This window comes from Rhagoletis zephyria, unplaced genomic scaffold, assembly GCF_001687245.7.
Source record: "Rhagoletis zephyria isolate East Lansing unplaced genomic scaffold, Rhagoletis_zephyria_1.1 Rzeph_scaffold_01266, whole genome shotgun sequence".
Classification (NCBI taxonomy): domain Eukaryota; kingdom Metazoa; phylum Arthropoda; class Insecta; order Diptera; family Tephritidae; genus Rhagoletis; species Rhagoletis zephyria.
The window spans coordinates 7,379-140,680 of record NW_016158350.1 but is presented as its reverse complement, the minus strand read 5'-3'; the positions used below and the strand labels follow the sequence as shown (position 1 = coordinate 140,680).

Below are 133,302 nucleotides of genomic sequence, written 5' to 3'. Positions count from 1 at the left end.
ATTGGGAGTAATTTGATTCCTAAAGGAATCATTACGACCCAGCTCTGCATCGAATGATATTGATCCTTATTAAACGGTGCTGCAAAAAAAACCTGGTCACAGGTCTAAAAAATAATTTTGGAATTACCAGAATTTCAAATACGTCACTAAAAGCTTAAGTTACGATAAAAAACAAAACTGAAAATCTCGTTCTTGGGTCAAAACATCGGAAATCGGAAAAATCTGTATAGGTCAGAGATTTTTTGTGCATACAAGGTGTGAAATAGCTCTTTTTAAAGATTAAAAGGTCTAGTAGGTAAAGCATTAGGTATGGGTTTAATACAACCATAGAGTGCAATTTTAACCCTAACTTAACTTAAATTTCCTAAACACGGTGAAATTACACAACCTTCCGATTTTCAACGAACATAACCCATATAAATCACAGAGTCCATTGAAAAATGTCCAGTTGATGAGCGATGTATTTACCCCAGAAACGGATCATTTGCCAACGTAAATGTGTTTATCAAACAAGAACTTATTTTTCCTATTTCTTATTTATTCTGAAACGCGCTCTGATGTCAATTAGGTACTGATATTCAGGTACATAATTACTACGATAAATTAAAAACTTATACAGAATACAGATTTGATCTTTCCTCTACTGGATCTTGTTTGATAATTACTTAAGTTACAATGTTAAACACCACCAAACCCACTTTCGTTTGACTTCCACTTTTGGGGACAGCCTTATACAAATGTGAGAGCAAAAGCCTGGGTCAAAGAATCCCTGAAAATTACAACACACATACTTTATTTTCATAATAGAGATTCCCATGTGGTGCGAAGGAGTGACGCTTAAAAAACGCAAACGTTAGGGCACCCATTTTTAAATTTCAGGACTTATTGACCATCCATCGTTTATGAATATGTGCGTATGTACATATATGCGCATAAGTACATGTAACTTAATTTACTTCCATGCCTTTTTATGCCGCGAAATCGTCTACGTTTTGAACTGCCATAGTGCTGACTGAAATTGAAACTGAAAAATGACTTAAAGTTACATTTAAGCTTCAAAACACAGCTGTAGCAACACTATAATAGTAGGTTGCACGTCATTAAGTACAGTCCATATGCGGTGTATTAGCTTTATTTACAGGGTTGAAGTAGGCAACGAAAGAGTAATGGCTACGCAGCCTTCAACTGTTGCACTGGATATAAGTATGTTTGAAAATATATATATATATATATATATATATATGTTTGTGTAGGCATAATGTACTTTTGTATACATACAGTGACTCAAACATTTGATTTAATTTTTTAAATATTTGTAATCTTTTTCGGGCTACATTTTTTTGTTGTTTTTCTGTTAAAATATTTTTCAAGCTCTAACTAAACCCATAAATTTAAAAAAAATTCAACTGTTTAATCTGAATCCTCACAATATTTTTGGGTAAGCAGTTTTAAAGCCCATACAATTTTATTCTAATGAAGTGCAAGTGTCAAAAGGCTAAAAAATCGCATTGATTTTTGAGAATTTTTTTGGTAACGGATTTTTGTACTTTTCTCCATATAAGCATGAATTTCTTATGTAATAAAACGCAGGAGACCGCTAGCAGCAAAATTTCAAAAAATCAACACCAGTTTTTGTAAATTGCACTTGTTATATAAAAAACCAAAAACCGAAAAGAGTCTCAAACAAAAATTGTGAAAAATCATCGGCATTTTTTAGCCGTTTGAAACTTGCACTTCATTAAACTAAAATTGTATGGGCTATAAAACTGCATACCTAAAAATGTTCAAAGCTTTAGATTAAAACAATTATGGTTAAAAACTGTATTTATATTAAAAAAAAATAATAATTAGCTCGAAAAACATTACAAATACTGAAAAAATTAACACGTTATCATTTGTTTGAATCACTGTATATTCGAGCTTAAACAAGCGTGCAAACTACTGCACTTACATCTGTTCCAATATTTGTATGGCCTAGCATGGGTAAGTGATAAAAATTGTACTGCAGGAGCGGGTAAAGTTGCACTGTGTTCAAGGTTGTGTGAAAATATTAAAATTTGACAATTTGACTCATGTCTCTAATCCTTGTTTAATCCGTGTAAAATCCTTATCTACTTACTAGACATGAATTAGTACAGGACTAGAAACATGGACCGCTTACCATTAGTAAGGGATTTTATTGTTTGAAATTTGAGTTTTGTCGCTAATGTAGAGGGCCATCGGTATTCTATTACCAAAGAAAAACTTAAAAAAAAATGAGTTTTCTGTTTAGGGAGTCCATATTAACTTTCCCGATGCAATAGTAAGCTCCAAGGACTCCCTTTTTCAGTTTTTTTCAGAGTAAATGGAGCATTTTTTCAAATTTTTCCTAAGTTCCAAAAATGTTGACATTTTAAGAAGCACTCTAATGTATTGATTTTATTAGTTATTCAAATTCATTAAAAATAGTCTTAAATTTCGACGCTTTAATTTTTAAACAAAGATGGCATCAATCTTGAATCGAACTCACATAAAACACTGTAAAGTGGCAATGAAAGCTGTAATCAACGGAAGGAGGTAGATGGCGTAACAACATAAATAGTTGTTGCTTTATTCTCTAGACACGACAAAGAAAACATGAAGTAAAACATATACATACATAGGCAGTCCAAGATGAATGTTGTGCTAATTTGAATTTAATTATAGACTCAACTACGAGCCAATCCATTAACACATAACACAACGCATTCATCTACAAGTACAAGTAGTAATATTGTACCCACAAATATACCAGTTAATACTGATGCAATATATCCAGAATTTAAGAGTTTGTTAGTATGTATGTCTGTATTTGGTCGTACATATATCTGCGTTTTTGCGAACACGTACTGCAAATAAGCGCCAGCCAGTCGGCCATTCGGAAGTAGGCGCTTCACTGTTTATATGCACACCTTTGTACGTACATATGTATGTATGTGTGTGAATTTTCTTACAGCAGGCAAGTGGTTCAAAATGTCTTATACAGATGAAAAATTATGTGACAAATTGAATGTTATGACGCGTCGCGACGGTGCCAATCGTAAAGCTGCCTTTACATGAGGCGATTTTTTAGGCGATTCAACATTGCTCTGGAAAAATTAAATTAATTAAATTAAATAAAATAAAAAAATTAATTTAAATAAAATAAGATTAAATTAAAGAAAAGAAAACAAAATAAAAGCCGAATCTAGTTTGAACAAATATTTATCAAATGCACATCAAATTTTTTAAGGCTATAAATTCCTCATTATGTTAGCAAATGGGGGAGAGAGGATGTTAAGAACTTTGCTTCCTTTTTTTTTCTAAAATTCTGCTTACGTAATTCTTGAATGGTCCCCTAAATACAAATCGGTCACCTCAACTTCTAGGCGGCAGAATTCACAAGAAGCTCTTATAAGATTCAAAATTTTAGTATTTTATGNGAATTTCATCCTTCTAACTTTATTAGTGTAGTATGAAAAAGTTAACTAAAATGACGTTTTCATTTCTTCTTCTCCCAATTGCATGAAAAAATTGTTTTTAATTCTTATTCTCTTTTATTCGATACCCACTTCGCGACGTTATTGTACATCATACTGAACATTTGTCTTCATTTTTTGAACAAATAATGAGGCGTATTCTGGATTTCACACGAATCGAAAATTTGAAATTTTTCTGTAGAAAATGAAAGGAAAATTTCATAATTTTCGATTCGTACGTAAACAAGGATACGCCCCAATATCTTGAAGAAAGCCTCTCCTCTATGAGAAACTTTGTCGTCGAAGTTTACAAATGCTAATATTTTTGGAATATTTCTTACCAAAACGACAATTTAATGTATCTTAGGTATTTATTCAGAAAAGCTAACACTGCGATAGAGGTCCTTCTCTCTAAAAAAAAAAACACAATGAATTTTTCCAAATCCCTCTTTAGTACGGATATTACGAATGAAAATATATGCGAATTCCATATTATTATAAATCAAAATATCACTTTTGTGCTAATCGTAAAAGAGGGAATATTTGGTGGGCAACCGGGTGGGCATCGGTAAAATAAATATACAAAATGACAAAGTTATGTTTAATATATGTATATCTTGGATCAATAAACATTAAAATTGTTTCAGTTTCTTCATCAATTGAAAAAAAAATTTTCAGCGAGTTTGCGAAAAATTTTTTTTGAGGCAAACATTGTTGAATAATTAAAAATCGAACTTCTAAATGATGAGCCGGGTGCGTATTGGTAATCCTAAGATTAACATGGTTACTAATGCCTAACATGACTAAGTTGTATGTTATTCGCGTCTTGATTTTAGCCTTTGTGTGTATAACAGTCAGTGCTAGTAAGCAGCTTTTAATGGTAAAATTAGAATTAGCCTTGTTTACTTAGTCGAAAAGGCTATTTAAAAAATTGTATATGCCATTTCATGTGCCGAATACTAGAACGTACGTTCATCCCCTCAGTAGCAATTTCATTTCCTGGAAACTACTCCAAGGTAGCTCTGTAAAAAATTGAAAAACGTTTGAAAATAAAATGGTATTTGGACAAATAATACAGCTTTTCTTAATATGTGTGGAAGATGTGGCACCGCAATGCACACATATTTTATTCGCAATTGCATACCTTTGAACCCTTCAGTTATTCACATTTTTCGCAAATTTTGTATGAAAAGTATAAATTTTTCAGGCTTGACGTCCATTTTTTCGTCTTCGGGGTGAATGTAGATCAAGTCAACTTACTGTCCATTGGGGTAGCAAGCATTGAAATTATACATACTCAAAAATACAAGAAGTGTGCGAATTCATTCGCAAAAAGTACGAATTAAATTTCGCAATTTATGTGTTTATTTTTTATCCTTTTGACAACCACGTTGTTGCTTACCACATTTCGGTTATTAAAGCTCTCAACCATACAATTAACTAAGGTGTGCAAACAAATGTAATAAGTAGTTAATTATACTCTACTTATCTAGCTTTGATGCTTTAAATTAATGACTGTTATAGAGCGCAAAACTTGGGAGAAAAGTTATAGAGAATATGATAAAAGAGAAAAATTATATGGAGGGATGAAGTTCAACGAAGCTATAAACATAGATTTTTAGCTTGTGACGGTGTTTTTCGTTTTGGTTGCAACAAAGTTGAATTTAATGCTGGAAGAAAGTTGAGTGAAGTACTTCGCTGCTGCGAGCTTAAAATACAGTCAGCGTCAAAAGTATGAATACCCTGATGATTTAACGATTTTATTTATTTATATTTTCCATACCTTTTTTTATTTTTTAATACATTTTTTTTTGTTATTTTATAGTAAAAATAAATAGCTCATTCAACAGCAAAACCAACAAGAATCATTTTTTTTAGTTCACGCAGAACCCTGCTTTGAAATGCCAACAAATTTTTATAAAAATTTCAAATTTTTCAATTTAATTCCTTGGAAAAATTTTGAGTTTACAAATATGTAGCCTTTTAAATTTTAGTAGAAATTACCATTGATTTTTAAAATTGTTTCCCTCGAGTTTTGTATGAAATTAAATAAGAATGATTCTGATGGTTTCTGTTGAATAAACTATATTTTTATAAAAAAACTAGCAAATACCCGGCGTACTTGACTGCGCCTTACAAGTATTTTGGTGTTGTTTGTCAATTTAATAAGAATAAACTTTTTCAAATAAGTGGCAACCCTCCTGAAAAATATTTTCGGCAGTAAACATTCCATGTTGCAATATATAATTTATATTTCTATTTAAATTAAATTAAAATTTTTAAACATATGGCAACCTAGACAAAAATATGTTGGGCTGTAAGCCGTCTTAAGAGTCTTTCTTTTATTATTTACAGATATCGGCCTGTTTTATTATTCTCATATACTTTCGCTTGATACCCATATCGCTATACTTAGCTTATCTTATCAATTTAACTGAATTAAATTTTGCAAACCCGAAAGTAAATTTTCTAAACTTCTTTAGTTTAATATCTATATTGTAATATTTTATTTATTTTACCATTGCAAAATAATACATTTTTTCAAACAGATGGCAACCCCCCTAAAAATATTTTTGACAACAAAATTTCCTAACCTCTTTGGTTTAATACTCATATTGCAATATTTATTTTATGTTATCAAATAAATTAAAAGTTGTATAACAGGTGGCAACCTTCCACACAAATATTTTCAGCTGTAAGCCTTCGTAAACCTCTTTCTATTGACATCCATATTGTAATATTTACTTTATCTTATCAAATTACTTAAACTGCAATATTCAACCAGGTGGCTGTTCTCTAAATTTGTTCTTCTAAATTTTAAGTTTAACTAATTCCATGCATTAGTTTCCGAGTGATGTACGTACAAACATACAGGCATTCAGACAAAAATTCCAAAAAATTGTTCTGTTGCCCGAACAAGGACACCCCATATTAATTTTTCTTTAATATCTATTATGTACAGACATCGGCCTGTTTATAATTATATTATAAGTATGTATGTATGTATAGATAAGAAAAATTTGGTATGGAAAATTTAAATAAATTAAATCGTTAAAACGTTAGGGTATGCATATTTTTTACGCTGACTGTATTTCAAAAAAGAATAAAGTAATAAACATTTTGACATTGTTTAACTTCATTTATGGAATAGCACAAAATATCTAAAAAACAAATACACAAACCTCATCTCGGCGCGGCAGAAAGACATTCTGAAGCACAGCATCGTCGCCAAGGCTTCACAGCAACAGCTCTTACTTTACATATTACCAAAAGCGATATCGAGTTCGTGCCTTAAGTCTTTCGTTCGAGAAAACGAATTAGTGAAACATTCAATTGCCAAACTGCAAAGAATCTCAGCAGGTAAATTTTTGATAAATTTGTACGCATTTATTATTAAATCATGAGTGAACTTAACGAGTTTTAATAAATTAACAGCAAATATTTGAAAAGAGCAAATAAATTTTCCCTTCGACGAGCCACAAACTCGCCTACACTTCTTGCTGTCTCTTCTCACCACAGACTGGGTCAATCGCAACCCGATGCGCGCACAAATTAACCCAAAACTCAAAAACTAATCAAGTTGTTAAACACCCCAACAAACAACCCGTAAGCGCCAATTGAGCAGCGCGCTTTGAACTAGATTGATGGCTTTCGGTCCGGTGAGGACAAATATTTCCACATTCCCATTGCACACCAGTTGGAAGGTAGTCACTTGCTTGTGCTCTTGCTCCCCGCGCCAATCTGCGGCTGTATGCTTAGTCAATTTTAATAAGCAAATAAGTCAAAGCATCGAAATAGTATGTCTGAGCGATGTGAACGAGAGAATTGAAATGAAGATGTATAATATTTCAGGCAACAATATATGCATTTGTTGTTGTTGTTATTGTTGTGCACTTTAGCCGCAGGTTATTTTCTAGGTAACAAGTTGATGAGTATTGATGAGCTATTTTGGTAAAATTGATGAGTTGTCTGCGTTTGTGTAAATTGGGCAGCATGCGCGCAGGGCTCGAGTTGATTGGTTGCTGCTACTTTCAAGCGCCGCTGGCGCAAGCGTTTTTTATTTCCTTTTTTGGTGTTATGTCTTACTTTAGCTCTCAGATAACCAATACAAATATGTAATGTTGACGCTGGCAATGGCGGCATGTAACGAGCGGTAAAACGCATCAACGCCTTCTATCATAAGCACAGCAGCTGATTTTCGCTGAGCAACAAATATTGATTTGTCGAATGCAGCTGAAAGTGGCATCGAATTTCTTGGCGTCATGAGTTGATATAATACTTTTTCCATTACGCGGCCTTTAAGCACACACATTTGACTTTATATACTCACTAGTGTATATACATACATATGTATGAGCTGTTAGCTGTTCCTTATAAACCAATTTTCGCCAGCCACTCTATGCTGCTCACCACTCTGCCCACTGTTGCTGGCTACAATATTTAATTGCTTTCATTATTGAACACATTTATCGTGTTTTAATTTAGTGTTGCTTGTTATTGCGCATCAGGTGCCACACTCTCAGCTCCATTCAACGCAATACAGCTCAATTTAACACGTTTCATTGCTTTTAGCTTAATTTATGCGCCCGCTGCTGCCATGTAAACTAGTACATACAAACATGCTGGTACAATGTTTAGCCGCAGCAATGAGGAGCCACAACAAGAAAACGACAGCCAAATCTGTGTTAATGGCATTGGCAGCTATACTGCAGCTGCCTTGTGCACATCGTAAGTGCTTCTGATTAATTTCAAAAATTAAGTTGTTACTTGTTTATTAGTGAGAAATATTTGCTCAAGCAGCTATGTGTTTGCAACGTCAACAAAAAATAAAAACGCTATAGCATTACCAACCTTTGGTAAACAGAAGCTCGCGTTAAAAGCTAGAAGAATTGCTAGAAAACTTCTGGTGTGAAATAATCTTACCTTTTGCGGGGTGAACATCAGCTCTGTAGTTTCAATTGGATTTCCAACCAAGACGCCACAGTAAAAGAATACAAAAATCAGAGATTTTATCTACGTGCAAAAACTAGCTAAAAATGCCTCATCTTTTATAAGCCAAGGAACACTGTGGTTCAAGCTAAATATTTATAATAGATATTTTAGTTGGCAGCTATAAAAATCCCCACAGCTACTTGATTTTTAACATACTTCAAATGGTACTGGGCTCTTATTGTGATGATTTTTTTTTTTTTTTTGTATTCTACACCTTAAATGGCTACGCTTGTTTACTTCGTTATTATGTTCTTTCTGAATCAAGCATGTACTAACAATTTCAAACATCGATTTCAAGATTCGCTTTTGATATTTTATTATTTTGAACCATTTGTAATGACATCTATTGAAATGTTTATTTTTAGCTAATATTTTAATTAAACAAAAACAAAAACAAACAGCAATTTTGTTTATATGTCATGCCTTGTCGAGCAATAATTTTTTAAAGGGATATATGATAGATCCTTGGCTAAAAACTTCTGTTCGCTTAAGTCTGCCTTCTTCGAAGTTTGAGAACCATCAAAAAGGATTGCAAGCAAAAATCTTCAGAGGAAATTTGTAAATCTGATCGAATATTATTTAAAAAAAAACTCGATGGATTGCTAGTTTTTGCCTACTTTTTTCATTTGTCAAAATAACTCAAAAAATAAGCAAACGAATGCAGAGAGCAGTACCTGATAGTCAAATGCTTTCATCAGAGATAAGCACGGAGATTTGCGTGGAATCTGAACAATACTCTACTCAGTTCCAATGAGAATATTGGAGTGTTTTGTACACTTTTCTGCATTAATTTTCTTATATCTCTAAGTTATTTATTTAATTAAAATTTAAAATTTTTACAACTTAAAATTCGCAATTATTCGCGAAAATATCTAAAAAAAAATGGAGAGCATATCCCCAATCAGCGATCTTAATAAATCCTGGAAATATGAATTCCGTTTTAGTTTTCAGTTGAGTTGAGTAGTTGATCGCTCCCATTGCCCCTCTGTATTCGCTATTGGAATCCGCTGTACTTTCGCTGCATTATCTGAAAGTCTTGATTTTATCTCAGAAGTACACAATTTCCAATGTATATTAACATTTCTGTCACATTTTGCCACTAATTTCATTACATTAACGACATTTGATTGCTCAAAGCAGAAGTACGCGTTTTATGGCCCGCTCGTGGCTCAACTCTTTCGTTGATCAAATAGCAAACTGGACGCGCGGCACTCTTGCGCTACGCTTATCAGCAACCATTCACACTTTCAAATCGACCAATTAAATGGAGTAAATAGTTTTTAGTTTACTCCATTTTAGCTGCATATGTACATACATATATATGTATGTAGGTATGTATGTACCTAGCCTAGAGCTGCAATAATTGCCGCTACTCACAATCAGTTGTGGCAGCAGCAGCATGACAACAACATGATTACTTCGTGAGCAGCAATTAATGGCAGCGATTTAAGCTCATTGCGAACGTTTTACAAACATTAAAATGTGCATGNAAAAAACAAAAAAAAAAGTGGCTATTTAATTGAAACTATAACAGCAAATAAGCAGAAATGATGTGGTGAAAAACTTGAAGTTGAGAGTGACCGTAATTAATTTCTGATTATTTGTAAATTACACTAAGCCATTGAGATGTAAACATATATGTACATGAGCTACTACCACAGCTGGAATATATATAGTGTGTGGACTTACAAACATGCAAACAGCTGTGGTCGCATCATAAAAATTAAAATTAACTGTTATCTCTTTTAGCTAACTAGTGGAAATGAAAAACAGGACGCTTAAGCATCAACAACTGGTCGGCAGCTAAGTTGCGTGTTAGTTTGTCCGTCCACATTTACTACATATGTAGGTAGTATAGTACATGCAAGCGCAATAGCAACGACCGCACGCCAATGCGCGCGATAAGCCGTAAATGTGTGGCAAGCGACCGGCGGCAAGCGGCATGAGCCGGCATAGTTAATACACTAAGTACAGCTAAAATCGCTTTAGCATATATGTATGTATGTATGCTACTACGCATGCGTACCATTAAACACGCGTCTGTGCGCGCATGCTAAACTTTAACTTCAACTTTGTGACAATTCCGAAAAATCGCAGTTGTCCAGCAAATGACATTTACAATGAAATTGTACCGAAAATGTAATTAAAAATGTTATGAACCATTTTGATGGCTATTGTTGTAATTATCTTGGTCGAGTGTTGCAATTAGTAGCGCGTTAGAAACATGTTTTGTCAGCTATGCGAGACAACAATTTGCGTACATACATATGTACATATGTATGCTTGTATGTATATACATTTAAAGAAGTTGCTTCCGCAATCGTAGGGATTACACTTACCCACGTACATATGGTTATAGTATGTACATATGTACATAATTATCTATGTATATGTATGTGAATGCTTGTAACGTGTTAGCTACAACTTATAAAGTAATTAGCCTCAATTTACAGTACTATTTGTTTGTTTACCCTGCCGATGATGATGATGATGATGATTATGCTAATTATATTCATACTTTTTTTGTAATAAAATTATATGGTTGTTTATATATAGAAATGTATTTAAACACAAAATTAAATAAATACCTTTAAAAAATATAAAATACTTGCAACATATCGTTAATATAGAAAGGCGCTCTCTTACATCGTCGCTGAAATACAAAAAACCTTAACAAAGCGAAAATCCAAAATTCCCGTTTTGGTTGATTTTGATGTATTTCATTGAATTATAAGTCCCCACATCATTTTAAGCAATAAAAAATTTTAATAAGTTATGGCTTTTTTGCATTTCAGCGACTATATGAGTTAGGGTCTTTCTATATTAATGTATAACGATATGTGGAGTTGGTATATTGTCAATCATATGACACAGTAATTTACTGCAAATGTTATATCAGCGCTAAATAGGAAATGAAAAACATTCGTATGACACAAATAGCTGGTTTCTTTTTTGACACTTTTGAACTCATCGTACAATTATAGCGCGTCTAAATACATGCAACCTTACCCGCGGTAATAGGCTGTTAGTTTTCGTTTTAAATTGTGTCAAGTGAAGCCACATATGTACATATGTACTTTTTTAAGTAATGACCGACCAGAAAAACGACTAAGTTTTCTTGTAGAAAAACGTAAATTTCTGAGAATAATTTACTTAGTTTGTTACGTGCAGATCAGGAGACACTGCGACAAATATCTTTTGTACCTCTTAAAGACAGAGTCCCTAACCAAGTATACCCAAGATAACTTCAGCCTCGTTAATGAATCCTAAATGTACCTAGGTAGGGAGCATGCTTCATTATGAAGGTTTCGAACTTTTAAATTAATTAATCTTTACCTAACCAAAGCCGAAAGTCGCAAAACAAAAATACGCTCAGAAGTTTCGTCATCCTCAAGGCAGAGCACTATGGTCTGGCAACTAACAAATTGATTTGAAACTGGGTGTTTGGGGGTTTTTGTGGTCGCTCATTTCGAATATACTGACAGATTTTTCAAATTCAAAATGGCAAGTCCAATATGGCGATCATATTTTAAAATGTTCCCCTTTTTACCCAAAAATCTCTATAAGAAGGACTTTTCGAAGTGGCGATGCAGATTTTTTAAAGTCAAAATGCGGGTACAATATTTGGGGCTATCGGATTCGCAGCGAAAACAAAAAAAAACGTTTGTTCACATTTCCCTAATCATATGTGCTTCAAATAAAAACTATTCACCTAAGTACTTGCATATTAAAAAGTTTAAAGTGGCAGTGTTTTTGCATCGTGGCTGACCGCTTCTCTCCAAATATTGAAAAGCACAGCAAAACACACGTAGAAGTTTTCTAAGTGAAGAGCACATTATTCAAAAAGTGCATTATTATTCTCAGCCCTAAAACTCTAACTTAAACTCTACTTAAAGTGGAATATCATTGCCCAAATTCCATTTTGAAAACTTATTTTATTTCATTTAGCATGCATTCTAGTTTTCTTTTTTGTCAATCACACAAATATTACCATCGTTATTCATTTCCATTCGCTTTATTGAAGTACCTTTGTCACTCGAAGTCTTATTCCATTTGGAACCACAAAAATGCTGACTACGAAAAAAAAAATGTAAACTTTTTGTAGAAATGTCAACTTTAGCAGCTGATATCTCAACGGGAAAACTCTTTTATAAAATAATGTGTATGCATTTTTTTACTCTGGAGAATTGTTTTGGTGAAGGGACAAGAAACAAATCGATTTATCGATACTCTAAAATATTACATTTGGCCAGCAAATAGTAACTAGCAGACCATAGAGCAGAGTCGGGATTCTGGCGGTCTGTGATCACAACATTTCGGTGCATATGAAATCGCAGTTGGTTGTGCCATTTCTATTTAATAAAATAATATCCTTTCTGTTAGAAGGGTAGCCGAAGAGCCTGACCTGCCTATGGCTTCACACAGCCTGTTCAATACGTACTGTGTCCATAAAGTACCAAGTCAGTAATAACGGCTCTCGAAGAGAACAAACTGCAGTATGATTGCGATCCGAAAAACGCAGTTAACGATCTTTCTTGTGCCAACTCGTCAGTGACTTTATTACCTTAGATCGCATAATTTCCTTGTACCCATCGTAATGTTACCGTATTTTTAGCTGTCAGAGTTTGTAGCGTGTCAGAGCAGTCATAAACCATATTGGATTCCATCATCTTGCTGGGCTATCTGTAAAGATAACTAGAGAGGCGCCCTTCAAATGATTTTCATGGTTTAATTTGGCGCAAGTACACTGAGAAAAAAAAATCAACCAAAAATCGGTTAATATTACTAAATTCAAACTTGAAAAATAAATCAAACTAATTTTTAGTTAATATTAACAATGCCATGATTGATATTTTCAAAAATATAATATTAACCACACTTTTTTACATTAAACAAATTTTGGTTGCCGATTTTTCGTTTGAATACGTTTATGTTCTGCAGTTTACAGATGCTATTTCATAATTCGGAGATATAAAACAAATTTTTTTTTAATAATTTTAACATGTTGCCTCTGACGGGATTTGGACCCGCATCCCTTGAAGGTTAGCAAGAAACAGTTAGCATACCTGCACACTCAGCTATAGCCGCTTTATAAATGTATCGTAAAATGTTCAACTTGAATCAATTTTCTTCGTCGTTTAATTTGATTCTGCACTTCATAGATCATTTTTCGTAATTAGATAAAACCAAAAACAAAAAGAAATAATTATGTGTTGCCGCCGACGGCATTCGAACCCGAACCTGCTGAAAGCCAACGAATAACAACAAGCATCTCTGCATGTTAGCTACAGTCAGACATACGAATTGGTAAATAAAATATGAGCTACAATGGAAAAACCTTCATAGGAGCCAAGAGACGAACCGAACAAGAGTCACAATTAAAAATGTGTAATTATTGCAAATTTAAAATTTTTCGACTTTGGCCGATCTGCACAAGTTATGTATTTTTGTAGCTTATATTATATTTTTTTCCTAAGGTACAGACGCGACTACCTCAAAATTTGCAGAACAGTGTTATGAACAGGCGTGAGAATGATGATTTTGGTGTTAGAAACTCTGTTATCAAAAAAATTTGCGAGTCAACGTTTTTTTTTTGTGTCGGTAAAACACCCATTCAAACAAACACTCTTTGTCTAAATTTTACCAGCTCTAACGTGTTTCTTAATAACTTTTTACATAATTCATTTTTCCGCTTCTCAAAAAAAAGGAAGCTCAAATCATAAAATTTTGCTCAATTCTATATAAAATATCTAAGCTTCTCTACCCGAATAAAATTTCAAACTTTATGTTATTTGGCAGCACATCAGCCTAGGCATTAGAAACGAGAATACTGAAACTCGAAAATATTAAATTTCTGCCACTTAATTAATTGCCTGAAACTTTTAACACTTTTTATGATAACATCTAACACAGTCGCCATTTATGGACACATTTTTTGTATTAACGGAAATTGATACTGTTGGCTCGCTCGCCATTAAGAACTACCAAAGAAATTCAAAATATTTACGAGTTCCAGCGGAAATGGAAGTGGATTAACTGTAAATGCTATTTGAATACGAATTACAATGACAAAAAAGATTTAATAAAATCACCAGGCTCCAAATACCAAATTGGCTGTGTAAAGTTTAAAAATTAATTGGCTGAAATTCAAAACTTTAGCTAATCAAAACGCAGGCGCACACAATAATGCCAGCCAAGTGAAATCCTACAGAGCAAACAAAAAAAAACAAAAAACAAAAAATATCACAGTCTCAAGCAGTGAGAAAAATTAACACAAGCGCGGCATGAATTTCAGTGAAAAACAGAATCGGTGGTAATATAAAAAGGGCCGGTAATGCGACACCTATGTCCGTCCGCCTGTCCACGCTCGAATGTGTTGGCGTTTTTAAGGCGTGGGCAATGGCACTATGCTGACACTTAATTGCATAAATGCATGCTTACATACCTACATACATACATACATATATATGTAGATGTATGAATGCAGATCCAAGCGGGCGCGTACCCATGCGCGGTTTAAGTAGTTAATGGAAATATGTTTGGTTAGAGCTTTTTGAGCTAAAATATGCACATATAAAGCCAACTCTCACATAATTGTGTGAATGAGCCGCCGCTCCACTGTGCTTGCCGCTCATTATGGTCAGCGTCCAATGATGCAAATTGCAATTCCACGCAATCGCTGCGCCAACATCTGCCGCTCCTGCAACCGAACCTAAGTGAGTTGCTACGCTAGACCTTTTGTCGCCAAAAAAAAGTCGCCCGCCAAAATGCGCCATTCACTGACTGCATGCATACCTACAGTGCGTAAAAGCCCGCTTGTGTGTGCATGTATGTATGTATGTACTCTTATATTCTCTATGCGACTTTGCTGTAAATAAGCAGCCAACACTGCAACTGGGCTGCCGCGCATGCGCTAATCTCTTTCTTAACATCGGTGGACTGAAGCAGCAGCAGCAGCGTTCACAAAGCGTTGATTCACTTTTGGCTCGAGAAAAAGGCATGTGAAAAAGCAAAATGACAATAAGAAAAAGTGCAGCGTACGCGCCAGACACTGCGACGCGTTCGCATGATGCAAAACAGGCGGTTAGGCGGTTATTTGCACTACCTCGGCCGGACGGCCGGTCGGTCGGACAAACAAGCAACTAACTAACAGCCTATCAAGATATTAAGAAGCAGTAATTCTTCGTTGGCTCATCGCTGTTGTTGTACGGTTTATAATTTTCAGCCAGGCGACCCAAAGTGCTCCGCCATTCAGCTTTTTAGTATGCGCATGTATGTATGTATGTGTGTTTGCGCTGTACCTTGCTGATACCAAGAAATAAGTCGTTCTCCTTAATCCCGCTCGCACTTTTGAAACGCATTTGGTGCGCAATTAATTAAGTCAAACTTTTTTTCTTTGGAGAAACAACGGCGACTTTAACATGTCTAATTAGTTGTTGTTACGGATAAAAACATGCAACAATGTGTTTTAACATACCCGAATGTCCAAACTAATGCACACATGCACATGTATGTACATTAGATTGCATCAGTCCCCATGCAAAAAAAAATCGGTAATGTGGTTGCATTGGAATAATAAAACCTATTACATTTTAAGGCTTCCGCCAAAATATTTCGGAAAATTTTAAAATTTACGTGAGCTGGACTGATTTAAAATATCTCCAAAAATGGAGTTTTTTTATGAATAAATGTAGTTTCTTAAAAAAAATTTTAGAAAAAATACCTTCAGATGACAAAACAGTTTAAGCTTAAAAAATATGCATAAAAATATTAAAAAAAAAATCAACGGAATCGTAATAATGAAATTTTGATGCTGTTTTCTAACTTTTTTCAAAAATTGGTATAAGAAAAACTTGAACCAAAACTATTCAGATTTAGAGTTATTTGTATTAAGATGCGTCGGAATTTGAAAAAAAAAGAAATTCGGGACGTAAATGAGTTTGTTTTGCAATTAAATAAAAATAGTGGCAAAATACGTTTCCAGTGACACCACATAAGTCTAAATCGGAATAGCTTTAGTCCAGTTATTCAAGTTTTTTTTTTATACCAATCTTTGAAAAAAGTTATAAAAGAGCATCAAAAATTTCATTATTACGATTCCGTTGAAACTTTTTTTTAAATATTTTTAAGCAGATTTTTTAGCTTTAAAGGTTTTTTTCCATCTGAGTGGATTTTTTTTTTTTAATTTTTTAAGAAAAAAGACTCCATTTTTCGAGGTATCTTCAAATCGGTTCAGCTCACGTAATCTTAATACTTTTCCGAAATATTTTGGTGCACGACTTCAAATATAATAAATCCCGCCGGAAAACCGCAACTTTTTTTGGTGTTGCAGTCTAATGTACATACATATTTATATATATGGAGAGGCCAATATGTATGCATATTTGTATTTCTTCTATATGTATCTGAATCCTAAGTTGGTATAAGGTTGCAGCTATTTGTATATTTTTCTCGCCATACACCAAAGGTTGCAAAGAAATATTGCTGCGTAGGTAGCGGTAGGCGGTTAAAGCTTTCTACGCAAGGCTGTTAATAAAGTGTTGCATGAAATTGTTCCAGGAATTGCCCGACTGGCAGGTTTTATCGAAGCACCATTTTTTTTTATTTCACACTAGCGTTTAGATGTACTTATGAGATAGTGGTTTTCTTTATTGCCAAATTGAGAAGAGCCTAGGCATATACATTAGACCGTATCACCTACAAGGAAAAAAAATCGCCACACAACTCTGAGTCCAAATCAAGGTGATTTAGATTTTGTTTATATGTACGAAGCTAGGGCTCGTTCTTATAAAGTTTTTGTCATACCTTCGGTATCACTGTGCGACAATTTTATGAAAATTTAAGCCAGTCCGGACTTTTCTAATATTTTCTGAGAATATACACATCCAGTAGTAAAAGACTCGATGTATTTGCAAAATTTAGCTCATTTTTTATTTTATGGCCTACTAAAGTTTTCATGTCCCGGCCTAAAAAGTTTTCAAAAAAGTAGAAAAAATGCTTAATATAAATGTCTGACCGAAAATAAAGGTTAAACCAGATACTACAGTAAAATTTCATGGGAAATATTTTCGTAGAACATATTTACATATTGAATGTAAATCAACTGGAATAAAGAGAATATTTACTAGAAGTGAAAAGGTCGTTTTGACCCTTACCTCCAGAAACCCGGAAAAAGCGAATTTCGGAGTTCGTTAGAGGAAAGTTTCACCAGGTGTCTTCTCAGGCAAAAGGTTCATACCACCAACGTAAGTCTCTGAAAAAATTAAAATAAAAAATGAGCAAAAAATTTCCTTTTTTTTAAAAATAAATTTAAATTTGACTAGTTTTTATTATGTAACATTTATTAAATGGAACACGTGAATGGAGTTTCTTCAAAATTGCTACTATCTCTATATTTTGTACTAAAAAATTAATACAACAAACAAAAATTCAAAAATCGGACTCAACAGCACTCTTGCAAATTTTATTAGCTTCCATCCAAAAAAAAAATATTAGAAAATTTAGCGAAAAATTAAGGCTCCATTGAATTGTGAACACAAATGCCAATACAATTAAATCGTAAATTGGACAAAAATAATCGATTAGTTTAGTCAAACGATTAATCGCTGTTATCCCTACCTACGGCCCATATCCTGGTGGCATGCACAAAAAATGGGTATCACTAGCGTGAACAGGTACAGAAAATGTCGTGAGCGGGATTATAGGGAAACCTTGGAGCATCTGGTCTGCCGATATCCTGCACTATCAATAACGCGACCAAAATTCTTGGGAGCCCACCAATTTAAAAAGTTAGTGAACATCTAAAAGGTAGAACTGAAATTTTTACTGAAATTCGTAAAAGCGTTGACATCATTTGTGATGTCTACTTTAGGGCTTAAAAACGAGCTGCAGCTGGCAACGCTAAGGACTTACCGGTCTCTGTGCGGCTCGATGACGGCAAGATTAACCTAACCTAACCTCGATGGTGTATGAGTCAAACTCCTCAGATTCAGATTCAGCAGAACGAAATACATATCGGTAGGTGGGACTGGTTATAAGCACACACACTTTTTTAGTGTTTCGGTGTTATTTGAATTTTGTTACAAATTTATTGAAGAAATGTGGCTATCTTCTCTGGCTATTTACATCCTGAAATTGTTGCTCGTGGTTTGAGCCATCAATCGCCTCATTCTGGCTAGGTAAGGCCATTATTTTGTTCAAAATATTACACTAAAAGTATGCAAAAGAGAGTCGGGTTAAGGCTTTGCTGATTACTAAAATGTGAAAATCTCAAAACAAATTTTAAATTTCGAGGATGCCACACGATTTGATCTTTTTGATGATATGCAACCTGATGGATGCCCAGCATTTTTGTCTTTAAGCACGTTTTCCGCGCTTGGTAATTTGAACTTTTTAAGAGCGTAATTAATTAGAAGTGAAACAGGTAATGTGCAAAAGTTCAAAAGAATTTCAAAAACGTGATAAATTTTCAACGACCACACAGCGGCACAGTGTTTACAAGAGAGATAGAGATAATAAACATTTTCTGTTACAGATTGCGTTCGCGGCTTAAGTGTTTCATATCGAAACTTCAACGAGTGCGGTGTACATCATGTATGGACATATACATATGTACATATCTATGTGTGTATGTATAGCATTTTGGGTTTGTTTACTTATATCAACAATTCGGTAAAATGCGTTATTATGGTGATTACCGAATAGACGTGTACAAAATATAAAATTAGATTTTACGAAATAATAATTACTTCTAATGGCAATAGCGCATTGTTTCCCATACCCTCTAGTTTGCGTACTTATATATGTATATGTGTAAATAATAGTTGTACCTACAAATCTTAACCCTTTAAAGTCTATTCTTATGTTGTTTATATTCTGTGACAGATCAAGAAATAAAAAGTGTTGGAGCTTTTAGGAACAGAAAAAAAACATAAAAAACAGTGACCATAGAATATAGATGAAACTAGCTAATTATTTGAACTCCACCGATTTTTAAGCTAAACCATTTGAGAGTGTTTTGTAAAAACCATTCGAAAAAACAGTTTTTATTGTGCATAGAGGCCTTCAATATTGTCTAAATGGAGGCCTTGGCGTCAGTCAGATGGGACTGGATGTTTACAGCGACAAGATGGACTGTTGCTTAATAAATCCTACTAACATTAATTTAAAATGTGAAAATTTGTGAATTAGTGAGTGAGTGAGTGAGTGAGTGAGTGAGTGGGTATGGTTGCTGCTCTTTCATGATAAAACGGTTGGACGTACATATTTATTTGAATGAAATTTCCCACACAGATATAATGTATTATGGAAAATAAAGTAAAATTAATTTGGGGAACAAATATTTAAATGTGTATGTGAATCAAACTAGAGAGGAAGCTTTATTCCCAAATTATTTTTTACGAGGGTTGCCACTTTTTTAGAAAATCAAAATCAATTTAATTAACAAGTATTTCAATATGGCAATCAAACGAGAGAGAAATGGTTTTATTTCGGAACTATTTTTGACGAGGGTTGCCACTAGTTCAGAAAATCAAAGACAATGTAATTAACAAGTTAAATTATATATTTTAATATGGCAATAAAATGAGAGAGAAAGCTTTATTTCGAAATTATTTTTGACGAGGGTTGCCACCTGTTTAGAAAATCAAAGTCAATTTAATTAACAAGTTGAATGAAATATTTTAATATGGGTGTCAAACGAGAGAGGTTTAGAAATCTTTAGTTTCAAAATACCTTTAAATATTAGCTACCTTTTCTTTAAAAATTTCAAAGCAGTTTAATTTAACCATTTTAATTAAATATGTTAACATGGATATCATACGTATATGCCAAAGCTGGTTTTTTATGAAAAAAATACCACATCTTTGGAGCAATCTAAGAACAGGACACGTCACATTGTGGCCGCTTTATTGCCCGAATTGTGTAAAAAACTCATCGAAAATAACCTCAAAAAGATTAGGTCCTGAAACGCTAACTTCAAAGACTTCTGTGTGGCATGGTTTTCCGCGACATTCATATAGTGACGCACTTTATTATGAAATCAAATTATTCTCGAAACTAAAATAAGAATATTTTTTTTAGGGGGAAAATTTTTCACCCTGTATTGCTGACTAACAAATTTATAAATTACTTAGTCTTGCAAAATGGTATATCCAAGTAGGTTATAAAATCTATGCCTGCATTTTAAATAACTCTTTTACTCTGATATCAAATGTACATTCTAAATTTCTACTTCCAAAAGGCGGTCACTCCTTTGTTAAGGTAAACGCGATTCAATTGGAAAGTGGTACGGATCGCCGGGTGAATTTCTTCCATTTCCAATGTTAACATTGTAAACGGCACATGCAACTCTGCTAACTGCTACATTAATAGTTAACTCATTTTCTCAACTTAGCGCAATGAATAGCTTAATGCATCTTAGTGCACACTAACAAAAGGTCATCGGTTATTTTATTGCACATTCTTTAGAATAAACTACCAACTCGCCTAATAAAACCGTTTTTTCATTTCAGATTCTAGGAAATTGTTGCGCGTGACATTTTTCATTTTTTACACGCTATCTCTATGAGCAATGGCACTTGCAATAGCTTCTTGTCTTCAGCATCGCTCGTGTACTCAAACACATTGACACAAAAGTATGTAAAACCTCTCAGTCTTACACTTACACTTACGAGTATGCTTTTGAAAAATCTCAAAATCTCTCAAATCAGTAGCATTTTCGGAGATGCAGTTTGCTTTTATGAGCCTCCGTTTTATTTATCCATAAAATTGTTTTTATCTCTTTACATCGCAATTGTAGCGCCTTTAATCTCGGCGCAACGCAAAGCAATTACCGGCAATTGCATAAGTTGGCTGTAAAACATGAAGCATATTCAGAATTATGTTGGTATGTGCATTAGGGTGGTCCAAAAAAAAGTAAAGTCGGAAATTTAATGCTCTCACCCCCTAGGATTGTTCTATACCGAAAAAAAGTATACCCCTGTTTTTTTATTTTAAAATCAAAATATATTTAGAGGTCGCTCAAAGCTCCCAAAGTTTCCCATGTATTTTGTATGGGGAAAAAAAGACTTTTCGTAGAATGGCATAGAATCCATGGAAATCAAAATTTTTCAATCTGAAAGCTCTGCTTCTCTTCAGAAGACTTCAGAGAATAATGCCCAATTGTTTATTTAAACATTTTTTAATTTTAACTATTTTTTCTTTTTTTCTTTTGTATATTTCTGTTTGTATATTTGATTTTTTTGGGATATTTCGGAGCCACCCTAATGGATTTTTGGACCACCCTAATGTGCATACATTTAGGCATCATGTGAAGGTATGTGTGAAGTAAGTACTTTTCTCTGGTATAAGCATACATGTCAAATTTCCTGAAATAATTCTTGCCCTTCACATTCGGTCTACAATTAAAACATTAAATTGTGGCTAGTTTAAGCGTTAATTAGGAAATCTCTTTATAGTACAGCAATGGCTAAGAATAACTGGATCAGATAAAATTTCTTTTATATGAATTCATATGAATGATATGCCGAATATCTATATATCGTCGTTTAAAGTACAAAACCGGGTCTCGCCATTCTGCAAAAGCGCATAACTGGCATTTGCTCAGGGACCGAACATAACAGTTATTGATGAAAACTGTCATGGAAAAATTCACTATGCAGGAAATGTTCTACAATTAAGTGATACATACCAATCGATTTCTTTTTTCACCGAGACTCAAATTTGTAGATAAATTTTTATTTGCAATTTTTATGCAAAGTTAAAAGAAATTACAATTTATTTGGATTTTTATATTATAAGTACAAAATAATAATTATTTTTTATTTTTATATTTTATGTCTTAGATAACAGTTATTGAAGACTTTACCCAGTTACAGATACAAAGAAAAAAGTCGCCAGGTGCAATAACTGCAGAGTTTTCTTTTGAAGTAAGTTTATGTTGGAAGATCCTGACCATGAAGAATTTGAAATGGAGTCATATATGGGCAACTGTAATAACTCACATTTTGATGATAGCGATGATTCTGCTCGTGGTAAATATGCATAGCATAAGGATATATTTTGTTTATTTTATTATTCTAATACTTACTTTTGCTTTAATGCACTCGCCGTGATGCTGCCTGTAGCTGATTCCAGCAAAGTCGGTTTAGTGAAACGCAACGTTCTCAGTAACTTGAAAAATCTTGAAAATAGAGGCTCCAGTGAATTAAGTTTTGAACCACTATGCAGCGGTTCGGTGCTCATGATACACCACACAGTGATACTTCCGAGATTACGTTAGCACGGCTACTTATAATTTTGGCTATTTTGCTTTTTGATTCGAAAACATCAGTTCATTGTAAGAATTAGTCAAGGTTTAAGAAAAATGTATTACTGTTCTTTGTAGCCATCTTTAGCGCGGATAATAGCAGCGAGTCTGTCCGGGAATGCTTCGCCGAATGCACGAATGTGGTCTGGTATTTTGCGCCAGTGGCGGTGAAAAGCAATTTTCAAGGCGTTGTCTCATATTTTTTAGCTGATAATTTGGCCTTAGAATGGACAATATGGAAAAATCCTTTGGGTTTAAGTCCTATTAATATGGTGGCCATTGTTCCGAGAAATGAAGCTGGGACTTTTTTGTTCTAAAAAACGAGTCTTATAGAAACGTCTAAATATTTCTACCAAACTTTTTTTTACCCAACGTAGCAAAGCATAATTAAAGATTTTTTCACGGTAGATTTGTTGAGTTATTTTTACGTCCTGTTCAATATAAAATTCCACTAGACGACACTGTATATAAAAGCTTCTTCGACGTTACCAATGCGAACTAGCGCATACTTACACGGGATGCAATGCAACCAACCTAAGATCTATATGTCACTAGGTGAACGATATGTTTACATGGTGAAAAGTTTATAAAAGGTCAGCTCTATAAAAATTCAGGACATTAGGCGGGAAAAGAAAAATCAGTCAAGACACTTTAATTTGACCTTGATATCAAGACGTGTCCTAGTAAATCAGGACGTCTGGTCACCCTAACTGCACCACCTGTTGCATAATGCAAATAATTCCTCAATACGTTATCTACCACATTACGGTGCTGCGTTAAAAACTAATTTTCTTTTAAGCCACTTTTAAACCATCAACATGGCCAACTCCATATAACATCAATCATTTTTTATGATTCCAAATCATTAGCAAATAACGTACGTATTCAGTTGCTATTGCATGCGAATCGAGGGGAATGGGAAAACAAGTGAGCATAATAACAGCAACAGCAATAACACTTGTACCACCTGAAGGATCGCGAACGCTGCACAAGAGCGTCCGAAATGCGCGGCACGCTGCTACGACATGCAAACATAATTATGCAAAGACGCCATACTACACTCAATATTACCGTTAGCTGCGAGCAAAAGGATATTATTGCAAATTGTTGTTCTTCTTGGCCATGTTCCAGGCATTTGCGTGTCTCATGCCGTGCTACACGCAGTTTTTTCATAGACTTACGCGCTGGTGTACATACCCGGCAGTAAAAAAGCCGAACCGATTAATCAAAATACCAGTTAATTAACTAGTATGAGCTAAAGCGTTAGTTTATCATTCCAAACAAGCTCAGCGTCATCTACATTTAATTGTCAAAGCCAAAACTAAAACGCACTAAGTCCTAGTTTCGTATCCAGTCCGAGCTTAGCATTTTTCAAAAATTTTGCCATATTTTTCTTCAAATCGATCCCATCTTCGCCTTGTGCACAGTTTTTTATTTGACGATTTTGCTAGGTTTAGTCCGATAAGTACCGGATAAAGCCAATTATTTGCTTTTCTCTCAAGTGCTGCTTCTGGTTCTGAGATCGCAGGTTCAAATACGCCTGGAGGTGATTACGTTTTTTGTGACTGAGGCGCGTTTAGAGGTGCGTACTACCACTACATAGGACCAAATGACATTTCATAGGACATCACCATGCTATAAATACCAGTTGGTAGCATAAAAAAAAACGGATTAAGGACGAACTGATAAGCTGAAAAGCTAACTGGTAGATTTCTAGTTCACAACTAGTAGCTTTTCCTGCAGGGTAACTATACATACCTATGGACATGCCGTTTCTGCGAGTTAGCATTTGTAGTTATTTGAAGTTAAGCGGATACGTACATATGTACATGGCGTTCCACTCACTACCGTCTGACGGTTATTAAGCACTAATTAATCATTTTTGAAAATTGGAACACAACATTTCATCCATATGATTTATGCGCGTTGGTGTGCTTTTAGCAAATTACAAACATACATACATACAAGCTTCGATGAAACGTTTTTTATAGACCAAAGAGGCATTTTTAATTGTTTTTTGATGTTCTTGCAAAAATGTATATGTAAGTCTTTTAGTTATTACGAAGGGGGTATGCGGGTTAGGCCCCCTAGAACACCCTGGGCCCGGCCCTGAGTTCAAATAACATATATGTATGTACAACGCAAGCTCTTGCGCTATAATTTAAGTGCTTTTTTGTGGATTAACTAAATCGTTCATCACCGCAATATCCTCGACTTTGAAGATTTGCAGGATATACATACCTTTTAATATATATTTTGACCAGTTCATTGATTTCTTTCACAAAAAGTATACTAGCAAATGAGCAGCAACATTTTTATCTTTTCCCGCACTTGGATGCACCAATGATTTTTTTTTTTTAATTATTCCAATCTGCTTATATGTTCGTATGTATGTACATATGTATTTCTTTACCTCAGAAATATGTACATCAATGCTGCCAGAAAAATTCCCATAAAACTTGTTTATTGTGTGCAAATGAAGTGCTGAAAAGATAAATCCCGAGTACAAATGATGCCAGCACAGAACAAATCAGCTGCTGTATTATTATTATAATGATTAAATTTAGCATTAAAATCAACATCAACAACAGCAGCAGCAACAGTAGTGACAGGAGCATCGGCATTTATTATTTGAACAGAACATCCAATGAGTAGAGCTGCTCATACATGAAGCCAATTTGTGGTCAACATCGACACCAAACGCACTACAAAAAAAAAAAGCAAAACACACCTACAAGGCGCTTGCAATCATCAAATACCCTCTGTCGCCGACATTGATTTGTGGTGGATATATTCTTGAAACATTCAGTGCTGCCGCCACAGTGAGACTTTGGTTATTCTCGCACCCCCTCTTACTGGCATTCTGGAGCACATATTGCTTACTTAAATAAGTAGTAGTGGACCATTCGGGCAGCATACTCACGCGCTGTTAGCGCGCAAACGACAATGTTCACTGTCAAAACGAGCGACACGGACAAAAAGGTGTCATCAGCAGCTAAAGTTGGCGTTGCTAGCTGTCAGGCGATTGCTCAAACTGCCAACAAAAAGCGATGTTAGTACGCAAAAAATATACAGGATTAAAAATTAATTCTGCATTTAAGCAGCTTGTAGAAGCTCTTCTCTCACGCGCCTTTCGCGCTGTTCTTGGTTTTTTTACAACGATTTTTTTATTTAATTTTTTTTTTTTTTTGTTTTGTTATCGGCAGCATCAAACGATCGCTTATCAGCATTGATGTGATCAAAATCAACTATAACTGCCTTTAGCTGCTCATAATTTGTGCGCGAACACAAACGTAAAAAGGGATAAGTAACAATAAGAAGTGCAAGGATGGCAGTCAAGTTGGCGTTCATCATAAAAACATATGAAAAAGGTTGAAAAAAAAAAAAATTTTTAAGAATATTTTATGAATCAAGGCAAGCTCCCATGTCACTGCCGCTGCATTTCAAACGTCAACTCTGTTGTCACAGATCGACGATCACTGGCCCAAGCGATCCGATCCCTTTCATGTCAACTACCTACATATGTACATACAAACATGTGTAGTTCAATGTGAGTCCAGAGGAGGGTAGCGAGCGTTCCGCTTTACTCTAGTCTACACATGTACCTGAATGTATCTACAAACACGCGTATCTGGCACTTCCTCTACTCAAGTTGGACTTGGTGAATTGATTTATGTTTGCGCATGCGCATAAAATATTTTAATGCGAACACATTAGCAAACTATCTTGCACTTCTTTTTCGCGCGCGCGTTTGAAAAGTCGAGCTAAATTCTTTAATATTTTTTTGTTATTTATGAAAAGTACTCGTAGTTATGATGGTTACTGCCGGATTATACTTTTTAACTTTGTTGCTTGTATGTATTAAGGAATTTCATGAAATCATTTTTCGTTCCTTTAATTTTTATTACCAGTTCCCTCGTACTCAGCATGTCGATGTCGCTATCATATCGTATCGCTTATCGCATCGCCTATCGTGTCGCTCTAATGTGCACCGTGCCTTAGGTAAAAAAAACTCGCTCATACAAATAGTTCATCATTAATTTGCATGGCATCCTAGTGATAAAGGTTTAAAGGAAATCGGGAAGATTAACAGACCAATTCTGGCTAAGATAGATTCGTCAGACGTATTAAACTCAGATAGATAGTTCCAAAGACTTTTTAAGGGCCGTTTGCAGCTCTCAAAAAATCATAAGAAATATTTTTCATTATTTCTATTGGTTGAAAAAGTACATTGCTTTTGCTGCAAATTTTCTTGAATAAATAAATATTCTAGCAGTTTTTTCTTGAGAGCTGTAAACTGAGCTCGCGTTGCTCTAATAGTCGCTATGGCAGAGTGAGCAAAGCACACGCTTGCCATTAGTGGCAATGGAGTTGATTTTTTTTTTAATTTACATTTTGTTTTTTTTTTTCTTTAATTTTTATATATATATATATTTTTTTAACGAAATATGCATATATATTTTTTAATTTCTTTTAACTTTAAATTTAATTTTTAGTATCTTAATTCATTTTTTTTCTGTTTAGACAACATTTTTTAACTTGTTTTAGTTTAATTTTCTTTTACCTCTTAGATTTATTGTTTAAAAGAGACAATTAGTTTAATTTTTAGAAACTTTTTTATACATTTATTCATTTTTAATTACTTTATTTTTTTTCTTTAATTTTTTGATAACTCGTAACCTTTTTAAATTTTTAGGCTCTATTTTTTTAAAACGCAAAATACATTTTTTTATTTCATTTTATTTATAGAATCTTATTTTATTTTTTGAAACTAATTTTTGGATCAGATTTAATTTTTTTTAATTTTTTGATTTTTTGAATTTAACTTTCTTTTGGCTTTTAGATTTCATTGTTTAAAAACTAAAAGTATTTTAATTTTTGTAAACATATTTTATTTATTTTTTCTTTATTAATTTAATTTGCTTTTCTTTTGTCAATGGCTCGAGGCCATTTTAAATGAAAGTTTATTGTGGAAAAGCAACAATAATTTTAAAAAAATTTTTTCTATTGTTTTAAAAAGAAAATTATATTTTTGTTTAATTTTTTTAATGTTTTTAATTTTTAGATTTTGTTTTAAAAATAAAAATGTTTCCTCCAAAAGTATCTACTATTTTTTATTTAATTTTTTTCGTTTCCTGTTTTAATTTTTATGTTTTAATGTTTTAAAAAGAAAAGATATTTTTTTTAATTCATTTAATTTTTAAAAACACTTTTTTGCTATATTTTAGTTAGTTTTATTTTTATTGTTTTAAAAAGAAAAATATATAGATATATTTTTATATTGCTAAAAGACCAAAAACGTAATGCTAAGACCTCCTCGTTAGCAGATTTGTCAATTATTCCAAAGAACGTAAATCTATAAGAAGAGACAACACAGTTATAATTGTAGCGAGTGTTGTAGATTGTTGAATGAAAAGAGAAGGCACGCTCCTGATGTTCAGACTCGCTACAATTATAACGTGTTGTCTCTTCTTATAGATTTACGTTCTTTGATTGTTCTTTCAAAAGACAGTAAAGAGCTTTCAAGATGGTTGCCAGAATTGACAATTGTTTTACGAAAGTCATTCGAGTTGAAAGACATTTGCCAGAATTGCCCTGTAATTGTCTAGAGAGAGCTTTTACTCTGCACGCAATGGAAAGCTTAAAAGTGATTTGCCCGCGGGCAAGACGGTGCCCATCAGCAGTTTAAACGATATAGGACCAAAAACCCAGGCTAGCATATTACAATTAATGCACCTAGTTAGCGGTAAGAACCACAAAACACACTCCCACCGATGCATACCAAAGTCATAAAGGTACGAAAAAAATGTCTTGACCTCTTTCACAGTCTTAATCGGACTTTTACAAATTGTTTCTTTTAACGCACGGGTGATACAAACATATTTATCCATATTATTAAGTAAGTATAAACCACGTATGTATGTATAAATGCACAGCGCTATTGTTAACACTAAATGCCTGCCAACTTTTAAATCATTTACTGTTAGTCACTTAATTTATTTATCGAACAATGCAATGTCAACGACATAAATTCAAAGTTACACCTAAAGATTCAAACTTATTTTTTTGTAAAGTGTATTGTGTTGTGAAAAAGTCATTTAACAAGAGTTTCAAAATGACCAATCCAAGCATATATTAATTGGCCAAAAGGTTGCAACCAGTACTTTAATGCATATACTTATATATGTACATATATTTGTATGTAGGTTCCTATACACACATACACAAACACAAGTATTTTTGTTAGGGATCCGCAGAGCACAGTGGGCTTATACAAATATGTATTGTTATTTGAAAACATTATGAAGGAGACAATTTTATTTTAATTTTAAGATAACAGAACAAGAATAGGCCAAGCTGGCGCACTTCCAACTTCAATAAGGGCTAAAATTGTAAAGTTCAAAGACTTAGGACTTTGCAGGCGATCTTTTGAGTATAAAATTAAAAATATTGTTAACAAATAATAAACGGAAATGAGAGAAGGTCCATAGCGAGGTAAACCANGCTGGCGCCAGTAAGATTACGGCGCACCCACTAATTTGAGGTTATGTTCGCGTGAACTTATGTAGCAATGCTCAGTTTTCGGGGTCACCAATATGTGGATATAGTTCCACTTACGAATACGCTTTATTTATTCTAAATTAAGCTCGTACAAATATTTTCTATTTATCAAAAACAAGTTATAAAAGTCACATATATAAATGTAAGGATACCCAAGGAACACGCGATCGTCTCGGATGATTTCCAGCAGCAAAAGAGAAAGAAAGCAAAAAAGGAGCAACGCTAAACGAATAAGCAGAGTTGCATTTTTGTCTTGCTGGATTTGGTGTTGCCACACACTTATTTCGAAATACTGGATAAAATTAAAGAAAGAAGATAGTTTTGAGAACATCACTAGACAGTTGTGCTCAGCAAATTTCGCAAAAAGACCTTATTATATGCACAAAATGTGTAGGGGAACGACTAGAATTTTAATGCCTTAAAACTAGTTATTGGAAGGACGACCAGCAAGTTGTGAGTTCTTTCGTCGAAAAACTTTAGCTTTGATGGCTCCAGCATTTTTAATAATTATTATGATCGAGAAGAGACAATTGAGATTAAATTTCTAATTTCAAAAATGCAAAAAAGTATAAACGATAAGCATACATATTTTCAACAAGGTATTTTTTTAGGAGGCGATAAAAAAGGTATAATCGAAACTAAGTGTCGTTCTCGTCGCATTGTTTTCAAGAACGCTTCAAAACGAAAACGATAATAAAACTGTCGAGAATTTTCTCAATGGAAATTATATAAGAACAAAACCCTGTGGAACGTTCCCAAAGAGAACAAAAGGCAAACAATACCTTCGGTTACATTTCTAAGAGAAAAAAAATGGGAACAAAAGTCTAAGGAACTTTCTCTCGAAGAACAATCGGCAAACTAACAAAAAACGAAACGGGAGCAAATCTTCTCTGAACTATTCGCGAAGAAAGGAAACAAAATTTTTTTAATTGCGTTACATTAGTTTGAAAATTTTTTATATTAAAACCAATCAAAAAAGAACTGACATATAATAATGCAAATAAAGGCGACGAAAGACTTAAGACTCGAACTTTTCTTCCACAGAAAAAGAAAAGTTGTACCATAAATGTTCAGTTGTCCATAATGATAAACGATCTGGAAGTTGAAATGATCTAGATTTCCTCTAGCATAAAATTAACAATCGCTATTCTCACCGAAAGGATTTTTGATCCCAACACTCAGATGTTCCTCTCATTATTAACGTAAAGTTCCCAAAACTTTTGTTATCGTTTGGTTCTGTAGCAGAACGTTCTCCAGACTTTTGTCCTCATTTAATCCTCCTTGAAAACGTTCTCGATGCTTTCCTTCTTATTTTATTCCGATTGGAAACGTTCCCGAAAGTTTTGTTCTCATTCTGTTATTCTTGAGAACGTTTTCGAAAATTTTGTTAGCATTTTGTTCTTTACGGTAACTTTCTCGAATCCTTTGTTCTCATTTTTATCCCGTTCAAACTGCTCTCAATACTTTTGTTCTCATTTGGCTCTTTTGTCCGAACGTTCTTGACATTAACTTATTGTTCTCGTGCAGAACTAAACCAAAAGTGGAACACGTTTTCCCTGCTCCCTGCTTTTTACCGAACAAATTCAAAGCAAAAATAACTGTTAAATTTGATTAGAAAAATTTAAATCCAATGTTAACTCTTTACGCTGCCTACAAAACATATTTACTTTAGCGCTTTTCTCTCAGAGATCGACACTCAAGGTGATAAAATTTGCAATATGAACCACATTTTTTAAGACCTTTATTTTCCCACTTCATACCCACTGTGCAGCATTGCACATCTTCAGGAATCCGACCACTTTGACCGCGCTGACTGTCTCGTTAATGTGGTTACTTCTTTAACCTTCTTTACATTTTTTTTTTCATGTCCACAATCGTTTGGCTGTGCTTCTTTCTTGTACAGCGAGACTAATAAACGATCATTTAATAAACGCTTTAATGACAAATTTACGATCGTTTTATTTGCATAAATTACCAATGTTGCAAACTGTATGCACATTAATTTCGCCGCACGGTAAATTGCCAATAAAATGTTATTTATGTGTTGGCAAATTTTTCAGCGCCTTAGGTAAGTACGAATGTAAAGGAAGGTAAATAAATACACACATACATATGTATGTACGCTCTGGCGGCAAGTCAACTAAAATTCAAACCTGCATACATACATATGTATGTATTTAAGCAACTACTCAGGTACCATCCATCGCAGTAAGCTTCGCTGATAAGTGCTGCCTGCAGATCATCGGTCAATCGAGATGTTGTTGGATGTTGCTAACCCATAAAGCTTCAGAGGCCATCTATGTATGTAGCTACGACTGATCATTATTTTATAGGCCTGCATGTATGCATATATGTATGTAAGTGTTCATGTGCGTATCCGCAAATATCTGTAAGTTTGCACATTAATACGTTGTTTACATTAAGATGCCTAGTGTAAGTAGTTGCAAATTTTATGGCGCATTTTTAGCGCTTAATTAGAGTTTAAATCGTTGAAAATCTTCTCATTTCAGTTTATGATCAAAAACAAAAAAAAAAAAACAAGCCAACTAACCGAACGCGAAGATCGTAAATGCCAAATAAAGTTGTTTGCTGAGCGCGGCAAAGATTGCATTGGATAAATAAGCAGATGAGCTCGATGGGGGGATCGTAAAACAATCTTGATATATCACTATTCTCCCTTTATGCACACTTTGGCGGATAAAATAAACACGAACACGTAAAAAATGGCAATAATAAGTTTCCGTTTGGTGCTGTTGGCAATTGAGGTTGGTTTTTTAGCTTACGATTTGCGCTTACAAGGTATTGAGATACCTTCTAATTATGAGTTCAACTTTTTCTTTCGTTTGGGACGAGTTGTTCCAGTGTCAGGTTAAACTAAGATCACGTAAACTACGTTCATATTTAACAGCTGGCTGATTTTTGATTGGCTAATTAAAGTTGAAACCAGCAAACCACGAGATATGGAGACAACACTTCTGAACGCTTTTGAATGGTGAAACAGACGGTGCGTTTGATGAAGAAAAACACAAACCAATGTATAAGGTCGAAGCTCACGTCGCTGCACTCGACCAAGATGACAAGACCCCTGGAGCCGACAGCATACCGGCTGAGCTGTTCAAAGCCGGCGGCGAGGAGCTGGTCGGATGCATGTAGCAGCTGTTAAGTAGAATTTAGTCTGAGGAATACATACCCTAAGACTGTAGTCTTGGTCCGGTCGACGAAACTGTCTGAAACACTGAAGCCCTTTAGGAAACAACATATTGGACCTTAACAGTGTGGCAGTATGTAGTTCAAATTGGAAAGAAACTCTCTGCGCTCTTTGAGACCAAACGAGGTTTCACCAAGGCGAGTCACTCTCATGCGACTTTTTCAGTATGGAAACGTCGACGTCGGCAAACAAAGATGAGAAGGCATTGTAGGCTTTCGAGAGATCTGCGGCCCTGTTCGCGTGGGCGTCAACTACCGAAGACGATGAAATGACGAACTGTACGAGGTTTTCAACGATATGGACATAGTTAAGTGCATAAAAATATAACGATTGCGCTGGCTTGGGCATGTTGTAGTGAAAAGACTTTTCGGCTCGGCAACCATGGGCAGACAATGAAAGCAAGCGTGCCCATGAACAAAATGGAAGGACCAAGTGCAGAAGGAGCTGTCTGTATTCGGTACGAACGACTGGCGCCAAAAGGAAAGAGGCAATTGGGGGAGTTTTCTGGTCTAGGCCAAAGTTAGATGGACAAAATAACTTACGGAAGAGCTGATTTCCGACATAAAATCCGCTTTTTCAGATTGGTTCTTGTGTGTGAAATATTGCGAATTTTGGAGCAATTTTGGTTTGTAAATTGAACAGTTGTCATCATATAATTATAAAAAAAAAATTAAAACAAAACTTGAGATTTCCGACTAGTTACAAAGCTTTTTCTTTCTTCATATATTCTGCAATAGCTTTAGTGATAGCATGTAGCTTAAATTTTGGCTCAAGAAAGCTATAGAGATGAACATTTCCATCACCAAGCTTGAGCCATTGATGGAAAATTCTGAACATGTAATCCAAAGATATTTAACAATAAGAAGCATCGTACAAAGTAAAATTGAAAAAAGAAATATATGTGACCTGGTCTACGGAAAGGGGGCTTAGGTGTCAAAAAATCAATTTTCACTTTTTGGTTGATTCGGATGGAAGATGAGATGCTTTTTCACGTGGTGAAAAGCAGAAAATCCTAACTTGCTTAGAAGTGTACTAAAAATGTAGAGAAAGAAGAGTAAAAACGAGTAAACGAAACGAGTTGCTTACTTTTAACAGCTTTTTCACAGAAAACTAGTTTTCGCACGTAAGCTCCCTTTTCGTAGACCAGGTCACATATGAATTTTAAATCGTTTGTTTATATTTTTTGATACTATAGTACCTTAATAGGTGGCATACACAGTGCGTATGACTCCTGAGTCGGTTTGGATGTGTTTGTGAAAATAAATTTGTGTTAGTTACACCAACTTGACTCGCGGCATGACTCTGAATGATTCAACTGGTGAAGTACACAAATGACTCGCGAGTCAGACGCACCGTGTATGCCGCCTATAAGATATATTCAAAACATAGCCCGGTGACATGAGGTGACATGTTATTTTCGGTACTTCAATTATGTAAAATAAAAAAATATATATATATATTATATTTTTTTATGTTTTGAAACCCATTTTCGGAATATTAGAAATAGTGCACAGTTAATTTTAGTTCAGAAGAAGTAATAAATATTACTAGAAATAAGATCCATTATTAAAATTGACACATACATTTTCTGGAGTTTCAGCTAAATTATGTGTAAATTGATTTTTGAATACTGCCATACCCCACAGTAAATAGATACATATAACGCAGAGCGTACAAAAACTTTTCAGTGAGAGCTTTGCGGATATCCTTTAAGTAACTAAGTTACCCTTTACCAAAAAGCTTTGAATAAATTTAGGCCATACCGTGAATCGGTAAGAAGACGAAGTTGCTACAAAATCGATCGAACGTTCGGCTTCGGTGTGCCGAAGTCACGTCGCGCTTTTCGACCATGGAATCGCCAATAAAAAACTAGCAGCTTCACTAAGTGGTTAGTTTTATGCTTATACGAACATAAATACATATTTCGATTTTCTCTGCTATTTACATATTAATGCAATTTATCTTTCCCAATCCTTCTCCAACTGGTTGCTATTTATAGTCAACAACATCACTATTATTCATATTAAGACATTACCAAAACTTAAATACTCCACTAAGTATTTACGGTGACGCATACCTTCGCACTTACAGAGGCTTATTAGGGCTTGTCGCTCAATTAATTATAACCATTTAATAAAACATTAAACCCTTTTAAAGTGTACAAAATTTATTGAATGTAATTAATAAGCGCTATTTAAGTCACACAAAAATTAAAACTAAAAAAAATAACCTCAGAACATTTTAGTTAGTTAATGAAAACGTTTTCTAAATGCTAAATTAATCAATGTTCGGGGAACAATAGTTGGCACCTAATAGACGCGAAAAATAGTGGGAAAGCGCACAGTGAAATTGAGGCATCAATAAACAAAAATACGAATTTGGGTAATAAACATAAAAAAGGAAATCACACACAAAGCATAAGCGACCCGAATATCTACACTAATCCTTGATAACTCATTTACTTAAATGCTGAGCAAGCGCAGTAAAACCCGACCCGAGACAACAAACACAGATTTCTCTCTCTCTCCTTTTTGGTATGAAATTGGTTAAGATCAGTGGTGCAGACGATTTATATTAAAAAGCAACTGCAGTGTCAACATGCACGCCAACAACAACAGCAAACACTATGGGATCCAACTATGGTATCTCAAATACAAATATATATAGCAACAAAAGCGCAGACGATAACGAACAACTCCAACAACAACAACAACAGTACGTAAATAACCTATAAAGCAAGCAGAGGAAAGCAATTGACTGTATGTAGGCTTTGGTGGTGGCGCAGGCCACGACCAGGTCGACATGATTCACTGAGGAGACGATAATAAATTTCAACAATTTATAACAGGCAATTCATAAATTTATTAATGAATTAAGTTATAAGATAATTTAGGAAGCTTGAAATTCCAACAGAAAGCAGACAACCGAGACAGACAAAGTGGCAAATGCAGATGCAGATTCAGATATGTATGTATGTATGTGCATATATAGATATATATATATTTTGCTATAGATAGGGTATATCCCTATATACATACATATTTATTGGATAAGAACTAAAAAAAAAGCGACATCGCTGACTTGTGGAAAGGCTAAATAAGCTGCTGAATCCCAGCTGGAATATCCATTGTGTTTGAACTGATTCACTGCTGTTCATAGCTTTGTTGTTGAATCATTTCCCTTTTGGGCCAGCCGGCACTAGCATGAGACAGATGACATACTAAGGCTGTTGGAGATTAGGCAGACATTAACTTCAAGGATTTTTGTTTTGTAGCCTTACCAGAAATTCATGAGTTAACAACTCTCTGTTGGAGTTACCATCAGCAAATGCTTGTGGTCAGGGTTCTGATCGCGTGAATATGTGAGAATCACGTCGCAAGTGGTCCAGTTCCGACACACCTGTGGAATTTAAAGTGAAACTCCTTCTTGTGGGTAGGGATGAAACAATACCATGCAGGTATCCGATACCTTTACTTGAAAGTAGTATCGTAAAAAAGTATCGATAGATACCTATTCCGTATGAACTGGATTAAATTGAATTTTTTAAATAATAAATTAATCATCCTCGGCGAATTCTAAACTCCGAATAAAGAAAGTTTATAAGTTGACAAAATTCCAGGTTTATATCTCTTGTACATTTTAGATTTTTCTTTGCCATCCACGTTTTTGCACCCTACTCTTTGCTCTTTTGCTTCGTTTTTAAATTATAGAGCTAGTCTCCACCACCTTTAACATTGTCCTATAATGTTTTTCAGCGCGAATAATAATAGAGTTACTCTGTACGTTTGGTCGTCCATGTATACGCCGCACAGTGTTGCATTTTTGAAAAACAAATGACAAAATCAAACGAGAAGAGATCGCAAAATAACTGTAACGATGTTTAGAAGCTTTTGAGATGGGGGAAAAACCTTGATATTTATAATGAATTTCAAAAATAGATAGTTTAAATTTTTCCGAGTAAAATTTTCACTCCTGGTTTCAGAGTTGACCTTCTCTTTTGACCTATCTACATATGTATGTAGGTATGCTGATGTAAGAGGCAAGAGGGGGAGTGTCAATGTAAAGGTTATCATTCGACTTCTGCGGCCGACTATCTTGTTATACGTTCGAGTATCAGATTGAAAAATTCGCACGAGAGTGAATCGGCTTGTCTAGAACGTCCTTTGGTCTCAAATGGCGCGAGGAAGTCCTTCGCGATTTGAATGTAGCTAAAGGGTGTGATGAACGTCGCTCTACTCTATTTGTCTCGAGCGCATGTTTTTCTTGCTGGGGTATCAGTGTTAGCATTGAAGAAGGAGCATTGAAAGTCTAAAGCGTAAGAAATCGGAAAGCAGGAATGAATTTGTACTAAATACAATCGAACAGAGGAGGAAGAGAATCGAAACCAAACTCAGCACATAAAAAACGGAACAAATGATGATCAACGCTGATCGAGGTAATATATCAAGCTGGGCGGTGGCAACGGCATGAATGTGCTTTTCGATGGTAGTTTATATGTTTATATGTTCATACGAAATTCTAGGAATCCTGCAACAAAGTGCAATGTATCCAGCGAAAAGGTGATTATTTAGTATTTTGGATTTGCAACAAGATGGGGCAGAGATCGCGTTTGCTTGGCATTAAATTGGCGATAATTTGCACATTGAATAAAAGGACAACAGCAAAAGGAGACATGTTGTTGCTGTATACATACGTATGTACATATGTACATGTGTGCGTATTAGGACTCGAAAATGACAGGAAAGAATTTGTCTATGTGATATTTGAATATGCTTTAAATTTTTTCAGTCTAAAATAAAAGTTTAACTTTAATCGCTATTTCATCTGCTAGTAAACGTTTAAGACTTTTTTGCAGCGTTCCTTGCGTTTCTTTTTGACGTTGAAGCGACTAACTTTTTTTAATCAATTCTGTCATCCACATTTTTAAAGCGGAACAAAGCGCGAACACAAACTTTAACTGAGACTTTAACTGTTATGATTGAGTGAAAAATAAGAGTCAGTTAGTATAACTGTTATTTTTGAACTAAAAAAAGAAAGTCAAACGTTAACTGCTATTTCTTAACGAAAAAAATATAAGACAAAAATTAACTATTGTTTTTCATCCAGAAAATTATAACGAAATTTTTTTATCGAAAAAGCCAAATTTTTACTCTTAATTTCTGATCCAAACAATTCGACCAAAAAACGATTATTGATAGGGTATTCGATTATTTGCTTTTTCTGCAAAAACCGGTTGTCGAGTTATTCGAAAAATTGCTATTTGAGAAGATCCGGTTCCAGAATTTTTAATTGAGAAAAACCCGGATAAAAAGGTGCTTAGGAATACAGATAGCTTTTATTTAGAAAAGATCAAAGCGAAATAAGTTTACAGTTTTTTTTAGATCATAAGTAAAACAAATAAAAATCAGCGAAAAATTTAACTTTGGTCTTATTTTAACTTTTTTTATAATATTTTTTACTTTTTTTCAGATTCGGGTAGTGCTATTGCCACTGCAGACAGATTTCCATGTTCTAAATTTCAAAACAACGTCAAAAATGTTTTTAGAAATGCCTAATAAAGACAAAACAATAATATTTAAATTGTATATTTGAAACTGAATTTCGATGTTTAAGTTTCTAGTATTTTGTGATTTATGCAGCAAGTGTTAAAATACCATTTTGGTCTTATTTTTTAGATATGTTCTTTTTAATAAATATACATTTTTGGCATTTTGGTAAACTAGGACTAAGTATTTCATGTTAAAGTAAAAGGATGTTAACTTAAATTTAATGCTAGTAGTTCGTTCCTTTCATTAGACCCGCAAACTCGCTGTCCGCAATTGTCCGATAAAGTTTATATACGAGTTTATTTACCACTCCTCTTAGACTTTAAACCACACAACTTTAGCAGCTAGAAAGTGCTGGTTTTGATGAAATTTTATGTTTCAGGTCTGCTAGGAATTTTATTTTCTTCGAATAATTCATTTGCATTTTATCTCAACCTAAACAAATTTTTGTATTTTCGCTTTTTAATAGAGAAAGCTTCATTCAGAGATTCATTATCGTTCCAATGGTACCTCATTTTTGTAAATAGAGCAAGAAATATTGAACTTATATTGAATTTGGTTGACCCAACTTGACTTTTTTATCGATATCTGTCACGCCCATAAATAAAAAAATAATAGGTTTAGAAAATTCTAAACGTTTGAGCGGTAAAATTCATTTATTAGAGTCAAATATGATATACTTCCATTCCCAAATATATAATTCCCTGTGATATAATTTTAAAACTATTTACGGGTTTCCTTTAAACTGGAAAAAAGCCTTGAAAACTTCGAAAAAAACACGAAACTTTTATTCAGAGGTTAAGATTTGTAAGAAATTAAAAACCCCGCTTGTTGGCTAAAAGAAAAATCTGGTTTATTCGATATTCGAAAAATCAAGACTTCAAAAAAACACCGCCTACAGATATCCAAAAAAAAAACCGATTTGGAAACACCAAATCAATCACCCTAATACATAAACTTATAGTATTGTACAGTCGTCTATATAAGTAGATACATAATAAGGAGGCAGTGCCACGCCTATTAGTTCATTATAATATAATCAAATAAACATAAAGATCCCTAAGCGCCAAAATAACGTAAGCGATATTTTTTTTGTTTATTTATTTATTATTTTTTTTGATGCGAAATGCATCTAGATGCTCTAGGAATATTTCTGCATCAAAAAGAAAATTTTGCAAAAAAATTTGCTTACGTTATTTTGGCTCTTAAGGCTCGGATAAGTTAACATACAACTATTGGGGACGTGTAGCCCCAGCTACTTGGCTTATAAATTAAAACTGAAAACAATTTTCCCCACGCTCATTCCTTTTTTTTCTATGCAGTCTATGCATTGCACATTATTTTTAGCATCCAATTCCGCTTTCATTTACCACTAAATCGAGAATTTATAATTAATTAAGTTGTCGTTTTGCGCTTTTATCCAATTTATAACTAATATGACACCGATTATACGAAATATGTTCACTAATTAACGAACAAACACCATTTCGATGGCGAGCAGCAACAACAGCAGCAGCAGCAAATCGTCTGCCCGAACACCTAGCCCCAGCTATGCCACACTTGCCCATATTTACAAGCAAATCTTTTCATTTCCTTCTCCACACTCCACCACAACCTGTTCCTGGTACTGCACGCACGCACGCTCGTCCTTCTTGTTTGGCTGTTGATTTGTACTTCTCACCTTCCTGGCATTAACATCGCACAGCAAGCATTCATTTAACTATTTAAAATTGTTGTATATGTATTTTGTTTTTGTAATGGTAGTATTTAGTTGTTGTTTTCACTAGTGTTGCTGTTTTGAGCTGTTAATCTGGTCGTGGAAATGCATTGTAAATTGCCTGACAAAGCTTATTTTATTAATATAAGCCCATAAATGTGGTATAGTGTGGCATGGCAAGGCTTCATTCAGTCAAGTGGTTGAAGTATTTTGCTTTTATTTCTTTTATTTATTTTCTTATTTTCCTTATTTCTTATTCTGTTTCATTATCAAGAAGTGTGGTTACTATGGCTGCCATTGGTCACTGAGTGTATGTGTATGTAGTTGTTGCCTTGCAGACTTAAGCTGTCCACAAAGTCACCCCGGCTGGATAATAAGGTGTGCAAAACACGCTGTTAACCCCGTCGCGTCGCGTCGAATCGTCTCATCGCTCCTCGACGATGTGATAAAGACGAACAAATTAATCGTTGTTGCGATTGCGGATGATGCTGCTGCTAGTGTTGTTGTTTTTGTTGTAGCTATTGGTTGAATGGCTGTGAGTTGAAGATGTGCATGGCGAATCGATTGCCACATGGTGGGGAAATTAAGCTTACCCTGGCTTGAAATCATTTAAACAAGTAAGAAGATGTACATATACTCGTAGATATGTATGTACGTATGTATGAATGTGGATATATCTGTGTTTCGTACAGAAAAAATAAAGTCTAAAAGGAAAACAGCGGGAGCCTCGCAGATGTTTTTTATATTTCATTATTTATTTAAAAGTTTAAGTTCGCAATAGGTTGGCTAAGGTTCTGCTGGGATGGTGTGATAGAAAGTATGTATGTATGTATGTATCCATTATTTCACTCAGAAGCACAATTACCCATTAGAAGTAGACACTATGTTTGTCAGGAGGAGGCGTATCGTTCTATCCGAGGTTCCATACATAGTCAAGATAAACTCCCGCTGAACCAACTATCGTTACATATCTATTTTGTCTCATAACCAATATACATACATATGTACATATTTCTATACATACATACATCCGCTTTTGCTTAAGATTATATTTTTTGTAATTTTTCTATACCTCTACCTCCGTTCGTTCTAATTACATACATTTACATTATTCTGTTTTCCTTTATCTTCATTCTTATACTTCCACTCTATCGATAACAAAATCAATAGTAACATCTATCAAAATATCGATAACAAAACCTATAAAAATAGCGATAACAAAATCGATAACAAATGCGATAAAAATATCGATAGCAAAATCGACAATAATATTGGTAGCAGAATTGATAAACATTTCGATGACAAAATCGATAAAAATATCGATCACAAAATCGATAAAAAAATCTATAACAAAACCAATATAAATATGCAATACAAAATCGATAAACAATCGGTAACAAAATGGATAACAAAATCGATAACAATATCGATAAATAAATAGATAACAATATCGATAAACAAATAGATAAAAGTATCGATAACAAAATCCTTAAAAATATCGATTACAAAATCGATAAAAATATCGATTATTACATCGATAAGTTCCAAAAATATTGATAGCAAAATCGATAACAATATCGATAAAAACCGACAAAAAATATGGATAACAAAACCGGCAAAAAATATCGATTACTATATCGATAAGTCCCGAAAACCCCGAAAATCTCTAAGATCCCGAAGTAGTCTCAAGAAGCGTTTTTTCCCGTCGCAAACATTTGCGTTGAATTTGCCAATTTACTCCCAACCAACCAACCGAGAAGAAAAGGGAGTCAGAAAAGCGTTAAGAGCGAAATACACCACACAAGCGGTTTGACAAACCAAGCGAAATTTCCCTTTGCTTAAAGCCATTTGTGCTGTGTATGGGGGTGTTTGAAGGTTTGACGGCGGTTTGTCAAACCTTCAAACACCCCCATACACAGCACAAATGGCTTGAAGCAAAGGGAAATTTCGCTTGGTTTGTCAAACCGCTTGTGTGGTGTATTTCGCTCTTAAGTGTGAACGCTGCGCTTACTTCAATGTATCAACGCAGATGGCGGTAAATCAGGACCGGTCGTCTCATCAGCTGTTTCCTTTGAGTGGTTTGTTTGTTTGTCGCGAGCGAGTTTGACCGAGCTTCATATCATAACCACAGCAATAATCTTAAAATGCGAGTGAAGAAATTACTGAGGAGAGAAGGAGAAGCTACGCGATTAGTGCCCTTTTTGATATCAGAGTCCTTACCGGCTTCATCACAAGACTCTGTGTTATATCACCAATGATTCAACGATGTCAAATACCAACCAGTACTCTCTTCACAAGCTACGGTGGCGGATGGTGGGATGCAGAATACTCAATTGATCACTTTCTGTGTCAATGTCCAGACCTATAGTCGAAGCGTCTCAAGCACTTGGGTTCACGCTTTTCGAATAGTCTGGGCGAGATAGCGGAGGTGGAACTGTTGAGTATCTCCTATTTCAATAGAATGGTTCAGTAGAATAATGACTTGAAATTACTTAGCTACTCTCTCGGGTGTAGGTACGTGAGTCCTCCTGATACTCGCTTAAAGGGGGCACGCCACACAATGGATAATTCTGCTACCGAGTGGAAGTAACCGAACCCTATGCTGGACTCGTAAAGTAATAACTCTCTTATCATATTTTTGTTTGAAAAGATTAAAGGCTTATCTAAGTGTCTCGGACGCTTACCGTTATAACCAAATGTCATTGCGTGAGATTTGGATGTCGAAGTTGTAAAAATGTGTTTCCCCATGGACCTCATAACCAGATATTTATGTAAATAGCCCTTCACACCCATTCGACACCCCAATATGCCCTTTCCACTATGAAATACCAAATACTACATATTTACGTATATCGACTAGTGAAATAAATTTCTAAAGTTTTTTCTTTCTTAAAAAATTCTTAAACAAACAAACACACCACAATGTTTAAGCTCGCCATGGTTATTTACCAACTATGTACCTTTCGTGCGTGTAAACGCAATCCAAAAATAAATATGTCAAAATTAAGGAACAAACAATTTTAAACTTAATCTTGCGATAAGAAATGAGAAAACACGAAATTCTTCACACGAACATTGCAAAGACCTAAAAAGTACAATACAGGAGCACACAAGCACACATACATACGTACAAACATTTACTGCAGAGATATCCTGCAGTTGAACACATGGCGAGCGAACACCTGAATTGGCATCAGATATGACCGAGCAATACAAATATTCGCACCAAAATAAATCCCAAAGATCCCCAAAAAAAAAAAAAAAACAAAAGCAAACACAGATCTCAGCAAAATGTGGCAAAATATGCTGAAAGCGAGCAAGAACAGCAGGCAGGCTGATTGGACGGTAAAAAAAAAAAAAAACATATTAAAACGTGGATTAAATTGGGAGGGCAAGTATGTACTAAAGCAGCATTGACCATCGTACAAGCGACGACAAGCAAGCGAATGCACACATGCACTGTACATGCACTTGTAGTGCTCGTATATACTAGAGGCACGCTTGCAAGACGACGGGTGCTGCGGCTGCAACGGGTGCTGCGGGTGCTGCAACAACGACTCAGAAGGTGGAAAATCGTTTACAAATAAATCAGAAGGCGATAAATAAGGATTTTGTCTCGTAATAACTCAGCGGGAATCATTTAACATGCAATCATAACGAATCGATGTTGAACGCTGCTGTGCTGCTGGGCTGCTGTGCTGCTGGGCTACAGAGTCAAACTTCCCTTCGATGGCTGGCTGAGTGAGCGGCTGAACAAATGGGCGGGCGGCTGAACGAATGAGCGTCTGAATTGTTGGGCACAATTGGTTCGCAATGAGATGAGCGTTTCGTGAATGGTTAACTGGTTGCGTCCACGCTTCGTTTGCTAGCAAATGACTGTCAATGACTGCGTATTTATGTTTGGCGAGCCATGTGGCATTTGGGTGTTGTTGTTGATGGTAGTAGTGGTGGTGTTTGCCATGGGACACGCTGCATCACAACAACTTCACACTCTGTTAACAGGCGTGAGGCCAACATTTGGGATTCATTGTGAATGTGGCAAGCAAGGCATTTGTTTTTGAGATATTTTTTTTCGGAATGCATATATTTAATTGTTTTTGCATTGAATTTGATTTTTGATATATGTTGGTCACCTTGCCGTTGAGTTACGGCTTAAGTGGTAATCTGCACCTCTACTCTGGAACTTTAGATTACCATGAATAAAGAGGGAAGCTTGATATGACTGCTTGGTTAGGCACTCGTTTTGTGTATCCACAGGGTCTGCGTAGGGTGAGCGGCCCCCTTGCGCCATGTCAATATCACCGCACCGATGCTACAATCCCTCCTCCTCCACCAGAAATCCCATTTCCTACCCCAACCGCCTTCAATCCTTTATCCCCTCTAATCCAGAGTGTTACGCGCAACCGTTCCTATTGGATGGTTTGCAGCAAGGGGTATTCTACTGTATTCGTCCGGTACTCTCCTGATGCAGGGTCGAGTCAGGAGGTACAATGGCCTTACTCCGGCAGAGGGGTCTGCCGTAGTCGACGTTTTCCTTCGCCCCATCCAAATCTTCAGTTCTGCCGCGCTTTCCTTGTCGAGCAACACAGACGATCAGGAAATTAGAAATGAACAACAAAAATTCCACCTCGGATAAAAGAGGTTTATTTAAGAAAAACCGACCTAGTCCATCGGACCAGTCCTCCCAATTTTTGGTAAAACATCTATCTGGAGCAAAGCCTGTGGCTAAGCCAGGGCCTTGCTTGACCCTGACCCAACCGGGTGAAGCCTGCTCGGCAGCAAGTTCCCAAGCCGACCTCACAGGCACCAATACCGTTCATGCCCTCAGGCAGGATAGTGGTGATGCCTCAATACCCTTTGGAGCCTTTTTTTGATACTGTCGTAAGATATGTCAAGGATGGCATCTTCTCCACCTCTAGTGACGGACCCGACGCTAGGACAAACCTTGCCAGTCTGCCTTAGGGAGCTCTGCTGGCGATGTCGAAAGAGAAGCCAGTAGCGCTATCCCCTGCCCTGCTGTGATTTCTCCTGAAAAGGGAAAATCGGCTTTGACGGCGCTGAAATCGGATGGCATGCCGAAGTGAGTGAATCCCAAAATCCGCCCTTCTGGCTGCATGCCAAACCCCCATTCGAAGCATGGGAGCCTCTGAGAGGAACTATCGCAGCAGAAGATCAGCTCTGCTTATCATGGATGGGCTGAAAGATATCAAGTAAAAGTAAAATCAGCTCTAAGACTTGGGAAGATTGTTTCCTGGAGAATCATGGGGGAAAAAGCTAAAGCTGGGGGAAGAGGAAAGGGCCTCCAACACTCAAATGGCAGCAAACAAGGAGTTTGTAAAATCCTTTGCCCATGAGGCAAAGGAATCGCTCGTCTATGCAGCGATCGACCGAAACGCTCCCGTTGGAAAATTGGGGCCTGGTAACCAGGAATCTAGGGCGGTATATCGCGAAGTTCTCCGTGATAACATAGGACCTCCACCCTGCTGCTCGGATGCACGCAGGCTGGTTACGGGATGTGAAATTGGATTGTAGAGCCTTAGCCAGGTACACGACTAGATATCGTGAAGAGTAAAGAAATTCCAAGCCACCCAAGATCCAGGGCATGCATCCGAGAATACCTCGACGACCCGTCGGATGTCCTGGATCTAATACAAGTAGGTAATCCCGAACTTCCAACTCACGACTGGAAAGTTGTGGAGTTGGAGGAGCCAATAGGCAAGCGAAGAGTGGCAGTGATTGTCCTCAATGAGGGGAAACGGCGTTATGATAACGCACATACATAAATGCAAAAAAAAAAACACGCAATTAAACACCGCAAGAAGCAGGCACTAGTGGCACTTTGATAGCTTCATTCAGGAATTGCCATCTTCATTCACTAACTACCAGAAAAAAAAAACAAAAAAAACTTTACTTCCAAGTAGATAGTCACCAACGCGTAGACCAGTCTCGAATGCGTGCATATTAATGAGCCTGCTCGCGGTAACAAGCCGACAGGCGCAGCTTAAAAGCAAGATAGTTGCGGTTGCGCTTGTAGTGGAACAGCAAGGAGCTGAGAAGTAGAATTTTAAGTATGCAAGCGAAATTTATTTGCAACTAGCAACTTGCAACTTACCGTCCTACCTGCAACACATAAATTACCACCTCGTCAGCGCATGTATACAAGCAAGCAAGTGGCAGAGGAGCGTACCATACATATTGCAGTTGCAAGTGGACGCTGTTGTTATTAAATATTTGCTATTCTTGGTTGGCAAGGCAAAGTGTGTGCGAAAGAGAAAGACAATTTAAGCATTAGGCGCAAAAATTTAATTTTCTCAACTGCCACTTGCAACTTGCCACTTATCACTACTGTTGCTAGAGTGTAAGCGCAGCTTATGATTTACGTCGCTTTATTATTTCACCCAAGTTCCGCAGTGGATATAAGCTGTCGGACTGCCAGTCAAGCGCACCAAATGTCTTATCAGCGGCGCGTGCGTGACCCCATCAGCAGCGTGGCACAATATGCATGCGTGTTGACTTGCTAGCTGGTGCGCACAACAAAGTGCCAAGCAACAGTGGCACAGACTGTCAATTATTTTTAGGGGGGTGACTTAAAAGCTTCGTTTACAGAAAATTAATGGAAAGCACATGTGGATATGTCAAACATTGAAAGTAATCATATGCATGACTATGCCGGACGAAAACAAAGAAAGTGATCTGTTTTGTCATCATCCTCCAGGCGGGAGACACACGTTGGTCTGTCCATGTGGTAGCCATATGATATTTTACTTCTTTGGAAAAGCATAGATGTAGTAAGAAATAGCTTGGGATGTTACAATTTTCTTCCCAGGTGAAAAAATCAATACTGTATTGTCTGGCTAGGATTGATTACGAGTCTCTGCGACCTACACCATACTCAACCTTATCCAGGGTTGTAGGCGTATGAAGATGTAATTGAGGTTTTACATTTCCTAAGAAAGAAAGAAGTCTACTTCACAGCATAGTAATAGTAGTAATAGCCTCAAAAAGGCCGTCTTTCTCCTCCATGATAGGCATGCTTCTAGATAACATACATATAATATATCCCAGGTTTAGAAACAAAAACTACAGTAACAAAGGTTTAAGACAAAAAGAACAATATCTGACATTTACTATTTTCTAAATAAGTAAACAAGTGTTTTAGATTTTTGTAATATACTGAGGCAAGTAATATTTATGTATATGTAATAGTTATTGTGATAGTTTACACATGCTAACATTAGGGCGGAACCCTAATGTGTGAGAAAATTAGGGCGGATCATTAATATATGAGAATATTTATGCTGAATAGCTAAACACCTGTTCATCATGCAAGCTTCGGCCGTCAATTCGTAGAGATGCCTCCTGATGTGCCTTGGCGAGGGAACATTCGGTTGCCTACGTCTACGATACTCTTCTAGGAACTCCTTACAGAGCATTGTGTTATGCTCTTTGATAGTCATGTAGGTGGTGTTGAGGCGACATCAGAAGGCATCCAGTCGCGGTCCGGAGTGCCGTGTTTTGGCATGTCTGCGGCTCCGTCCACAGCGTCCTGCTAGCCGCCGGCGATCACACGGGAGCTGCATAGTTTAGACCCGGCGGCCAATTGCGTTGTATGTTTCCTACAACGTTTCTTTGTCTTTGCCCCAGGGTGCTGCCGGCCAGCGAATTGAGGACACTGTTGCGGCTGTTTACTCTGTCGACAATTGCGGTTGTATGCGTCGAGAAGGAGAGCAGACTGTCGAAGGTAACTCTGAGAATTGTAGCGCTATTCACCGTCGGAATTGATACGCCCTCCACGTGAATACCCAGCTGCAGTCTGACCTGGTAAATAGTTTTGCCGAGGATTTCGTTAGGGGAGGCTTAGGCTTCTTGCAGTGAAGAAGTGAGAAAGTTCAGAGAGATAACCGTTTACTTTGGTGCACAAGTGATCAATACCATTCCCAGACGCCATTATTAAGCAGTCGTAAGCATAAGAGACAACAGAGACTCCCTATGGTGGTCGAGGAATCATTGATATATACCAATTAAACAGCAGCGGAGAAAGGACACCACCCTGTGGAGCCCATTGTTTAATTTTTCTCGGTTTGCTGGTTTTGTCTCTAAAAATTACTGACGAATGTCGACCACTCAGATAATTCACCGACCATCCTTTGAGTCCCTGTGGGAAAGAGGAAGCCTCCATGTCTAATGGTAGCGTGGAGTGACTGACGATGTCAAACGCCTTGGACAGGTCCAACGCTATTAGGACTGTTCTCACATAGGGGTGGTTATGGTTTAGGCCACCAAATATTTGAGTGTTTATGGCGTTCAGTTCTGTTGTTGTACTATGCACTTTAGGGAACCCATGCTGATGTTTCGCTGGTGTCAGGTCGTTCTTGTAGTGCGGGAGTGTCTTCGCTACCGACGAAAGGAGAGTTATCGGACGATAAGACTCTTTTTTGTTGGACAGTTTCTCCGGTCTAAGCAGTGGGACCAACCTCCCCATTTTCCAGATGCCCGAAATAATGAGTGACCACAGACAGGTTCAGGACCCTGGTAAGGTAATTTACTCCCGCAGGACCCAACTTTTTCAACAAATGGCTTCACGGTTGACCAAAGCTTACTCACACCATAGGCGAAGTTACAGGTCTTCAGATGCACATCCCACTTCTACCAAGTAATTGATTTTCTTAGCATGCCTTGCCTCATTAAAAAACTATGTAGATATATATCTCTTTATAAATTAAGCATATTAAATCCCCCATGATGTTTCTGAGTTTTGTTAGATCTGCATTGCTCTCTTCATTGAGCAGCCAGAATTTCGACTTTTAGATAGAATTAAAAAATTTTCTAATTAGCAAAAAGGTTAAGAAAGCACAGCCCTCCCTCTTTTAAAACTTTATACTTACTTATCCGTGCAACTATGTATTTCTACACACTTGATTTTTTATGTGACACAATTCCTAGCAATTAGTGAAAGAAATCACGTAAACGGCAAATTGTTTGCGTTGCATTAATAATTGTACAGCAAAACAGCAAATAAAATGAGGAACAACAACTTCCGCAGCAGGTGAGTCAAAGGCATTTCGCTTGCACGCCACTGTATTTGCTAGAAATGACAGCCCGCACCGAAGAGATCTTTCACTTTTCTAAGCGGTTATATGTACACATGTATACTACATATATGTATGTATAAGAGCGTCCTAAGTCGGCTTGCCACCTCGCTTTGTGGCATGCAACAGCCGCGGCGTTCTACACATTACTGAGTATACTCGATGCCAGCGTGCATGTGAACACTTTAATTATTTCCCATGAGTTATGTGGGGCGTGGTGTGTATGTAAACGTGTCGTATATTATTACTCAACACTACAAAAGCTTAAAAAAAAACAAAAAAGCAGTAAAAGGGCACCACCACTCGAACGCATGAGAACAACGTGTGCAATTTCATGAGAAGGTGGACACATTGTTAACAACATAATTAACTCGCGTGCAACACTGTTTGTTGGGCATAAATACAAGTAAGGCTGCTTAGAAACAATTATGAATGTAGTATGTTAAGTGCTGATACCTATGTATGTGTGTACATATATTTATTTAAGTGTAATCCTAAAAAGCAACCAAAAAGCATTTTTCCTCCCAACCTCCTTAAAAACAAATAATTATTGCTTAGAGCAAGGCAAAGGATAATGAATGGACTATAACTTTAATTTGCTTCTGTGACATACAACTATGACTATAGAAATGTGTATGTAAGCATGTTTATTACTAGCTCAGTTGTGAGCTGAAATTGGCAACAATTGCCAATTTTTACCATTTTCAAATACATAAACAGTTTGCCTTCTTTAAAAACTTTTTGGCAAACACTTATTTCCATTTTGATTCTTATTTCGCTCTGAATTCTGATTTTTTACGTACATGCTATGTATGTATGTATGTATATAACTAGTTAGGTGGTGGCGCATGCCCTTAGTTATATGGTAATGTGCATAAAATTTGCATATAATTTGTAGACGACTACACATAAAATCAAATACGGAAATATATTTTACATCGATGTATACAGTGTGTCATTTGTGGAAAAACTGCATATCTACAGAGATTTTGTTAATATAAAGGTCAATACTTTCCCACGAGAAGTCATTACAAAGCTGCACGAATGGAGTTCGCTAGCAAGAAAATCACAGGGATGGTTATTTTGTATTTTTTAGAAATGTCTACCCTACTTTGAAAATAAACAGGTCTGTGAAATTTATCTCTTCAAAAAGACCAATTGATGCAGTGCCTACACACCAAAGAAGTCAAACTTCATTGAAAAATTTAGAGAAAGGGGTAAGGTTGCAATATGTATACTACCTTTTAGTATGTATTAAAGATGGGTAGTGGGGGTTAAAATTTGTTAGAAGTGAAACTAACTAACTAAGTCATGGTATCTGTATCGTTCGTTCGATTTTCAAAAAGGAGGTAGGTGTTAAATGAAATTAATTACATTTAGAAGGGTTGCCACCTGTTTGAAAAGTCGAATTTATTTAAAGAAGTGTTGTGATTAAAATACTATGCAACAATTAAAATATTTTTGAGGTGCTTGAAGATAGTGACCACCTGTTTAAAAAGTTAAACTCAAATTACTTTGTGCGACAGACGCAACCAGTCAGGACCTTACTTAAAGAAATGCCGCAAAAAGCAAATTTGGAAGGTCGTTGGAGCATTGATGTATTCTAGAAAATTATTCTCCGGAAAATTTACTAAGGGTATTCTCAGGCAAAAGCTTCATGCTACCAACGTAAAAGCCTCTAAAAATTTAAATTAAAAAATCAACGAAAATAGCTTTTTACGATTTTTTTTTAATTAAGTTTTGAATAACAGTTCCTTCTTGGCATAGATTCTTTGTTTCGATGCATCAGATTGAAAAACATATATTTTTTTACTTGCATCTCTAAGACAAATGGAGTGCCACACACAGTGATTGCAAATTTAGTTAGAAAGAAGAAATTTGAAGAGTGGATATTTTGGAAATAAAATTGAAATTCGATTTTTTCTAGAAAAATTCGATTTTATCCGAATTTTAACAACACAAAGTTCAACTTCAAAAATTCTCCATTTTGGAGCTAAAATTCGATTGAAATTCGAATATAGAATTTACCCATCCCTAGTATGTGAATATATGTGGGTACGTGGTCCAAAAATTTATGTGAAAAAGTAAAGTCGGAATTTTAATGCCACTATCCCCTAGGATTGTTCTATACCAAAAAAATATACACCGATTTTTTGTAAATCAAAAAATATTTAGGGGGTGCTCAAAGCGCTCAAAGTTTTCCATGTGTGGGGAAAAAACAACTTTTCGTAGAAATGGTATAGAATTCTTGAAAATTAATATTTTTCGATCGGAAAATTCTTTTTCTCTTCAAGAGATTCCCAATAATAATACGCAATTGTTTCTTTAACAATTTTTCCTTGGTAACTATATTTTATAGGTCCGCCGAACCCCCCAGAAAATACAATGGTGGACGAATAAAAAACTTTAGTATTAAAACAAGGTTAAATAAACAATTGGGTATTAATATTGGAAGTCTCGTGAAGCGAACACAAATATATCACATACGACCTTCAAAAGTGGCACAACTCAAAATTAGGCATTTTTGAAATTATGCACTAGAAATGTACACAGAGCTTTACCGTTCATTAAAAATTTTTGGTATTTTTTTCATTTGTACTAAAGTCTGTTCTTTGAATATTTTGTTTGCAATATTTTGTTATGAAATAGAAGCAGGAAATAATGTTACTCATTCGCCTTATCGTACAATTCCGCACTCGTACTTGCTCATACATGGCATATGAGTAAGATTTTCCATGTTAAAGTCTGCATTTTTCTTCATTTGCAATACAAACTTTAAATGAAAATATCTTGGGAACGCCGTTTTTTGTGTAATTTTAGCGTCCGTGTTATTTACTGCCTTCCCAACTAGAAGTGAAGATCCATTGAAGTTTTCCCCAGCCGAATTGAGTTTATTTAAATTTTGGCCAAGTAAGTCTACGAATTTGAGGGCTTATTTGGTAATTTATCGAGCTTTTTAGAGCGCATATTAATTTTTAACGCAAACATCTCCGAACTCTATAAAGAAGTTCCACTGCAAAAAATAATAAAGAAATATTGGATGACTATGACTTGCATGCCGAATGTATTTATTCTTTTCAACTCAGTTTGGGTGGGTACCCACTCATATTTTTTCCTCTCTAAAACCCTGTTATTTTAGATTGAAAAAATTTACGATTTTAGGACTTTAAAACGCTTAAGATGTCTTGAGAATCCCCTAAATACATGTATAATTTTTATTTATATTGCTTGCTTAATTTTCATTTTCAGTAAGAGTAAACCGTTCAAGACATCCTAGCAGTCCATTCGCACATTATAACGCATCAAAATTTTACCGAAATAAACCACTATGCGCAGGCGCTAACAAAGCAGGCTCATAAGTCCAATACGTACGCGCATATGGAGACGAGGCAGAAGTGGCTGCCATAATGTCACATGTGCCATGTAATTCCAGGTTCAAAGTCAAACGAAATGCTGCGAATTGAGAAGGGATTAACTTGGATTAAATGCAGCAGGCAACACGCAGCCCGCCAAGGCATCAGCATCAACGACAATCGCTTACACACCTTTTGCATTTACATGCATACATATGTATGTAAATATATTTGCACCATATAGTGTGGCATTTATATATGTACACATGTACATACATACATTTGTATTCAAGTTTATGCCGAATCAGTATCACTATAACGCTGACTGGCCTGCCCAAAACGCATGTTGCACGTCACTTTGCGCCTGAGTTGCGTTGTTCAACTTGGGAGTGTGCGCTAACTTGGCCCGGTCAGACCGGACCCGATCTTCTCCAGCCCAGTCAACTTAGACTGGCTGCTGACTTGATGGCATTTACGATAAATTTGTGTGCAAGTCATTTGACAACGTGCGGCGGTCGCTTATTATAAACATGGCAGACGGTTGACATGCAAAGTGGCAACGGCAACGCCACCAGCGAACTATTCAAATCATATATGTATGTACCAAGTATGTGCGTATGTATAAACATGTGTACATAAGTACATATAAACTTTAAAGCACACATACATTGTAGATATTCGCAGATTCCTTAGTTAGATTCTTAGCCGAACCACTAAGGTTGACATTAAAAAGACAAACGTTTGCACTCGATTTGAGCAATCGAATAAATTTGAGCTAACAATAAGTACTGCAGCACCGGCAGCAGTTGAGTGCAATAAATGAGCGATTGACTTTATTGAAACTCGCCAGGTTTTTTTATTCCGTTGGTTTTTTTTTATAGACTTAAAGCTGGATTATGCAAGACTTAGACTTGACTTGACTTAGCTAGAAACTTAGAAACGATTACTCAGCGTGTCACCTATTATCTTTTCTTCTTGTTTTGATTCGCAGCACTTGTATTTGTACACGTAAAATTGAAAAATTCTAAAATGTTTTGTTTGAAAAAAGATAAAAAATTGCAATTGTGATTATTTTATATATTTTTTTGTTTGTTTGTTTTTGTTTGCCATATGAATTACATTTATACAAAAAATTATATCTGTGTGGCATATTTGTAGGGATTTTATTAAAAAATTAAATGACAGCATTATTCTCTCACGGCTCTCTTTACACTTAGAAATTTAACTCACGCTGCTTATTTGCTCTTGCATAACTGAGCTTTTACATCCCTATTCTTATAAAACCTCACAACTGAGTTGTGAGCAAAAATTTGTGAGGTCTATTTTGTGAGGTTATTCTTGGCCACACCTCATAAGAAAAAAGCTCAACAAAATCACCACACGAGGTGAAAAGCGTAAATAAAATAATTACAAAAGATGGATGCTGAACAACAGGAAAAGTAAATATTTTTGCAATTTGTTAATTTTTCTATAATTACTGATTTTATTTATTTTCTAGACAAATTCAAAAAGAAATAACAACGCAGGAGGAGCTCCAGTGCTTCACACAGTTTGCAATTCACAACTTGGTGCAAAAGTTTGTATGAAAATGAAATCGTATGTCTGCTCTTGCTCTTCTAAAACTGCCGCAATAACAAGCAAATACTCTGCCATTACTAAATATACTTTTAATTAAAAAAAAATCAACACAGACACTGATAGCGAACGAAAATTAACAAAACATTTTTCAATTGCTCAATCAAAATCTGCTGTTTTTCTCTTGTGAGGGTATCATTCGTAAATCATAAATTTTCTGACAATTGTGAGCGTTTGCGCTTTTGAATTTACGCCAGCATAGGGATAACCTCACAATAGTCAGAAACCTCAGAATAGTGAGTGTGGTGGTTTTTGTGAGGGCAACAGAATAGGGCTGATAGTTATTGAGAAGTTGAAGAGAGGTATTATGTTTTCCGAAAGTGCTTATGAAATATTACAATGCGGCACTGATGGGCACCGCCTTGCCTGCTGGCAAAGCTCTTTTAAGCTTTCTATATATTTTGTATAGACGTGAGCAGAGTAAAAGCTCTATCTGCACGTCGCTGCAATACGGGTAACCAACATCACCAAAATACTTTTAAGGCGCAGTGAAACATGCGCATGGGTATTGACTAGTTTTCAATAAAGATAACTAGCCCTTACTGCCGCAACCACAGGTAACTTATTATAAAAACGCCTTGTCAAATGTTTTCCACAATTTCACCTCATGAATAAATGCAACAGAATGCAAAAGAACCTTAAAGTGTGTTTACAAGCGCCGTAACTCAAACAAATTGTGTATTCAAAGTGACGCCTGGCGACCGACCGCACACCTTTAAGGCTGAGCAGTCGGAAGAACTGGAAGAATGCCAAAATGGGCCGATAAAACAAACATTTATGCAAAGAGTTGTGCTTATATTTATGTACATATGTATATAAGTTGATACTAGGAATGTTAGTCCCGGGACCTGGCCTTTCTGAGGTCACAAAAATCACAGGATTTTTGAAAAATAAACCCCAAAATTTTCGGGATTTATAATTTGCACTGTTGGCAAGAAGATGGATAGAAACTCCTTTTAGTGACCAGGCTATATTTCTTGTTTTATTTAATAAAAAATATTTTTTATAAACGTCTAGCTTATAATAAGTAAATATTACACACAAAAATCACCATATTCGCGAAACCATGGGCCAAATATAGTAAAATCGCGTTTTTAGTTTTTCACTCTGGCGTGAGTAATTTCAAAAAAATAAAAATATTTAAAAAAATCATTTAAAATAGAGAAAAAGTATGGCTATGACATTAAAGCGGAAATTCTGAAGAATTTCAGCAGATTCAATTTTTTTGTGAATAATGACTGGTAAGTATTAAAAATGTCCTTTTAAAATTTTATTTCTGAAATTTCACAATATTTGTTTTTGAAAAAAATAGTATATGTTAAGGACTTATATAAACTCGATTACGTCCTCGAATTTCGTCCTTCTAACTTTATCAGCTTAAAAAATTACCTATTCGTCCTTGTGAACCCAAAAAAAAATTAACTATTTTAAATTCTAAAAAAACTTCCTCTTTAATTGGGTACCCATAATTTTATTCAACATTGCATTGAATTTTTCAAATAATTTTTGGAATTAATCATATCTTTGAAATTACAAAAATAAAAACGCCTCTTTAAATAAAAAAGGAGGTTTCAACAACATTTATTTATTATTTATTTTATGGTAGGAGAGCTTCTCAAACAGAATAGAAGCAATTCTTCGATTTAAGTTGTTGAAAAGAAATGAATATCTAAATCCCAGGACTAATCCCGGGATCACGCGATTGTGTTTCCGACATCCCGAAAATCCCGGGATCGTAAAAAGCGAAAATATTAACATCCCTAGTTTACACCTAGTCAGAACGCTGTTTAAAGCGATTCTTAAATTATATTCGTTTTCTAAATTATAACAACAAAGTATCAGAAACGTACAGTAAGTTTATAGCGCCTGCGCCTATGGCGCTTGCTATTACCTACCATACCACACACGATTTTCCTCTAAACTAAGCGTAAATTTAATTCCTACTCGTATACCTATTCCACCCAAATCCCGTTGTAAGAATTTGAAATCCCAGCGAGACAACTTGTCGTCAGTGGTCACAGTTGTTGTATTGTCGTCCTTCGAACCCATTGCCGGTTCGCTTGAGGCGAGTTCTGCTGCTTTCAGAGTATGGCTCAATAGTTTGTTTGTATGAGTACAAAGAGCGCTATGCCTTGGCGAATTGACGTCGTCGTCGTCGTTGAGTCTACTTTATTGGCGCGATTTGTTATTTGCATTCAAATATTTTGCAGCTCACTTCTGTTATTGTTGTTGTTGTTGTGCATTGAAATGCATGCAGCACGTGATGTATGCGCCTGTTACTCGTAACTTTGCATTCACCACATCCACTTCGGGCGCGGCAGTCTGCAGCGCTTACGCTTGCGCGCATATTTACCTTACAACAAATTGTTCGTCGCCATAAGTTTTCCTGTTGATCGCAATTATTTGCGGAATTCCTTTGGAATATATTGACTCCGACCATTTTTCGAGTACTTTTGCCGCGGGCGCTACGCTCTTGGCTCGCTATTTCGATTGTTACTTACGAACGAAAAAGTCATCCGAAAGCACATAAGCATATATACATAGCAATGCTTATATGTACCTCGATATCGTTCCATGCATTTATGCAAGCTCATACTTGACCCATCATGGAATGGCTGTCCGTTCACGGCTGCAGGACAAGCGACAAATGCGCTTACAAGTACATGAAAGCGCCTGTAGCCTGTTTGTGTTGTTGCCTACTCGGCGACCTGCGATGCCTTTGCTGGTCTTTTGTTTGTTAATTTGTCATGAAATTTGTTTGCCAGCGCATTTTTTAAATGGCAAAGCCGTCATCCTTACTACACATATGTACATACATTAAATGCATTCTATTGTTTGTGCAAGCGAGTGTAGGATATGCCGATGAAAATACGATATGTTGCCGGTGATTGTTAACCACCATTTAAATGTATGTTAACACGTCTTTGTTGCGTCAGGAATGAGAAATCGCGCATAAATGCCAGCATGTACATATCGTCGTCTCAGAAAACGGATGTCGAATGTTACAAAACACGGTTTTGAGAAAATTTACTTTGAAGTTTAAGGTCGAATTAATCCGAAACTGTACGGTAGATTTTTGTAACTTTTGAAGGAGACGTAGTTGGTGTTATTAGTTTTGATTTCCCATATTTTTACATTTAATATCTCTTAACGTTAATGAGAAAATTTACTTTTCATTCCGTATACATTTGTCGTAAGTAGCGTTTACTCACCACTTTGTTTTGTCCACAGAACATACGACAATAGTAAAGTATCTATTTCAACGACGATGGTATAATTTGATGAAAAAAACAGACATATTTATTAAATAATGATTACTTATTAGAAAAAACATAACAAAAACATAATCATGTATTTAATAAAAAAAATCTGTACATCTCTTATGCTGTAAATATGTTACGAACATACGTTTTCTTTATATAAAAACAAAAAACAATACTTAAATTCAGTCTTTTGTACATTTTTATCTCTTTCATTTCATTGGAGACTCAGTGCAAGCTAAAATTTAAAAATTTAAAATTTTAAAATTAGTTACTTAGTTTAATTTTCAATTTTAATTGTATCGTTATAGTAGAGGACCATCCAATTGTCGTAAGTTCAAAGTTTTGCGATACATACGACAAATGTTTTATGATTAAAAAAGGATTACATTTGTATGGGAATTTGTCGTATGTGCCACATACGACAAACGTTTTATGATTAAAAAAAAGGTACGTTTGTATGGGAATTTGTCGTATGTGACGCATTTTCAGCACATACAACAAAAGGCATACCCAATCATTAATATTATGTAACATACGACAAAATGCGCACGAAATATCTCAAAAACTAATGGAGATATAAAAAAATGGATTGCAGAAATCGAAAGAGCATGTCCAACTTAGTAAATCTGCATCAAAATCCCAAAATCGTGATTTTGCACATTCGTCATCCGTTTTCTGAGGCGACGATATGTACATACTATGCACATGTGACACATATGTAAATGTACATACAAGCCGTCATCGAATCGCCACTTCTCGCTCGCTATGTTTGAGTTCCGGTCTCTTAAAGAAGAATTTTGCATGTGAAAGCAACAACAAAGTTAGCTAGCACTGATAGACGATAGCGAGTTTGGTTGTACCTCATTGAGTTCGTTCGTTTCACCACTCGCTAACTGTTGGCGAATCGATGACGGCTATGTATACATATGTACATATATACATACATATATATATATATACAAAAACAAATCGCTTTAATGATTTTCTCGAGAACGGGACGAGAAAAAAATTTAAAAAAAAATCACACGTCAAAATTCTATATGAAAAGAAATATTTAACTTTAATTTAATTAAGGCGACACTAAAATTAGTTGCAGCTTTTTTGACAGATATTCCATTGAAAAAAAGCTGCAATTAACTTTAGAGCCGACTTAATTTTGACTCTAACTACGGGCCTTTGTTTCCCAAATCCGTGTCTAAGGATGGGAAAATACTGACTACATCTTAATAAGTTTGTTAAGGTTAACCGAGTTTCTCTTCCATAGATTTACTGTGTAAAAATGTCCGCTCTTTTCGGTGGATACATTTGGATACAGTTTTCGATTTTTTATGGATACTTTAAAGGCTAAGGCAGTGGCAACATTGGATGGGAATAAGGACAGCCTGGCGGAGATATCGGATACAAAGCTCTTGGATCTTCTCAATTTAATTTTAGATAGCTATTGGTGCAGTAAGTTAATGCTCAAATTCATCTCAGAATAGCAGCCCCGGTTAGGGGAATGTGTTTGCTTTTGAAACTCACTCAAAGATGGCACTCACAATGAACAGCTAAGCCTCCGAGTGGATGTATGAATTTTTCCAATACACGCCCTTCTAACCTAAACCAGAAAGTTAGGGGGTTCTGATAGTAGATAAGCTATTGCCCACCTGAAAGTTCAACTAACTCTGTGCTTATAAAAAAACAGCCAGAGGTAACTGTATGTATTACTGTATGTAGTATTAATCGAAAGCACCAAATATCCTAAAGCCAACGATTTTCCATTCTTGAAAGCGAAATTAGAATCCAATTGCGAGTTGCTCGACATGCATACATGTACATACATACATATGTGCGTATGTATGAAAGTACACTACTCTGAACTTTAGACATACCTTAATATGTAGATATTGCACTTGTGTGCATTAGTATGTGTATGCACTTAAGTAAACTATAGTGAATGAAATAAGCATGGCAATTACCGACGCCAAGAAGTTCAACGATTTCGTTAATGCCGCAAAGCTAGGAAAAAATCGTGCGTGGGTGGTCGCAAATTGCCACAACGTGACCACAATTTTAAAATTAATTACGTTAGAATTCTACCACAGAATAATGCAAAAACAACAGTGCTAATGCATATGCTTGAATTGAATATATGTATGTATGTACGTTTGAATGCAGTGCTGATACGACTACTTTAATATATACTATACATACACACATACATATATGTATGTATGTATACTGCTGCATTTTTAATATTCTGCAAATTTGGCTAGACCATTATTGGTATGAGTCACTTTGTTTTCCACTAATTGCGACAAAAATTCCAAATTCGGTGCATACTCAGCCCATAATTGCCACTTGAGTATGGCACGTCTTAAGCCCAACTCGGCCAGTTACCTAAACAACAACACCCCAACCAGTGTTGCCAGTTTAGAAATTTGCCGGCTAGATTTAGTCGGTTGCGATAGCAAACAGCCTGACCAAATTCGATTTAGCCGGTTAAGAAAAAAAGAAGTTAGCCATTTTTAGCCGATTTCGCTTATTGGCGTATTTTATTAAAATTCAAATATTTGTATATATAAGTTTCCATTTTTACAAATTTGGCAACCCAAAATCTATTAGAAACTGCTAGCCTTAACTCGGAGAAAATTTTCATGTCGAACTGTGTGAATATAAAATTGAAAGAATTTTCTCTAATCTAAAAAGTCTTAAAATTCTGGGCCGATTTCAATGATTTTTATTTTATGTGAATATATAGTGACCCAAATATGAACTGGGACACGACATTTTAGCTTATTACTTACAAACACCATTAAAATCTCAATATCAAATTTTATGCAAAAATTATAAAAATTCTGCATTTTTTTAATTTACATTTTATCTATTTATTTATTTATTTATTTAAGGTGGCTGGCAGTTACCGTTGATTTTTGGCAGTTTTTACTTGACGTTGTTCCGCATTTTTTTCCATATAAAAAAAAATTTAGAACATACATAGAAACAAGGAAAAACATTCGCAACACCGTTACAAAATTTAACGGTATGTCCTAGCTACTTAAAATTTTCACCTTATTATACTAAATTTTAATGGACTACAAAACTGTATACCTTAAATTTTGAAAAGATTCTGATTAAAAATTTAAAAAATTTGGTGAAATTTTGCGGAATTTTCATAATTTTTGTACAAAGTCTGAAATTAAGACTTCTATACTTTCATACAAAAATAATAAACATTAAATAAACTAAAAAAATTCAAAGAAGGACGTAGCGGGGGACTTTCTTTATACAATTTTTTTATGAATGGCTTAAATTTAGGTGCGAAGTTTTATTCTCAACACTGAGAAAATAACGAATAAGAAGCAAAACTCAATGGGAAGAGAATACTTGTGAATAATTGTATCATGGTGCTTATTATTGATCTCAGACCGGCATGTGAGAGAGTGAGTAGGACATTAAAAACAGGAATTTCGAACATCTCGCACACCTAGATCTAAAGAGCGATCAGCTCAAAAAAATTTGGGCGTTTTTTTTTTGCATAAATCAATTCTTAAAACCTACATGCAATTAATGAAAATATTTTTTTTTCTTCATGATTATATACATTAACTATAAAACTACTTTCATACCTGTTTTTGTATAAATTGCGTTGAATCTGTACAATCCACAAGCAGTTAAATTTTCCTCTCTGAATTTTGAGTTATCTCACTTTAGATATACATAGGTGCGCGATAGGGGCATAAAAATACAACTAAATAGTTGAATTGCTAAAAACTTAAAAAGCGGCCGAGCGAAAATAATAGCCTTTTCTTTTCTCGAAAAAATGTTTGCCTCTTTTCTTCAGCCCTTTCGCAATAAAAAAGTAACCCAGTGCAAGGCAAAAATTTTCAATAAAAAAGAAAATGCCATAAGTTTGCAATTGATCTCTTTTTATATTTAAGTAACTTCTGACGTACGTACGACACTTTCATTTGTTCAACAAAAATGATTTGTAACTAATTTACCAGTCTCTGTTTTTGTGATTCATTTAACGAGTGGGGTGAAGCTTAGCTTAGTATAACCAATTTAATTTATTGAATTTTAGTTAAAACATTTTAGCCGCTTTTAGCCGTTTTTTTTTTGCCCAATGAAGCCGGTCGGCTCAAGAAGTTCTGGCAACACTGACCCCAACCTAACACGGCGATTAGGCGTAATAGGTGGGCATGAGTTGCACACTACTTGCATGCAGACATACATAGATATGTATGTATGTGTGTATGTGGGAGCATATATTTACTTTTGTGGGGCATATGGAGTCACAATGAGTCCAAGTTTACTCGCCCCATAATTATTGTGGCGTCTAGTAGTGAACGGCGATGGAAAAGCAAATGGCTTCGTTGAAACGTGATCGATTGATTGACTAACGCGTTGCATATTAGCGGAAAGCACCTTCTTGCTAACTACATATGTTTGTATGTATGTATGTGGTTTGCTCATAGTTCTAGTGGTGCATATTTAGGCAAATAACTATTCACCGGTGAATAACGCTGTTTGCACGTTTGATAATGAAAATGAAACTGCACGAAATCGCACACCAAGAAAAACCAACAGACATATCAACATATACATACGTATGTACATACATACATAGTATGTATGCCTATGCAATTATGTTCGTCAAATATACAAATTTATTAATATACATACACACCTACTACATACATACATACATATGTGCTTATTTATGTATGTATGTATTTGTTTTCATGTGGGATGATCACCTGGAGCCAGCAAATCATAACGGCAGCAACAACGCCTTCATCCTTAGTTAGGCGAGTGTGTGTGTGTTAGCAATAACAACATCTAAAACAATTGTTGGTAATAACATCGCTAGCTACAGTAAACACTACAATTTTGGCTACCATTAATTTTGCACACGTTGTTGTGGCATCATGGGATGCCGTGAGTAAATTTATTGGACAGTGGGTCGTTTTGACGAGGACATTTTTGAAGATGCCCAATCCTAAACATGAAAAGTTTGAAGATTTCTTAATTTAGGCGAATATTTGAGTTTTCGTAGTCATTTACCGATTGCAAAATTAAAGCCTTTCCATACGGGAAATATACCCAGCAACTGATGTGTTTATTTTCTTCAAGGAAATATCTCCAAATTCCAAAGCTGTTTTACTTGTGACACAATATTTTTTATGTGTAAACATCTTGTCTCTCGGTATGGGTAAAATAAGCTTTAACCCAGCAGGAAATCTGTAATTGCTCCCTGGGTGTACAAATTAACCTTTCTCAGCTAGTTCAGGGCTATTTCAGGACTAGTTCACATCTAGTTAAGGATCCATCTCGGGATCATTTCGCGACCGTTTCGGGACCTGTACAGGACTATTTCAGGCCCATTTCGGGACTAATTTGGTATAACTTTGAGACCTGTTCAGGTTCATTTCGGGGCTAGTCCACGACTACTTGAGCCCCATTTTGGGAATAGTTCTGGGCCAGTTCGATACTAGTACAGGAATATTTCAGCAACACTTCGGCACTAGTTCGATAGAGTTTTGGGAGGAGTTCAGTACCATTTCAGAGCTACATATTTCAGGGCCATTTCGGGCCTAGTTCGCGCCCATTCGGGACTTGTTCAGGATGATTTAAGGACTATTTCAGAAACATTTCGAGACTAGTTCGGAATTATTTTGGGACTAGTAAGAGACCATTTCGCAACCGCTTCGCCACTGGTTCGAGATCCTTGCGGTACAAGTTTCCCACTTTTTCACAACCACTTCAGAACTACTTCAGGGCAGGGACGCGGACTTTTATAACTTTTATAAGAAAAGTCGTTAGAAACAAGTTATTTCTGGACTTTTATTTTATTTGAACCCGGACTTTAATTTTTTTAGTCCAGTAATAAAAGTTATAAACTTAGCCAAATATTTTCTAAGACCGAAATAAAAGTCCTTTCCTAATAATAAACAAGCCGCTTATCCAAATTAAATAAATTTCGTATCAAATGATGAATATTTGGCCATGCTTAACTTTTACTAATGGACTAAAAAATAAAAGACCGGCTTTTTTAGTTATTGTTGGATCCTTTTCCAAAAAATTCGAAAAATGAAAGGAATCCTGGTTTCTTGTCCAGGAGGCCCTGAGAGCAAAGAAACGTTGATAACTTTCTTCTACGACAATATTTTGCCCCGGACTGTTATTTTCGGTTCCTGCTTCAGACTTCACAGGTTCACTGACGAGTTGTGAGTCCACATGAACACATGTGTGATATATTTAAGCTATGTTTTCAACAAGTTGCGGCACCGTGGCAACGCCATGTCCTACCATCTAGAACCGCTCATCGATTGCTACGCGCATAGATTATCTTCTATGCATTTGTATGTGCAGCCACATGTGTGTTTCTGATACATCATCGACGCTAATGATTATGTGTTATCATGGCGTGGTGTAATTTTACATAGAACTCTAATGGCGCGCCAACAAATAACAAGAATGTGTTACTTCAACACCAACCACAGCAGCAAGAGTAACAGCAGTTACAACGCAACAGCAAAAGTGGCAAAATCGACAAGAAATCAAGACCATGGACACAAAGTAACCGAACCACCAACAACATATCAATACAATAACAGGCTATATATATACATATATAAACAAGTACGGGCAGGGGGACAACGCTTCCAAGCTAAAATAGGGGCAGCGCGATGCCGCAGTCAACTACACGATTTCGAAGACGACGATGATGACTACGATTGCCTTCAGGTTATATGGTTTAGATCATACAAGCAGACACTAACTACGATCATCATCAAGCGTTAACAAGCTCATTTTTCTTAAGTTGGCAGTCCAGCAAAGCGGGGAAAGCAGCAACCCGGCTGTTGGAATTCGCAGTGAAAGAGAACTTGTAAATTTGTGATAATCAACCGCGAAGCAATCATGTTTGTTTGAAGCTGGTAATCATAAATCGATAATGGGCGCTACAACAGCGCCAAACAAACGTCATCACTATCCAAATAACAAAAAAAAAAAAACAAGCACAAAAGTTTAATGGACCTTTGTTGAAAAAGCATAGTTAAAATAATAAAGAATCTTCTCGCGCGTTGAGTGCCAAGTAGGCGAACGTGGCGTATTGAAAGCCCCCAGCTTATCACGAGTGTTTTGGGTTTTAATTAACTTACCTTATATTTTTTTTAAGGAGAAAGGTTTTATAAGTCTGCATTTCAAAACGAATTTTTATTGAAATGGAACCTCTTTAGCGGCAATTGGTAGTAAATTGGCAAATACAATGGAGATGATTGAGATGGAATCGGTTGGGGCGGAAATGGTTGTGGCGGCAACAAATGCTTCCTTAAACGTATGCGCGCAGTATTAATTTAACAAAACATGCTAATACACATTTTAAGAATAAGATTAAAATTAAGACTAATAGAAGAGAGAAGAGAGAGAGGTGAGTTCATAAACGAAGAATAAAGGATAAAGTCAAATAAAAACAAAAACAAATATTCGTAAAGACAAAGGCAAAGATGGAGATCAAGGTAAATTTAAACGCTTTACTTAAGTATGTATATAAGGAAAATATGAGGAAGAGATTATCGATAAAAGTCAAGATAAAGACAATGGAAAACCCGATTAAGAGAAAATAATAATAAGGAAAAGGATATAGAGATGCAGATATAGAACATACCGCTCATGTACTCACCACACCTTAACTCACAACACCTTAAATTTACCACACCTAAACCCACCACACCCAAGCTCACTACATAAAAATTCACCACACCCAAACTTACCATATCCAAACTCACCACACCCAAGCTCACTATACCCAAATTTACTACACCTAAGCTTACCATACCCAAACCCGCCACAACTGAGCCTACCACTCTTCAAACCATCAAATGATATGAGATCACATGATATGATATCACATCAAGTCGTTTAAAGTATAAAATGCGCGTTTCAACAAAATGCAAAAGGGGGTATTTGAGGTTTCAGAAATTATTTTCTAGATAGTAAAAACACTCATATTTCAAAATGGTTCTCTCTTTTATAAAGCAATCGCATTTCTGGCTAGTATATTTCAGGGCGAATGGATAAGGATTGAGTCAAGAGCTTTTGTGAGCAAACCCAATTTTCGGCAGGAAATGTCAGTTACGCGGTTTTGCAGAATGACGATACGCGGTTTTGTACTTTAAACGACGATAAATAATATCACACAACATGACGTATCAAATCAAATCACATTACATTACATCACATAACATCATCTCACCTCACCTCATCTCGCTTCGTCCACACGCCCAGGTGCTCTTACTTTTTTTAGCCGGTTTCTTTTAGATTTTCGGTGAATTCTCCATTCGACGATAAAAAATAATTTTTAAATAGTTCTACTGGAATAGTTACAATACTTCCTCGGCAAACGTTTTCAGGTTTTTGGTGAGCTTTCATTTACTGACATTAGGGTAGTACATTAAGTTGATGAAAACTGTTATGTATGTACATACATATGTATGGAGAGTGACGTCACACAAAAATTATTCTCAAAAATTCTCTCTGATGGGCGTAATCTTGTATTGTTGTATATTATTGCCGTAACTGCATACCCACTATACATAACACATTGCACTTCACACCGGGTACGGTAGGGCTTCGATAACCCAGCACACTTAAAATTGCCGCATTTAGGAGCGGAGAAGCTTTTGCTACCACAGGCAAGAAGCTTTTTGCATGGGAAGTACAATACCTTTATGTCAATAAATTAGAGCACTTCTCTCCAAACAACAGCTTGAGGAATCGTTTAAAATGAGTGGCTGAACGTCTTTACACATTAGCTTTTGAGACATCACTTGCGATCGCACTGTACGTTGTTTGTACGTCCAACAAAACCGATAGTGCTTCTTCTGCCTGTGCATCCTGCCAGCATGCAGTATGTAAATACATATGTACATACGTGCGTTGAGCTACATACATACATAAGTGTTGCATCATGCACCTCTTCCTAAATACACATGTCCATATATGTATGTATGTATGTACGCTTGAAAATTTAAAGGCCACAACCATTCACCATTCACCACTCAACAAGAAACGATTCCCGAACGATCAGATGCTGTCGCGATGCGTTCTGATCTGATGCTCCTGCTGACGGTGGCCAGTAGTGGGGCTGCTGTTATTGCTGCTGCTGCTGCTGCTGCTGCTCTATTCTTGCTGCGTTTTGCCGCATTGCACTTAAAGCGCACTGGCTGACATTCGATGCGGCGTTTTGTTTATTTTTAAGCTATAATTTAGGCCATAATTGCACGCCAGCGGCCAGAATTTGTAACTAAACTGCAAATTAGCAGCCAATTCCACAGCCGATTAATAACCATAATTATTGGCTCAAATGCTGACGAAGATGCAGAGGCAGCCGCAGCCGCTAGTGCGAATGCGAATGCGAAGCATCTTCAAGTAACGCATAACTGGGCATACATACACGAATATATGTACGAATATATATACTATACATATGTATGTATGCGACGCGACGTGAAGGCGGGCGTGGCATTGGATGTTAGCGCTGGCGTTGATGATGATGCACACCAAAAGCTTGGATTCGTCAATGGCGAAATCGTGACACACCGCGGCGCATGAAACATCTCGGCCGCAGTACGCGTTAACAGTATGGCAAGTCAATTTTTCGTAATTAGTCAGTTGGGCTTTAAAGGAAATTTTAGTCCGTGATGCTACGCCAATTTCACTGGTGTTTTGTGAATAAGTTAATATCACAAATATTGCTAGAATTCACATCTTCAAAATAGAAGATTTACTTAATTCATTCTTTGTTAAATTTTGGCTTGCAGGTGAATGTCTGGTTGTTTTTATTTGGCTTACGGTATACTTCTTCTTCTTCTGACAGGCTCATGAGATGGTAACAAAATTTACCGGTTACAAGAGTGTGGAGAATACGAAAAGGGTTTAAAAATTGACAGTAACTTTACTAACCGGTAACAAAATTTTTGTTACCAACGCAGAATAGGCCTGAGAGTGTGATTTTTGTTTCACGAGAGAGAACTTTAATTCTCAGTTGCCTACTACTCAGTCCAAAGTAGCACTTGCTGGCAAGAGTGATTCTGCGTTGAATTTCCATGCTGGCATTATACATATTATTATACTAGCATACCATTAAAAGCCACTGTACGTGATGGACATTCTGATATGCACGCACAGGTAAATGTGCTGCTAATGGATGCTTAATCAATAGCCTCTTGATGCTTCCTGTTTAATGGTATGGTTTCGTAAAGCAAATTCTTAGCTCCAGTTGGCCTAATTTGCATGGCGTGTTAATCGTTTTGGAGAAATATCAGGAAACCAGTTGTGATTTTTGTTGTAAGAGTTTAAGGTTGTTACAGAGTTTTGGGAATGCTGCTGGACTGTGCAGCTGTGCAGTTTTATTTTTAACCAGCCAATGCCTGCTTGCCATTGCCTGCAAAAACATCCATGTTCCTGGGACCAGAAATCGACCGTTAGACCTTTAATTTGGGCTGAATTCACGGTTGCCACACACTTAGAAGAAATGTTACCAAAATTTTTTTAAAATATTACCAAAAAGTTACCAAAAGTATTAAAGCCTTTTCCTTTTGTAATAAACAATGGGCGTTACATTTATACTTTCAAGCTTATATGAAAGTTGCTACATAACTGTTTTATTTATACATCGATTGTCTTTTTTTGGTAGCTTGACTTCATTACAAAAAAAAATTTAAAACTCTTATTTATTTTATTTTATTTATTTATAATTTTTTCCCCATTAGCGAGCCGTACGCTGTAGAAGTTAAATGTGAAAAGCCTGTCCAAAACTGTTCAAAATTACTTTAAAAAACATCCACGTTTTTTTACAAGCGAAAACCCCTATTTTTAATTTCAGTACAACTTCTAAAGTTGAACCATTTTTTTTAGCTAAATAAAGATAAATTGCAAATATCTCGAAAACTTGTCCACTGGAAAAAAATTTACTCGACTTTCGGAATCAGCGAGCTATTCTACATAGTGGCAGAACGAAAATTAAAACTTGTGATCCGGTGAAATCAGTGATTCATAGATTTTCACCCCTTTGGACCAATTCCTTGCATTTTTATTTGATTAAATTTAAATATATTTCATAACCATTTTTTTTAATCAATTTTAAATAAACTTTAAATCAAGAAAATAAATAAACTACTATTTTGTATGAAAATAAATCTCTTTCAGGCAAGTATAGCTTCATTGTTCCAGAGGTTAATATTGAAACCTCGTCTTATATTTCACTGCATGTCGTTCAGACAATTTTTGGTGGAAAAACTCAAATAATAATCTTCTAAATTTGAAAGACCGCAGCCTACACAATAACCCTAGCTCCTCATGGCACGTGTGTATGTACATACATAGATATGTGAATTAGAGTGGTTCAAAAAAATACCATTTTTGGAAATTCACAAACGCTACCTCGAATTATTGTTATTTGGGATAAAAAAAAGAGACACGTATATTTTTGTTTAAAAAAAAAAAAACTTTTTTAGAGGTCGCGCTGGTCGTTTTTTTCATTAAAAAGTAGATGCTGTCAATTTTTTTATTTTCGTGATATTTTAAAGTGCAGCTAAAAATTTCGTTTTTACGTGTACTTATTCTAGTATTATTGGAGATTATTTCCTAAATTACATGTTTGTATTGGACATTGTGAACAGGCCTGGCGCTCGAAATTATGCTTTCGAGAAGGCAATGCTATAATTAAAACGTTGATACTGACCGTTTTACGCATTACAACGAGTTAAATCTGGACACTAGGCTGTTTTTTAGGTCGCTGATTATGAATCTGAAATCAACTTTTCAAAATTAAAAATGGCGGATCCAATATGGCGATCACTTTTTTAAAAACTGATTGGATTCTCTCGAAACTTGGTACTCAGGAGTTTCCAGAGTTTCTGATTACGAATCTGAGGTAAAATTTTCAAAATTAAAAATGGCAGGCAGGTGGCAGGCATAATATAAACTGCATTCCTATTGCTCACTTTTGTTCTGTCTAAAGCACCACAAACATCGTCTGTCATTTGCATTATTATTGCTGTTAAAATTTTCATTGCAAGGATGTATCATCTTAATTTCAAAATTCGTTCGTTTTCCTTTTTTATCAAATTTGATGTTATGATTTTCACAATCACCTAATAATTTCTTATGCACTATTTTATTTTGTCTCATTGAATTTAAAAGTGCTTTGACAGGATCTGTTAGTTTATTTTGGATATCCTTAGACATAGAAATAATGTCAAAAAGATTATCCAGTTGATCAGTGAAAGTATTGCGCTTTTGTTTGACGCATGGAGTTGTTTTGTTCTTGTCCTTTTGTAATTTAAGCCATAATTTATGTAACTTTTTATGCTGACAATAGTGTTTCGTTCGTCTCTGCATGGGATGTTTTTGACTGTCCAAAAAGAGATTACTTCCCTGCTTGGTATACGAGCCCGTTCTAGCTAATACATGCCGTTGAGATGGTAGTATGCAACTATTTATTTCTTTGATTGTAGTCCCAATAAGCCAAATCTCTTCAGTTTCGAATTTGCTTTTACCACTAGCCATTTGCATTTAATCTTGAATAATTGACAGGAAATTTAAAAAAAAAATTAGTCCGAATATTTATAGGGAAATATCAGAAACTACTTTTATATGTGTAAATTACATTGCTACAGTAAGGATGCAGATCAGTATAAATTATACTGTATTTTTTTTTTTTATTAAAAACTTTTTTCAACTTTATTGAAATAAAAAAGTTTAAAATGATCTTCATTGTTTTTGTTTTTTTGCTTATTTCTTTCACAATACACAATGTACATATACTACCTACTTATGTGTGTTTAATAACTAAATCTTATTAGATTTATAATAAGTGGCCTGAAAAATCCCAGTGTGCAGTGTGCTTGAAACGTTCAGTATCAACGTTTTAATTTTAGGATTTATTTTTTTTTACTCTAAAGCCATATTGGATCCGCCATTTTGAATTCAAAAAAATTGATTTCAGATTCGTAATCACTGACCCCAAAAACTCCCAAGTGCTGAGTTTCGAACAAATCGAATAATTTTTTTTAAAAAATTGATCGCCATTTTGAATTTTGAAAAACTGACTTCAGACTCCTAACTAGCAAACCCAGAAACCCCCCGGTAGCAAGTTCCAACCCATGACAATGCTAAAATCGTTCAGTATCAACGTTTTAGTTTTAGTTATGCTCTTTTCGAAAGCATATTTTCGGGCACCAGACCCATTCTAACTGTCCAAAACAAACATGTAATTAAGGGAATGTTCCCCAATTATACCAAAGTAATTATTTGCAAAAAAAACATTTTTAGTTGTATTTTAACATGTCACGAAAATAAAAAAAAATTGAGAACATCAGCGTTTTTATAAAAAACCGACCGACTTTTTTTTCAAAATAAAAAAAAACGTTTCTCTTCTCTTCAAATTCATTTAAAAAGAAATTAACTGTGTGGACGTAACTTTGCCGCAGATATTGTATGATATTCAAAAATATTTTAATGTTTTTAATCATTTTGTCTGACAGTTACCAAATGAGATTGGAAGTTACCAAATTATCAAAGAGAATAAAAGTTACCAATATTGGTAATATTTTACCAAAGTGGCAACCGTGGCTGAATTTGTAATATTTTTACGAATATTAAAAAAAGCACCAGCATCTCCTAACAGTAAAATGAATAACGAAGCTTCGACCGGCGAGCAAGAAACATTATTTTTTTTTTTAATTTGAATCGGCATACCTACAATAAAATTTTGTATGCATACAAAGTCCATTAAATCGTCCAATAAAAAATTTGGTGCTTTTTTCGAGAGAAAACGCAATTTTTCTTGGGTTTTAGTGCTTTTTCTAATTCAACACTTGGCAACAATGGCGATAATCGACTAATAATCGTTTATCTACTACTAGTCGACACCCGCAATAGGGCTGTTTGTCTCTCGCCAAAAAATGCGGCTGTTGATTTTCCCTGCAAAAATGCAGTAATTTCACTGGTTTTTCGAAAAGTGTTATAGGCCAGATATTCGTATAATAACAATATTTTGGCACTAAGTGTTTGGCCGAGCTTCTCCTACAATTTGTGGTGTGCGTCATTGCATTTTTAAATTCACAACAATAAAATGCACACGGTTGCCATGGCAGCAAGCACAAAGTTTGCAAATGCAATTCCCAGACTATTTCCACAACATCCTGAAATCAAAGACCATTTCACAACGCCTTGAACAGCCCTACCGTTTTGCTTTGTAAAAGGATTGTTTTCGTATTTTTAAAACCACGCAAGAAGTACCAGCAGCATGCAACTGTGCAGTGCGCCGATGGCTGCGTCACCTAGCGTATTTGTAGTGTAACTCAGAAAATGGTATGCTGGCAACATACAGCCATTTTATTTTATTGGCTTGGCGTTTTGCATAAATAAAAGGTTTTTTTTTTGATATTTCATCAGCCAGGCGAATTGGACGTAGCAGCGGATTTGTGCGAGCGGTGAAGTGCTTTTTTTCTTTGATATAATTTTTGTAAAATACATACATAGAATATTTCTGACTGAAATATATTATCTCTGTGACTATACTTAAATTAGTAAATCTATATGGACATTGTCTGTTGTGCGTTTAAGTGGTGTGCTACATATTAGTGTGTTACAATTAATTATTTGCATACTGTGGTGGNCAAAAAAAAAAAAAAAATAAAAGGTTTAATTAGTTCAACGATTTGTTTTCGCCCATTTATTGGAAATAAACTGAAAATAGTGCTGACATAGTAAGTTAAAAAGTGAGAAAATTTATACGTTTTAATTGGTATTTATTTTTCGCTCGCAAAACGTGTGGAAAAATTTTCCGATTCTTTGCAGTCAAATGCCAATGGTTTGTCATCGTCATCGCAAAAATAAGAAAAGCGATCACCATTGAAAAAAAGTGCCTACCTACGCATTGAACAAATTAAAAAGTGTTTTGCTTTGAAAAGGGCAACGTAATTAAAAACAAGTGCGTACACTTATAAATTGTTTATTTATTTAAGAAGTCTCGCGCATCGAATTGTATAACATGCGACCAAGATGTTGCGTTTAATCTAAAGAATGGTCTATACGACGCATATTGGGAATAAATACTTTCAAGTTTACTCATTGAAAACTACAATTTCAAGTTTTTAGTTCAATTGCGTTTTTGTTTTCTTTGTATAAAGTAAAAAATTAAACAAAGCTCAGTGGAGAAAGCGTGTGAAGGAATAACAAGTTGACAGAGTTGCATTTTTGAATTCAAAACAGAAGAAATACCCAATACCCTATAAAACCCGGTTCCGCATCTCACCACACACCCCAAAACTGCTTCTGTGAATTTCCAAGAATTAAAAAAAAAACGTGTTTTGGAAAACTAAGCTTTATATAAATGTATCAAACATTTGCATTTCTTTATTCATTCTAAACGTTTTGAATAAACCTTTTTGTTTACTTATTCTTTAGAAGGGTATCAATCGACGTGTTTTAACGCCAATAATAATAGTCTGTCAGGACAAATTTAACATTTTTATTTAATTAAAGAGTTATTTGCACAAAAAATTGTACTTTTCGCACTATGTTTTGGTGAATTTCACACTAAAAAATGGAGTAAGCGAAGGCAACTTAACATATACTTTCACACTTAACTTAAAATTCATTTTATGGCAAAAACAGAATTTTAACTTCAAAATTAGGAGAATGCGGTTTTAAAATGGTAAAATAAGGTTTTAAGTTTTGTTGTTGAAGTAGTAAGGTTCGGTCCCCACTCAGCGATTCCAAACATTTATTTTGATTTTAACATAAACTTTGTTTTTATAAAATTTTGGTTTATCTTTTTTTGTTTATGGTATTTTAAATAATTATTTCGTTATTAATCAAATATTTTGGAGTTTAATTTTAAGAAGATGTAAAAAAAATTTTCCTGGTAGTGGGATCCTAACCCACGACTTCCCGACTTCCTAAATCTGCAATCCTGCAGCGGACACAGGGTGTGCTAATTAAAGTATTCATATTTCTATATATTGCCGGGTAAGTTTTTTTCTCTTCATACGGATAATAGCACTGTTCTCTCTCGTCTTAACAAAAAGCTGTTTCTAAGATGTCTATGATTAACACAACTTAAAAATCTATTCTAAATTTAAAACGGTATTTGAACAAGAATTCGTTTTAACTTGCGACATGACTATGGGCCAATGTGTTAAACTATGGTGATGTTATAAGTTATATTTTTACCGTGGTGTAAAACTGAATAAAAAATCTTACCACGTCGATAATTTTTGGTATTCGCAATACCTTATTCTACTCGAGAAAAATATCGTTCTTCCGTAGTCGGTACTCGTATAACATCACTAACTGTCAGTCATTGTGGTCATTGTCTATTTTATTCAATAGTTAAATATATTTTGTGTAAAATTATTGCTGTAGCGCAGATTATCATAAATAAAATTGTGAGAAATCAGCTGAATTGAAGAAAAGGTAAAAAATGTTCGTAGAAACATGAAAATAAAACAAAGAAAAGCAATAAGTTTTTATGACCATATAAAAGTGGTCAAAATTGAATTAGAGGCGTGATGGCTGTGGTAGTAGCTGTGAAAAATGAAGTACGCTTTAAAAATAATAAAACGGGATAGGAAAAACTGGTTAAAGGGGAGGAAGGCGAAAGTGCTGATTATTCAACGTCGTGGAAAAAGCCACCAAGCGGTGTTAAGTGTTACTCCAACAATCAATCGTTTCAATTGGAAGTTTAACGAAAATATACGCTTGACTGCTGTAAATTTACATTGTGTAAATAATTTAATTAAGAAGACCTCGTCAGTAAACACATTTTCTCCATTTTTTATCCTTGTACTACACTCGCTGTGCTGTGTAAATTTCCAGAACATTATTAATTTAATTTTTTTTTTAATTTACGTGTTCTACACTCATTACCATACTCTGTACATGGTCCACGTAAATCCATAGATTACGAATAACTCTTATCTTGAAAAGAAACTGTGCATATATGTACATATGTATATGTAAGTATGTACATAGTATAAGGGTTCGCTTCCACGGTCATTCATTATTTAGTTGTTCATTCATTTCTAAACTTTCTAAGTTGACCGAATGGACAGCATACAGGCATATACATATATAAATTTATGTTGATTTTATTGCAGCATATCACAAAAATTATAATTTTCCGACATTTTCGTTTCTTATACCTACTACTTGCCTTTTTTTATAAATTTTATGAAAAGCTTAATGTACAATATTACTAATTATTACAATGCTTACAGCTATTGTTTGGTGATCATTGAGAAGTAGCCGTCAATTGACTCATCGATCGTCGTATTATTCATTCTCTCATGTACATATATTTGTATTTCCAATGGATGTGTGTATGCACATACATATGTATATCTGAGTGCAGGTCTGTAAATGCAATTTAAGGCAGTTATTTTTCTTTTCTCTGTTGGCAGTGTCCATTGATATTTGCCCTTCGCCAGAAAGCATTCTTTACAATTTTTTATGATATTGTATATGCATAAGTGCATATAAATACATACATATTTATGTAAATGGAGACATACACATACATACATACATATTAATTTGTTGTTCTACTTCATATTCTACTTATTTTGTATTATAGAAATTTATTATTGAAAGAGATAATTTTATTTTATAGAAGCTAGGGAACAATAATGTTGACTCAAACCGAAATGATGCCAGCACCTCCGCAAGCAATTATATACTTACAAATGTACATAATTAGGTTATTTACTAGTTTTTTTTTTATAATTTCAGGCTTATCAACGAAACGATACTCACATAGTCCACTGCAGATTAAAGCTTGACAGTAATCACAACGAAGTAAGCAGCTATGGCATCGCGCAAAAAGTCTTTGCTGAAAGTAATCATTCTGGGTGATAGTAGCGTCGGCAAGACATCACTCATGAACCAATATATAAATAAACGTTTTTCAAATCAATACAAGGCAACGATCGGCGCTGATTTCTGTACAAAAGAAATAATTGCTGATGACCGAGTAGTCACAATGCAAGTGAGTGCATTCAAATTATAATCATTACAATTTGTTTTAGCAATTAGATTTATACAATAATGGCTCATTTATTTCAAAGATTTGGGATACTGCTGGACAAGAACGTTTTCAATCCCTGGGCGTGGCATTTTATCGTGGCGCTGATTGTTGCGTACTCGTCTATGATGTCACATCGCCAAACTCGTTTAAAAATTTAGACTCATGGCGCGATGAATTCTTGATACAGGCCAGTCCCAGAGATCCTGACCACTTTCCCTTCGTTGTGCTGGGCAATAAGGTTGATATGGATAATCGACAGGTAATTTTAAAAAGGCAAAAAGCATAAAAAAGTATTACCAATGTATATTACTCGTTCGGTTTAAATCCGTATGGTTAGGTATCGACGCGACGTGCTCAACAGTGGTGTCAGTCCAAAAACGATTTGCCATACTTTGAAACATCCGCAAAGGACGGCACTAACGTTGAATTGGCATTCCAAACAATTGCCAAGAATGCGCTTGCTCAGGAAGCCGAGGTGAGTACAATTGGAATCATTGAAGTGTACTTAAATGTAATTGCTCTATCATTAAAACCCACAGGTTGAGCTATACAATGAATTTCCTGATCAAATCCGCCTTAATACCGATCGTAACAGTCGTAATGGAAATGCTGATAACTGCCAGTGCTAATGTAATTACAGCAAAAATTATATTAGCCCCACCGGCAAGGATATGAAATGGTGAAATGACCGCAAGTGAAAAAATAAATAAATTCAAAACGCGATAGCGGCTATAGATAAAATTGCGAACAGCAAATGGCGCAAATAGAGATGCAATTGGATTAGTAGTGAAAAGAAAAAACACAGAACGAAAATACCTAAAAAACATATATTTGCATAGTTTCGCAACTAAACGTAATTTAAATATACTTATAAATATAAATATTAAAATAATACTACACACAATTATACATATATGATAAACGATAATATGATACATAATGCAAAATGTTATACATTAAGTAAAACAATTTACCAAGCGCATTACATTTAACAATAAATTTAAAAAAGTAAATGCAGTTTTTTAAGCCGATCAAAACAACACTAATGAACAGGAGAAATAATTTTTCTCCGCGTTAAACTCTCGCCAAACTGGAATCTGTAGTAAATGTAATAAATAACACACTTTTCTGGCCTTGAAATCCCTTTTTAAATTAAAAAGCTTTTTTTTTATGTGACCATTGTAAATTGAGCCTATTACTGATTTGTTAACAAAAAATTATGAATGGGATGTAGTATTTAGTAAAAATTATCTCCAATAAGCTATTGAATGCTGCAAATGCCAACAAAATGCTTATGCACTTAGGCCTGCAGGTGTTTATGCTGAAATGCTGCTGCGGCGTAGTCATCGTAAATTAGTTAAGCAGATACTGGTTATGCGGAGTAAATTTAAAACACGGATGTTTAATTCTTCAGTTTATATAAATTTATAAGTTGCCGAGTATTATGTTAATTTGGTTAATACAATGTTGCAATTTTAATACGTCATTGAACACGTGTGTATTTTTCTATCTATGTATTTATGTACATTTCAGTTTTTATTAAACACATGTAAGCTAAATTTAAAATATCTTTGAAATAAAGAACATTGATTAATAAAAAAAAAAGTATTTTGCTGGTAAACATACATATCGTCGTTTAAAGTTCAAAACCGCATATCAACAAAATGCAAAACCGCGTATCAATATAATGCAAAACGGCGTATGTGAGGTTGCATAAATTATTTTCTAGAGAGTAAAAACGTTCATATTTCAAAATGGTTCTCTTTGTTTTATCAAGCAATCACATTTCTGGCTAGTATATTTCAGGACGAATGGATAAGGATTAAGCCAAGAGTTTGTGTGAGCAAATTCAATTTTTGGCAGCCATTGTCAGTGACACGGTTTTGCACAATGACGATACGCGGTTTTGTACTTTAAACGACGATATGTATGTACGTATATATATGCGTCTACTGCTGCTGGAATAGCTTAAAACTATGGCTTTACATTTAGTGTAGACCAAGGTGGCGTTTACATAGCACGTGTGCTTGATAATGCTTAGGAATTACTGATTTAATATTTGTTGCTGTTGTAACAGCATACAAATTTCCAAAAGAGTTGTTTAAATCTGGGTTGTACCGATTACGAAGTCTCGGCTGTCGTTGGAACGTGACATTTTAAATATTTTGATGTACAATTTAATTTTGTTCAGTTGAAATTCATACTGTTCTAAATTTTAGATACTGATTGCTATAGCTTGCAAGTATATAAGCCCTGATTAACATGAGCAATTGGAATCGAAGTTGGTATAAGGCCGCTAAACTGAGTAAGGCGACTGAAGACATTTGACGGTGGACACAAGGACTAAATGCTGGGTATTTATCTAAATTCAGGTTCAATTTTGTGTTACAGCTTTTGTATACATATGTAATACCAGCACCTGCGCACATATGTACATTCTCTTAATTTGAGAGACCTGTCGATTAATATCGATAGACCATTTCCCATTGAACTTCAACTAATTGGAATACCAAGTGAGACATTGACCATTTTAACCGCTCGAACCCACAGCATTGACAAAACTCATCGTGTGACTATTGTCACAATTAATGCGCCTAAAACATAATATAGCGGGCGTTGAGTAATACATCAAGCCAAAGCATCAGTCTTTTTTAGTTCTAATTTATAATTGATGGAAATTTCTTATTTACACAACTAAGTTCGAATCAGGCTTTTAACCGTGGTTGCGCATATTTTACATTTCCATCAATTATAGTTTAGAAATAAAAGAGACTGATTGAGAGACAATTGTCACCATTAGAGAGCTTAACATAAATTTGCAGCATAGTATTAGGCGCAGTAGTAAATACAATAGTCAGCCGTTGAGTTTTGTCTTTGGCGTGGGAATAGGGCTGTAAGTACGTTTTAAAACCGAAATGTCCATGCATCCTAGTTTAACTCATAATTTTATTAAGTAATTTCAATGGTACCATTTGTCTACATTTTCAAATGCACACGAAATTAAATAGTTCTTTATAACTAAGCTTAAAAAACATACAAATGAACATTTCACAATATACATAATGCACATGTTTAGTAAAATCCTTTAATTTAAAATAACTATGTATGTCACATTGTGATAGCGGACATTGCATTAGCTTGCAAAATAACATGATAAATCTTGTTCACGTGTTAGTTTCCGCAATTCCTATATATTTGCCCACACACTTCAAAATAACTTTTCATTAAGCATTGATACAGTACATTAAAATATTAAAACTAAACTATTTAAAATCCATTTCGGCAGCGGGTGAATATAGCGTCGATGATCATTTGAAACCATTCTGTGGAATACTCGGAGTAATCAGCAGTGTGAAATAGCTTTATTTTGGCTTCCGTCGTTAGAGTTGAGCACAAATAGTAATTGATAACAGTTTCGGTTAGTTCTGCGTGGTAATTCCGAAGTGACCATTCAAGTACAGTTAAGCAATTTGAGTCATCCAGCATCCCGATAAGCATTTGCTGTAAGAATGTCTCCATTTCGCTAATTATGTAGACTCGCGCCATTTCGAAAGCTTCAAGTATAGCTTGATAATTACGTACATTTGGAATATTGTATTTTAGTTTTTGCGATCGTCGCACAATCAAGTTGAGAAAGTAACGTAAGCCGCTTACTGAACAAGTACGTAAATGTATTTCGCCTTCATTACGTTCTTTGAAATCACTATTTAACATAGTGTTGAATACCTCACTTGTATTGCACAGCAGATCCTTACTGAATTCGACTACTTGCTCCACATTGTCAGTGGCCGCAATGAGCGGATCATCGCTAGCACCTGTCGTGGCATTTTTTGTATGCACTACAAAACGCATATCACAAGTTTCGTGTAGTGGTTTTGATTCATTATCAACGAATTCTTCATATCGCTCGCCGTTGCGCATTTCACTGACGCGAGGTACTGAAATGCCAAGTGTATACTTAGACATTGCTGTTAAAGCATCGACTGCTTCTGCTGTGAATTCGTCACTTTTTTCGCTCAAAATTATTTGTAACAGCAAGCTGAGCGCATTTCCATCATTTAGGAACTGATATAATAAACGTTGACTTTTAATGATGTAGGCTACAGTGATTGCGGCACGTTTTTGAGCGTATTCATCACCACTGCGAAGAAATCGTGCCAGTTCCGCCTTACCATAGTTGGATTCGCCGACGCAGGTGAGGGTAACTAAAAAACTAAAACCATCCTTGTTTATCTAGAAAATGTAGCATTATTAAACGTCTTTGCATTTTAAAAGTAAACTTTTAAATAAACCTCTTCGCTTTTCGTCAATTGATAGAGCTGATGCGCTATGCCACTGCGAATCACCTGAGCGAAAAACTGACTCTCCCTTTGGAAAACATAATTAATTACAAATATACCGCCGTAACTTTATTTTCATATACTTACTGTAAGATGTTTGTTAATGAGCTTGCGAAGTTGTTGTTTGTGCCAAATGTATTTATGGCCTTGATAAGCGCAGTCATAGTTTCAGATTTTCCCAGCTCGCCTCGTTTGTTGATGAGCAGGGTAACGCGGAAAAGCAGATTTTCCAAGTGATCCAGAGTACTGCGAGGCATATTACCCAGCTGTGGTAGTTTTTGGTATGGCACATCTTGACTCTGTTCATCGTCTTCTTCTTTATCAAGCAAATTGTCTTCGATTGTCTCATTGGATTGGCAGGCAATGTCCAGTAGTCTCATTATCTCCGAATTATCGGCAGTGCTATTGTTTGCACTTTGACGAAGAAGAAAGCTAGATTCATCAGCGGTATCAACATTGGCTGGATTTGCTTCGTTATTTGTCTCAGTGGGGCCATCCTCATCATCCTCCTCATCACTGCAAACGGGTGAATACGTTTCATCATCAGAAGCATCCTCTGCAAAATATCAAAATGTGTGAGTATAATTTCTAATCTTAACGTACATGCCGGTAACTACCTTCTAGTTTAAACAAATTGTTGCCAACTGGCGACATGCTCCGGGAGCTGCAAGGACTTGAGGGTGTGTTATATGAACGGGGTGAACTGCTTGGAGACTCGCAATCAATAAGGAATGCCTTATCTTGCACTTTAATCATCTGTCAGGAAAATATGTTGCTAGTGTTTAGTTTATTAAAGTCTTGTTTTGTAAGTATTTACCTTGCTTTTGGATTCCACACAAACTTCTGTCGGTAGCTTCCGTTTCTTGGAATTTTGCTGTTTTTCTTCGCGTTTCCTCTTATAATATTCCTCATCGCTGGTCAAGAAGGTGTTGAGTTCGCCTATAATTACTGGTACCAGACCTTCTCTAAGCATCAAATCCATGCTCATGTTATCATATTGAAAATTGTTTAATAAATATAAGATCTGGTGGAAAACGAGTACATAGGTACAGTTAGATTATATTTCAAGTGCAAGTGGATGGAAATACTCTGTAGAGATACATTCACATTACAGACTTATGCATTACCTGAGACTTTTCCGTATTTGACTGTGAATCACGAACCATTGCAATGAGCTTTCTTAACGCGCCCGAGCGTCTTATTTTGGCACGATTGCAGGCATCTGGAGATAGCATACAAATAATGTGAATACAATGTCGTTTTTCACTTTCAGTTAATGGTCTTGTCATATTTTCGGCAACGAGTAATTCACAGGCGGCCACCACTGCATCTGCGGAACTCAGCATGTGAAATGAATCCAATTGCTTTGAGAAGTTTGAAATGATTTTCAAGGCTACTCCGCGTTGTGGATTTTCTTCTGTAATGAAGAACGTTATTGCCGCAAAAGTGCAATTACTGCTGCTTAGCGCCTAGAAAAAGTGTCGTTAATTATGATTAAACATTTTGGTTTTAAATTATTGTGCCTTACCTTCCAAGCAGATGGTCCAATTGGAAGCTCAGCCAATACGAGCAAGCATTTAAAAATTTCACCGGCCAAATCCAAGGCTGCACGCTCCTCTGGCATAGCGTAGTCACCCAAAGAGCGTGGTTGGTTTTTCAACAATTCGTGATCGAATATATCACTACGTACACCTTCCAGATTACGTGCTACCTCTTCAAAATATTTTTCACGATGCTGGCTGTTCTTTAGGCCAACGACAGGTGCTCTTCCACTTCCATTCTTGAACAGTTCTTCTTGTGGTGTTCGTGGAGCGTCTGTCTTCATGACGGCAGTTAAAATGCGTACCATCATTACGAAACCATTTGCAGCGAGGAAATGTTGTGTGAATTGTTGACTGGGTAGCAAAAATCTACAGGCCCGAAAAGCCATGAGCCGGGTATTCACATCGCTCGTTTCGGTAATTATTTGACAGACAGCCTGGGCAATGGCAGGACAGTGTGCAGTAAGCAATTGGCTGGCAAATCCTTTCGCAAGATTTCCCAGCAATCGACAGGCGCGACACTGTATAACAGGATTAGGAATTGACTTCAAAATTGTAGTCAGTGCAAAAGCCACCTTATACTGTAGTGCCTGAAATTGGAAAATACAGGATAAGAATTTGTATAATTTAACCGAGTTATTTACCTCTTTACAGCTTTCTTCATCTGTACAACAGTTTCCCAGAATACTCAAGGCTATCTCCAAAATGTTTTCGTGTGGCTTATTGAGGAAGCGCACCATGGGTGGTACCCCACCAGCTAGCCGGAAAAGTACGATACCGTCTTGGTCCTTCACTACATCTGTGCGCAACTTCACAAGACCCTTGATGACCACACTCTTGTCCGTAGAAGTCTTAAGCACGGTCAGGATGTTTTCCACTAATTCCCGATTCATTTATCTATATTTTGTAAAATTTTAAGAATATTATATTTCCAAGTGCTTTTAAGGCAAGGACAAAATTACATATTGCAGAAGCTTAAGCCAATTGGCTGTCAAAGGCGTCAACAGAGAAAAAAAGAAACGAAAAGAAGATACGATGATGAAAGCAAAAAGAAACGAGCAAAAAAAACGGGTCAGCTGTTTTTGAGTTATGCTATTTTTGTGGCTGCTTGGATAACAATTGTTCCATTGTTTATAGCGGAAGGAATATTGAGAAGTTATGAAGCGGCATCTTCAATTGAGCATTAAACAAGTGAGTTTGAATTAAAATATTTAGTTCATGCTTACAATATTTCAATTTAACGTTTTAAGCTGTCGAGCTGCTACGCGGATGGTAGTATTTCGCCACGTTTGGTTGTGGACCACTCGCTCGACGATGCTGTGAAACTGAAGCACTTGAATGCTTTTATACGATTATCACCGGAAAAGGCCTTACATGAAGCTAAAGAGTCTAGTTATCGTTACGAGAACAAGGAGCATCAAGGGGTACTTGATGGAGTTCCGATCGCGATCAAAGATAACTTTTGCACGAAAGACCTAACTACGACTTGTGCGTCAAAGTAACTGCTCACATATTTTTTATTGAATAAAATAAAGAGATTTACATTTTTATTAAATATTAGAATGTTGGAGAATTTCATACCACCTTTCAACGCCACTGTCTGTGAACGGTTGTCGTCTGCTGGAGCGATTCTAATTGGTAAAACAAACATGGATCAATTCGCTATGGGATCTGGAACAGTGGATTCAATTTTCGGGCCTACAAGAAATGTATGGAGTCGAGATTTAAGCGATCAAAAATGGCATATATCTGGTGGAAGCTCCGGTGGATCTGCGACGGCCGTAGCTGCGGGTATTTGTTATGCGTGAGTACTGTTTTATAATACGTTGTTTTTGAAAGTTGTATGGAAACATTTTTTCTAACAAAAATGTCCGCTTAACCCTATACAACTTCAACATGCAACACTGTAGTGTCAAGATTTGTTATCTTTCAACGCCACTAGTTCGTTTTTGTAAACACTATATACTGTGGTAAACACAACCTCAAACTACTGGCGTACACCCGCACAATTCCAATTAATTATTTTAAACTTTTATTCAGAAATGTGCGCTTTGTTAAATTATGTATGAAAACAATATCTTCGAAAGTTCAATTTGCGTTTATTCCTGAAGAAGCCCTTTAGAACCTCCCTCGCTTAATTACATAACATAGCACAAGTGCATTTCTCTTAAACAATTAGTTTTGATAAAAAGTTCAATTATGTAAATTTAAATTATAATTTCTACGCCGTCAAGTTCTTCGTCTGATGGCAGGTTCATTGAGGCGGGATCCACGTAGTTGGGATTTATTAAATCGACGCCAGCTTTTTCACGGCGACGCAATTCAAGATAAGCTTCTCGTTGGGCCCAATCGCGCAGCATTGGATCTGGCGAATATGACCAAAGGAATGTGCCCCAAACCAAGCAAAGCGTTACAGCTGTGAAAAAGCTGAGTTTTGTAGTGTTGCGGTCGTTAACTTTATCCTTGTAGTCGAATCCATAGCTCACCCAGTTTTTTGGATTGGGGTTGGCAAAATCTTCCTTAGTAGTAGGCGCAACGACCGCGGCAGTATCGTCCTTTTTCTGAGACGTTTTGATGGTGCGTGAGAGACGCAGCACAATGCTGTTCTGCAGGACGTTCCGATTGGCCAGGCGGAAGAGTGCCGACATTTTCCTTAAATTAAAATTACGTGAAAATCGCTATAAAATTTTCCTGGTAATTGGTATATTTAGTTTTTTTGCACTCCAGATAATGACAGCCACGGCAGCGAAGTTGCAGAGAATTGACAAATGTCAAATATACATTGCGTTGCCAACGCATGATAAACAGTGTTGCCGTTTGATCCATATACTTCAAAAGTGATACGGGTTTGTGCAAATTTTTGGAATCCAACAAACATTTAGGTTTGAGCTCAACTTGAGGTTAAGTTGAGAACTAAGGTATTTCTCAAATCTCCAACGTTGCTTCTCAACAGTACCTCAAGTGGAGGATCATAGCGTTCTCAACAAAAAGGGAATTTTTCTTTGCATGAAAAAAGGACTGTTTCTCAAGTTGAGAAAATGGTAGTTCTCAACTTGAACTCCAATATAATTTTCCCATTGGTCTCAAACATATCATTGAGATACTGAAACTGAAATAGTAAAATACCGTATACATTTTTGATTGAAGAGGCATACATAGATGAATTTAAATATTAATTTTTCATTTTATTACTCCTTTTGTATTATGTAGTTAATCACTATCGTATTACAATAATTCCCTTCACAGTATACACAGTATATTTATTTTCTTTCAAGATTATTTGAGGATGCTTTGAAGATTATTTACTTTTAGTTAGAAATTGTCTTCTTTATATAGCTTTCGTTTTTCACTTGATTATTAACAAGTAATTTTTAGCAAAAAAAACCGTCTTCAACTCTCATATAAAAAATATATATATATATATATATCTCATGATCCACTGATCGGATCTTAACCAGATTAGTATGGGACTACCTCTGATACACTATCTTTCCGATACAAAAATTATCGAAATCGGTTTACGTGGTCCAAAGTTATGCGGTAGCATACATAAAAAAAAAAAAATATATATATATATATATATATATATATTCCGACGAACTGATCACCTCCTCCTTTTTTGGAAGTCGGTTAAAAATTAGTTTCTCTATCACTTTTTACGTATCTGCGCGTCGGTTAGAGATGAGTTGGAGAATGATGTTGAATATCAACTTGAGAACTATGAATTTCTCCAAGGCTGGAGAAATATTTTTTTTTTTGGTGTTAATTGGGAAGATACTTAATTTTTTCGCTCATTTCGCAAAGTACTTAAATTTTCCGGGTAGTACAAATTTTGATACATGGCAAAAAGAAAATATATATGTATCTAGGCAATGGGGGCTTTTAAAATTTGATCGAAAGTATTGAAATGGTTTGTGGTCTAATAAGCTTAGGGAATAATGTATCACATAATTTGATAACTACCGTAAATGATCGACAAATTGTAGTTTTAAGTACTTATATTTGTATTTAAGTTTCTATGAAATATTTTAGTTCGTCTTTATACAAGTTTAAAAACAATAATCTATTCTGATAGTATGTGATTATATGTAAGATATTTTCATTCATGTACATAAACATGTATGTGTATAAATGTGAATTAATTGATTTATCGGTTATTGACAATAATAAAAAGCAGTGCTATAGAACCAAATAGCATTTTTTGAACAATATTTTCTAACTTGATACTTAACCCTTAGCCACCTAACGTCTTTTTTAGACACTCTACCACCTAACGTCGGTCAAGGTGACCCCTTACTTAATTTTAGTGTTTATTTATAAATATAATAATAAAACACGCAAAAACCGCACATAACTCTTTTGTACCTTTTATTTAATTAATATTAACAAAAAATTAACTTAAAAGAAGTTTCATACTTCAATAACATTTTTTATTCATTGTTATACGAATTTTGTAAGAAAACGTAGATACTTTTATAAAATGAGATCTAATTAGGAAACAATATTCGAAATTAAAATTTTTTTCTTTTTTTATAACTTAAAAACATGGACTTCAACAATAAATTGTTTTTGGCGCGATTAAATCGCAATTGAAATAGTTTTTGTAAATAAAATTTGTAAATAGTAATTTTTGTAATAATAAATAGTTTTTGAATTGGTACACGTGTTGACTGCCTGATTGCACAAAACGAACTGACGAGAGAAAAGAAAAAGTACATAGACGGACAACTGCGCAGCTTGCATAATAACGGGAATACTTAAAAAATAAAAAACGGTAGAGTCACTGTGACCGGCGTTAGGTGGCTAAGGGTTAAAAAAATTTTTTGAGTTACATTTGATCCATTTTTTTTTACGATACATTTTTTCATGACATCGCGACAACACTGATAAACCGTGCTACCCACTGAAAATTTTTAAAACCTAAAATCTTTTAAATGACTTTGCATTTATCCTTCACCGGATATCAATTTAAATGGCTCCGGTAAAAAGCTCAATCCGTTATTTAGTAGAGATTTGTTACCCGTAACTAAAATAAAATATAAATAAATACTAATATTAAAACCTCTTTAATTTATAAACATTATATTAATTTAAGCTTTCACTAATTTTTTTTTTTTAGGTCTATCGGGTCAGATACTGGGGGTTCTACTCGTAATCCCGCAGCATATTGTGGCGTTGTTGGCTTAAAGCCCACATATGGTCTGGTGTCACGTTATGGTCTCATACCTTTAGTGAATTCCATGGACGTACCCGGCATTTTTACGCGGAGTGTTGGTGATTGCTTGGATATACTGAATGCAATCGCTGGGCCAGATGCTAAAGATTCCACTACATTGAGAAACCCCTTCCGAAAAATAGAAATACCATGTTTTGAAGATATAGATCTTCGAAATGTTCGAATTGGTATACCTAAAGAGTACCATTGCGAGGGACTTTCCGGTGAAGTTTTGGAAACGTGGATGAAGGTCGCTGACTTATTAGAAGATGGTGGAGCTCAAGTGCAGCAAGTTTCACTACCGAACACGGCGGCAAGTATTTTCGTATACTCGATATTGAATCAGTGTGAAGTAGCTAGCAATATGGCGCGATACGATGGCATAGAATATGGACATCGTGCCGACAATGAAAGCAGCACAGAAGAGTTATATGCAAAGACAAGAGCTGAGGGATTTAACACAGTGGTAAAAACACGTATACTAACTGGGAACTACTTTTTGTTGCGTAAAAACTATCAGAAATATTTTGAAAAAGCTCTGCGTGTTCGAAGACTAATATCCGAAGATTTCAAACATGTATTTGAAAGGCCTAAAGACGGTGAAAATGTAGTGGACGTACTACTCACACCCACCACCTTAACAGATGCGCCGTTGTATAGCGATTTTGTATCCCTCAGTAATCGCGATCAGTGTGCTGTCCAAGATTTCTGCACGCAACCCGCTAATATGGCAGGCATACCAGCTATCTCAATACCCATACGACTCTCCAAAACCGGTCTACCGATCGGGTTACAATTAATGAGTCGCTCTCTAAACGAGGAAATGCTGTTACGGGTGGCTAGCTGGATAGAGGCACAAGTAGAATTCGACTGTCTGGCTAATGAACAAATTTATGCAGCTCGCAGCTAGGATTATTGCTAATAACCAGCACTGTAATGTTTTATTATTCAATTCTAGGGTACAATTCTTGATTTATTTATAAAAGATGCAGCTCATTGGAAAATATAGTTACATATTTTTCATTAATTCTCAAAGACCCTAAACAAGATTTTTGTTTGAAACTGCGTTTTTCGAAGATTTTGTTAGGAGGTATTAAAGTACACCTTCAATTAAAATTTTAAAATGTTAGTACCCAAAACAGTGGAGTTGCATGCCGCTTTTTAAAAAGTCCCACCTGTTTTTGATACTATTTTTAAAATGTTTTTTGCTTCTCCAGTAAAATAAGAAATTTGTTGGTTAAGGCCTTTGTGAATTAAGATAACGATATGCAAAAACTTAAAAATGGTTCCTAATTTATAACGTTGGTTATCAAAATACACAATGTTCATAGTCGTTTAGGTGCTTAACCTTAATTAATTTCAACCAAAGCAATATTTGTATTACATAAATATTCTTAACAATGTAAGTATGCTTGTATTTTTCGCCAGTTTAATGAATTGTGTTGTATGGTTTGTTTTGCTTAGGCCGTCTTTGTATCCCGTGTGACTGCGAGGAAACTAAAAATATTGTCATAGTTATGTACTTAAGTGCATACATACTGCGTATTTTAGTAAAACGAATGTGCTTTTTTTACTAACCTTTTCTAAGATTTTGTAATTGACGCACATATTTCTTATGTTCTGTACGATTTAACCGAAACGTTCCAGACGCTCCATGACCGGTAGTTTGACACAGCTTTCCAGTGGCAATAGAAGATGCAATGTATTGTGACACAGGTTTTGAAACTGAAAATTATTAAACACACTTTAAAAACTTAAATTAATTATTTGCAATAATATTAACCTACAAGTAATAGGATTGTACGAATGATTCTCTCTTATGGCCTTTTTGATCGCATATAAAGAGACCCCTCTCCGTTTTTTAAAAGTATGCGAAAATATGCATTCATCAACTAATTTTCGCAATTTTAACTCATAATGCGTTACGTTTAAACCAGTAATAGATGATTCAACATTTAACATTTCTTCCCGCGTCTGATTAAACATAAGTGGCCGAAGGTGTTCCACTTGGCTTACATTTTTCAGCATCGAATTTTGTATACGTTTAATCTAAAGCGAAATTTGTAGTGTTTAATTATTAGTGTTTTCAAGATCACTAAATTATTTTTTAGTTTACAGGGCTGTTAATATCCTCCCGCTTACGCTGGTGATGATTAGGCGTAGAATGTGTGACAGTACTTTGTGTTTCTCCATATAAATCAGCCCGAATTTGGTTAGACCGAGGTGAAGTGTGACAAATATCGCGACTGCGAAGCTTATGTACCATTTCAGTGGGATTTTAATTAGATCACACTGATGAAGTATATATGTATAAATTTAGATGAAAACAAACTTGAATATAATTAAATTAACTAAAAACAAAGTTTATGAAAATCACTGGAATCAAATATTACACTGCAAAAGCTATTTTATGTAGCATTAGCAAGTTGGTATTTATTTCCGTTAGAAATAATGTTTTCGTACTGCTAGCAATGGGTGCGTTTAATCTTACTTTAAGAGCAATTATGTATGCAAGAATGGTGTGAATTCAGTACAGGTTTAATATTGTTTCATTTTCTTTAAACCGCTAGACGGTGAAATGCACAGTTCTATTACAAAAAAAAAAAAAATAAAATGAATAAAACAATTATTGCACTTTTGAGAAAACTTTGCAGTAATGTATTTTATTTGAAAGCATAAATATGTATATAAATTCTGTTATTTCACATTGAATAAACTTATAAATACACACATACAATTGAAATAAAATAAAATTTAATGAAATGCAATACTTGTATGGCAGTTCGGAGCACTCCGGTTGATGGTGCTGATAATCTTATATAACGATGACTTTCACGGATAAAATTGTATCATACTTAGCTAGTCATCCTTCCCTCCTTAGTGCTACCGATGCCAACATTATTTCCTTTGTTGTCATTGGCAAAGAAAATGCATGCAATCACTTCCCTTTGACTGCGCTGATAATCATACGGAATGCGCTATTGCAAGACAACACCCAGAATGGCACAGATATCGCATGGTCTATCTCTGTTGGGAAGCTCAGAAGTACACCAATTGGTTCAAAACTTACACTTTCATTAAACACAATCACGGGTGTATATCGGTTGCGCAGAGTTAATATGAAAAGAGCTAATGAGATAATACCTTTTAGAAGGTAGGTGACAATAAGTTCGACGGATGCACCTTTAAGACGTTGCATATTGCCTTCACTACGAATCTTCGATTGTATGGCTTTAAGTTCGTTTTCAGCTCGCATCAATTTTACGGTATACGTGTAGTGACTTGTAGCAGCGGCTGACTGCCGCACGCGCTCAACTTTATCGCGAGCTTCTTTTAGTTGCTGTTGTAGCTCATCGTTGGAGCCAGATCCGGAAACACATCGAAATATTCTGGATAGTTGCAGCTATTAAATAAAGTGATGAATTAATTGTTATCACATGGGTTCTAGGCGGCACCACTCACCAATTTGACGAGGTCCCCTATAATAGCCAAAAGCAGGCACAGCGTCGCAATAGTTACCAAAAGGAACATTTTTTGTGTGAAATGGACAGAGAGCGTTTAAGGCCAGGTGGATAAAATTCCGTTGTGCTATAATAAAGTTTTCTTTATAAATTGTGGTTTTAATTTTTATTGTGGCCTTATTCTTTTTGTTTTGGTCACTGATTTTAATAAAATGATGCCATCCTGTTTAGAAAATTATTCCCGTTCTTTAAGTAGCTGTTAGACGTGGCAACTGCTAGTCCTTAAGGCTGTCAAACTCATGAATTTCCAAAAGAGCAGGTGCAGTTAAGAGCATGTCAGACTTTTCAATATTTCGCAATTTTCACGCAATTCGCTTTCAGTTGAGAAAATAAAATTTTATTTCCATGAGAATAACCAGATAGACCTTTCTGTCACTTTTCGGAAATAAGTTTCGGAAATTAAAGTTGCAAGGTGTGACTGCAACTAAAAGCGCGCAAATCGATTTCGGAAATATATTTCAACTTGCTTTAGCAGCACTGGCAATCTGCAATTCGCCTTTCGTAAATAAAAAAGTACTTCACCGTGTAAACAGACAAAGAGTAGTTCCCACGTTCCCACGACAGTCGGGTCTACGTAACCGGAACGACCCAGATTTATATTTGGCCAAGGACTGTCACTCCAGCAACACTCCCCAAAAACCCTTTGGGGAACTTGCATGCTGCTGCAACAACAACAATAAAAAGTAGTAATGAAAATTGCTGGTGCAGCACGAGCAAGTTGAAATTATTTCTCGAAAGCAATTTGGGTAATTTCAGGTGTAGATACACCTTGCAATTTTTATTTCCAAAAATGATTTCTGCAAATCTGCAAACAGGATTTTCTGGCTGTTTACACGAGTAACTAGCCTTTCGCATTTTTACAGCTACTTGGGGAGAAAAAGCGCTTGCATTGCCACATTTAACTGCACTTCACATAAATAAATAAAACACTTTCGAAAGCGTTTTAATTCCTGAAAATCGAAGTTCCGGATACTATTTTTTGTCTATTTACACGTTGAATGTAGAAAATTCCACTTTCAAGACATTTGTAGGCATATAACAAAGAGAGCGTATGTATATAGCTTTGCCTCCGGTAAGCTACTGGATAACTTCACTGGAAAATATATGAACAGGCCTAATGACATTTTTTATCCATTTACAGCACTGTCAAATTGTTGTTGCAAAATTTAAAGCACAACAAAAAACGTAATAAGGAAATTTTCCATTTATCGTAGAATGACTGATCAGGAGCGCGCGGGTGTTGTAATTATATCCCAAAAATATGAATTGCTACCGGCTCCAATAGCGCCTGGATCTTATCGCGGTTTGAAGCGATGTCCAGAATGTGGACAATTGAATGGTGTACGAAGCTCTGTCTGCCGTAATGAAGACTGCCAATTGAGGAGGGATGCACTGCGTTTACGAGTGCCCTTAGATCCCATTCGCTTAGAGTGCTTAGATGATGGCAAATTCCTATACTCTTTACGATGTAGGGGAAAAAATGCCCAACCACGTAGTTTTGTCCTTTTGAATTACTCAAGTGGACGGGAATCAGGTTCGTTAGAGTGCTACTCTTGTGCCTCTAAAAGCACTAACAGTTCGGAGCTATGCAAACATATCTTAGCTTGCAATTCCCCAAATATAGCAAAAGCAGAAGTTTTTCCCATCTCCCGCGATGTGCTTTGGAATTTAAACAGTTTAGATGATGAGCACAAAGAACGCCTCTGGAATATTTGTCAGCAAGAGGAAAACAACGTGCCTGCTGTGCAGCGCATTTCTAATTCATTATTTGTAGTCAAATGTGATGAGTCGAAAGTTTTTCCAGCTGGCAGACTGCACGTTACAGCTGTATGTAATGGTGTATCAACGCGGAAGGGTGTATATTCCTGCTCCTGCAAGAAACTAAAGATTATAGTCGAGCCAGACAACTCAGTCGTAATGCAAGAAGAAGTGTGTGACCACATTTTGCTAGTTTTAGCAGCTGTCTTAAGCAACCGAAAAGGTAAAACGGCGTATGGAAACTTTACAAGTGCATTAAAATCCTTCTGGATGCCAACAAGTATCGAAACACCAATCGTAGACTCCACGCAGGAGGATGCACTTTTCGGTTTAAGCATAGACATTGGTGGGAACTTTAACATGGAAAGCAGCGATGGCCGACAAACAGACGATATATTTATTTATAATAATGATTTTATGTCTGATGAGGTAAGTTATTGTATAACATATCGACAAAATATTAGGGCGATTCATCTAAACTCGTAAATGCCTTGTAACCGTGGGAACCTCGTAAACCTACTTAATTTTGTATGGAAAATCGTCGGTTTCTTTACGAGGCTTCCGCAGCTAGGAGACATTTACACATTTCCATGAATACCCATATTTTTAAAAACAAGAATTTCGCATACGTTCTTCAAAAGTGAACTAACTCAATTTTCCTGTTGGTCAGAAAACGTAAAAAACCATATTTGATACCAAGTTTTTAAAGGACGTGTGTGACATATTACTTTTTGCCTCTGGCCTCATTTGAATACCACCATTATACAATTCTTAGATCCCTTAGAAATCAACGATAATTTCATTAATTACAAATGCACAGAATATTCCAGATTTTGAGGATATAATCCTAAATTATCCACCCCGTTTAGAGGATAATAACGCGGATAATGCCACATTAACAAATTCAACAACAAACACCAATGACAACTTACATCCTGGAGATCCTAATTTAGGTTTAAGTTTCGCCGTTACGGCAGAAGACGCAGAAGACACACGGTTGCATAATGGTCCCTACTTCAACGATGTGAAAACGGAGCCATCCAATCTGACAAATAGCTTAACGACGGCGCACCTAGAATTAAGTGATTGTAAAATTGAGCTAATGGATCAGTTTGAACTCACTGATCAAATAGACCTATCAACCACTGACGATATCACACTACAGCAAGAGCAAACATGGCTTGGCAACGGTATAAGTATTCTTGAAGCACCAGTATTAAATAGTACAGCACCATCTACTGCCTGCACTGAAGTATTATCGCCTGTCTTAAAAGCATCGAACACACACCACACTTCTTATTACAATAATAATTCGTTGCTAAAATCCAACCAAGTATTGGAAGCACCACCGATCGAATTACCGACTATTGCTATGGTTAAAAAGTGCCCTGTAAAAGCGTCGGAGCTGGTCAATGAAGTTAATACACGTAAATTTCCTCCACTTCCAGCAAAGAGATCATTAATTGTTAATGGAACAAATCAGTCGGAACAGCAGCAATCGAATGATGGAAGTCAAGTTTCGGACGTTGGCGAACCGTCGCTTGCTTTTTCAGCTTGGTTAGATTATGTCATTGAAATACTCAACGAAAGTATCAGCATTGTGGAAGAGAGAAGTGTAGAACATACCTTTCATGTGCATGAGGTTTGATTTTCTTGTTTGTTTATTTTAATTCAAAACACAACTATATACATACTTGCTTTTTTAGGAAATATTTGCGCATTTCAGCAAACGTTTCAGCGCCGGCATCAAGCTCCGCGTACCGAACAGTACTACGGTTGTGAAGGCAGGAAAATATAAGGGACTCATAAAATATGTTTGGTACTTTACAAATGCATCAACAGTACGACGAATTTTTACATCAAAAAATGTAAGCTTACGTCATTAAGCCGTTTACATTATTTATCTTTAATATTTTTGGTACCATTCCGCCTTTCCTCCCAGATCTCACTGGAAACCGAACGTATTTTTGAGTACAATGCTGACGGTGTGTTTGTGCCTTTTGAGGCACAACGTATTTTACCCGGTACGAACGTTAAACACAAACGTATTTATCCAAAGCTTTCACTCTATAAGACAAAAATATGGTTCGATAGCGGTAAAAGCGTAAGTTTTCAAATATTGTTTTTGAAAAAAAAAAACTTGAAATTTAATTTAAATCGATATTAATTTGCTTTTGTAGGAATATAAAAACAGTTTCAAACTAGAATGGCTGCCCAGTGCCTTTCCAAGAAGTCACCATGGCATATTGAAACTCGAGTTTTCAGTATGTGTGCTAGATCCACAGGAAATGCAAAGAGCGATCGAAGGAAAATGAATATCAATTACGAAAATAACATTTATTTGCCGCAGTCTTTAGCAAGATAAAATCTGTGTTCGTATGGAACAGTAACTTATGTCGGAAGGCCGGCTTTAGTACAATGAACCATTAGCAGCATACGATTGCGAATGACTCTCTAGCGCCAAGCCATGGAAGAACTCTTGGCAAATAAATGTGAAATAAATAGTTCCGATACTAGCAAGTTAATATACTTATTAAGCCTCATTAAAGAATAAATGGAATACTAATGCCAGCCCGAAATATTGATATGATACATATTTGTATTAAAGACATGCCATATCTTGGCATTACTAAAGTTAAATATTTAATTTTTGTACCATAACCATTGTTTACATACATATGTATATGTTTTGAATATGCTGATAAAAAAATAACATAAAAATAATTTTGATTGCAGCCCCTACCTTTTTTTGTCATAATATTTTAGTATCACCTGTATATTAGAAAAATAAAAGCATACATGTTTTTATTAAGAAACTAATACATATTAAATTTGAAATGTCTAACTGTTCGTCTCGGACGTTTATATATATGTATTGGGATTGTTCTGTATAAAAAAAAATATACTGTCAAATCAAAAAATATTTACCGTCGCTCAAAGCCCTCAAAGTTTCCCATGTATTTTAAATGGGGAATAAACAAATTTTCGTTGAAACGGTATATAACCATTGAAAGTAAATATTTCTCTTCAGCAAAGTCTGATTCTCCTCAGGAGATTTCAAAGGATAATAGCGAATTGTTTATTTTAAAATTTCTGCAAAGTTGCATATAAATTTTCTACTTTTCTCGCTTTGGTTTTGCGGAATTCTTTTAACGCTTTTTACATACGAAGTATATTCGACAATTTTTTTGCTTAAAAAAAGAGTTAAATTTAAAAAAATACTTATCAAAACCCAACGCGAATTTTTAGCAACTTAAATTGTACTAGAATTTAATGGGCTATATAACCGCAAACTCAAAAATCTTGTTAAAAAGTGGAAAATTTAGATGCAACTTTGCAGAATGTTTTATAATTTTTGCACAAAGTTTGCAATGTGGATTTATATGGTGTTTGTTATATAAGAAGCTAGGCTTTAATGAAAAAATTATGAACATTAAATAAACAAAAGAAAAATAACCAAAATTGACAAAAATGTTGCGGGCAAAAGGATACATACCAATGCTGAAATTCGTTATAAAGCCCCCTTCGAACTCATCGAACTTTAAAAACTCGCTTGCTTTGGCTGAATATCCAAAAGAAGAAATGCTGCAAATATTTTTTTTTTTTAGTTTATTTTTATTCACTTCATTCCATTTTCTGTTTTCATTAATATACCTATGTTTATGTATATTCTATATTTATAATACATATATATTTTTTAATTCTATTCTTATTTTGCTTATCATCTACTATTTTTTATTCTTATTTCTGTTTCCCTTTAATTTAATTGTAATTGTTTTTTTTTGTTTTTTATATTAATGATGTCTGTCATGTATGCACTGTTTATAAACTATTTCACATCAATACATAAATGTTTACGTACATACATACACACGCATGCGTGCATGCATGCTGGTTGAAGCAGAAAAGTTACACCAGCTTTAAAAGCTTTTGTCTCTGTTCGCCAATTGGTACGGAATTCCGAAAAATATTTATATACAAATACTTACATACGTATGCACGCATATAAAATAATGTTAGTACGGAAATTTTTATATTTAATAATAGGATTTAAAGTGAAAGTGAAAGAAAAATCAGTATGAAATGTTAAAAGTGGAAAATAAAAGTACATACATATGTATTTTATTAACATTTTGTTAATTTGGAATTGTTGCATTTTACGATCGCTTAGACTACACATAAATATGCACAATTTATGTATGTATGTATTTACATCGACATGTAGACCACGCTTTCTCATTTTAAAATTATGCACCTACCATTTCTAATAATATCTTTTTTGTTTATCTTTTATTATGCGTCCAAATTATTTTGTATGATGTAAAAAATTATGTTTTTTAGTATAATAACCATTTAGTAAGTATTTACACTTACATATGTACATACATAATATGGTATGTAATTTGTATTACTCCGGTTATTCATTATTTCAATTGCTCAGTGATGGCCTCAAAATAAAAATAAATTCGAAATCACAAGTAGGTAGTTAGATATCGCCAAGCCCGAAAGAACAAATGGTAAGACGAAGAATGAATGTTAGGCTGCTGCTGAAAAAATATGCCACTTACACAAACACGCTTTGATCGGACGCTAGCTATGTGGGATTAATAAAGATAGCTGAAGAGGGTAGCGGGACGTATTTTCCCTATTTAAAAGAAAGAGGACTAAACACAGGTGAGTGCGTGCCGATAGGAAACAAACCGAAAATTTTATAAAAAAGGTAGGTTACTTACAGGAAAGACCAAGGCGAAGCCCTGAAATTAAAAGCAGTGAATAAAATGAGTCCGATATCCCACCAAACCAACCCCCTTTACACCTGCCCACTTAAACCTACTCACCTAACACCGCCGAAAGAGCGCATTTCCTGGACCCACAAAGATTGGTGGACAACCAATTTAGGCGGGACTTAGTACAACAACATGAACCCGACTGCGAAAGTCGAGGGAATCGATGTCTCAACGTCGCGACAACACTCTCGCTGATTATGCGGTGTATGAGCCTAACGGGATCAGCTGTCGCCCCAAGCTTACTAAGGGATCTGACTATTGCACCCGGTAGTACGTTGTTAAAGGCCCCCCCGGCCTCTCTAGATTTTTAACCAAAATTTATGGGAGGCAGTACCATTGTACTCAGACCCCAAATGGAGGCTTCTCCTGGGACAGGGACTTAATGACCATATTTATTAACGCAATGACCTGCGCATTATTTAATGCAAAATTTGTCAGTAAAATTACTTGAAGCGGCATTATGACAGTCTCCTTTACTTCTTTTAAATTTTTAGCATATTTTTTGGTTTTCAAATTGGTATCTAAAGGCATCTTCACAGAATCCGTGCGTTGGTCACCTAGCTTTGTTATACTTTTCTTGAAAAACAAGTCAAGAAAACAGTTTCAGATGGCGTTTCAGGCGGTATCACGTAATTTTCTTTAGTATGATTTTCGATCAGTGAACGGATGTTACAATTCGAGCCCAGTTTTCAGTACTGAACAGATATATTTGAATTTTTAAAGCAATTGTTTTTCAAATGCGGATGGGCTGTCGACAATAAATAATAACAAGTTAATAAATATACATATGTCTCTACAATTCAAAGTATATCTGTTCATTTCCCTTTAAGCCGCTTCTTTGAATTATTATAATATTTTTAAGCTTAACATACACTTATTTCAAATGTTAATTAAATAAATTTATATTTAATACTACATATTAGCTGCTTAATGATTTTTGAATTGCACCCTCAGCTAATCAGCACATTGCGCTAATATGCTTGTGACTTCTGGCGCCTCTCTGTTAAAATTCGCATTCGTTTTGACTGCATACTCGTATATGCATACATATGTACATATGTATGTATGCGCATTAGGGCGGGTCAATTTGTATGGGAGATTTTTTCGGCTATATGAAGTTTTTTTGTATAAGGAATCCATTTCTACACTTATAGGTTTCTTAAAACTTCCACCAGAGGGTCTAACTGTGAAAATTTTCACATTTTCTTCGAAACCTTTTTTGGCAATTTGGTGTCTTTAGCAAGTTTGCTTAGAATTACACGTAGAATCCTCCTATGTTATACGCAAATAGTAAAAAAAAAAAATTGACCTGCCCTAATGTACATATATATGTACATATGCATACGTATGTATGTATGTTTAAATCTGCTATTTATTTATATAGACTTTTCCTTTCCATCTACATAATTGCTAGTTTTCCCAAGTAAGTCTGCTGTTTTTTCTAATTTTCTTTACACTGTCAATTTTTGCTGTTAATTTTACTTAATTAATGTTTTATTTACCCGCTTTTTAAAATACTGTATATACATACATACAAAATTCGTATATTCATATATAGCTTTTCATGTCCGATTTTTTTTTGTTTATTTATTTGTTATTCCAAATAGCTAATTTTTATTCTTCTAATTATGTAAGTATGTGTGTCTGTACTATTTACAATAGTGAGCTGTGCAGTTACCGTACAGTGAGCTCTTTTTTGTGGCTTACTACATGGATAAATTGATTGGTTTGTGCATTTTTTCTACAATTTGTTTTCTTATTCCTGGTTTGTGCAATTACTACTTTTGTAGTCAATTTTTATAATTTAATTTTTTTTTTAGTTTAATTTACGGTGATTGTTTATTTGTCTTGTGCAAAACTACAAAAAATGCAATCGCTCATTTTCCGATTTCAACGCTGCGTAATTCACTACAGTTTGCTCTTAAATTTATATTTTCTTCACTGTTTGGTATTCATTTACTTAGTAAAACTTTATTTGTGAAATTCTTATTTTGTGTGCTTATTTATTTGTATTATCATATATTTTAGTTTACAGAAATTTACAATTATACACATAATTCCGTCTTCGCTCTCTTTTTTAATAAGTATTTCCCTTAAAGTTAATATATTTTTTTTTTTTAGTTATTTTTGCCTCGTTTCTACTGTTTTTACATGCATTTAAGGATTTTGTTAGTATTTGCTAGATTTTCATATTTTTTTTTGTGCATATGGAAACTAGTTTTTCTTTTTTTCAACTTTGAATATGTAAATATGCATTTGTGCTGAAAGGAAAGTATGAGGACGGACGAATATATGCAGATACACAAATCAGAAACTAGACGTGGACACTCATTAGTTTGACATTAATTATTTAATGCAATTGTTTTTATTTTCTCGGTAGAAAATGCTCATAAGAATTTTTATATACAAGTGTATGAAATCCCATTGCTGGTATGTGTGTTGTGTATATCAATAATTTATGTATACATACATCTATTTATGTATATACGTTCCAGGATGTGTAATAATATCGAATAGGAATATGGCTTTCAAAGACCAAATAACAAATTAGGCTTCATTTTTATGTTGGAAATATTTCGAGTTGACTGAGTTGTGAAACATTTACACGCAACATGTTGCCAACTACACAGCAGGCATTTGAATTAGGGTTGTTTCGAATGTCACATTTTTCACATTCGCGAATGCGAATTTTCGGAATGCGAATGCGAATGTGAACGCGAATGCGAATGTTAGGAATAACATTGAAAAACCTATAATCAACTTAAGTCATTGGTTTTATTACTTAAAAATTTTGTAAATTACCAGAACATTGAACGTTCTTGCTTAACCTATACAGTGTTTTAATCTAGTAGTTCTCCCAAGAGGCGATTTCTTATAGGCTCGTATTTAATGCCGGCTGCACTGAGCAATTTCTCACATGGAACGCTGGCGGGGGGAGCGCTGAAAAATATTTGCGGGCCAGATCTGTCAATTTGTCATATTTTAGTTTAGTTTTCCACCAATCGAGAGAATTTTTACCGAAATATGCTCGTTATCTTTTAAGATAGGCCTTCAATTGAGCTTTAATTTCACATTTTTAATGTCTCTAGATTCTTCATCCGAGCATTCGCTTTCGCTGGAGGAATCTAAAATTATTTCTTATAAGCAAAAGCAGTGAACGGATTTTTAGGACCTAAAAACCTATAAAAAAAGGCAAAATAATATAACGAAATAGGCTAGAAAAGGCAAAATCAAATAGCGAAATAGGCAGGAAAAGGCACTAGGAAGTGCAAAAAGGGTAAAAAATAAATTTATTTTAGAAATGTTTATTTTACAAGTAAAAACAGAAAAACTATGAACTAAATACTTTGACTATACTCCCTTTTCGAGTTTTTAACTCACAAAACTTGAATCTTTATAGTTGTAGTAACATTGAACCACAAGATGCATTTTGAAGCTTTCTGACAGCATTTTAATTCCATTTTCGCGAAGAAAAGCCTTGAATGCACTAAACGCGCGCTCGACGTGAGTTGATACAAGTGGCGCCCAGTTTAAATATGAAACGTTTAAAACCTTCATATTATCAGGAATAAGGGCTTTTTCATTGCCCTTTACAACTAAAGGCCAGTTGCAGCTTTCAAGAAAACTGACAAGAAACAAATTTCCATTATTTCGTGTATGTGTCCAAGGCATTTTGATTTCTGATATTTCACATTCTGTTACCGCACTCGTTCCTCAAGAAATAGTCCGCCTTATCATGAGTTTCATTTTTGCCGAACCGGTTCACTTTTCACTTTTGGTTTCCATGGTTTTACTATGGACGCACGCATGACAAGTTTTCGGGTGAATTTTTTATTTTCAGACGAAACTCAGGATGAAGCAGAATGGAACGGGCATATATTCCTGTTGCAAACAGGGGTTACCTTGTGCTTTTCACAAAAAAACTTTGGAAAATTATACTAGAAAGTGTAGCAAATTTCTTAAGAACTGCCTATTTCTTAGTCACTTCTTGTACGTCATTTTATATGGAGTTTTTGCTTTTCTTGAGATCTGCATACAGACCTTTAAGGAAGGAAAGGCAAAAAAGGGAACATCAAATGTGTGTATATCGAATCAGGGAAAGCTAAATCGTGGACTTTCTTAATGGAATATAATCTATCTATTTAGCAGAAAAACAGCCAATTTCCATAAAATCCGTTCCCTGCTAATAAGACTTTTAGCAGTACTTGTTGAAGGCCCACAAATTTGCTTGATATACATACTACTTAACCGTTTAGCGGCTGAAGCTAAAAGCCGGTGATTGTACGCACCTTGGTTAGACAAACTTAGACCATTTCAATAATACTAGAGTTGACTCTCTGCCCATGTACACATTCGCATTCGCAAAACATTCGTATCATTCGATGCGAATGCAAATGTCGAATGGGAATGTTTAAAATGATGCGAATTATTCGCATAACGAATGCGAATGCAAATATTCCCAGCATCCCAGATTTATATTGCAAATTCGGAGTGATAAATATGTACCTATTTACCTTAATCATATGCTGATAGCTAGGCCCCTGCTTCTTTGTATTTTCTTTTTAGCCGACGTCAAAAAAAGGAGGAGGCAGATTTCTATAACTCTTTTTTTTTTAAGGAAAGGTGGTACGTCAGAGGTGGTACCATACTAATTTGGTTTAGATCCGATCATTACATCTTCTTAAATTTGTATATCGATTGCTGAGCGGAAGATCGACCTATCGGGGCAGCCAGTTCGAAAACGCGTTTTTGAATCGGCAGCTGAGATAGAGCATTTTTGAATCGGCAGCTGAGATAGGGTGTTCTTCAACCAAATTCTAAAATAGGGCTTACTTGAAAAGGATGGGCCGATCTTCAGTCGAGCAGTCGATATACGAATTGAAGTCGGTTTTGTTTTTTGCTTACAAATTACTTGTTATTTGAAAAGGTTAGAGTTTATCCAAAGTGAAGAGATTTACGTATTGGTCCTGCTTGGAGATAATTTTAAAAATTCTATAAAATGTTGTATGTTTGAAATGCAACCGTGGACACCAGCTTACAGTAAATCTTTAAAATTTGTGTCCGCTCAAAAGCTTTTTATGTTGCTCTCTTTGTGAGAAAAAAAACCTTCTATTGTTAAGTGGCTAATTTCTCTACTCCTTGTGTAATCCGTGTCTAAAACTTACTAAAATATGTATATAAATAGTAATAGCTATACAAAAATTAGAAGAATGAGGCCCTTAACTGTAGTAAGGGTTTTGTTTTTTGAGATTTGTGTCGTTATTGGAGAGGGCCTACGATATATATGCACATACATATAATTTAAGGGATATTTTTAAGCACTACATATATAGCGACCAGTGGCGGATTTAGATGGTGGAGGGTTTTGGGGGTTGTGTGGAAACATGCAGTAAACAGGTGTTGATTTATATAATTCATCGAACGTACCTTATCGAAAAATATTTCCCACACTTATGTATCATAAATGAGAAATAAAATATTTGTTTTGTTGCATAATGCATGCTTTTAGCATATTTCCTAAAAAACATGTATTGTGTGGGGACAGAGAATCTGTTGAGGTTCTTCACTCTCCATAAAAAATAAAAATCGGTACTGTTTTTCCATCGGAATTCTAAAATCTGTTATAATTTAAGACTTCTGCCAAAATATGTTGGGAAAATATTTAGATTTACTCTGAAATACATGCCAAAATCGGTTTTTTTTTATAAATAAAATTTGCCTTTAAAAAAGAAGTGTTCAAAAAATCACCTCAAGTGTGGAAAATGTTTAAAAATTTTATCAACGAAATCAAAATAATGAGATTTTTGGAGGTATTTTCAAATCGGTACCGCTCACGTAAATCTAAATATTTTGCCAAATATTTTGACCAAAATTTAAAAAAATAATAAATCTTATAATTCGGGTGGAGAAACCGCCAATTTTTTTGGTGAAGCATCCTAATATTTAAATATGAACTAGCAAATACCCCTTTCGCTTCGCTGCTGCCAAGGCAAGTGAGGGAGAAGGTTCTAGCGGAAATATCGAAAAATATTTGTTTCTATAATGGATTCAATTTTTTTTACCAAAATTTTAATTAGGAATATAAGATAAGCTGATATAATCCAAAATCGGTTAACAAACTCAACAAAATCATAAGTTTGCCATTATTTTGTGATCAATTGGCATTAATTTTAAGAAAACTGCTCTCTTATATACATTCCAAAAATTTAAAAGAAAAATTGACTAATCTCATAACGACAATAGTTTTACCAAACATGTTGATATATCACGAAATTGCATGTTTCTTATTCTCGCCAGTCAATAAGACTAAAAAATGTTCAGAACATCGTGCCAAAGAAAATTCTTAGGTTGGGCCCTAGTTTCTGTCAAATGGCACAAGAATTTGAAACGTACTGAGCAGGCGAATAACAAACATCGACAGACGATTTCACTGCCGAATTTATCATGTGGCGCAGGTGTATCTTCTTTTTTTCACCAAAATTTAATGTTTAATGAGCGTCTTTCTTTTAGGTACTGGTCTTAACATACGAAAAGAAGAGCTGCCTGAGGATTCTATTGACGCCTTGAACCAAGGTGATAAAAGTCTTTTTTTCCGACCATCTTTGTTTATTTGCAACGAGCGAGCGGTCATTTTCAACCCTTCGAAGGTTGAGTACCTATTTGCGTAGTAGCACTGGGTAGGAGAGATTTGTTGGGTTGACGCTCCTAAAAATCACGAATGATGCAATTTTCTATTTAAAAATGATGTATAAAATAAATAAATATACTTATTATAATAAATATTTTTTTTGGGTCCGTCCCTGACCGAAATTTCCTCCTTCTTAGATATTTTAACATCTACCCGTCGAAAATCAGCTTTAGTTAACATAAAATAAAAAAAAATTTAGCAAGTGATGAATTTTCCTTGATCTCTAGTAATGTTTAGCTCTCAAAAATACAACAGCTACATTTGTATGAAGAAAATTCGATTTTGGATGTTGAAGGAACGTGTAACGAACGAAATTTTAAATGACGCCAGAATACTCTCATAGTACCACGGACAGTAATCACAAACTTTATTTCTATTTATCGTAATTAAATTTTTGCAAAAAGCCTATATTATTACAAAACCTGTCGTTTCAAACTTGCTTATAACCTCCTTTTTTCTTCAAACCGGGCGCTTAATATATATGACTTTATTTAGCTAGTTAAAATGTTTCTTCCCGTCTTCAAGAATGGTTTTTTTTTTCAAATAAAAAAAAAGTCTGACATACCAGCAATACTTCAAGACTTCATTTTCATGCTACTAAAATCAGTTGGCGAAAGATAAAAGGACTGACCTAAAAAAATATTTTTCGTAGTTACTTACGAGTATGTGTACTTTTACACGCAGAAATCAATAAGGTGCTTGCTTTTGCATTTTTGTCATAATTCTGTTTTTACTTTGTATTTTCACTTATGCAATTATGTATGTACTAATGTATATATTTAACATATGAGATGAGTTTTCTTACGATTTTGTGAATTTTGTGATTTATGACTATACAATGAATGGCGTTAAAACGCGCTTGTGATGTACATACATAGAACATTTAAATATTTTTGTATTCTTTTGTTTTTTTTTTTTGTGTTTCCATATATTTTTTCTTGGTATACATGTGCTCATAAGATTAAGACTGAACGTGCACGGAAATACAGGGTAGTTCCATTGGTAATACAAAATTGTTGTGGTAACTTAATATTATATCGTTTGTATATTTGTATGTAATTGTAAAGCATATGGTACATGTTATAACAAATAAGTCATACATTTATGTGAATAACACAGTTTAAAAAATTGGGCGTTCACAAAATTGTTTCGATTAAACAAACCAACTTCTAGGGAGACGTAAAGACGTTTTAAAAATTGAAGGATACCCTTTATATTACATAAATGAAAGTATCTATAGTAGACATAAGTGTTAGCAGTAAAATATAAATATAATAAATAGTTTTTATCGACATAATACATATTTTTTTTTTAAAGCAAAAACAAAAATTCTTATAACTTAGAGTCCACTTAAATATTAACAGAATATCTTAAAAATATGTAAAATAAATATTTGTTAGCAAAATCTTGCTCAACTACCTAATGTTGTAATGTTGCTGACATAGACACCCCTATTGCGAGTGTCGACTGGCAGTAGAATAGAAATTTGTCGATCGAGTCGATCATCTTTTATTTTGCTATTGTGTAACTTGATCGATAAAAATTTGTACTATTGTGAATGGTTGACAGACTTGTAAACAGCTGTTTGTTTGTTTACATTTGTTTCTTGAGTGTTTTATTTACATCATTTTTAAAATAATTGCTTTTATTATAAAATTTAAAAAATGGACACAGTTGAAATATGGTTTGGTGATGAGGAAGATGATGCGGAAGCTAATAGATTAGTAGAGTTGGCTAAAGCAAGGAGGGAATTGCGAGATTCGTCGGATCCCTTGGACTTGGAAGGTGTATGTACATGTGTGAGTTTTATGAATAGAAGTTGCGTTCCCGATGCTTCACGGTTTTTAGGCTTTACATGATTTGCAGGAAAAGCTGTTTTCCTCATTAATAAACTTTATGGAAGTTTAAGAAATACGGTACGGTTAAGTTTTTTGTACAATGATGTTGGGTTTTTGTGTCCAAACGCGTGACCCGAGTTTAAAAACTTTAACATAACAACATAACAAGTGTATTGAAAGAATTCAACTTTAATTTAAAATAAAGATTTCAAATTTCCGAGCACTAGTCAATTAATAAATTATGCAGTTTTTTTGTATAAACTTTTGATGTTGGTTCTGCGCAAAAACATTGTGGATGGCGTAGCCGGAGTTATATGCACAAGAAATATTGTATATGTATCTTTTCCAATAGAAGCGGAGCTTCCTACCCTACTCTTTCCGGAAATTCCTTTGCCCATGTCTTCACTCTCCTGCATCAGTACGAACAACCGCGCAAGTTGCCTTTTGTTGCTTATAATTTTTGATCTGTAATTCAGACACATACATGCATATGTATATTTCACAATTTTTTACAACTTCCAGTTCAATTGACTTACTTTTTATCCATTATAGTACCACTTTCTTATGTAAATTTTATAAACGCAAACTCCAACGACTAAAAAACAGCAATAGAAGGATGAGCGATTAAAAAGTATTCACAGTCGCTAATTGAGCGACTAAGCGACACTCGCAATAGCATCGATAATCGATAATCGCTTAATAGTCGTTTATCTACTGCCAGTCGACATTCGCAATAGGGGTGAGAATACTACCATTTTACCACTTTTTCCACACATATTTTTCTTTAAAAAAAGTGTGCTCTTCCTGTTTGCTCTTCCTGTTTTGTGTTGTGTACGTACATATGTATATGATAAAAATAATTTGTTAGTCTATTTATGTTTATAAATTTCACTTTTTACTTACACAACTATGTACTTAGCTACAGCTATCAAATATTTATATATATATTTTGTTTTTATTTTTTTTATTTAAATTTAAATTTTTAATTCTAACCTACGATATCTAGACTTTGAGCATCTGTAACAGTCGCTGCTTTAGTGGTTGTTAATGTTGTTGTTGTCATTGGTATCGTATTAGTATTGGCATTTAATAAACCGTTACCATTTCCATGCACATTATTATTGGCATTACCATTACCATTGTAGTTAGCAGTGGTGGTTGCCGGCGACAAAGAATTATTGGAGGAGGATTTGGTTAATGGTGTGGCAGCGGTCACATCGGCCATGTTGCAAGTATTATTCGCATAGGAGTCGGGAAATTGTGGCGGTGGCGGGGGTAGTAGTGGTGTCAGGCCATCAATCGCATCATCCAGGCCGATGACAGAGATGGGCGAAATGCCGCCAGCATTGGAATTAATCGGATCCATGAGTTGATGGTGGTGGCGTAGGTGCGATTCAACCGTAGTGGCATCATTTTCGAAGGCGGGCGGTGGTGGTGGTGGCGGTGTTTGGTAGCAATTAATGCCATTCGCGCCACAAACATAAAGATCGGCCATAGCGTCAGTTAAAGACGACAGTTGCGATTGTTGTTGTAGTTGTTGTTGTTGTTGTGGTTGGTTGTGAAGGTGCATATTATTTACAATAGAAAACCGTTCACCATTAGTGGAAATAGCAGAAATGGAATTGGGTGTAGTTGTTGTTGTTGTGGTTGGTGGTGGTAGTGGTGGTGGTGGTGGTGTTGGTTCATAGTTGTTAATTGGATTGGAGTTCATGTGGATGTTGGATGTGGAATGAGGTATTGCAGAAGTGTGATTGTTTGAGGTATTTGTGGTGGTAGTAGCAGTAGTGTTGGTAGCATTAGTAGTAGTATTAGCATTAGCGAAATTTCCAATTTGATTAGCATTACCAATTCGATTAGCATTACAATTGTTAGTGTTGTTGGTGCTTGTCGTCATTGTGGTCAAATCGAGCGTTGCTGTTGTTTGATTTGGCGATGCAAATATGGCTGATGATAGCTGAGGTGACGTTGGTGACGTTGGTGATGGTGTTGTCGGTGTTGTTGTCTGTGAGTTTAATGGTGGTGGTGGTGGTGGTGGTGTGTAACGAATTGATGGCGGTGGTGGTGGCGCTGACTGGGCTGTTGTGAGCGACTGTGACGGTGATTGTTGTGAAACATATTGTTGTTGTTGTTGTTGTTGTTGTTGTTGTTGTTCTAGCGATAACTGTGGTTGATATTGTAAATTGTTTGCACTCGAATTGGGTGTCATCGTTGGTGGTGTCGTTGTTGTTGTTGTGGTTGTTGTTTTCGCAAAAGTAGCAGTAGCTGTCGTTGTTGTATTATTTGTATTCATATTGTTTGTGGTGTTGTTGGTATTGTTACAAGCGTTTGCATTTGAATTTGCACTTACATTTGCCACATTTGTACTACTAATACTATTACTATTTACGCTACTACTATTATTGTGGTTTACTAAATTATTACAATTTTGCTGCGCATTTATATTACCATTGCTACAGATTTTACTGTAGAGATCCGGTGTGGCCGTTGTCACATCCTCGAATTCGGTGCGCAACGCTGTGCGTTCGAGTAGCTGCAGGTTGCGCGGCAAAAACGAGAGTATATTATAGATCAGACGTATATCTTCGCTGGAGGTCCAGACGCCCGGACGTTTATTGTGATACAGCTTGGCGTACTGATAGATGCTCGCCGTGTTGCAGTACTCCATTTCCATCGCCAATGACGATATGGCACAGAAGGTGCATGCTTGGGCACCGCCGTATCTGTGTGTGGGAGAGAGAGAGACAGAGAAAGGGAGAGACAATGTTATTGTGTTGCTCCAAACTGATAAACCGAAAGTTGTAAGGATAGAAAAATCAAACATCCTAAAGCGAATACTATAGACCGTTCTTATGGGTATAAAATAATTCAATAAAACGAAGTTCTCTCTATTATATTGAGCACTCACTTCTTTACAGATAATATATATTTATATACACTTGCTTATCCACCCTTAATTTTGAAACCTGGACGTATACGTCAGGCAGTTTTTACATAGATGGATTGAAACTTTACGGAAGAGTTCGTAGACAAATTTCACTAAAATTTAATTTTACATCCTTATTATCTACATATCTCGAATGGTAGGCCGCACGAACGATTCCCCTGCAGAGGAATGCCTTAAAATAAGTCCGGCGGTATCTTTCTAGCCGGTTTAAATGTAACCGAGACGATTGCAAACTAATCGACGTAAGGCAAAACGAAGACAACCGAAAGAATAATAAAATTGCAATCAGAGACGATGTTGTCTACAGACGAATAATAAAACTCTTAGACCCTTAAACTGCGGTAGTTTTCCCAGCAAAGATAGCTGTCAGGAAGCTGTCATACTTTTAAATAGATTACCCTAATGGCAGTTGAGCGACAGCTTGGCGAGCATCAGGACATGCGCCAATGCAAGGGGCCAAAGAACGAATGAATTAAATATATCTCATAACGCTCATTAAGCCACAACTTTCAACTCCGGGGAGTTAGTTGATATGACACTGCCCGATGCAGTCTAGACAACGTGGATCGCATTCATTTTAACAGCTCTAAGAAGCTCTCCGAACAGACATAAGCCGGCTGTAAAGCCTCGTTCTCGGCAAACTGCCTTTTGCGCTAAACCTTATGGTATTACAAATGACCTATGTTTATGATCCAAGCGTGTCCTATGTATGAAACAACCACCTGAATATAACCTAATTTCACCATGGAAAAAATGAAGGTCAATTTCATCGCCAAAATTTAAGGCAGGGCTCAAAATTCGGCCAATTGCATGTGCGCAAACAACGTCAGGGAATCAGAATCAACAATATGCGTATGGATTTCCTTCATTTTTGGCCAACAATTAGTGATGTGATAGGTTTGAAATGGCATGTGAGGAGATTATAAGCATCCAGCTATTTACTTCGCATATTAGACGTACGTTAGGTGTATCAAGGCTGAGTCCTGATAGATGGAGAACTTTGATCTGTTTCAATATTCACAATGGAATGAGGTTTCTTATAGAGGCAACTTAAACTCTTCGTCCACGATGGTGGTCTTCGAAGACAACATTTGTAGGTCATAAAGTTTCAAGGTCTTGCGTGCATCTCGCTAAATGCCATTTAAGTTCCATTGTTCGAACCAGGTCGTTGATATATTTGGTATGCCTTCTGATAGGTTAGAGGTCGGCACAGCTTAAAGTTATTACTTAGTAAAGTCATCGTTGCGGTAGAAACCCAGCAGGAATTGATTTCTGGGGGTTATTGTTGTACTTATTTATTTCCACTGACAAGTCTGGTGCTTATTCAACTGTGCCCTACTAACCGCTGGAGACAAAGCTGCAGCATTATTTAGAACTGCCCAGCCTAGCGCGTCATATACTGCCTATATTTCTTTTTGTATTTACCCTAAATGCTGTCGAAAGTGGATTTTGAGAATCTAAACTTAGTTGATGATTGAGGCTCTTTGCGCCAAGAAGGAGACACAGCTGTCGATGGTAACGTTCAAATTTATGGGTCATCGACAGAGATGACTGCACCTAGTCCACTAAGGAGTACCATGGCCTGGGCTGTCTTCACCACTGAGGACCACCTAGGTTCGCTGGTTTACCTTGTATCAATAGAACTAACCCCTTATCTATCTCAGTGATTGCTAGGGTGGCTAACAACCGACCGCTTCAAGAGAAATCATATTCGAGCAGTGTGATTTTTTCAGTTTTGCGGTCAAATTCGGCGTTAAATTTTACTTTCTAAGCGCACATTCATACAGAGCATGCTTGTATGCGAGCAAAAAAAAACTTTCCAAACATATATATATGAAACTTACCTATCCACAACGACAATCGGTCCATTGCGATAATCAGCGCACCGCTCGTGCACGTCGACAATAAAATCGTAAATACTCTTTGGATTGGACATCTCAGGCCAACTGGGACAATGTAGCATTTTCACATTTAGCTCGTAATCGTCCTGTATCGATTGAATGACAAAATCACGACTAACATAATCGCTTTTGTTCGTTTTACGTAGGAATTTGACGCGATAGTAATCGCTTTCGATGGGTGTCGAGTCATCTGGCCAAAATTGTGCGAAATTCTGCAGAGAGAGAGAGTGGGAGAGAGATGTGCAAATACACATGTAGATATATACTAAGTACGTACGTGAGTAAAATCGTGTCAAAATATCTGTATTAGAATGTGGAACTTTTATGTTAAACTACAAGTACAATGTAAGTGATGTTGCAGTAAGACTTAATTTTAATGTGATCTAAAGGGATCGGCATACGTATGCAGTCAATTAAATAATGCAGCGATGTAAAAGGAAAAAGCGCATTTCTCCAAACAAAGTAGGGAAAAGTAATTTAAGGTAAGGCCTTAGAGGAAGACAACTTCGATAATTAACTCGCAAAAAAATGTTTAATTAACATTTTGTTGAGTAATCTGAAATATCCTTCGCCTATTGTCTGGCTTAATTTAAGTAAGTAAGTTAGAAAAGTATTAAGTTCCCATTTCCAACTTACAATTTCGTCCAGCGACGACAGCAGCACAATGGTCTGCGCATTATGGTCCCAAACCATTTGCCAGAAGTCTTTCACGGTGTGCGACATCGGATGCTGGGTGACAATAAAGTCCCGCAATCGTCGAAAGCCATGCAACCACGACGCATTTATGTAGTCGCTACCCTCCTCACCCGGCTTGGGTGTCAAGTGTACGCGACTACTCTCAATCGGAAATATGGCACCACGATTCTTCACCGAATTCACCTGCTTCATTGCAGATGCAATATGTATGTCTTTCGTTTGGAATTGTATAATATTCTTGTACTGCTGCTCCAGATAGGGTGTGCAGTTCTTCAGTTCCTCAATTTGTTCGGTGCGCAAATTCGTTTCGCCCGAGGCGATCGCTTCGACCAATGCGTCGTGTATGAAAATGTACTGCTCCTCGGTCTGTACGAGGAAATTACGCTGAATGCGTATGTGTCGTAGGAAACCGAATACGTTGACGACCAATTTCTGTTGGATCTGCTTGAGCATGGCATCTAGCACGATATAGGTGCCTGTGCGTCCAACGCCGGCGCTGTACGGTTGCACACAAAAAAAAAAAAACAGCAGGCAATCAGATGAGTTGACTTAAAGCAAAAAAAAAAAAAAACAAAATGGGAACAAACATGCGCCCTAACATACCTGCAGTGCACCACAATGGGGCCCGCATCATCGGGATTAGCTGCTGAGGACTTCTTCACAAAGTCCAACACCGGCAGAGGATGATCGGGTGTACCATGATCCGGCCAATTGGTGTAGTGATATTGATATACAATCTTCTCAGTCTGACACTGCTTCTTTTTCTTTAGCTATAAGATATTTAAAAAAAAAAATAAGTTATAAATATCTTCTACGGTTCGCGCATACCTGTTTTACCTTCAAGTGCTTGATTTGCAGTGTGCGCACTGTGTAGGTGGACATTACCTCCTCATCGACCATTTTCACTTGTATTACCCCATACGTTTCGACGCCATCTTTTGGCCAATACATATCGCATTTCCGTCGACCGCGTTCCACCAAATTCGTAATCATCACAATTATAGACACACGCTGCTCCCAAATCATGCGCCAGAAGCAATCGAAGGTGTCTGGCAGTGGACCTTGCGTGCCGACGAAGGCGCGCGATTTCTGATAGCCATCAATGAAATTGGCATTAATGTAGTCGAGGTTCTTCTTTTGTCCCGGTGTGGGATGCAAATGTACGCGGCTGTGATCATCTGGGTGGAAATTTAATATTTTTAATTCGTTTTTGGAAAAGCTATTTTGTACTAGCTATTTTGTATGCAGTACTTACAGGCTGTGATATTGAGATAGCGATTTTTGCGCTTATTCTCTGGGTGTTGGGAATGTTCGCAGGGTAAATCATCGATTGATTCATTTTGAATAGCTTCATACTCGCGACTGAAACCAATATCGCCATCAGCATGCAGGGAGGCAACATGTTTGGCAAACTCATTGACTGGTACGGCGGCGCGTATTTCGCCAGCTACTTCGACGGGTGCTTCCCAGTCGACTTGTGGCAAATTTGGATGATGTGGTGGATCGTCTAAATAGTAGTAGGCAGCATGAAAGCATTTCCTGCTGGAAGAAAGAAAAAAAGCGGAAAAGATGGAAGGTGTTACAATTGCTGATGTAAAATTTGTAAATTAATACTTAGGTTATGCTTAGGCTAGGGGCCAATTTATAAAGCTTAGCATTTACGTGGGATATTAAGTGGAACAGCTTGTATATTTGAGAACCATTTGATAAAATTATGTGATAATACAAAGTCAGTAAAGCGACCTGACTGTCCAAGAATTACTGCTTGGAAATTAACCCCAGTTTGTCTGTCTTTAAGTTTTCATCCATCTGTATATGCGTAGGTTTAGTATATGGCAGAATTCCATAAGCATGTGCAAAAATGTTGCACTTGCTTATGGGGTTCTGCCTGTGCTGCCCATCACTGATATAGACCTTATCAATGTCGTATGGTAGACTCGCTCTCATATTAAATATATGAAGGGAGGTATTCTCACCAGAGCAGTGACTATGAGTGCTTTGGAAGGGCTTTTAGAAGGCAATCATTCGGTGAAATTTACTAGTTAAGTTTGGCCATTCAGTTCTTTCCTTAACTGTAGTCCACCGAGCTAGGAAATCACAGCCAAGTGTTCGCTTAACAATTGTGTTACCACTGATTGTGTGTATATAGAGGAGTTCATATATAGAATAGAGGAAAAACTATATCTCTTTGGTGGAAATTTTTTGTGGATGTAATTGATTTTGTTGTGCTTTAAAGCTGCATCTTCATTGGTTGTTTGTGATGATGATTACACCTCGCTTGGCATATTTCATTGCCCTATCCGAGGAATGGTCGGTAGACCCTGACATGTCCATGAAGGCACTAAGTGCCAGAGAATTTCAATTCATGAAGTGGTCTATGAATGGCAGTTTCAGTGGATGTGCCTGGTTGATAGGCAAATTGGTGTTGCTCAGAGGCCATTCGCTGAGGTTGGGTTTGAAAGGAAGTAGCTGAAGTTAATCGGTTAGTAGGGCAAAGAAAATTATAAAGTTTAAGGCCTAAGGGGCCGCTTTAGCTGAGTGGTTACAGATGCGTACTAGCACTCCGTAGGCCCTGGGTTCGATCTCTGATCCCATTAAATATACAAAAGTGATCCTCAGCTCCGGAAAGATTCCGGACATAGCTGATTCAGAAGCAAGTAAAATTCGAGCTATAGCAGAAAAATGGCTGACAGCTTTATCCGAAAACAAGACCCCAGTATGCAAACTTCGAAAATCGCTTGATGGCTTACGACAATGTGGCTTTCGGTGGTATCAGAAGTAAGCACTAAACTTTACAAAATGGAACTTCACTCATCCGAATGTAATCCATGCCTTTTATTATGCATAAGAATTCGAACCCTACGATGATTGCTGTTTATGTGCACGATTTATTAATAGCTACGAATGATCAGTCGCAATTAATTTATAACGAACAGTCTCTCGCTTAAAGCTTAGAGATGAAGGATATAGGTCCAGTCAAAACTTATTTGTGTATAGAGCTTCGACAAGCTCGAAAAAAATACAACTCTTTTTTAAACCAACGTGAGTAGTTATGCAGAACAAAGTTCAGAACTTCTTTAAATGGAGGACTGCAAACCAGTAAAAACTCTACTGGAATTCAACAGTAAACTTTGAAATGAAAAATTTTCCATATCAAAGTTTGATTGGTGCCTTACTATATTTGGCTGTAACAACATGCCCCACTTAGCTTCAATTAAGTTTTGAGTTGAAATGCAAAATTGTATCCTACTCTGGTTACGCCTTTATATTAGCCGGAGCGGCAATATTGTGGTAGGCACACAAGCAGAGGTCTGTTCTACTATCGAACATTTATTTTTAATTATTTGTTTATATAAATATAGTTTATTTTTTAACAAAAACCATATACATGAATACAAGTTTCAATCTTTGTGCAAAAAAAAGTCCTCAAACTTTTGTAAAAATTTCGAGCTTTTTCATTAGATTTTTTTGAAAAAATTTTTGTGTACTGAGCTTTGTAACACATTAAATTTTAGTATAACAAATTGCTGAAACTTGGCAATATGTGAATGACAGTCAATATGCACAAAAGTTAGCGCAGAGGAGTGCTTATCTTTCGCGTACCAAACACTTAGATGTACGTCAGCACTAAATACGCGAAAAATTACAAAACGGCGATATCAACTGAAGCCATGTCTGCAGATGTGCCCTTAAAGGGGTTACCTGCCGAAAAACACTACAGATGCATCGGAGATCTGGGTATGGCTGATGCAAATTGATTGTTGCTGCATTCGAAATACTTCGAGGGGAGGTGTTGAAGAGTACGAAGCAAGCTTTTGCACCACCTATTATTACGGTGACCATATTTATGGCAGCCGAATACGGCGCAAAAAAATAATTTTTCCAATTTCCCACCAAAGCTAGAGGATTTTAAAAACTTTTTCAATGATCCTAGATTTGTTAGCCCTGAAACAGCATCTATATTTCGCGTATAGTTTCTGACCTATTGTGTTCAGTAGTAACGCCAAAGAATTTGTAGAATATTTGTCCATAACTTTGTACTATTTGTATGCTCAGGATTTTTACCCCCGCAAAATTTGTTACCCACATTACTAAGCAGGGAAACACCATGAAAATATCTGAGCACTTTTGAAGCACGAGTGTTATTTACGGGTAGTTTTCGACTTGGATTTAGGCCAAGCACACAGCTGTGAATAGCAACCGGAACGAGCTAAATTGCAAAGCGTACCTTTGAAGTTATCTCCTTCCCTTCCAAACTTTGCGAACTTCTTTACTTTTACAATATTCTCGTGGTAGTATTCTTATTTTGAATTTCTCATGTTGAAGATACAACCCTTCTTACAATCAGCAATAATTTTCTTTTGGCGTAGTTTCACCTAATGAGCATCATGATTCAATAATAAAAGGTTAGATAATTATTGACAGCTGCGGTTTGACACTCCCTTACAAAAGGTTGCATTTACTAAGGATAGAGAAAGGGGAAGAATGCAATCCCGTTGTTGTGAAAATGGTAGTAGAAAAGTACGCAAAGTAGGCAATTAGTACTGAAATTCCTTTTGTAAATTCTAATGTATTTGCAGGAAATCTGGCATTTTGAACGAAATATTGAACGAAATATTAATATGTTTACGTGAGTTACGTAATTTATGTGCTATTTAGCTGCATAAAAACTGCAAAAGGACTCAAAAATTAAAATAAATAATAAAATAAAATAAATAAAACTATGCGATTTATGTAAACATCCAATTTTAAAGAAATTTATATTTTCATCAGTTAAATGTGCTTCTTATGCATATACAAATAAACATATTGCACAGAAGCTTATACTTCTATTTCACAGCAAAGCTACACTTTTTCCACGTAAATTTGCAAAGAAGCAACACGGTGCCACTGCCTAAGGAAAAATAAAACTCAGTTAATAACGATTAAAAAGTGATTTTTATAATAAAAGTTATAATCGTTACGGCCCCTGAAAATTTTAAATATCAAAACTTATGAATTCAAAACAAAACAAAAAAATTCTTCTTGAATAAAGCTTGCTCTGATCTACAGAATAGTATAAGGTGTTTTACAAGAGAATGGTATAAGGAAAACTTAAACTTTCAATTGGACATTAAATGGCAAATATAAAAAAAAAAAACAAAAACAAAATTGGACATTAAAAAAATATCGGTGTGATTAAATTTCTAAAAATATTCTTTAAAGTTGTGTCCAGATGGTATTTCTAATTAAAAGAAATTCTTTGGCATTGACAAAAAATGTCTGCCATAAATGACCATTTTTAGAAACATCATGAGGCAGGTATTTTAAAAGCCCAATTTAATCATAAAACGTTTGTCAATTAATACCCGGTGGAAACACGGCGTTATACAACCTTCTTGTGTTTTTGTTTTAATTTTAATAATATTTTTTTCGCATTTCCACAAGAAATTGTTATCCTTTGATTCGTATTTGAATATTTTTAATTTTTAATTAAGTAACTACTTTTGAGCGCAGTTAATGTAGCATATTTAATGGCGTACTCAACCACTGCAAACAAAATTAAAAAAAAAACATTCATTGCTCATTCATTTCATGAGTAGCCAATAAAGCATTGAACTAATAAAGGCTTGAGTTGCTTAGTTCATTAACCATGAGATATGCAGATTGAATAGACTAAAAGCCGTGAATAAATAAAAAAAATAATAAACGAGAAGTTGCCACATATAAACGGCCCTCAGCGAGCGCTTCTATAAAATGTTGGATATTTGCGCCACCTGTTTGCCCGTGCGGCAACGATTAAAAAGGTTTGCAAATAATAAAAAAATATATTAATAATAATCAGACTGAGGAATCAGTAAATGACGCAAAGGAAAGCAGATTATTACATACATAAATTACAAAATACATAAACAAATATTGCTAGTAGATATGTATTTCTGGTTTAGTGGTTGGTAGCCTACAAAGTTGATTGCAGAAAAAAAGCACTTTCAGCAAATGAAGTGTAATACTCATGGCATGGTAGAGAAACGAAAAAAAAATAAAAATAATAATACATAAAATGATTACAGCAAAAGTAATAATCAGGAAAAAAAGCGGATAAATGCAATGGCCGGGAAAAGCGCTCCCTAAGCACTCAATTAAATGAAATAGAGTAACGCTGAAAGTATTAAAAGTGGATGGAATGAAACAATTTTTTTTTCTAAGTATATTAAATGCATAAACGAGCAAAAAGAAATTAAAAAAAAAACTAAATAGTTGCAATTAGTGTAGTTCACTTTTTCTAATACTCATAATAAGCATTAAATTACACTTTTGTTCATAATTCACTATAAGGTATAGAAGAGTAACAAAAAGGGGGAAAAAAATAAGTACTCACTCAACAAGACTCACGAGAATTTATTGCGGCCGCAAAAAGGTCAAAATAATTTCGCTGATTTATCATTGCATTTATGTGTGTGTGTGTGTGTGTGCAGTGAAATAGACGTCTTAGCGTTTCGAGTTCATTTAATTAATAACAATGTTAATTTTGACAACCACCTAATTTTTTAGTAATTAAGTAATAGAAATTGCAAAAAACTAGAACGTTACTCAAATTTTTGGTAATTAACGCGCACAAAAATTGGGTGCGTCGAGCATTAATTTAAAAAGGGAATTAACAGTGACAAGAAAGTTCTAGTTGCAACTGTCTAAATACATTATTGCCAGCCAATGTTGGTATTTAGATATGTACATACATACATACATACATACATATATGTATGGTCATGCCTTCACGACTTGTCTCCCAGAAGGCGGTAAATAATAGTTATGTATTTGCCAACTTTTTTTGTGAGCCGACTATTTTAACAGTTGATTTAATTACACTCAAGAGCTTAACAATATCCATGCAAGTACTATATTTACAAAAGTATGTCTGTAAATACAACGTGCATATATTTCAAATATAATTTGACAAATACTATGTACAGTAAGCCCATAGAAGGTAATGAATTTGGTTAATTAGTGCCGGCGTTTTTTCAGCTTATCTGTTCGTAGGTATTATAGAAATATTTTAAAGCGAATAAAGCTAATGAAGTATATTATTAGTCAGTACATATCTTTATTTCCAGCGATTGTACAAAAAATCCTACCTCTGTCATTGAACTATAGTTGCTCATACGCCCAGGTTCACCATCATGTTTTCCATTAGAGCAGTGTCAGGCAGACAGCAGCCTCGCGAGCAGTGTTGCCATTGAGAATTTGCAGAAAGTCGCAAAAAAGGGGTAATTGACGAAAAAATGGTCACCATATTATTTTTTCTTTTCTTTACTAGTAAAAGAAAAAATCTGAGATCCAAGGTCAAAATCAAGTTTACATGTAAAGACTTTTCTTTCCGCTATTGAATTTAAACAGAAAATAGTGGGACAAGCTTTGAAAAAAAACACAGAAATCGAGTTGCTGCAAGGAGAAGAGTTGCATTTCTTTTAAAAGTTTTAAGGGATCAATTTTATCATACTTGCTGGAGGAAACATTTTTTAATAGCAGTTTTTAATATAAAAATCTCTGAAAAGGGGCCAAAAAATCTGAGTTTTCAAAAAGTCGGGTCAAAGGGCACTTAAAAAGGGTCAAATTGCCCCTTTAGTCGGACAACGGCAACAGTTTTCGCGAGGCTATGTGTGCCATGTGGGCTATATGTGCGTGTGTATTTTGCTTGGTACTTCGTTAGACTAAAAATTACATTAAATGGCTAAATGTGCAACTATTTTTAAATTAGAACAACAAATTGAAATTAAATGAAAAAAGGACTGTAGTAATTTATTGAAGTTTCATTTCTGTGTCTAGAGATTGGTACTAAAGCATAATTAACATGAAGAATCCCAATCATTATACTAACTTCGTATCAAGTAGGTTTTCTTAACTGCAATTGACAGTGGATTTCTCACATATATCGAAAATTATTAATACTGTGTGATTTGTGGCGTGCGCTAATTCTATGAAAAGCTGTTTTTAATGGCAGTGAAACACTCGAAGGTTTGCCATTGCGTGCCGAGGGGCGACCGCTATTAAAAAAAACTTTTTAACTTCTTTTGATTTTGATTTTAGTCGGTAACTGGAATCGATCCTAGGCCCTGCGGCATGGTAGTACGCACTTCTAACCACTAATCCACACTGGCAGGATATGCTCGCATAATTCTTCAATGACGAATACCGATGCCGGGTACAAAAATATACATACATAGGGATTTCACAACGTGTTGTGTACTGTTGTATTGTTGTATGTCATAAACTTTAAACGGCTAAAACTATATTTAAAGGGTTCGCCAGCTACCATAAAAGGCGTATTATGAAATTACACTCCGTTAAAAAATAGTTGGTTCTAGTTTCAAGTCCTCTAAACATTTATTTAGCCAATAAAAACTCTACGACATACGACAATACGACACTTACGACCACTTGTGAACCACAAAACAGTTTTTAAATAAAGCTTTTTAAAGACATCCAGTGGGAAAAAGGAAGAGCGCCTTTAAAAAAACTTTAAATGCGCATCATATGTATGAAAGTATGTGCATACATATCGTCGCCTGGGTAAAAGATTGTCATATGTTAAATTCGGCAGGTTGTGGGAAATCGCGATTGAAGTTTGGAATGCAATTTCTCAAAAACGCGAATATAGATTTTCTCTAAAGTCTCTGAAAATGTTTCTAGTTCACAAAATTCTTAAATTAAGAAATTTTTAATGTCTATTGTTAGTTTTAAGTAAAATAAATAACAATATTGTTTTTTAATATCGATAAAAATAGCAATACAAATATCGATTATGGTATCGGTTAAATATCTATAAATATATCGATAACAATATCGATAAAAAGATCGTTAACTATAACGAAAATTTCGAAATAGTCTTGAAATTATCGAAATAGTCCCGAAAATTCCGAAATAGTCTTGAAAATCCTAATTTACTCCCGAGAATCCCGAAAATATCATTTTCTACATACAAATTTTTCTTCCCCTATCTTCATCTTTACTTTTATCTGGATCCTCATCCTTATGCTTTCAGTGGGGGATTTTTAAGACCGCCTCTTTCAAATCTATGTTACAAAATCTTCTAAAAGCCCTAAAGCTAAGTCAAGAAGCCAGAAAATCTGGTCTAGTAATAAAGAGAAACAAGTCCAGTGCAAAAACAGCATTTGAAAGTTTGTCTTTTATTGTGAAAATACTACCAGAAAACAAGGAGGAAAATATTTGGCCACACTCACACCTACACCTTAACAAGGGCAGAAAATGTTGTGACAACAATGCTTAGAAATGCCACATTATACCGTGAAAAGAAAACGCCATAAACAACTACTTTTCAGTAGTTCAAATGTGTCCCCTATCGTAGGTTAATCACTTCGACATACTTAGTCTACATATGTAGAATTGCAGTCGACATAGAAATTGATAAAATTTGCACACCTAGGCGTAAGAGTACTGTGTGATTCGTGTAAAAAGTAGTGTTGGGCAGTATCGATACCAAAAGTACTCAGAACTCGATTCTCAAAAGGATCGACAGCGGTCGATTTTTAAAAGTATCGATACTGAGTACTCCAAAGGAACTCAAAAAGTACTAAGTACTCACAAAAGAACTCGAAAGTACTCAGAACTTAAAAGAACTCGAAAGTACTCAGTACTCAAAAATGCTCTGTTCCAATCATCACTTAGATACATGTACTCAGAATACTTAAAAGTACTGAGTTTTATTTACATTTACCGGTATCTAGAAATAATTGTACTCAATTTGAAGTTTCAATAGTTTTAAAGTAGCCATTCATTTGACGTAATTTTTGATAAATATATTAATTTGTGCAAAAGTGCTGCCAGATTGAGAGATTTCTACACCAATAATTGAAATATAACCGACCAGTGTATATTTAAAGAGATTAATCAGTACTCTGAAAAATACTCGATCCTTAAAAGTATCGATACCAAAGAACTCGATCCTCAAAAGTACTCGATACTTCCTAACACTAGTGAAAAAGATACACAGCAGAGCTCCTAGGGGAAAACGACAACAAATTTTTTTTTAATATTCTGTATGGTACTCTGAGAACGATTGCTGAGGTTTAGTCGAGAGGGTCTGAGGACTTTCACAGGCTACCTTGCACTACTTCAGGTTATTTGTCTGGCACATATTAGGCCAAAGGAGTATGACAATAGATCTAAACAGCTCGCAGTTTAATAAAAAAAAAACTATTTGACCGTTATTAAAGATAATTCCACTTAAAAAAGGTATGCGCTCCAGCATTATGAAAGCGTTCACAAAACACTCGAAAAATTAATCTACATATTAACTAGTTCTATCACCAATATGTATTTGTAAAATATTTGGATAATTAAATCTATAGTTGAAACATTCTTTGGTAAATTTTTGTAAAATTTTTGGTAAAGAAAAGACGAAGAAAATGCTAAGGAAACGTATTGCATTTGCGTAGCATTCTTGGATCTAAATAATGCATAGAGCAAAAACTTACAATCGCTTATTCGCTCACCTGTTCATATACACACATATGTACATACATACATATGTACACACTCAACAGTTATGAAATGTAGCAAATTTCGCAGTTAAATCTCTTTTTATGTGCATAAAGTTATGTGCACCGACAAATGAAAGGATAATGTGCATAGAAATTCGCATATACATACATATGTACATCACATATATATACATGTAAATGTGTGTATGAATGCAAGCGCTATGCATATTTTTGCACTTGTTATACCTACTATGTGTGTGCATATGTATCTACATGCAAACGTTAAAATTTACTTTCATAAACTGATCTGCATATCGGTTTGCCGAGTTGTAATTTAGCATAAAAATCGCTTTCATTTATTTTTACCTTCATTTCCGCACACTTCACCGCGGCGCTGGCAGTTAAACTATGTAAATACATACATACGTATATATGTATCTACTTACACGTTTTTACAACGATGTGCTTTAGTATTCATCTCTACTAAAAATACTTTTATTCATATTTTGCATTTTAATTTACGCCATTATTTTGCGCTTATGGAATATGCTTGAATATGCGTGTGTGCATACGACCAGGTAAAATATTTTAAATTCATATGTGTACATGTGTAGGTGTGTTCAAGCTATGTAGTTAGTTAAAATTTTGTCATTAGCATTTTTATTCTAAAAATTACTATAACATTGCTTAAAAAAGAGGCAATGGAAACAGAGGAATCAAACGAATTGTAAATTGTGAAAATAAACTGAGGAGAGATGTGAAAAAGCAGAGTAAATAGATGACAAGTTGGGTGTGGTTTTTGTAAGTAAAAAAAAAAATAAAATAAAAAATTGTGTTCAACTGTGTAAATAAAAAAGTAGACAATAATAAAGCTCATTGTACTATTATCCCACATACAGTGCGCGACATAATGATATGGTCACCCACATACTGATAAGTTTGCATTGTTTCTTTTTTTCGATTTTTCGCATTTTCTTCCATATAAAAAAATTTGAACATTTTTTATTTGATGCCCTACTTCTATAAGTGATATACCGTTGTAAAGTTACTAAAGAAAGCCTACAGTTGCATATACATACATATAGAACTATTATCATATCTCATAAACTTAGTAAATGTACTTCTAAGCCCCTTATTGATTTTAGGGTCTGAGAGTGCCGGAAAGTCCGAGTTTTGAAAAGTCTCGAAATAGACAACTAAGTGTTTGGTAAGATTCAAGACATGGCCTATTAACAAGATTTAAGGCGGAAAACCGAAATTCAATTGGTCTCTATGGCTATAGTTACGGCTATGGCGCTTTTGTTTTCATCTTTAATGCCAAGCTCAATAAATAGTACACAAGGGTTGCTCCATAATGGGTTTTCATAATTTTTTTTAGTCCTCTCCACAACATTTTTATGCTTTAAAGCATTTTTATTTACCTTATGGAGGTACTACTACTTCTGCCTAGGAATACAGAAGTACAAAAAATTGCATAGGTTGGCGAATTTTCTCGTCCCATACATTAAGGGGCAGGTATGGTATCCAAATTGAAAATAATTTCAATTACACTGGCTTACAGCAAAAATGTTCTATGAATGCTATTAACCAATTCCTATGTACTTAGAATCACTCGATGATTCCGAAAATTGAGATAATTTTTTTTTCTATGGATAACTTTTTGAATGGATTTAACTTCTCCTGTTCTTACGTTCAGCAATGGTGAACGAAGCTATATTCAATCTGTTAACAATGATATTTTCAGCATAATTTATATGCGTCACCTACGCGTTGTGGAGCTACATAAGTATTTAGTAAGTAAGTTTTACATATATACTTTCGTTCATTTTTTTCTTTTTAAAACATACCTGCATGTATGTATGTATGTATCTGGAGACTTTAGTACCAAATTCAATGAGTACATGACCGAATTTGAACTCTTCGCACAACACTGTAAAAATATTATAAATATTTCTCAATATTTGCCGATAAAGTTGATATACTTATAATGCATTAATCTTATCATTCGTCCTCACTTGAACTGGATGAGTAAGGGTGCGTTCACACATGAGGCGCGAAGCCGAGTCGAGCGAAGTCGTTCCGAGCTTTCAAATTTCAGCTCCGCTCCGCCCTTGCTTGTTTTGCTCGGCACCACACGGCAATCCATGTGGACATACCCTAAGGAAATTTCAAAATATCTACATTTCTTTATTTAATTAGCGATGGCTCATCAACTACTTATGTATGTCTATATTATTGGTTGCGACGATTAAAAATGTTAAAATGCAAAGAGTTAAGAAATCAATACTGCGAAAAGTGTATTGCGCAAGTTTATTGCGATGTTAATTCGCAGTAAGCAATACTTAAAAAAAAAAAAAAATCAATAATCAATTTATTTAATACATACATACGTACATATTTATGAGTCGTTCGTACAACGTACTTACTAGTTGTGCTTCCTAAACCGACATTCAAAGCGCTGTACATATTCGCATCCATAGACCAGCGCCGAGGACACTTTTGTTAATTTAAGAAATACTAATTTGCTTATAAAACAAATTTAAATTTCTCATTTAAGCCCTTTGGTCTGTTTGTGACAACCATATGTATGTATACTGATGAAGAAGCTTGCTCAATGTTTCAAACTTGGATAAGTCTGCAAATAATCCAAATCCATTCCACTTTTCATGCTTCTTAAGTATGCACTCTTTCTAAGTACTTTTCTTTTATTTTCAATTTCCGTTTCTTCTATCGAGTATGTACGTATGTATATGTGCATATTGTATGCAAACTCACAGCAACAGTAAGCTTATAATCTTTTAAGCAACAAAATTGATGAACTAATAACTAGTAAGCTGCTTAACAATGGAATCAAAAGTTTAACTTCGCACCATTTGGCTTAAAGTTTCTTAAGAAACAAAGTTTTTACATAAATATTTATATGAAGAATTATGAAAAAGATAACAGCAGCTGGTGTAAATACTACATAAATGTATAATATGCAAACATACATAAGACTAGGGAGGGAGGGAAACTGCGAGAAAAACTTAAATGTGTTGCAGTTGCAAAGTGAGAGAAAATAAAATCGAGTATCTATCTTGGTTGAAGTATTGTGGTTGCTCGTTTCTTATGCGATTGCATGTCTCTCAGTTAAAACAGCGGTTTAAAGGGGAAACGAAATGTTTTTGAGCTGACAGAAAATTTATAGTTGCCTCCAATAAAACATTTTGAACTTCAAAACCATTCCAACCGTTATTTTACATCGCAAAGTTGCAAGACTTTAAGTTATTACGACGCATTATGAGCCCCCTGGATCCCCTGAATATTTCTAGAAAATTTTACAAAAGAAAAAAAAAAGAAACACATACATACATACATACATACATAATTGGTGTGAACGTTATCAGTTAATGAAAGTGAATAGAGAGCTGTGAAGGCCGATAAAGGGAAAGAGAGAGCACAGATATAAGCTGATTTTTTTTTTATCGCGCGAACGTATGTATGAATGTAGATACGTCTACATATATAAGTTTATTGTTATGGATGCTTTTACATACATATTTTTATTTACGCACATTTGTTGGCAATTCTAAAATTTATAAAAACAGACTACGATTATGGACATACGGTCTTGTGCAAAATACAAGCAAAAAATTTAGTAAAATTCATGTTATTGCTCTATTTCTTCGATAAATAATTTTAGGAGAGTTTGGTGATTATATTTTTTAGTGAAAAAGAAAAGTTTTTACAATTGCATTTCGAAGCAGCCTTAACTGCTATACTTTTTCTTGAAGTATTCGAGGAGAATAAAACAAGGATCAGTCCAACGCCTTCGTCTTGTCCTGCGGGCTTTGACGCAGCCACAGCCGCTAAACTTAAACCTAGAATACGTGATACTATTAAGATCACATTCGAGTTAAAAGCGGTACATTTGCATAAGTTAAGGAATAAATAAATCCTACATATTTCAAGTGCCTGATAAATTAAGTTCAACTTTTTTTTTTTAAATACGTGGCAACCCTCCGAAATACAGTTCAGAAATAAAGCCTTTTTAAACACATTTCATTTGATACCCATATTTTTAATAGTTGCTATAACTTATTAAATACTTTGAGTTTATCCTTTTAAACAGGTGGCAACCCTATTTAATATTATTAATATTCAAACTAAGGATATCTTATTATCTTCCTTTCACGTCTGGTTTTAATATTTCTGTAACTTATGTAAACTTTAATTAAATTCTAATTTTAAAACAGGTGCCAACCCCATTCAAAATATTTTAAAATCAAAACCTTGTTAAACTTTTTTCGGCTGACACACATATTTTTTTTGCGATACATGTTTAAATAGTATACATATGTAATTCCCTTAATTCGAGTTGAATTTAATTTCTAAACCATATGGAAACCCTCTTAAATAAAGTTGAGAAAACATAATTTTTGATCCATGTCAATTTATACCCATACTTTAATAATTCATTTGACTTATTAAATAATTTGAGTTAAATTTTTTACACTTTAATGTTATAAATGCTGAAACTAAATTTTTCTTAATACTCCTTTGTTTGACGCCAATATTTCCACATTTCATATAATTTAATTTAATTCGACTTTCCAAACAGATGGCAATCCTGTTCAAATTATTTTTAAAGCAAAACCTCATTAGACCTTTTTCGTCTGTCACTTGTATTGCGATACATAAATTAAATTATCTACTCCTCTTAATTCAATTTGAATTTAATTATAAAATCAGGTGGCAACCCTACATGCAGTTTGGGAATAAAGTTTCTTCAAAGCAATTTTGATTTATATTCACATTGAAGTAATTTGTTGAACCTATTGCTTATATTGAATCTAACTTTGCAACAAGGTGGCAACCCTTCCATATCCATGACATAAACTAAAACAAAAACACACCACATTAACTGTAATCAACATATGTAGATATGCATGTATTCACAATGTAAATTTTACATACATACGCTGCGATTAGGTTATAAATATTGCGCCATCTGTTACTCAAAAGGCGAAATACGCACACACACACATACTTTTTGTCTCCTTCTCTAACTTTCAGCGTAAGCACGTGTCTGCAAAATGATGACGAACTGATTTTGTATGGACAATCATTTATGCCCATATATTTATTTGAATAAAATAAACATGCTTAGAAGATATCAACCAATACACCCCATATACCAAACGAAAGGAAACAACTTGAGTTTTTGATTAAGGAAAACAAGAACAAAAGTATTCGAGCGGTTTTCGAGCATTTTGGTAATAAAAAAATGTGCTAATTTTTTCAACAATTTTTTGCCTTAAAATGCTCTATATTTGTTGAATTTAAAAAAAATTTCTTCAACGATAATATTTCTACTGCTCCAAAGAACCTACATCCCGAAAGTGAAGGTTATACATGTTATCTGCAAATCAAAAGTTGCTAGAGCACTTTAAAGACCCAAAATTTACCCAGAAATAAGCCAATATTTATCGTTGCTTCTACAACAGACACCGAATTGGTTACTTACAGAAATATACCTGTCGATAGGTTTCGAATTTTGTCTTTGAAACGCCACACTTTTCTTTGAAATCGCTTTACTAGTTCTCGTGCAATAAGCGTTTTCGTGAAGCTTTAAATATTACAACTATGTACAACATTTGAGCATAGCCTGCATATCTACGGTGACCATCCGTTCTGTTTTTTGCAGGACCGTACTGTTTTTCAAAGGTCGGTCCTGCGTAGTTTTCAAACCTGAAAAACCTGAAAATGTACTGATTTTTTCCAGGTATCCTGCATTTGTCCCGCATTTTAATCGTTATTTTAAAATTATCGGACAACGGATGGGTTTTCTCAAAAAAGTGTTTTTAGGCACTTTTCGTAGCTTTTCTTCAATATCTCATGAAAAAGCTCCCAATCAACGTAAGCGACTTACAGCTCGAAAGGTATTAATATGCCTCTTACCAAAATATATAACTTGTGGCGACTTCAATGAAAATTATTAGTGCTACAGGCGACCATTTTCATTTTGTCATCAAAGTCGAAAAAAGTGAGATTTTCAATCAAATATGTAGTTTTATTCGATAATTTTTTTCATTAGTTTAAAAATTCGATAAAGAAGATATATCATTACAGTAAATTTTGAGCCAAAGATAATGAAAATCGGATTAGAAATGCAGATGCTATGCAGCGCAATCTGCACAATTTATATATTTTCGTAAAGGGCACATAAATACCTTTGTAACTCGTCGTTTACGTCGATTCATGACGTCGATTTTTGATAAATAACTGCGAAAAGTACCAAAAAACAAAAAAAGGGTATTGTTTTCATTTTGAACGACTCAAAATTTGCCTATAAAATAATCTTTTAAAGATTTTCACTTTTCGTGTAAGCTTTTGTTATTATAATATGTTTTACTATATAAATATTCATGTAATATCGATGAAGAAAACGTATGGTTACCGTATGCATATCGAAACGTAAGACGTATTCTACGTTAAAAACATATTTTTCGCGACTTTGACTTGGCAATTATTGAATACCATGATTACTAAACTCGTAAAAGTTTTCGTAATTTTTGTTTGAAAGTAAAATAATATAACTTGAATTTTTCTTTCGCATCATCTTGAGTAATACAAAATTTTAGTTAGTTACGGCTTTTTTGTATTTCAGCGACTATATGAGTTAGGGCCTTTCTATATTAAGGTAACACATATACATGTACATACATACATATATTTTGATAGGCATACTAAAAAACATAATGCAATAAATTAGTTTAAGTATTAAAAGCACACATGCATTTAAATATAAGAATCATACATATGTACGCTTGTTTTTGCGCTTCTTGTTTTGATATTTAATTATGCTTAGCAGCTATACATATGTAGTTTAGCTCATGACATTTTTGAGTAAACAAGTAGATCTTTATGTAGGTATGTACATTATGTATATTATTGCACATACATATACATTTTTATACTATTTTTTATGTGGATATTTATTAAAAGCAATGTCAGTTCATCTATATATATGTACATACATATCAATATATATATACGTATCAAGATGGAATAAACATCGTTTTGTAGAGGAATACATATTCTACATCAGAATTTTCAAGTCAAGACGATACATATCTGTATTTTTTATTAATTGCGGAACTATTTCGCGCTCAAGAACCAATTCGGTCTATCTAAATATATAAGTATGTAAGTCAAATGTTACAACAACCTAACATTCAACATAGTTCTGCATTAAACACATGCAGTTTCATGTTTATGAAATAAGCGAGAATCTGTTACGAGTACTTAGATCCCACTATGAACCTTATTGTCATAAGGGAGGTAGACCCTGGTTCCTGGTCTATGTGATTTGTCCATTTGCTTCTCCCCGGAATTCTAATAGATAAACTATATATATTTAAAGCAGAATAGTGGACTGGTGTAATCTAGTTTACGTAACTACTGGAAAGTGATCCGATTTCCGATTGATCGAACCCAAGGTGGCTTCATGTAAAACCTCCTGCAAAGATCGCTTCGAAGAAGATTTAATAAATTTTCGAGCGCCATGATGAGGGTGATGAGTAAGGCGGTTATGGTTTTCCTCGAACGGTGAGTAAGGTTCCTGTCAAGAATCACAGCGAGCTATTTAGCCTTCGAAGAAAGTGCGAGCCCCACTCCATTGAAGAAAGGCGTATGTTATTTTAAGGTTCTTCGTAAAAAGTACCATTTCGGTACTTTGGCGCAATAACTGTTCAAATCAATTTCCTTGATAAGTATTTAGGGTAAGGTTCGATAGTAGGAGTCCTCTTTAAGGGGTAATGCAGTTAGAAAAAAATTCAGCATTTTGTGGATGTTGCATGGATTACGGAGCGAAACTGGGTGCGACATAAAAAAATGCCCAGCACCATTTAGCAATCGTTTGTGAAATTACTAACAATGTTGGGTGTAAAAGCAATAAAACACACAAATACGCGCATATCTAAAGTGTTTTATTGACTTTTGATTATTACTCTCTTTTAATCATTTAAGTAAGCACTAAACTTTGCTTGCGCACCTAAGCATAACAATAGCTTATTATTTTTTCAATAAAACGGAGATATAAAAAATAGACTTTTGAAAACACAGCTCAGTGAAAAAACAATAAAAAAAATGTACATAGATATGGGCCATTCCATTGTGACTGGTGGGATATTTTACCGCAGAATGTGATCAATTGTGAATTATAACTTATGCAACAGCGAAAGTTATATGCATAACGTATGAAATTGCTTTAAAAAAAAATACCAAACGATTTCTTAGTTTTACATTTATGTAACTATCATTTGAATCAATGTGACTACGCTGGCACACTGAAAATAACTCTATTTTACCCTTGTGCACTCAAAGGTGAATTTTAGCCAAAACACTTTACTGTTTTTGTGTTGTAAAATATGAATTATACGCTTTCGTTTTCAACACAAATTGGGTTTATATAATCTTCATAGAAAATGTCTATTAGAAATATTAAAAAATATTTAAAGTTGTGACTGGTGGGACATCTTCTTGTGAATGGTGGAAAGTTTCCATATTTAGATAAAAATTATAACTTCTTTTTTTTTTAATATTTTACAACAGAGTAATGAAATGTAGTCATTTAAAAAGAGGTTACTACTGATATAGAGATAATTAGGGCATATTTAAATTTATGTAATTTCTATCTTTTACATGGAATGACCCATATGTACATTAGACCTTATACCTTACCTTACAGGCAAAAAAAGATCGAGCCTAGAGTTTTCTTTGCAATTTTTCAGAAAACTTGGTTTTGACCAAACCTATTTTTCGGGGGCACCAACATTCGACAATTAATTTTTGTACTGTAATAAGCGAAATACTTTTTAGTACAAGTTTAATTATTTTATTGATATAAGGGCAGTACCTTAGGGTGACAACACTTGAAATCTGTTGGATAAGTACTTCAGGTCAATGAACTTTAGAACAAAGAAAATTCGGGATAAAAACATCGATACATTAGACCTTATGATCCCACTGTAAATGCCGATGATATGGCGAAAAATTAAAAATTTTGAAAATATTGACAAAAAAAAGAAAAAATGTATGGAAAAAACACTCAGTGGTGTATGGCTAAATTTTTTTTCTGGTACGGTCTAATGCACAGACATATGTACATATGTAAATAATTGATGATTAAGAAAAATTATTGATTCTTCAGTATTTCTTTTATCACGGGCATGAAGCGTGTCTTTTCCCACAAAAGCAGTCAGCTGAAACAGCATTGTCTACTTAATAATAACAATGCTGATTTGAATTTATTATAAATTTTATGCCTGCATTACAAAATCATATTTTATTTTAGTTTTATGCTCTAATAAGCGCACTATGCCCATGCGTATGGAAATAGCATAGAAAACATAAATAAAAATAAAACGAAAATAGAAGAGGCAATAAAAAACAACCAAAAAATATGTAAATATGTATGGTTTATGTGCATATACATATGTATAGGGTACACGCGCACCCACACGAGCGGTACAACAAACTTACGTGAACCAATTTCCTCGCTTCTTTTTCTTTTTATGCTGCGTTTCAAGCAAAACAGATGCACGTTTCTCAGTCATTTTATGACAGGTCAGACGCAAAGAGTTGAATGAATTTATTTTCGTATATTAGTAAAAATAAATGCACGTTTTCGCAGAAAGAGCAATATAATTATACATACATACACGTCGCTATGTACATATGTATGTATGTATGTATGCGCAAGTCTATACAAATTTTAAATTTTCAAATTTGGCAACAATTTGACGGGGTACAGATTTTTCTAATTTTAGCATATTTTCTGAGTTACTTCGAAAATTTTCTTCTTTTTTACACGTTTTTACACTGTATTTACACTTGCAAATGAATGTTAACTAGTTGATTGTCTCTAATTGCACTGTTAGTAATACACTTAAGCACCTTTGAAGTTACTAGGCAGATCAGCTTGTACACATTGTTTATTTGCAAATTTCACTAGAATAGTGATTTTTATAATTTTTTCTGTGTTTTTTTTTCCAAGCGTTTCTCACTTAGAACTCCTTCGCTCGGAAGATTTTACTTTATTTTTACTGCAAAATATTGCGTCATTTTTACATCGCCACACGCCCAGTAAAATTTGTAGGGGGAAAAAAGACCGAAAAACTAGGCAATTCGTAGTACAATAAATAAATAGCAGAGTTTGCACGACGCGCTCGCAATTTGCAATGTAGGCAGTCAGTCGGCGAGAAAAAGCGAAAAGTCACATTTATTTTCGTTGCATATGCACTCTACTCTGCCGCGCTCAGCGTTCACCGGTCACACGCAGCAGCGAGTTCTATATGTATACACACCACGCACCACATGACAACAGTCCCCAGACCAAAATATAAACAAACAACGCAAAAACCTCAACGCACGCAATAAAACGACAACAAATACAACAAATGGCAAAAATTATAACAATAAAGCCGAAATGTATGCCAACCGATAGAAAAACAGAATCTCAAGAGTACGCATACACTTTTTTCACTACTACGAGTACGAAATTTGGCTTTTGACGCAAACTAGTCGGACATCAAACGAGTGGCGAGGCGGCAACCACTGTGGGGCGAGGCTGTTAGGGGGAAACGCGTTGTAAATATTCGTATCTAAGCTATATACTCGTACTATTTATTCCACAGCACTCTATTTTATTGTATATCAATAATTGTTAGCAGAATTACTGAATATGACTGATGAAAACCTGCACAAATAGTATATTTAGCGTTAAATTGGGTTGGTGCACACGGCGCGAATTTCAATTATAAACTAAAACGCCCTATCATGATTTGAGGACTAGTGATCGCCAGAGGGACGCAGTTCGAAAATGGGTGGCGGAAAGAGCACACTTATCTTGAGGAATAGGTATGCGCCTCTCAATTAGAGCTCACAAGTTAGTAAACAGCAAAGAAATGCTAGAAGTGGGTGGTGGTGACGGGAAAAGCAGTTTCAGCTAAAGAAATGTGTTAGAAGCGGCTCTCTTCAATGCTATTTTGTCTGTTCTATTTCTCTGTTACGAAATTAGCTAGAAGAAGTATAAGTTTTAGTGCTTGAAAAAAATCACATATGTATGCATACTCACAGTCTCATTCAGTTTTACACTCTCAACAAATGTTAGTGCTCTTTGTTCTGCCAGATAGCGTAGGGAATTGCTGGCACGCTAAGTGGTTTAATAAGAGTGTTCTCGTATATTTCATACGGTGTATGTGCATTAGGGTCAGCCAACGTTTTTTCCTACGAAAAAATGTATTTTCCCCATGTGAAGTACATACATATATGGAAGACTTTTAATCATTTAACGGGTTTTTCGAAATTGATGGAAGTTGGATTTTTTTTTTTAAATCGGGCAATATCCATGTCCTCCTCCTATATAACGGTAATTTACATGAATACGAAAACTGCGAAAAATCAGTTATTACTCAAGCTAATTTTCACAAAATTAATTTTCACAATAACCTTTCTTTTATGCCTTGAATATGTCTGAATATGTGCATTTCGGTAACCGATTTATACATTTTTACGAAACTCAATGTGTTGAAATTTTTTTTAAATCGGACTTAAATATTTTTTATTTAATTTTTTTATGTATGTTACCGCATATCCGATTTCGATAATTCCTTTTGCATCGGAAAGGTAGTGTCTCAGAGGTGGTCCCATACTAATCTGGTTAAGATCCGATCAGTGGATCATGATATATATATATATATATTTATGTTTTTTTATATGAGAGTTGAAGTCGGTTTTTTTTGCTAAAAATTACTTGTTAGTATAATGAAGTACACATTTCAAGTAGCAGCGGGAAAATTCAAAAAACTTTATTTTCCTGTGTATTTTTGGACCACCTTAATATACACACATATATATGCATATAAATATACATGTATGTACCCATACACATACATGTATGTATGTATATGGATGAATATATACAACCATGCATGTTAATATGAATGACGTCAGTGCATTTTTAATGTTGGTTCGACGGCTCTTAAGATCAGCTGTTTCACACGGTGTGGGGCAATCCCCATACAATGCAGTCAACTTGTTTGGTTTGCAGCGCATTGCTGACAACAATTACGGTTGAAATTTGATAAGCAAACGTGAAAAAGCGTTCGTTAATTTAGAAAATTATCATAATAAATGAATATTTTAGCTAGCTGTCGTCTTGCTGATTGCATGCATTTTCATACGAATAATGGGGGCTATGTTCAAATGTTGTAGTTGTAATTTTTAGAGCTTCACAAAAACGCTTATTGCACGAGAACTAATAAAGCGATTTCAAAGAAAAGTGTGGCGTTTCAAAGATAAAATTCCAAACCTGTCGACAGATT

General features: G+C 35.1%; 8 protein-coding genes and 1 long non-coding RNA gene across 17 annotated transcripts; 3 read left to right on the top strand and 6 right to left on the bottom strand.

Annotated features, from left to right (window-relative positions):
- Positions 1-62,537: 62,537 nt before the first annotated feature.
- LOC108363396 (uncharacterized) lies at positions 62,538-67,774 on the bottom strand. Its single transcript, XR_001847616.1, has 3 exons — positions 67,763-67,774; positions 62,781-62,836; positions 62,538-62,577 (listed from the first exon to the last, which is right to left on the bottom strand). It is a non-coding gene; the product is annotated as an uncharacterized LOC108363396 (long non-coding RNA).
- A 3,714-nt stretch (positions 67,775-71,488) lies between these two features.
- On the top strand, positions 71,489-76,580 carry LOC108363393 (RAS oncogene family member Rab7). 6 transcript variants are annotated; one of them, XM_017616749.1, is made up of 7 exons: positions 71,489-71,569; positions 71,841-71,907; positions 71,999-72,131; positions 74,933-75,188; positions 75,268-75,486; positions 75,565-75,702; positions 75,767-76,580. In XM_017616749.1, the coding sequence occupies exons 4-7, from the start codon at positions 75,009-75,011 to the stop codon at positions 75,854-75,856; spliced, it is 627 nt and encodes a 208-aa protein (XP_017472238.1). In that variant the 5' UTR covers positions 71,489-71,569; positions 71,841-71,907; positions 71,999-72,131; positions 74,933-75,008; the 3' UTR covers positions 75,857-76,580. The 6 variants fall into 6 exon arrangements, with proteins under 6 accessions (XP_017472238.1, XP_017472236.1, XP_017472239.1 ...); XM_017616747.1 differs by lacking the exon at positions 71,999-72,131; XM_017616750.1 differs by lacking the exon at positions 71,999-72,131 and having other exon boundaries at positions 71,841-71,919.
- Positions 76,581-78,413: 1,833 nt separating this feature from the next.
- On the bottom strand, positions 78,414-82,134 carry Rnb (BTB/POZ domain-containing protein Rnb). 3 transcript variants are annotated; one of them, XM_017616744.1, is made up of 9 exons: positions 82,071-82,134; positions 81,753-82,005; positions 81,096-81,698; positions 80,695-81,036; positions 80,385-80,591; positions 80,185-80,323; positions 79,655-80,123; positions 79,520-79,595; positions 78,414-79,460 (listed from the first exon to the last, which is right to left on the bottom strand). In XM_017616744.1, the coding sequence occupies exons 2-9, from the start codon at positions 81,999-82,001 to the stop codon at positions 78,495-78,497; spliced, it is 3,051 nt and encodes a 1,016-aa protein (XP_017472233.1). In that variant the 5' UTR covers positions 82,002-82,005; positions 82,071-82,134; the 3' UTR covers positions 78,414-78,494. The 3 variants fall into 3 exon arrangements, with proteins under 3 accessions (XP_017472233.1, XP_017472231.1, XP_017472232.1); XM_017616742.1 differs by having other exon boundaries at positions 81,096-82,005; XM_017616743.1 differs by lacking the exon at positions 82,071-82,134 and having other exon boundaries at positions 81,096-82,017.
- A 49-nt stretch (positions 82,135-82,183) lies between these two features.
- Positions 82,184-87,407, top strand: GatA (glutamyl-tRNA(Gln) amidotransferase subunit A, mitochondrial). Its single transcript, XM_017616746.1, has 4 exons — positions 82,184-82,299; positions 82,359-82,606; positions 82,670-82,912; positions 86,228-87,407. Exons 1-4 carry the CDS (start codon positions 82,267-82,269, stop codon positions 87,231-87,233), a joined length of 1,530 nt encoding a protein of 509 aa, XP_017472235.1. The 5' UTR covers positions 82,184-82,266; the 3' UTR covers positions 87,234-87,407.
- Positions 83,188-83,881, bottom strand: NP15.6 (NADH dehydrogenase [ubiquinone] 1 beta subcomplex subunit NP15.6). Its single transcript, XM_017616755.1, has one exon. It carries the CDS (start codon positions 83,754-83,756, stop codon positions 83,316-83,318), a length of 441 nt encoding a protein of 146 aa, XP_017472244.1. The 5' UTR covers positions 83,757-83,881; the 3' UTR covers positions 83,188-83,315.
- Positions 87,379-88,873, bottom strand: LOC108363397 (uncharacterized). Its single transcript, XM_017616756.1, has 4 exons — positions 88,434-88,873; positions 88,111-88,372; positions 87,902-88,048; positions 87,379-87,820 (listed from the first exon to the last, which is right to left on the bottom strand). The coding sequence occupies exons 1-4, from the start codon at positions 88,587-88,589 to the stop codon at positions 87,753-87,755; spliced, it is 633 nt and encodes a 210-aa protein (XP_017472245.1). The 5' UTR covers positions 88,590-88,873; the 3' UTR covers positions 87,379-87,752.
- Positions 88,874-88,949: 76 nt separating this feature from the next.
- Positions 88,950-90,043, bottom strand: LOC108363394 (uncharacterized). Its single transcript, XM_017616754.1, has 2 exons — positions 89,786-90,043; positions 88,950-89,726 (listed from the first exon to the last, which is right to left on the bottom strand). Exons 1-2 carry the CDS (start codon positions 89,852-89,854, stop codon positions 89,262-89,264), a joined length of 534 nt encoding a protein of 177 aa, XP_017472243.1. The 5' UTR covers positions 89,855-90,043; the 3' UTR covers positions 88,950-89,261.
- A 714-nt stretch (positions 90,044-90,757) lies between these two features.
- On the top strand, positions 90,758-94,418 carry LOC108363391 (uncharacterized). The gene is made up of 6 exons (XM_017616745.1): positions 90,758-90,916; positions 90,986-92,031; positions 92,423-93,244; positions 93,309-93,470; positions 93,545-93,706; positions 93,783-94,418. The coding sequence occupies exons 2-6, from the start codon at positions 91,060-91,062 to the stop codon at positions 93,915-93,917; spliced, it is 2,253 nt and encodes a 750-aa protein (XP_017472234.1). The 5' UTR covers positions 90,758-90,916; positions 90,986-91,059; the 3' UTR covers positions 93,918-94,418.
- An 11,279-nt stretch (positions 94,419-105,697) lies between these two features.
- Ptp99A (Protein tyrosine phosphatase 99A) lies at positions 105,698-131,235 on the bottom strand. Of its 2 annotated transcripts, none has more exons than XM_017616740.1 (7): positions 130,460-131,235; positions 111,712-111,995; positions 111,285-111,634; positions 111,060-111,226; positions 110,397-110,952; positions 109,704-109,972; positions 105,698-107,635 (listed from the first exon to the last, which is right to left on the bottom strand). In XM_017616740.1, the coding sequence occupies exons 1-7, from the start codon at positions 130,531-130,533 to the stop codon at positions 105,904-105,906; spliced, it is 3,432 nt and encodes a 1,143-aa protein (XP_017472229.1). In that variant the 5' UTR covers positions 130,534-131,235; the 3' UTR covers positions 105,698-105,903. The 2 variants fall into 2 exon arrangements, with proteins under 2 accessions (XP_017472229.1, XP_017472230.1); XM_017616741.1 differs by having other exon boundaries at positions 111,294-111,634.
- Between the last annotated feature and the right edge of the window lie 2,067 nt (positions 131,236-133,302).

What these genes read in the sequence shown, in the direction of transcription:
- LOC108363393 (XM_017616747.1), top strand. Translation starts at nt 75,009, where the DNA reads ATGGCATCGCGCAAAAAGTCTTTGCTGAAAGTAATCATTCTGGGTGAT. An exon ending in ACCGAGTAGTCACAATGCAA is followed by an intron (nt 75,189 to 75,267) that starts GTGAGTGCATTC and finishes TTTATTTCAAAG; the next exon opens with ATTTGGGATACTGCTGGACA. An exon ending in CGCTTGCTCAGGAAGCCGAG is followed by an intron (nt 75,703 to 75,766) that starts GTGAGTACAATT and finishes TAAAACCCACAG; the next exon opens with GTTGAGCTATACAATGAATT.
- Rnb (XM_017616742.1), bottom strand. Translation starts at nt 82,001, where the DNA reads ATGAATCGGGAATTAGTGGAAAACATCCTGACCGTGCTTAAGACTTCT. An exon ending in TTGGACCATCTGCTTGGAAG is followed by an intron (nt 81,037 to 81,095) that starts GTAAGGCACAAT and finishes CACTTTTTCTAG; the next exon opens with GCGCTAAGCAGCAGTAATTG. An exon ending in CAAATACGGAAAAGTCTCAG is followed by an intron (nt 80,592 to 80,694) that starts GTAATGCATAAG and finishes GTTTTCCACCAG; the next exon opens with ATCTTATATTTATTAAACAA.
- GatA (XM_017616746.1), top strand. Translation starts at nt 82,267, where the DNA reads ATGAAGCGGCATCTTCAATTGAGCATTAAACAA. An exon ending in TTCAATTGAGCATTAAACAA is followed by an intron (nt 82,300 to 82,358) that starts GTGAGTTTGAAT and finishes TAACGTTTTAAG; the next exon opens with CTGTCGAGCTGCTACGCGGA. An exon ending in GCTGCGGGTATTTGTTATGC is followed by an intron (nt 82,913 to 86,227) that starts GTGAGTACTGTT and finishes TTTTTTTTTTAG; the next exon opens with GTCTATCGGGTCAGATACTG.
- NP15.6 (XM_017616755.1), bottom strand. Translation starts at nt 83,756, where the DNA reads ATGTCGGCACTCTTCCGCCTGGCCAATCGGAACGTCCTGCAGAACAGC.
- LOC108363397 (XM_017616756.1), bottom strand. Translation starts at nt 88,589, where the DNA reads ATGGTACATAAGCTTCGCAGTCGCGATATTTGTCACACTTCACCTCGG. An exon ending in TTCGTACAATCCTATTACTT is followed by an intron (nt 88,049 to 88,110) that starts GTAGGTTAATAT and finishes AATAATTTTCAG; the next exon opens with TTTCAAAACCTGTGTCACAA. An exon ending in ATTACAAAATCTTAGAAAAG is followed by an intron (nt 87,821 to 87,901) that starts GTTAGTAAAAAA and finishes CAATATTTTTAG; the next exon opens with TTTCCTCGCAGTCACACGGG.
- LOC108363394 (XM_017616754.1), bottom strand. Translation starts at nt 89,854, where the DNA reads ATGTTCCTTTTGGTAACTATTGCGACGCTGTGCCTGCTTTTGGCTATT. An exon ending in TAGGGGACCTCGTCAAATTG is followed by an intron (nt 89,727 to 89,785) that starts GTGAGTGGTGCC and finishes TTTATTTAATAG; the next exon opens with CTGCAACTATCCAGAATATT.
- LOC108363391 (XM_017616745.1), top strand. Translation starts at nt 91,060, where the DNA reads ATGACTGATCAGGAGCGCGCGGGTGTTGTAATTATATCCCAAAAATAT. An exon ending in ATGATTTTATGTCTGATGAG is followed by an intron (nt 92,032 to 92,422) that starts GTAAGTTATTGT and finishes ACAAATGCACAG; the next exon opens with AATATTCCAGATTTTGAGGA. An exon ending in GAATTTTTACATCAAAAAAT is followed by an intron (nt 93,471 to 93,544) that starts GTAAGCTTACGT and finishes CTTTCCTCCCAG; the next exon opens with ATCTCACTGGAAACCGAACG.
- Ptp99A (XM_017616740.1), bottom strand. Translation starts at nt 130,533, where the DNA reads ATGACTGAGAAACGTGCATCTGTTTTGCTTGAAACGCAGCATAAAAAG. An exon ending in AGCACTTGAAGGTAAAACAG is followed by an intron (nt 111,227 to 111,284) that starts GTATGCGCGAAC and finishes AATATCTTATAG; the next exon opens with CTAAAGAAAAAGAAGCAGTG. An exon ending in CCGATTGTCGTTGTGGATAG is followed by an intron (nt 107,636 to 109,703) that starts GTAAGTTTCATA and finishes TCCCACACACAG; the next exon opens with ATACGGCGGTGCCCAAGCAT.